This window comes from Schistocerca piceifrons, chromosome 9 (assembly GCF_021461385.2).
Source record: "Schistocerca piceifrons isolate TAMUIC-IGC-003096 chromosome 9, iqSchPice1.1, whole genome shotgun sequence".
NCBI lineage: Eukaryota > Metazoa > Arthropoda > Insecta > Orthoptera > Acrididae > Schistocerca > Schistocerca piceifrons.
Genome location: NC_060146.1, coordinates 100,389,744 through 100,502,046, shown reverse-complemented (window position 1 = coordinate 100,502,046; position 112,303 = coordinate 100,389,744). Strand labels below are relative to the sequence as shown.

At 40.8% G+C, this 112,303-nt stretch overlaps 1 protein-coding gene, 1 non-coding gene and 1 pseudogene across 2 annotated transcripts; 1 reads left to right on the top strand and 2 right to left on the bottom strand.

Moving 5' to 3' along the window:
* Positions 1-22,982: 22,982 nt before the first annotated feature.
* On the bottom strand, positions 22,983-23,100 carry LOC124717458 (annotated as a pseudogene).
* Positions 23,101-23,624: 524 nt separating this feature from the next.
* Trnaa-ugc lies at positions 23,625-23,698 on the top strand. Its single transcript has one exon. It is a non-coding gene; the product is annotated as a tRNA-Ala (tRNA).
* A 2,277-nt stretch (positions 23,699-25,975) lies between these two features.
* Positions 25,976-108,639, bottom strand: LOC124716732 (speckle-type POZ protein-like). Its single transcript, XM_047243276.1, has 4 exons — positions 108,588-108,639; positions 67,718-67,818; positions 56,996-57,560; positions 25,976-26,450 (listed from the first exon to the last, which is right to left on the bottom strand). The coding sequence occupies exons 3-4, from the start codon at positions 57,547-57,549 to the stop codon at positions 25,976-25,978; spliced, it is 1,029 nt and encodes a 342-aa protein (XP_047099232.1). The 5' UTR covers positions 57,550-57,560; positions 67,718-67,818; positions 108,588-108,639.
* Positions 108,640-112,303: the final 3,664 nt, after the last annotated feature.

The following is a 112,303-nucleotide window of genomic DNA, read 5'->3' as shown; positions in this document are numbered from 1 at the left end:
ACTTGATCAAAATTGATAACTTAAAGAGAAGATTGCCATCAGCAATGCAGTTGAGTTTAGTTCATTGTCCTGATAGTAATGTTGAGCAGTTTCTCAATTATATTGAAAAGTTGGATAGGGTAACAACAAGAACTTATAGTGGGTTTACTCAGAAAGGTAATGGTCAAAATTGGGGAAATGATAACTTTCAAAAAAGGGAACAAAACAATTATCATGGTGTCAGTCAAAATTCAGGGGGATATAACAATTTTCAAAAGAAGGACCATAATTTTCATCCAAAACAAGAACAACATTTTTGCGGAAATAATCAACAAAATAGAGAACACTTTAGGGATCAAAATCACAGAAATTTTGCTAGAGATCAGTACAACAGAAACTACCAACAACCAGGTAATGTTTGGCATAGGAATGGGAACAGAAATGTTGATCAGAGACATTGGCAGAACCACAATCAGCAGTTCAAACAGGAACCAGTTGTAATTCAGGAAATAAAAAACGAGTAGACGCCCCCTTCAAGGTCCGCAAGGTTGAGGCCGAAGGTGAGCATGATGAAAGGATCAATGGATGTGACTATCATAAACCCAAACATGACAGTTCCAAACCTAAGCTATCACATGAGGTTATTAGTTCTTACTTATTGAAGAAATTTCAAGAGGAAAATAATGATGATATTGATAAAGATAAAATTTTCAGTACACAAGAACATACAGTAGATGAAAGTAATTGTGATTCATTTAACTTAACAGAGTTTTAGACTTGGGCAGAAAAGAACAACACTTTGTCAGATGATATAATTTGTAGTAGTTCAGAGATGTGTGTGAATGAAAGAGAGAATGCATGGTGTGAGAATGAAAATATTGGTGAAAGGGATCTGGTAACTTTAGAAAGGGGAAATAATATTTTAGGGGATAATTTGAATGTGTATGACTTGAATATGTATAATGATAATGATGTTGATGATAAAGTTGATAATGATGGTAATGGTATTGATGATGATGTTGAGGAAAGGTGTTTCATTAGTTTAAATAGGGAGTTGGGTATACACATGATTGAAAATGGATTAAATAGTGAGAATATTATAGAAATTCCCAGGGATGTTACCAGGATGAATAAGGCTCGCAAGCAGGGTGTATGTGAAAGTGTGAATTTTGATGTTGTTGGTAAAGAATCTGACTACACAAATAATGATGACCCATGTATAACTTCTAGCCTAAAAGTGAAACTTTTACAGATACTAATGACACACACACACATTTCTTATGAATCTATGGCTGAACAGTGAAACTATTTTTTTGACAAGAACTTTAGAAAGATGCTTAGTAATGTATGTGAAACTGTATGTCCTGAGTGGTGGAAAAAGATGAGATATTTTATTTTTGAAAAGCTGAAGGATAAGTACTTCAATAGTATACAATGTGATTTTGATGAAAATTCTTGGCTATCTGAGATAATAGAGAGTACTAATGACAATTTAGTATCTTGTGCAAATTTTATAACTGTGACAAATAATACATATAATGGTATACCATATGATTCTGATAAGTATAGGTTTGGGGAAATTGAAAGTGATTTATTACATGAGGATACAGGTTATGAGAAAAGTGATCAATTTTGCAGTCCTTATATAAAAGTTCAAATTGGGTCATGGATTGGTTAATGTTTAATTGATACAGGAAGTGAGATCTCAGGAATATCTGAAAGGTTAAGCAAGAAATTGAAAGCAGGGAAAGATTATGTTGAAATGCCAGTTGTTGGGGTAAAGATAAAAGGTGCTATGGGAAGAGCAGTAAATTGGTAAAAAGCCAGGCTTTAGTGACATTTTTAATTGAAGACAAGTTGTTCACACATGGATGTTTAGTAATTCAGGAATTTAATGAGGATTTTCTTTTGGGTATGAATTGGATACTAAAAGTAAATACAGCATTTGATTGGGGTGGAAGAAAACTTTTGATAGAAACCAGTGAAAGGGAATACATGCAGACAAAATTTGTGAACACACCTGGTGATCAGAGTAATGGAAATTTTGACAGTATCAACTTACTAAAAGAAAATAGATATTGAAATTCATAGATTTGATACTGATGAAGTTGAATTTGGGAATTTAGTAAATTTGAAAATTTCAGAAACACAAAATTTATCTGGGGAGCAAAAACAACAGTTAGAAAATCTGCTGTGGGAATACAGTGATGCTTTCAGTGACATACCTGGTAGGGTAGAGGGTTATCAGTGTGAGCTTCAGGTAAAACCTCATGAACCATTTTTCATAAAACCATACAGTATTGCAATATCAAAAAGACTTGCTGTTGAGAAAGAGCTGAAAAAGATGGAAGGATGTAATATAATAGAAAGGAGTATCAGTGCATATAATAATCCCCTAGCAGCAGTTTCGAAAAAAGATGGTGGAGTAAGATTGGTTTTGGACTCTAGACACTTCAACAAAATTTTGTTCAGACAGACAGACCATCCCGAAAATATTGATGAGTTACTCTATAAATTTACAGATATAAAACGTATGTCAAGTTTGGATCTAACTTCGGGTTTTCATCAGGTACCACTTTCAGTTAATTCTAGAAAATATACTGCTTTCTTGTACAATGGTAAGAGTTACCAATATTGTGTTGTGCCATTTGGGTTAAATTCTTCTGTTTCCGAACTTATAAGAGCTTTGGATCATATACTGGGGCAAGAACTTGCGTCTAAACTGATAATTTATGTAGATGACATTTTGGTTACAGGGCAAAATTGGGAGGAACATTTTTCGATTTTGAAGTCAGTTTGTGAAAAACTTAGAAAAGGGGGGATGACATTGAAATTAGAGAAATGTAAATTTGCAGTTTCTGAATTAAAATTTTTGGGTCATAAAAGTTGTCACAGACAAGGGAATTTTGGCAGATCCAGAAAAAATTAAAGCAATTTCAGAAATTCCTATTCCTAAGACTAAAAAACAATTAAAGTCGTTCTTTGGGTTATGCGGTTATTACCAAAAACATATAAGTGATCAGAGTCTGAATGCACCATGTTTAAGTCAATTACTTAAGAAAAACACTGTTTGGGTTTGAGATAAAAGTTGTCAGGAAGAGTTTGATAAAATTAAGCAAGAGTTGAGGAAGCAACACTTATTACACAGACCTGATTTTAATTTACCATTTTGTTTGAACACTGATAGCAATAATTATGGGCTTGGAGCAGAGTTATTTCAAGAAAGAGTAGAGAATGGAGTTAAGATACATTGTACCATAGCATTTGCAAGCAGAATGTTGCTCAAGCATGAGAAAAATTATACAGTCACAGAGAAGGAACTTTTGGCAATTCAGTGGGCTTTTACAAAATTTAGAATTTACCTTATTGGACATAAAACCATAGTATTTTCGGATCACAAAGCTTTGAACTACTTACAAGAGTGCAAATTACACCACAGTAGATTGACCAGATGGGCACTATTTCTGCAACAGTTTGACTTTGAAATCAAGCACATAAAAGGTTCTGCGAATGTAGGAGCTGATTCACTTTCAAGGTTACCAACTGGGGGAGAAAAGGAGATTTTTGAACAAGAGGAGGAAAAGCAATTTAAAATTAGATACCTGAAAGGGGTGGAAAATGAGAAAACAATTAGGGCTATGTGTAACAAAATTAGGAAAAATCAAAATTAAATCAAAGTTGGAAATTAATCAAAGAATGTTTAGGCAAGAAGGGGTATGGGAAACTTGATAAATTTTACAAATTACATAAGGGGATTTTATTTAGGAGAACAGATGTAGATTCTGATAATTGGAAACTGTGTTGGCCAGAGGCAGATGCTAAAAAGCTGATCATTTACATACATGAAAGTTTTCGTCATTGTGGGATACAGAAGTGCATTCAAAAGATACAAGAAAACGTTTATTTTTACAATATTGGAAATAAGGTAAGAAAAGAATTGGCAACCTGTGACAAATGTCAGAGAGTTAAAGTGAGCAATCAAAGACGTGGTGGAGAGATGCAAAACATTCTTCCGGAAAAACCTTTAGATCTTATCGCTGTGGACTTATATAGAATGTTACCAAAGAGTAAAGGAGGTCACTGTTACATATTTGTTATGGTAGATGTATTTTCAAAATTAATTAAACAGTATCCAGTGAAAAAAGCTACTAGCCATGAAATAATAATAAAAATTGAAAGAGATGATTTCGCACAGGTGGGTAAACCAAAAGCTATATTATCAGATAATGGTTCACAGTTCACCTCTAAAATTTGGAAAAAGTTTACTGAAAGATCAAAATTGAAGCATACACTTATATCTGTTTATTGTCCATCCACCAATCCTGCAGAAGATATATGAGGGAAATTGGGAGACTTTGCAGAACCTATTGCAGCCATAAACATCCAACCTGGTTCGAGCACATTCGAAATTTTGAAGATATTATGAATAGCCTACAACATAGTTCCACAGGATTTTCACCGTATGAGATTATGTTTAATATCAGACCTGCAAATCTTATATCAGAACTTATTGAATTTCCTAAATGTACACCTTTAACTACGCAAGAGAGAGAAGATATTGTCAGGGAAACTATGAGGAAACAAGGGGGAAAAGAGGAATAAAAGACATAACAACAGGGTAAAATTAACAACTTTCGAAATTGGGGCTCTTGTTCTGGTAAAATCTCATGAAAAATCAAAAATGTTAACTTCAGAAATTAAAAAATTCTTTGATATCTATATTGGGCCTTTTGAAGTCATAGAAAATCCACACCCTAATGCTTATCGTTTGGTATACCCTAAGTCAAAGAAATTATTTGGTCTCAGGAATGTTGTCTCTTTGAAACTGTATAAACAGAAATCATGATTTCTAAATTTCAATAACCTATTTTCATTTAAAACAAAAGTCCTCCACTGGAATATTTGGTCTCAGGAATGTTGTCTCTTTGAAACTATATAAACAGAAATAATAATTTCAAAAAATTTAAATAACCTATTATCATCTAAAACAAAAGTCCTCCACTGGAATATGCTTGCTGGAACAAAACTACCTGTACAACCAAGTATGTATATTTGCATGTATAAATTGAGAATTTGAAGTCACATGTTAATTGAAACTGATGAAAAAACACTGTTGTAACAAAGAATGAGAGAAAGATTTATTTTTACTTTTTTACAAAAAAAAAAAAAAAAAGTCTCAATAGTGAGCATTTCCGAATTTTTCTAATTTTTGGAAGATAAGTCTACCCTGTGGGTGAAGGCATGCATGTGAGGACGTGCATGCAAAGATATAAGTTTCAAAAACAATTTTAGATAAAGCCTCATGATACATGAGCAATTTATAATTCTTTATACTGATGTTGTGGGGAGCGAAAGTACTCTTCACAAGAATGTGACTTGTAGTAATATTGTAGTAGAGAGGGAAGTGTACATAAATTTGGTAAGTCACATCATCTTTCTTTATATATATATATATATATATATATATATATATATATAATGGAAGGAAACATTCCACGTGGGAAAAATTATATATAAAACCAAAGATGAGGTGACTTACCGAACAAAAGCGCTGGCAGGTCGATAGACACACAAAGGTAAGTCTTTCCGCTCCCGGGATTGGAATGACTCCTTACCCTCTCCCTTAAAACCCACTTCCTTTCGTCTTCCCCTCTCCTTCCCTCTTTCCTGATGAGGCAACAGTTTGTTGCGAAAGCTTGAATTTTGTGTGTATGTTTGTGTTTGTTTGTGTGTCTATCGACCTGCCAGCGCTTTTGTTCGGTAAGTCACCTCATCTTTGTTTTTACAATATATATATATATATATATATATATATATATATATATATATATATATATATATATATATATATATATATATATATATATATATATATATATTGTAAAAACAAAGATGAGGTGACTTACCGAACAAAAGCGCTGGCAGGTCGATAGACACACAAACAAACACAAACATACACACAAAATTCAAGCTTTCGCAACAAACTGTTGCCTCATCAGGAAAGAGGGAAGGAGACGGAAAAGACGAAAGGATGTGGGTTTTAAGGGAGACGGTAAGGAGTCATTCCAATCCCGGGAACGGAAAGACTTACCTTAGGGGGAAAAAAGGACGGGTATACACTCGCTCACACACACACATATCCATCCACACATATACAGACACAAGCAGACATATTTCTGGTCTTTAAATATGTCTGCTTGTGTCTGTATATGTGTGGATGGACATGTGCGTGTGTGCGCGAGTGTATACCCGTCCCTCCCTCCCCCCAAGGCAAGTCCCTCCGCTCCCGGGATTGGAACGTCTCCCCACCCTCTCCCCCAAAACCCACCTCCCCTCGTCCCCCCCTCTCCCCACCGACGAGGCAACAGTCCGCCGCGAAAGCCCGAATCCTGTGTGTATGCCTGTGCCCGTCCGTGTGTCCATCGACCCGCCAGCGCCTTCGTTCGGTAAGTCATATATATATATATATATATATATATGAATATAATAGAGGGAAACATTCCACGTGGGAAAAATATATCTAAAAAGAAAGATGATGAAACTTACCAAACAAAAGCGCTGGCAGGTCGATAGACACACAAACAAACACAAACATACACACAAAATTCTAGCTTTCGCAACCAATGGTTGCCTCGTCAGGAAAGAGGGAAGGAGAAGGAAAGACAAAAGGATATGGGTTTTAAGGGAGAGGGTAAGGAGTCATTCCAATCCCGGGAGCGGAAAGACTTACCTTAGGGGGAAAAAAGGACAGGTATACACTCGCACACACACACATATCCATCCACACATACACAGACACAAGCAGACATTGGTAAAGGCAAAGAGTTTGGGCATCTCTGCCCAAACTCTTTGCCTTTACCAATGTCTGCTTGTGTCTGTGTATGTGTGGATGGATATGTGTGTGTGTGCGAGTGTATACCTGTCCTTTTTTCCCCCTAAGGTAAGTCTTTCCGCTCCCGGGATTGGAATGACTCCTTACCCTCTCCCTTAAAACCCATATCCTTTTGTCTTTCCTTCTCCTTCCCTCTTTCCTGACGAGGCAACCATTGGTTGCGAAAGCTAGAATTTTGTGTGTATGTTTGTGTTTGTTTGTGTGTCTATCGACCTGCCAGCGCTTTTGTTTGGTAAGTTTCATCATCTTTCTTTTTAGATATATATATATATATATATATATATATATATATATATATATATATATGGACACACGGACGGGCACAGGCATACACACAGGATTCGGGCTTTCGCGGCAGACTGTTGCCTCGTCGGGGGGGAGGGGGGGAGAGGGGGGGACGAGGGGAGGTGGGTTTTGGGGGAGAGGGTGGGGAGACGTTCCAATCCCGGGAGCGGAGGGACTTGCCTTGGGGGGAGGGAGGGACGGGTATACACTCGCGCACACACGCACATGTCCATCCACACATATACAGACACAAGCAGACATATTTAAAGACCAGAAATATGTCTGCTTGTGTCTGTATATGTGTGGATGGATATGTGTGTGTGTGTGAGCGAGTGTATACCCGTCCTTTTTTCCCCCTAAGGTAAGTCTTTCCGTTCCCGGGATTGGAATGACTCCTTACCGTCTCCCTTAAAACCCACATCCTTTCGTCTTTTCCGTCTCCTTCCCTCTTTCCTGATGAGGCAACAGTTTGTTGCGAAAGCTTGAATTTTGTGTGTATGTTTGTGTTTGTTTGTGTGTCTATCGACCTGCCAGCGCTTTTGTTCGGTAAGTCACCTCATCTTTGTTTTTACAATAATTTTTCCCACGTGGAATGTTTCCTTCCATTATATATATATATATATATATATATATATATATATATAAAGTGAAACTACTGGCAAAAAGACAGTAAGAAGGAGAAGGTGAATACAAAGTGAAACTTTTCCCATATATATATATATATATATATATATATATATATATATATATCTGCTTGTGTCTGTATATGTGTGGATGGATATGTGTGTGTGTGTGTGCGAGTGTATACCTGTCCTTTTTTTCCCCTAAGGTAAGTCTTTCCGCTCCCGGGATTGGAATGACTCCTTACCCTCTCCTTGTCTGCTTGTGTCTGTATATGTGTGGATGGATATGTGTGTGTGCGCGAGTGTATACCCGTCCTTTTTTCCCCCTAAGGTAAGTCTTTCCGCTCCCGGGATTGGAATGACTCCTTACCCTCTCCCTTAAAACCCACATCCTTTCGTCTTTCCCTCTCCTTCCCTCTTTCCTGATGAGGCAACAGTTTGTTGCGAAAGCTTGAATTTTGTGTGTATGTTTGTGTTTGTTTGCGTGTCTGTCGACCTGCCAGCACTTTCATTAGGTAAGTCACATCATCTTTGTTTTTATATATATATATATATATATATATAAAATGAAAGTCCTGGCAGGTCGACAGACACACAAACAAACACAAACATACACACACAATTCTAGCTTTCGCAACCAATGGCTGCTTCGTCAGGAAAGAGGGAAGGAGAGGGAAAGACGAAAGGATGTGGGTTTTAAGGGAGAGGGTAAGGAGTCATTCCAATCCCGGGAGTGGAAAGACTTACCTTAGGGGGGAAAAAAGGATGGGTATACACTCGCGCGCACACACACACATATCCATCCGCACATACACAGACACAAGCAGACATTTGTAAAGGCAAACAGTTATATATAAAACACTACACTATATATGTCCAATATCATTTTTTTATTGTACAATATGTAAGCAAAATGAAATTAACATTAATATGGGGAACAAAAAAAAAAAAAAAAAAAAAAATTTATTATGAGAACCAGTTGGCACAGTGTGACCAAAGAAGCGGTTGTAGATATCTTATTCTAGCAAATGAGTTTTATCTTACTATTATTTTCAATCTGTATGCTGTAGTTTAGAATATTTCTCATGTATGTTTTATACCATGTATATTTGTCATGTTAAATAATTTCTTTACTTGAATTTTTTGTGTATGAGATTGATGGGGAAGGATCATTGCAACAACAGCCAGTAACAAGTCCACAGATTCAGAGTCCAAATTTGGAAGACATTATCAGACTGCATCATTAATGTACTAATTGTGTAATACAGATCCATTACTGAGTGTGGTCGGGATTTTGTTGTATATGTTCATAACAACAAAGGCCCTGGGGAGCAGTTGTAATGGATCTGGGAGATGTGTTATTTTCTACCAGATTTGTCGATACCAAATTGTAAATGTTTTCTTATATTTTTGTCAGAATTTTTTATTGTAATTTGCCTTATTATATGCTAATTTACTTATATTTTTGATAGTGACAGCATATTGATTACTATTAGTAAATGTGATGAAGAATATCAAAGAGACTGATTACAAGTGGAAGCTTGTGTGTTGGGTAAAACGTCTTTGACGCTGGAGTCGTCTTTGACTGTAGTCAGTCGGCAAAGAACTCTTGGTGTGTGTTGACGGTAGAACAGTGTGCGGGTCGCCGTCATAATAATTTGGAAGTGAACAGAAAAAAATGAATTGTTACTACTTTTTTTATATAAACTTTAAGAAGAAACCACATTTGAAGAAATGGTATTTGAAGCACCAAAAAAGAAGCAAACGCATTGAACCAGGTCATTTCTGCAGCCGATGAAACTGCATTGTGGAATCATACTTCCAGTAGACAAATATCGCCATGTAAACATTTCACAGAAAAGGTACTGTCACGAAATATGCCAAATTTAAGTAAATAAAAAATAGTGAGCATATTTCACCATCAACACTTTTGCAGTTATAGATGGTTATAGAAACAACATGGCTCAACATTTCTGCAGGGGACTTCCAACGACTTGTAGAGACCATGCCATGATGAGTTGCTGCACTACAACAAGCAAAAGGAGGTCCGACACGATACTGGAAGGTATCCCATTACAAATGTAAAGGACGATAAACACACAAGCACTGCTAACAATGTACTATGGTCAAGTTCATTCTCAAATGTCATATGGTATCCTGGTGTAAAAGGATAGAGGACTGGACAATACAGGTGCTAATGGAGTTTTGAATCTTTATTCTGCTTGTACAAGATACTTTAACCCCAGTTATTCTAGCACAGACACCCAGAATTTCGGACAGTGTTACACGGAAATTGATAGAGGTAAAAGTAACTGACAATCTCATGAACCACAACATAGGGTGCCAGCTAAGCAGAGCCTGGGATCCTGCTCACGAATTGTTAAAGGAGAAATGTGGATAGCTGCAGCACTCCATGAATAGAAGAACTGAAGGTGTGAATATAGAAAACGATCCTCAGACAGAGTGCCAGGCTCTCTGGGCCAAAGATGGAACGTCCGGGAGCGGGTCTGATGGGTGCAGACTGCAGAGGGAACATCCAGAACCACAGCAGATTGAAAACGGAATGGCAACACTCCATAACATCGCACTGAGTGGGAATGAACTGCAGGGAGAAAGCGTAGCAACCCAGACAGAACTCCAAATGCACCAGGCCGAAGATGGAACACTCAGGAGCAGGTCTAGTGGGCGCAGGCCACAGACGGAATGGCCAGAACTGCAGTGGATGGAAAACGGAACAGCAGCGCTCCAGCAGGTCACAGCGAGTGGGTGCAGATCGCAGAGGGAATGCCTGCAACCGCTGGTGAAGGGGGAAGGCCACAGACATAAAAACTGGACTAGGTCAACTCGAGGAGCAGTCTCAGGTCACACCTGATGAAGGTTATGAGCTACGTTACCGAAATATCGTGCAAGAACGACACTGATATCCAGTTCAAATGGCTATGAGCACTATGGGACTTAACTTCTGAGGTCATCAGTCCCCTAGAACTTAAACCTAACTAACCTAAGGACATCACACACATCCATGCCCAAGGCAGGATTCAAACCTGCGACCGTGACGGTCACGCGGTGTTGTGCCCCCAGAATTTTATGAAAGTCTGGAGACCCTTGTGTTCCAGCCGTTTCAAACATGCGTTATTTTAAAGCAGGGCATAAGGATGAGCATGGGATACTGTACCCATTTATTGTTTGTGCAGGCGAAACTGGAAGGAAGAAAATTTATCGGCACTGGCAAGTGTTCAGCGCGACCTGCCACGAATAAACACATATGACCCGGAAGCTCCGCGACCGGCTGCAAAGAGTAATGTAGCTTTGTATTGTTGAAAAACAAATGGAGTGACTTGAGATAGTGACTGTTTTAGTAGACGTTGAACTGCTGTTGAGAGTACATGGACTGGACGTGGATAGTCAGCCATGATAAAAGCTTATGTATTAATTGTGTTCAAAAATGTGTAATTAACTGATCTTGGGTGCCCGGTAATGTGTGGGCTTACGTCATAAAGTTTAGTTGTTTTTTTGTACAAAGTGGAAATGAATATGTTCTGGTGCATTTAATGATATTCCATGAGTAGTGTATTTTTAAATAAGCAGAGAGAGAGAAAGAGAGAGAGAGAGAGAGAGAGAGAGTGAAAATTTCCCCTTCGTAGCAGTGAAATCTATGGAGAAGCATCCCGTGCTAGCTGAAGACATCAGCCCTGCAAGAAAACAGAACCAGCATTCTTCAACAAGTAAGTCCACGAAAACACTTAAGCTGTATAGAGGGAGCTTAACATTACACCGGGCCACTGCAAGAACATGGCGACCATAAAGAAAGGACCTGAGGGGGAAAAAAAAGGAGTTGCCATAGCAACTGATAACAGCGAGGCTGAAGAACAATTCCATGATACTTATCTACATCTACATCTACACGATTACTCTGCAATTCACATTTATGTGCTTGGCAGAGGGTTCATTGAAACACAATCATACTATCTCCATACCATTCCACTCCCGAACAGCGTGCGGGAAAAACGAACACCTAAACCTTTCTGTTCGAGCTCTGATTTTTCTTATTTTATTTTGATGATCATTCCTACCTATGTAGGTTGGGCTCAACAAAATATTTTCGCATTCGGAAGAGGAAGTTGGTGACTGAAATTTCGTAAATAGATCTCGCCGCGACGAAAAATGTCTTTGCTTTAATGACTTCCATCCCAATTCGCGTATCATATCTGCCACACTCTCTCCCCTATTACGTGATAATACAAAATGAGCTGCTCTTTTTTTGCACCCTTTCGATGTCCTCCGTCAATCCCACCTGGTAAGGATCCCACACCACGCAGCAATATTTTAACAGAGGACGAATGAGTGTAGTGCAAGCTGTCTCTTTAGTGGACTTGTTGCATCTTCTAAGTGTCCTGCCAATGAAACGCAACCTTTGGCTCGCCTTCCCCACAATATTATCTATGTGGTCTTTCCAACTGAAGTTGTTCGTAATTTTTACACCCAGGTACTTAGTTGAATTGACAGCCTTGAGAATTGTACTATTTATCGAGTAATCGAATTCCAACAGATTTCTTTTGGAACTCATGTGGATCACCTCACACTTTTCGTTATTTAGCTTCAACTGCCACCTGCCACACCATACAGCAATCTTTTCTAAATCACTTTGCAACTGATACTGGTCTTCGGATGACCTTACTAGACAGTAAATTACAGCATCATCTGTGAACAACCTAAGAGAACTGCTCAGATTGTCACCCAGGTCATTTATATAGATCACGAACAGCAGAGGTCCCAAGACACTTCCCTGGGGAACACCTGATATCACTTCAGTTTTACTCGATGATTTGCCGTCTATTACTACGAACTGCGACCTTCCTGACAGGAAATCACGAATCCAGTCGCACAACTGAGATGATACCCCATAGGCCCGCAGCTTGATTAGAAGTTGCTTGTGAGGAACGGTGTCAAAAGCTTTCTGGAAATCTAGAAATATGGAATCAACTTGAGATCCCCTGTCGATTGCGGCCATTACTTCGTGCGAATAAAGAGCTAGCTGCGTTGCACAAGAACAATGTTTTCTGAAACCATGCTGATTACGTATCAATAGATCGTTCCTTTTGAGGTGATTCATAATGTTTGAATACAGTATATGCTCCAAAACCCTACTGCAAACCGACGTCAATGATATAGGTCTGTAGTTCGATGGATTACTCCTACTACCCTTGTTAAACACTGATGCGACCTGCGCAATTTTCCAATCTCTATCGGTGAGCAAGCGGTTGTACATGATTGCTAAGTAGGGAGCTATTGTATCAGCGTAATCTGAAAGGAACCTAATCGGTATACAAACTGGACCTGAAGACTTGCCCGTATCAAGCGATTTGAGTTGCTTTGCAACCCCTAAGGTATCCACTTCTAAGAAACTCATGCTAGCAGCTGTCCGTGTTTCAAATTCTGGAATATTCCATTCGTCTTCCCTTGTGAAGGAATTTCGTAAAACTGCGTTCAATAACTCTGCTTTAGCGGCACAGTTGTCGGTAACAGTACCATCGGCACTGAGCAGGGAAGGTATTGACTGCGTCTTGCCACTTGTGTACTTTACATACAACCAGAATTTCTTCGGATTTTCTACCAAATTGCGAGACAATGTTTCAGTGTGGAACCTATTAAAGGCATCTCGCATTGAAGTCCGTGCCAAATTTCCACGTCTGTAAATTTTAGCCAATCTTCGGGATTTCGCGTTCTTCTGAACTTCGCATGCTTTTTCCGTTGCCTCTGCAACAGCATTCGGACCTGTTTTGTGTACCATGGGGGATCAGTTCCGTCTCTTACCAATTTATGAGGTATGAATTTCTCAATTGCTGTTGCTACTATATCTTTGAATTTGAGCCCCATCTCATCTACATTTGCATAGCCAGTTCAGAAGGAATGGAGATTGCCTCTTAGGAAGGCTTCTAGTGACACTTTATCCGCTTTTTTAAATAAAATTATTTTGCGTTTGTTTCTGGTGCATTTGAAAGAAACGGTATTGAGCCTAGCTACAACGACCTTGTGATCACTAATCCCTGTATCAGTCATGATGCTCTCTATTAGCTCTGGACTGTTTGTGGCTAAGAGGTCAAGTGTGTTTTCACAACCATTTACAATTCGCGTGGGTTATCCAGAAATATCATGTTGATAAATGGTGAAATGTTTAAGGGAATCAAGAAAATCGCACAACGCTGCAGTTAGTCTCAAATTGCTGACGCTGCCGTCTACAAATGCTGACGCCGCTGCCACCGTACACCAACACCGATGTCGCATCACACCGATGCCCACGCCGTCATCCACCTATGCCGACGCCGCCGTCCATCGACGCCGACGCCACCATACACTGGTGCTGACGCCGCCTTCCACCGACACCGGGTGAGCTACTACTGACCTTTTTTATTGTTTGTGAAGTGTGGGGTGTTGTGAAAATAAGTGAGTGTACTTTTAATGATAACTAGGTTAAAGGCAAAACAAAACACAATAGAAAAGGAACATCAATCAGTAGAGTCTGTTGGGGCTATGGGAATTGAAAAACAGGAGCCAGATTTAGGCGAATTAATGAGGTTTGTCAAAGTGCAGCTTGAATCACAAAACACAAAACTAGAGGCTCAAGTTAATATCCTAAGTAATCAGATGCAAGAATGGAAAAAAGAATTGTCTGATTCCCTTAGTGAACAGACAAATATTTTATTTAAGGATTTAGAACAAAGAAATGAAGTCAATATAAAAGGATTAGTTCAAAAATTAGAATATGATGTAGACTGTAAGTGTAGTAATTTGGGAACACAATTTAATGAAAAATACGACTCTTTGAAAAATGTATGTAATGTTACATTTGATGTGGTCGAACAAGAATTAAATGTGCTAAAAACCAATGTCCAGAAACAAGATAAGTTGTTCCCCCTAGTACAGGTGCAAATTTCAGGGGTCAAATCATGGGTGGAAACCTTAGAACAGAACTTAAAAGAAAAGTTAATGACTGCAGAGCTTATAAATTTGAATGGCTTAGAAGAACAAGTAGAAGAATTAATAGGACGAAAGGTTGAAGAGAAACTAAGTGTTGATATCTCTTCGCCTATAGTAACTTCCGATTTAGATAACACCAAGAAAGTCTTAGAAACGTTGAGGAAAGAATTCAAGCTTATGCAGGAGAAACTAGAGAAAGGCACAGTTCCCCAAAATATTATATTAAATAAGGACATGATAACTGATTTGCAATGGGGATCAAATTCAGGCTTGTCGTGATAGTTTCCTAAATTCAAACCAGATGGGGAGGTACACCTCACCCATTTCTTAAAACGGTTTAACCAAGTCATACCTAAAAGTTGGGAGGATGCTAAGAAAATAGAGTTTGCAGTTGGGTAATAGGAGGCTGAAGCTTCAGAATGGGACACAGTAAATATTGAAAACTTCACATCCTGGGAAGATTTCCAGAGAAAGTTTAAGGAAAATATTGGTCTTCAAGTGCACAAGAGAAGTTGATCTCAGATTTGTGGGATCCTAAATACTATAGTAATGCCTGAGGTACAATGCGCAAGAATTTTAACTGGCATTTGACAAGGGTGAAATATTTAGATCAACCAATGGAAGAAGAGGGATTAGTTAGAGTTTTAATAAGACATCTACCTACTTATGCTAGAAAAAATATTCTATGCAGTGGGTGGAAAACGGTGGAGGAACTGTTATCCTTTGTAGATGCACTCGATGCAATCAATAAAGACAGGAACGAGAACTTGCATGCGCAAGAAACTCCGAATTTTAGGAGGAATAATATGAATCATAAAAACCAGTCAAAGCCTTATGAATCCAATCTTACCCATGTCCAGTGACCTAGCAGGAATGTAAATAGCGGGGGTTGCTCATGAGGACCGTTAACGTCCAACCTTGGTACGGTAACTATGCAGGAATTCGTGCCCAGCAACAACTGTGGAACAGGGGGTAATGCAGTTCTAACGTTTGGAAATAATCCCATGGTTGCTACCCATGAGGAAAACGTGGAGTGGTCTGGACCCAGGGCCGGGGCCCAGGTCATCAAAATACATTGAGAGGCCTAAATAAGAGGGTACAGGTTTCCTTTATGCATAAAATACCTACCAAGGCGTGGCTACTGCTGGAGGAAATGGACAAAATAGCAACGCCACCACAACCTATTGTAACAGGAGGGATAGAAAACCACAAAGTAAACATATTCATCGATTCTGGTAGTGAAGTATCACTTATATCTAAGGAATACTTTAATACATTAAAAACTAAAAGTAACTGGGGTATACATAGTTGGTATAACTGGAAAGAAGAGTAACGTTGTTAAATACGAAACCTTGGCACACTGTCGTATAAGTGATATGATGTTTCGACAACCTTTGCTAGTAGTGGAAGACATAAATAGAGACATATTGTTTGGTTTAGACTGGTTAACCGATTTTAATGTTATACTAAATTTTGACGAGAACTGTATTTATGTGGGGGAACCTGAGAATAAACATTGCATTAAGTTTGTGATGGACAGCGATGTGTATAAACAAACATCTGGACACCAAAGATTACAATTAACCACATCAGCTCAGTTGTCTCCAGAGATAGAGTTAACTAATACTGCATCTCCACAAGACGACTTTCACAGAAAGGTAAGTGAAGTGTTGAATATTGAAGTGCTGAATATTGAAGAGCAAATGGATTTAGGGAGAATTTTGTCTAAATACCATTCAGTATTTTCAGAGAATCCGGGTACCGTTAGCGATTATGCTTGCAAATTTAAGATTAAGGACGAGACTCAATTTTTTTTTTGCAAACCATACCCTATACCTATAAGCCTTAAAGAAGTGGTTAGGGACAAGATTAATAAAATGATTGATCAAGATATAATAGAAAGGAGTATAAGTGTCTACAATAATCCCTTAGTAGTAGTGAAAAAAGCCACAGGTGGAGTGAGATTGGTGCTACATGCACACACTCTCAACCATCACATTGAAACCGAATAAGATCGTCCGGTTAATATAGATGAATTATTAACTAAATTTAAAGATGACCAGTATTTTAGTTCCGTTGATCTGACGGCTGGGTACTGGAAAATATGGTTACATCCCGATTCAAAAAAGTATATTGCTTTTTTGTTCGACGGAAAATCTTACCACTTCAATGTACTACCTTTTGGACTAAATATATCAGTATCAGTATTTATAAGACCACTTGATAAGGCTATTGGATGAGAGTTATTGAAAGAACTAATTATTTATGTGGATGGCATCTTGATTATTTCACCTACTTGGGAAGAATATTGTAGGACATTGGAAAAAACTATGGAGCAATTTAAAGAAAAGGGTATCACCTTAAAGTGAAGCAAATCTCACTTTCCGAGGCAGGAATTAAAGTTTTTAGGACACATCATGGGAGTAAAAGGCATTAAACCAGACCCCGAAAGAATCGAGGCTATTAAAAACTGTCCATCTCCTTGAAACGTTAAACAACTAAAAGGGTTTTCTGGGAATGGCAGGTTATTATCGAAACTATGTGCAAAGCCAAGAAATGAATGACCCTAGACTATTAAGATTATTACGTAAAGATATATCATGGAATTGGGACCAAGGGACCCAAGAAGCCTTTGACAAACTAAAACAAGCTTTAGTAAACGTGCCCATTTTACAACATCCCGTAATGAATTAACCTTTTAAGATAGCAACTGATGCCTCACATTACGGTATTGCAGCAGAATTATTCCAATGGGAATGGGGGATAGAAACCTATGACCATAGATCTATAGTGTTTATTAGTCAAAGCTTAAATAAGCATGAACGAAATTATACTGCTACCGAGAAAGAATTGCAGGTGATAGTGTGGAGTATACAAAAGTTCCGAACTTTGATATGGGGTTCGGAAATCTACATTTATACCGACCACCAGGCTTTGTCATTCCTAATGAGTAGTAGATCATTACACAGTAGACTAATGAGGTGGATGTTGTTTTTACAAGAATATGATATTAAAATACAAAATATAAAAGGATCAGAGAATACAGTACCTGATGCTTTGTCGCGAGTACCTCAAAACATGAAAGATCTACAATGTACAGAAGGACCTGGGGTAGTTTTCGCGATCAATTTTATAACAACAGAATATCCAGCAAGGGAAGTACACAAGTTAGCCCAAACGATAATGGAAAATATTAAACATTACCCTCATTTTACAGAGATCTATGCCATGTGTATAAGAGAGTCATTACCGGTAAACAAAAGGGAACAGTGGAAGGTAACAAATCACAACTTGTTCTGGAGAGACAGCAAAGAGTCAAGCTATTGGCGGCTGTGTATACCACAAATAGTAGAGTCTAAATTAATACAGTACATTCTTAGTGGATATGGCAACTTTGGAGTGGAAAAAGCGTATAGCTCACATGGATAAGTTTTATTATTTTAAGCAATTAGGACGTAAGGTAACTACTACTATTAAAACGTGTGACATCTGTTAGAAAGCTAAGGAGAATAATACCCATGTAAAGTATAAGATGTATCTGATTATTCCTAAAGCATTACATGACCTCACAGCTGCTGATTTTTTTGGACCCATACCCAAAGGGAAGGGAGGTGTGGCTTATATATCAGTTCTTATAGAATGTTGGTCAAAATATATGACTATATCCTATTAAGAAGGCTAATGCGCAAACCCTGATCAAGTGACTGCAAGATTATTTTATGGCTACAAGTAAACCAAGACTTTTTCTTTCTGATAATGGACCTCAGTTTACCAGCCATGAAGTTAAGGAATTTTTAGCCTGGGAAAATATACGACACATTTTAATATCCAACTATAATCCATCTTCAAACCCTTGTGAAAGAGTAATGAAAGAGATTGGTAGGGTGTGCCGCACTTATTGCCACGACACTCATACCTCATGGGCGGAAAGGATTAAAGATTCTGAGCTTATTTTAAACGAACTACCACATTTGTCTACAGGAATGAAACCCGTAGAAGCCATTGGCAGCCATTTATAGGAGAACATCTAATTAAGTGTTTTATGTGGCCGGAGCAAAAAGCTACTGATCACCAAACAATTCAGGAAAGAGTTGGTAGAAACTTACATAGAAGCGCCCAACAAAGGGTAGATAAATACAATGCAAGTGCAACTGACCCAGAATACCACATAGATGACTTAGTATTAGTAAAACAACACCTTCGAAGTTCAGCACTGAAAACAGAAACACACAAATTTTTTCTGAAATACGTAGGACCTTATTGTATTCAATCAATAGTACACAAAAAAAAAACCTATATTTAGTAGATCCTGTGACAGGAGAGGAAAAGGGAATGTACAATGTTAAGGATATAAAACAATATGTACAAAACCCCCAGGGACATTGACGTTCTGTGTCAACGGGCGGAGTGACGTCCACCGGTCCCCGAGTTGGGTTCGGTGTTGCTTCCACATTAGTTTTCCTACACCGAACTCCTTTCAAATCTTCGACTATCCTGTAATCTATTTATAGCCCTTAAGCTATCCTATCATATTAGTATTAAAAGAGACCAGTTATGACTACACAATTATGACTAATTCAAGGAGTCACAATAAACAGTAACCTCTAAGCATGAGATAAAACTAACAGGGTAACATTCTAACAGTAGATATAATATGATGGTACTGTTATGAAGAATGACAGCTAGATGACATAAACTGAACATGTGTATGAAATATAAAGTGAAGTGACTAACTGAATAACTACTTGATTATAGTGTCTATAATTTCTATTTTTATAGAATGTTTTATTTTTTTGTGAAGTGTGATGTGGTTAGGGAGGGTTTATAGCTAATTTTGAAAGGGGTGGGTAGCATAGGCACAGACACGGCCTACACACCATGCCCTTCATACAACCTTCACAAACAAGTGTGACTGGTTCTTCATCACTTGCCATTCCATAGGAGTTGCTAAGATCTTTCCTTCGTGGACTTCAAAGGTGATGGTGAGAATGTCCGTTCTGCAGGAGATGCTGAACATTATACCTCCTCCGGCTTCTCACTTAAGTACCGGCGGAATGAGGATCCTGAGGAAGGGGGGTGGGAAGGGTTTCTTGTCTTTGGGGCTGTCTTCTTTCTTTCTTCGATCTTAGCTACCAATTCTTTTATTTCCTTTCTTACTTCTCTTAAGACCACCAATCTATCTTTCCCTCAGTCCACATTCATATACTTTTATCACTGAAGTCCATCTCTTTTCTGTGATTTCTAAAAATCTTCAACTAAGAACCTTAGTGGGCCGAAGAATCAGGACACACGATCACACTTCCACACTCAAACAATTAAATACAAAGACGCACAGAAGTAATACATAGGGAGATGTAACAACTGTCACAGATAAGGGGGGGAGGTATTGCTCAGGAAGGGCTCGAGCACATGTGCTAAGTAATGATGGTTGCACATCTTAAGCGAAATGGTATAGTAAGCTTAAGCTAAAGGAAGAAGGGGGGACAAAGTGTATATCCACCTGTGTTCATAGCTATAGTAGTACAGATATTAAGCCGGAGGTATCGAGTCAAATAAGTTTCTGATGAATAATAGGTTTGTGCAGACCGAATAGCCTGATGAAAATAAATAGAGTTACAACCATGGACGAAACATATTTAGTTATTAAGGCTATATAAGTGAGCTGTAAACAATGAACAAGTGAAGAATTTAAGTGAGTAAGCTGAAGGACTCAGGAGGAGGAAAGGAGAGGTAGATAGAAATTTTACCAGGAAATTTTAAATAAAATAGTGTGCAGAGGAGTACAAAAGAGGCAAGACTAGGAATCATTGTTAGAGAAGATAGGGAGGGCGCATCTGATATAGATGAAATGAGAGAAAGAGAGGCAGGTAGGCAGACCCAGAGGAGGGTGACCTATACTGTGCGGGCATCCCCAAAAAGGGGATTGATCTGTACCATAGTTTAGTATAAATGGAAGGGGCGTACCTACCCAAGGATGAGGAAGAAGATGTTTTCATAGTATCAACCCTTACGTAGATTGGAACCCAAAGGCAGGGGGTGGTATAGTGACCTGAGATTGTAGTGGAAGTTTCTCCTGGTAAGTTTGAATTCTAAAATTTTTTAATTTTTTAAATAGAAAAGACAAGTCCTGCACCCCCAGTACAACAAATTTTTTTCAGACCCGGAAAACCAGTGGTTATCATTGCAACAGCTTTTTTTTTAAAAAAAAAAACGTAAGCAAGAGTAGATAAATCTATTGGAAACAGCTAATACTTGTTGTACTATTAGTTTATCTACTACTATGTCTATGAAAGATATTACCAACAGCTTAATGAAATACCAGAGATGGAAGAGAGCTTTTGTACCTAATGTTTTTATGTAGTACAAAGTAACAAGATAAGCGTTAAGAAAAAAAATTATTAAAGTATATGTTGTGTGCAAAATAACGAGTGTTCGAGCTAAGGGGAGGGATATGTAGTGCCCCCAGAATTTTACAAAAGTCTGCAGACCCTTGTGTTCCAGCCATTTCGAACACACATTATGTTAAAGCAGGGCGTAAAAATGAACATGGGCTACTGCACCCATTTATTGTTTGTGCAGGCGAAACTGGAAGGGAGAAAATTCATCGGCACTGGCAAGTGTTCAGCGCGGCCTGCCAAGAATAAACACATACGGCCCGGAAGCTCCGTGGCCAGCTGCAATGAGTAATGTAGCTTTGTATTGTTGAAAAACAATTGGAGTGACTCGAGATAGTGACTGTTTCAGTAGACGTTGAACTGCTGTTGAGAGTACGTGGACTGGACGTGGATAGTCAGCCACGATAAAAGCTTATGTATTAATTGTGTTCAAAAATGTGTAATTAACTGATGTTGGGTGCCCGGTAATGTGTGGGCTTACATCATAAAGTTTAGTTGTTTTTTTGTACAAAGTGGAAATAAATATGTTCTGTTGCATTGAATGATATTCCGTGAGTAGCGTATTTTTTTAAATAAGAAGAGAGAGAGCGAGAGGGTGAAAATTTCCCCCTCCTAGCAGTGAAATCTTCGAAGAAGCGTCCGGTGCTAGCAGAAGACATCAGCGCTGCAAGAAAGCAGAACCAGCAGTCTTCAACAAGTAAGTCCCTCTATACGCTTAAGCTGTATAGAAGGAACTTAACATTACACCGGGCCACCGCAGCGGTTCCAGACTGTAGCGCCTAGAACCGCTCGGCCACTCCAGCCGGCACACTGATATCCGGCAGATCACCCGACAATCCAAGATGTCCTTATAAAAGATGTTTCGAACTGTAAGATCCTTCTTGCTGGTGATCTGTAAGCTGTCAGTACCACACGCTTGTGTGCTTCTTGGTCCATTATTGTGACACATCACTCAAGAAAACTGTCCAACACAACATTCCCTAGACTGAAGGGTGTGGGACTACCTCCATTCCTTGCACATATAGTCACTCTCCTTTTCGTTTTATTGGTTCTACAGAAGTATGATGTTACCTTTCATCCAGCAAAATGAATCTGTACAATTTCAGCAATTTTCATGCAGTGTTCTGATATGCACAAGTCTGCTGAAATCACATCTATCTTGTCATTTTCTTGAATGGATATTATTACTGATTTACCTGAGTATACAATGACACTGAATATGAGATGACCCACTTTCCTTTAAGAGGCTCCCAGAGAAAAAAAATATTTTTTAACTTATGATGACTAATCAAAACTACAAACTGTTTTATTGACATAAAGTACCTGCAAAAAGTTAATATTATACCCATTGAAATCTTACGCCATTCATTCATTGTCTGAATTTTAATCATATTAGGAAAGAAAAAGAAAGGGTTTCCTTTATTTTTGGAGTTCTCTTTTCTACCTTTTTTTGCTTACTAAACCTGTAGTCTGTGATATCACTATTTTTAATAACAATAGTAATCATCAACACGATCATAATAGCATGGCTGTGAAATTTCTATCTCCACTGTCACAAATATTTGGCTGTTTCTTTCAAATATGTTGCTATTTCTGTAGGCTGTCATTTTGATGGAACTTGAAGACACAGCACTCCATCTTCAGGCCACTAGTGGCCTACCGGGACCATCCGGCTGCCGTGTCATCCTCGGTGGAGGATGCGGATAGGAGGTGCGTGGGGTCAGCACACCGCTCTCCTGGTCGTGATTATGGTATTCTTGACCGAAGCCGCTACTATTCAGTCGAATAGCTTCTCAATTGACATCACGAGGCTGAGTGCACCCCGGAAAATAGCAACAGCACATGCCGGCCTGGATGGTCACCCATCCAAGTGCCGAGCACGCCCGACAGCACTTAACTTCGGTGATCTCACGGGAACCGGTGTATCCACAGCGGCAAGGCCGTTGCCGTTTTTCTCCGAATACATATTGGAATTCATTTTTATACTGATGTGAGAATAAATGATAATTAATTGAAACCCTCAGTTGCCGAAAGGTGTCGATATACCTCGATGGGGACAGCTGAAAATGTGTGCCCCGACCAGGACTCGAACCCGGGATCTCCTGCTTACATGGCAGACACTCTATCCATCTGAGCCACTGAGGACACAGATGAATAGTGCGACTGCAGGGACTTACCCCTTGCATGCTTCCCGTGAGACCCATATTCCCAACTGTCCACAATCTACATACGTAATAGATATTTGCCCATCCACTCATTACTCACGCACACTAAGGTGTTGATTCCTGTAAGAGTTTGGGCAACCTGTGCGCATTTGCACAGATGGAGGTCAATGGCTGGGTAGCCTTTAACTATACATATGAAGATAGTAACTGTTCTCGAAAGAACAGATACCATTGATGACCATGCAGCTTCTCTAGGATAAATGATAATTAATTGAAACCCTCAGCTACCAACAGGTGTTGTTGATATACCTCGATGGCTCAGATGGATGGAGCATCTGCCATGCAAGCAGGAGATCCCGGGTTCGAGTCCCGGTTGGGGCACACATTTTCAGCTGTCCCCATCGAGGTATATCAACAACACGTCGGCAGCTGAGGGTTTCAATTAATTATCATTTATTATAGAGAAGCTGCATGGTCATCAATGGTATCTGTTCTTTCGAGAACACTTACTGTCTTCATATGACATGAGAATGTTACAATGTCTCTTGCTTCCAAACATATTGCCTGCCCGCCACTCTCTCATTGTCAGTGTTGAACCATCTGGTACACCCCTTTTCATTCCCATCATACTGCAAGGCAAGCATTGACAACACTGCAACAAGAAAATGTACGTGCACCACTGGCCCCTATCTAGTCTTTTAGTGTCTCACAGAAATGAATACTGTTGTTAAGTATTTGTCCAATTTTAAAGTCAGTTCAGTTTGAACTCCAAAGGGATTTAGCCAAATTGCACTTTAAATGTGGCAGATGTTCATAAAATGCCAAAGTACATTGTACAGATTACCACTGTTGGCAACACAATGAAATTTGCTGCATGCTCACCACTCCCTTCTCCGGAATCATTATAGCTCTCAGCCATGCTAGTGTCACTGTTCCGATCCTTCCGTAGTGTTGAACTTGAGTAACTGTGAAAAACAGACTGCATATCATGATCGTGGTATCGTGAAAAATTCGTCATGTGACCACAACACCACACAGTTTTTATTTGTTCCTGTCCTTTTTCAATGTTGTACTGAAAATGGTGTTTTTTGGTATCTTTGATCACCAGTATTAGCTTTCAATGACATTGCAGAATGTTCATCTTATCATATTCATAATGTCTACCACATTTAGCAAGCAGATGCCTTTTAATAATACCACACCTAAAATCATTATTTAGCAAATTTCACAAAGCTGTAAATACTGCATCCCATTCGTACGGAAGTCCATGTTGAATAGTAATTGCTAGAACCTCCATCTTCAGTTTTGTCACCATTGTTTGTTAAATCTGCTACAGTGTTGTTTATTAGTCCCAGATAACTTTCCATAGATTCACAATTGTCCATTTTTAGCAAATTTCAATTGCAGAATGCAGAATTTGCTACCCTCTGGGGTGCATAATTTTGAAGTTCTTCACATACTATTTTTGGATTTGCAAAGTTTTATACACATATTTGCTGTTCATTGAATATAGGGAGTGAAATTTTTGCTAGCCCCCCTACCTTGACGTGACATATATATATATATACATTTTTATCAGCAAATGATCCATCTTCGCCAGATTCTGTTCTGTCAGTCTCAATTATACTTCATGAATATATCACATCATTTCCATTTAGTACGACCAGGAAACAAAATTCACACCATTTAGCCCCTCAATGCTGTATTTGTTCCCTGTCATATTTGTATATTTCACAAATCATCTTTGTGTCCTTAAAAGAACATGTTTTTTCCCATCAAATTCGGGATCACAGATGGGTGTCATCTAATGTCTTACAAATGTGATGTACAAAAATACACCGTTGCTATCGATAAACGTCTCGTCTTTCCCACATGTACAAGTTTTATAGCAGCCAACAGACACTAATGAAGTTTTATATATTTTACTAGCAGTCCTGGGACATAATGTTGTTGGAGTAAAATAAACAGATGCATAACTCACATTAATACTTACTGAAAGAAACACAGTGTACACCATTAAAATGGGAAAAGTAACTACACTTTTTAATGTAACATAAGTTTCCCGACTCTTTATCATCATTTTTAAGCAACAGCAATGTCAAACATAGCCCAGTCACAAAACAGATGAAGTAGTGGGCAGTTATCCACTTGTCAGTCGAGGGAGCTAATAAGTTATGAGAGTATTGTGGGTGAACTGTGTAGTACTGCCAATGGACACATAGAAAGTAAAAGTGAACTGATAGTTCTGGACGTTAAAAAGAAAGGGCAGGCTATTCAGACTCCAAGAAAGGGGAGGCTATTCAGACTCCAAGAAGACAGGGGACGTTAGGTAAAGACAAAGGGGACGATGTTAGACTAACAAAGCAAATTACGTAAATTGAAGGTGGAGGGGAGAGAATGAAAAGGAAAGAAAAAAAGAAGGAACTATTGATGTCAGACGCATTGGGACTTTATCTATGAGGAACCAATGGCAGTGAGTGAAAAATGTGAGCTGGACTGGGATTTGAACCTGGGATCTCCTGCTTACTAGGCAGCTGCATGAACTGCTACCCCATCTGGGCACAGTGTTTATTGCAGTTGTGTGAACATTCATACAACAAATCAAAGAAGCAATTGTGTACATTTTATTTTACTGATGTTTTTGTTAGTAAGTAAGAATTACCTGAGCATGGCCACTACTACACTCTCACTTTTATAACGCTCAGCCACATCCGAGGGTGTCTCACCCAAATTGTTTCTAGCACCCCTATCTGCACCCACAGTCAGCAGTAACTTTACCACATTGCAGCTGCACAATTGTGCCGCCAAGTGCAGTGGCGTGTCCCCGTACAAGTCAGCAGCATTCACATTACCAGAGGCCCCCACCAGCTGACGAGCCACATCTGTGTTGCCCCTCTGTACGGCTGCATGCAGAGGTGTACGGTGCCACTTGTCCCTCGCACTGACAAGCGCACCAGCCTCCAGCAGGCACGATGCAATTTCCGTGGTAGCTGCACTGTGCAGGGCACTCCTCCCGCTCGCATCCCGTGCCCCTACGTATGCTCCTGTGGCTAGCAGATCTTCAACCTCCTTTAGCCTCTTGTTTTCAACTGCCAGGAGTAGTTTTCTGTCCATCTCCTCCTGACAAGTGTTTCTGTAAAAAAGAAGTTAATATATGACATTCCACTGTAAATACACATACATATTACAGGTACTATTGCAAGAGTAAACACTGATCAGCCAGAACATTACAACCACTGACCTATTGTAGATGTAACCCCGTGCGGGCAATAGCAGCGGCACCTGGTGAGGAATGACTGCTAGTCAGACACACTCACGGAGCATACAGTATCAGTGAATGTGCTTTCCTTGTGTAGAATAGGGAAGGCGCGTGGTATACCCGAGTGACTTAAGGCGGAGTGTGATGGCCCGGAGGCGCGGACGGGTATTTCGAAAACTGCACGACTTGTCAGGTGTTTGAGGAGTGCTGTGATGAGTATCTTCAACATTTGGTGAAACAAAGGTGAAACCAAGTCCAGATGTCATGTGTTTCGGCAGCCACCTTTCATTACAGATGTCAGATGCTGCAGACTGGACAGATTGGTGAAACAGGACAGGTAGTGAACTGTGGCAGAACTAACATCAGATTTTAAGGCTGGGGATATTACAAGTGTGTCTGAACAAGTACTACACCGAATGCTCGTAACGATGGGCCTCTGTAGCTGACAATCCGTGCACGAGCCACATTAACACCGCGACATCGGCAATTACAAATGAAATGGGCACGTGACCATCAGCAGTGGACACTGGCACAGTTTTTTTTTTTTTTTTTTGGTTGAGTTTAAGGGAGGGGATGGGGGGACACCAGAAGGACCTGACAAAGATGCAGATAAAATAAGTAAAAAGGTTAAATGTCTTTGGACAAGCCAGTTAAAGTTATAAAACGCAGAATACGAGCAGCTGCTCGAGCGTCATCAGCTAAAACATCCGGGAAAGTAGATGGCAGGGACAGGACAACACGAAATTGACTAAAACGGGGACACGACAATAAAACATGGCGCACTGTTAATGCCTGACCACAAGGGCACTGCGGGGCTGGGTCACCGGAGAGCAGGTAGCGGTGGCTAAACCGGCAATGCCCAATCCGCAATCTGGTCAGTCCCACCACAACGACACAAGCCTCTTACATACATCCCCACAAACGTCAGATGACGGGACACAATGGGAGGCTGGCTGAGGCAGGAGGACTGCAGCCTTGGCTGCAGCATCCGCAGCCTCATTCCCAGGCACTCCTACATGTCCGGGAACCCACAGAAAGCCGACAGAACCACCATTATCAGCGAAAGAATGGAGGGACTGCTGTATCCGTTGAATCAAGGGATGGACCGGATAGGGAGCTCCAAGGCTCTGAAGAGCACTGAGTGAGTCAGAGCAGAGTACATACGATGAATGGCGGTGACGGCGGGCATACTGGACGGCCTGATGGAGAGCAAAAAGCTCGGCCGTAAAGCTGGAACATTGGTCGAGGAGCTGGTATTTAAAGGTGGCGGCCCCGACGACAAAGGCACAGCCGACACCATCGTCAGTTTTGAAGCCATCGGTGTAAATAAAGGTGTGACCGGCAAGTCGAGCACGAAGTTCGACAAACTGTGAGCAATACACTGCAGCCGGAGTACCCTCCTTCGGGAGTGAGCTGAGGTCGAGATAAATATGAACCGGAGCCTGGAGCCAAGGTGGTGTCGGGCTCTCACCCTGTCTGAAGGTGGTAGGGAGGGCAAAATCCAATTGTCGAAGCAGGCGACAGAAGCGGACTCTGGGGGGCAGCAGGGCAGACACATACAACCCGTACTGACGGTCGAGAGAATCGGCGAAGAAGGACTTGTAAGAGGGGTGGTCGGGCATAGACAACAGCCGGCAGGCATACCGACACAGCAGTACGTCGCGCCGGTAGGTCAATGGTAACTCGGCAGCTTCAGCATAAAGACTCTCGACAGGACTAGTGTAGAAGGCTCCGGTCGCAAGACGTATCCCCCGATGGTGGATGGAGTTGAGCTGGCGTAAGAGGGATGGCCGAGCGGACGAGTAGACGAAGCTCCCATAATCCAGCTTCGATCAGACTATGGGCCGATACAAGCGAAGCAGGACAGTGCGATCCGCTCCCCAAGATGAACCGCTAAGAACTCTGAGGACATTAAGGGAATGTGTACAACGGGCCGCCAAAGAAGAGACATGTGGAGACCAACACAGTTTCCTGTCCAACGTGAGCCCTAGAAACTGAGTTGTGTCCACGAATGGGAGAACAACGGGACCGAGATGTAAGGATGGCGGAAGGATCGCTTTATATCGCCAAAAGTTGATACAAACCGTCTTCTCTTCAGAGAACCGGAAGCCATTTGCCACGCTCCATGAGTAGAGGCTGTCTAGACAACGCTGAAGGCAGCGCTCCAGGAGGCATGTTCTCTGGGCACTGCAGTAGATCGCGAAGTCATCGACAAAGAGAGAGCCTGAGACATTAGGTGGAATGCAATCCATAATTGGATTGATCGCGATGGCAAAAAGGGCTATGCTCAAGACGGAGCCCTGAGGCACTCCGTTCTCCTGGAGGAAGACGTCGGACAATACGGAACCCACACGTACCCTAAACTTTCGATCCGTTAAAAAGGAATCAATAAAAAGGGGCAGGCGACCGCGTAGGCCCCACCTGTGCATAATGCGGAGGATACCTCCTCTCCAACAGGTATCATAAGCCTTCTCCAAGTCGAAGAACACGGCTACCGTTTGGCGCCTTCGCAAAAAGTTGTTCATGATGAATGTCGACAAGGTCACAAGGTGGTCAACAGCGGAGTGGCGGCGACGAAAGCCGCATTGGACATTAGTAAGTAGTCGTCGAGATTCAAGAATCCAGACTAACCGAGCATTAACCATGCGCTCCATCACCTTACAGACACAGCTTGTAAGAGAAATGGGGCGGTAACTAGAAGGAAGGTGTCTATCCTTCCCAGGTTTGGGTATAGGAACAACAACGGCGTCATGCCAACGCATGGGGACTTGACCTTCGGTCCAGACGCGATTGTAGGTACGAAGAAGGAAGCTTTTGCCCGCCGGAGAAAGGTGTGCCAGCATCTGAACGTGAATGGCATCTGGCCCCGGAGCAGAGGACCGGGACAGTGCAAGCGCATGTTCAAGTTCCCGCATAGTAAAGGGGGCATTATAAGTTTCCAGATTCAGCGAGTGGAAGGAAGGTCGCCGAGCCTCTTCTGCCTCTTTCCTGGGAAGGAAGGCAGGATGGTAATGGGCGGAGCTTGAAACCTCCGCGAAAAAGCGGCCAAAGGCGTTGGAGATAGCCACAGGATCAACAAGGACCTCATTACCTGAGGTCAGGCCAGGTACCGAGGAGTGGGCCTTAATGCCCGACAGCCGGCGCAGGCTACCCCAAACGACGGAAGAGGGAGTAAAACTGTTAAAGGAGCTGGTGAAAGGGGCCCAACAAGCTTTTATGCTGTCTTTGATGACTCTACGGCATTGCGCTCGGAGTTGTTTGTATTCAATACAATTCGCCAACGTAGGATGGCGGCGAAAGGTGCGTAAAGCACATCGTCGAGCACGGATAGCGTCCCTACAAGCCTCGTTCCACCAGGGGACGGAAACGCGACGTGAAGAAGAAGTAGGACGAGGAATGGAACGTTCGGCAGCAGTGATGATAACAGCCGTGAGGTATTCGACCTGACTGTCACAACTGGGAAAATCGTGGTCCGGAAAGGTCGCCATGGAGGAGTAAAGTCCCCAGTCAGCTTTCAGTATGTTCCAGCTCGAAGGACGTGGGGATGGGGTGTGGTGCAGGAGACGAACGACACAGGGGAAGTGGTCGCTCGAATAGGTGTCAGAAAGGACATACCACTCGAACCGACGGGCAAGAGTGGTAGAACAGATCGAGAGGTCCAAGTGGGAGTAGGTATGAGTAGAGTCCGAGAGGAAAGCCGGGGCGCCGGTATTGAGGCAGACAAGATTGAGATGGTTGAAAACATCCGCCAAGAGTGAGCCTCTTTGACAGGATGCAGGAGAGCCCCAAAGGGGATGATGGGCATTGAAGTCGCCAAACAATAAGAACGGCGGGGGAAGCTGAACGATCAGGTGCATCATGTCAGCCCGACTAACAGCAGATGACGGTGGAGTGTAGATGGTACAAACTGAAAAAGTAAAAGCAGAAAGAGTAATGCGGACAGCTATTGCTTGGAGTGGGGTGGTCAATGGGATGGGATGGTAATAGACATCGTCCCGAACGAGCAACATGACCCCACCAGGAGCTGGGATACCGTCCACAGGGGTGATGTCATACCACTCCGAGGTATAGTGGGTAAAGGCAATACGGTCAGTCGGGCGCAACTTGGTTTCCTGGAGACCAAGGACGAGCGGACAGTGCAGGCGGAGGAGCAGTTGTAATTCCTCCCGATTAGATCGAATACCTCTTATGTTCCAATGAAACAACGCCATTGCTAGTCAAAAAGTTGGGGGAACGAGACGGGGGAAGAGCTGGTCACCTCGACGGCCGCGGAGGGCCAGGTTGCGAGGGAACAACGCTACAACCGACAGGAGGCGGATCCGGTTCCATCGACTCGTCACCAGCTGTGGCCGCTGTCCCTGGTTGTGTAGGAGGGGCCGCATCATTTGCCGACGAGAGGCCAGCGGAGCGCCTGGCAGCAAAGCGCCCCAGCGAAACTGAGGACGGCCGGGAGCAGCGACTCACGGATGGAGCGTCAGACGAAACGCGCCAGGGTGGAGAGGGGGATAGAGATTTCTTCTTGGAGGCCTTCTTGGAAGGCCGAGGAGGCACAGGGATGGTGGGCTGGACCCGAAGAAGGTCCTCACGCGCGGGGTCCGTTTTGGAACGCCGGACCTCGGAAGCTGGGGTCCGGAACGTTTCCCCGATGGACGCCTGAGAAGAGGATCGCTTCTCAGGTGGCGTGGGGGGAGGAGGAGGAGAAAGGGTGGCCCCTGGGGCAGAGGGGGTGGGGGCCACGGGAGAGGAGGATTTGGAAGGGAGGGATTTGGGAGGCGGAGGCAGAGCCCCCTGATGGGCGGAGGAGGCGGAGGGGGGACAGGATAGGGGTGAGGATACTGCGGAAGGAGTGGACACAACTGAGGCAAACAAAGTGGTCAATGGCATGGGATGGAGGCGGTCATACTTCTTCCTGGCCTCAGAATAAGAGAGCCGATCCAAAGTTTTGATTTCTTGTATCTTCTTCTCCTTCTGATATGCGGGGCAGTCTGAGGATCTAGGCGAGTGGACGGCAGGACAATTAATGCACCGAGGTGGTGGGGTGCATGTATGTTCCTCACGAAGAGGACTTCCACAATCGCCACAAAGGGGCTCAGCCTCACACCGTGACGACATGTGCCCAAAGCGCAAACACCTAAAACAGCGCATAGGAGGCGGGACGTAAGGTCGCCCGTCACACCGGTAGCACATCACCTTTAGCTTCTCTGGGAGAACGTCCCCCTCGAAGGCGAGGATAAAGGCCCCGGTGTCGATGCGACGGTCTTTGGGGCCGCGCTGGACTCGCCGGACGAAATGCACGCCTCGGCGCTCCAGGTTGGCCCTGAGCTCCTCATCAGATTGTAGCAGGAGGTCACGATGAAAAATAACCCCCTGCGTCCTATTTAGTGCCAGATATGGGACAATGGATACTGGGATGTCCCCTAGGCGGTCGCACGCCTCGAGCGCCGCCGACTGTGTGGTGGAGGTGGTCTTGATAAGAACGGACCCTGAATGCATCTTGCTGAGAGCCTCGATTTCCCCGAAGATGTCCTCAATGTGCTGAACAAAGAACATGGGCTTGGAGGTGGCGAATGTCTCCCCATCGGTTCAAGAACAGACCAAATAGCGGGGGAAGTACTTCGCCCCAAGCCGGCAGGCCTGTCCCTCCTCCCATGGAGTGGCCAAGGGGGAAAGGGCAGGAGAACCAGGACTAGAAACGGTACTTTTTCTTTTGAAAGACTCGGCCGCAGAGCGACCTGATACGTGTTGACATTTCATCTGCGAAACGTCCACCCCGATACCACCCACTCCGACCAGGGGCTCTCCCCACGGGCGCCACCCAGCCGCAGCAAGGGCCACCTGGCAGGATGACCATTGCCGGGAGTCCTGATGCCCCAACGAGACGGGCATCTACTCCTTGGCCGACGTGGGAAGGGTGCAGCTCAGGTATCGGCAGTACGATCCCTGTGTTGTCAGGGGGCTACAACCTAAAGGGTACATGACGACCCCACCTCAACGGGCTGGCTACCGTGCTGGATTTCTGGTGCCATGGAAAGTCCATCATGATCGCTGGGGCAGATGGAGATGCACTATGGGCGTAACTTGGACAACCCATCAGGCGTTTAGGCCCAATTTGAGGAATAGTGGGTATGGTTACAACACTGGTGCAATGCTGAGTGCCAAGGTCTTAGTGCACTTAGGACCAGTGGTACACCACGTAAGGTGTCCTTCCCCAAAAGGCTCGTACTTCAGTAGAATTTTGAAAAATGGAGGTCAAACCCCAAGGGGGACCATCACATGGAAGGCCGAAACGGTTGAAACTCCTTTTAGTCGCCTCGTACGACAGGCAGGAATACCTTGGGCCTATTCTTACCCCGGACCCGCAGGGGGGACTGGCACAGTGGCAGTGTTGCACGGTCTGATGAATCTTGACCTTTTTCATCATGCTGATGGGAGGGTGTGAATCTGTCTTCTTCTAGGGGAACAGCTCCTCGACACCTGAACTGCAGGACGGAGGCAAGCCAGTGGTGGCTGCATTACGAGCTGAGTAACATTCACATGGGAATCCGTGGTCCTGTTGAGCTCATCAAGGCACCGTGATGGCTAAGGAGTATCTTCACTGGTTGGAGACCACGTACACCTCTTCACGATGATCGTGTTTCCCGACAGCAGTGGCAGTTTTCAACAAGATAATACACCATGTCATAAAGCGAGAAGTGTGATGGAGTGGTCTGAGGAACACGGTGGTGAGTTCCAATTAATGTGCTGACCCCCATCTCACCATATTTGAACCAGACTGAACACATCTGGGATGTGATTGAACATGGCATCATAGCTCATTGCACCCCTCTCTGTGGTTTATAGGAATTAGGTGACTTGTGTAGTGTGGTGCCAGCACCCTCCAGTGACTTACCAAAGCCTTATTACTTGCTTGCCAAAAATGGATCACCGCTGTTATCCGTGCCGAAGGTGCACATATCAGCTATTAGGTAGGTGGTCAAAATGTTCTGGTGGATCAGTGTATTCTAATTTTGAAGATGTTAAATATGGTGTGCCACAATGATCAGTGCTTGGCACATAACTTATTTCATATGTAAATGATATATCCAAAATAATAGGTGGAAATGCCATCATGTAAGCAGATGATAACTCATTTGCCATCAGCAGTGCTTCAAAAGGCAACTTACAAAAGAGAAGGTCTCTAAATATGAACAAATGGAAACAATTACTTCAGTGAAAGTAATATATTATCAATGCTTGGAAAATGATGAAATGAAAGTACATGCAAATGAAACACATAGCTTTAACAATACTACTTCAAGCTTAGAGGCTCAGATCTAAAAGAGTGCAAGTTATAAATTCCTGGGCGTAATGGGGGATAGGTCAATGACACGGGAGAATGTTATAACAACATGAAATGTACCAATATTTGATTGTTATAATAAGAAAGACAAGAAGTGTTGACCTGAGATATCAGGCTTACATAAATTTGTAACATTCTTATTCAATTTATCTGTTGATTTTAAAACTCAACTTATTGTGCTGCTTCATATTTGGTTATCGATTTAATTTCAGTTTTATGAAGTACAAAAACATCTGCTCTGGTTCAACTGCTGTTAATTGATACTTAAAGAATACATAAACAATTATATGTAATTGATGAAGAATGCAGTAAGAGAGGATGGGTATTATGAATTGCCAAATTGAAAAGTTAATGAGGCTTTTGAGCCTGACTAGATCAGAAAAAGGAACTCAAAGAATTTTTATTTCAATATCAAGATGTGTTTAGTGAGAAGACTGCAAGAATAAGGAACTGAGAGCGTAAATTAAAGTTGAAACCTCCTGAGCCATTTTTCATAATGGCCTTGACATGCCTGGGCATTGAGTCAAACAGAGCTTGGATGGTGTGTACAGGTACAGCTGCCCATGCAGCTTCAACACGATACCACAGTTCATCAAAAGTAGTGACTGGCATATTGTGACGAGCCAGTTGCTCAGCCACCATTGACATTTTCAATTGGTGACAGATCTGGAGAATGTGCTGACCAGGGCAGCAGTCGAACATTTTATGTATCCAGGCCAGAAAGGCCCGTACAGGGCCTGCAACATGCGGTCGTGCATTATACTGCTGAAATGTAGGGTTTTGCAGGGTTCAAATGAAGGGTAGAGCCACGGGTCGTAATACATCTGAAATGTAACATCCACTGTTCAAAGTGCTGTCAATGTGAACAAGAGGTGACCAAGACGTGTAACCAATGGCACCCCATACCATCACACCGGGTGATATGCCAGTATGGCAATGACAAATACACGCTTCCAATGTGCGTTCACCGCGATGTCGCCAAACACAGATGTGAACATCATGAGGCTGTAAACAGAACCTGGATTCATCCGAAAAAATGATGTTATGCCATTCGTGCACCTAGGTTCGTCATTGAGTACACCATCTTGGGCACTCCTGTCTGTGATGCAGCATCAAGAGTAACTGCAGCCATGGTCTCCAAGCTGATAGTCCATGCTGCTGCAAACGTTGTCCAACTGTTCGTGCAGATGGTTGATGTCTTGCAAACGTCCCCATCTGTTGACTCAGGAATCGAGACGTGGCTGTATGATCCGTTACAGCCATGCGGATAAGATGCCTGTAATCTCAACTGCTAGTGATACGAGGCCATTGGGATCCAGCACGGCATTCCGTATTACCCTCCTGAACCCACCGATTCCATATTCTGCTAACAGTCATTGGATCTAGACTAATGTGAGCAGCAATGTCGCGATATGATAAACCGCAATCGCAAAAAAGGCTACAATCCGACCTTTATCAAAGTCGGAAACGTGATGCTATACGTTTCTCCTCCTTACACGAGGCATCATAACAACGTTTCACCAGGCAACACTGGTCTACTGCTGTTTGTGTATGAGAAATCGGTTGGAAACTTTCCTCATGTCAGCACGTTGTAGGTGTCGCCACCGGCGCCAACCTTGTGTGAATGCTCTGAAAAGCTAATCATTTGCATACCACAACATCATCTTGTCGGTTAAATTTCGCGTCTGTAGCAGGTCATCTTCGTGGTGTAGCAATTTTAATGGCCAGTGGTGTATATGCAAAACATTCTACCCGAAACACAAACAGAATTAGTAGGGGTGAATTTTTTTGGGCAGTTACCAAAACCTAAAGGTGGTTACAGCCACATTTTTGTAATGGTTGATCTATTCTCAAAATTAATCACTAGACCCATTGAGAAAAGCTCCTTGATATAGGGGCACAATTCACTTTCAACACAGGGGAAAGCTTCTTGAGGGATGAAAACATAAAACAACTTAATTTCTGTATATTTTCTGGCTACCAATCCAACAGAAAGGTACATGAGAGAGATAGGTAGATTGTGTAGAACATATAACAGTACAAATCATTGTGGATGGATACACTTAAGACATTTTAAATAGTTTACAGCACTCTGTTACTGGATTTTCTCCTTATGAAATTATGTACAAAAAATGTGGAATATTTGTCTAAGAACTAATAAAGTACCCTGAATGTAAAAGCTTAACTGCACAAGAAAGGGAAGAAATTGTTAGGAAGACCATGGAACAATTTAAGAAAATTGAGACATGACAGAAAAGTAAAAGTTACACAATTCAGAATTGAGGACCTGTTTCTGTGAAGACAAGTGAAAGAACTAAAGCAATTAGTTAGGAAATTAAAAAGTTTTTTGATATATGCAATGGATAATTTGAAATGATATCAAATCCTCATAAATGCTTACAGATTTGTTTATCCTAAAACAAGAAAAAATTTTGGGTCAAGGAACATAGTGCAACTAAAAGTTTACAGGCAAGGCAACAGAAAATAAGTTGTCATGTGATGTGGAATGGAAAAGTTCAATCACACACTATTTTATGAATATGATTTTTTATTTTACAACAAAGTCACGATTCCCTCAGGAAAATAGGTTTTATTTGTCCGTTAAAAGTGTGGCAACCTCTAGGGACCCAGCCCTGAACCATTTGTTCAAGTAATTTAGACTTCTGATAGTACAGTTATTCTCTGACTGCTCTTTTGCTCTATCCTCATTGCTGATGTCTGATTTGTGAATGTCAATTTTTCATTTAATTAATGGTTTAGAATTAATGTTACTTTGCATATTTAGAAGGAAAAATGAGTCATGTAGCAAAGTTACTCAGTTACATAACATGAAATGCTAATCTTGCAAAAAATCTCGATCTGTGAACAAAAACTTTATTTTTATTTTCTTTCTGATTAATTTCAGCATATTTGCACACATACTGCTTACAATTAAATTATGCACAGTCAAACTGAAGCGAATAGTTAACTATGCACATATAATTATATACTTGAAATCAGTCAGTTGTACTAGCAATCATAAGAAATATGCTACACACATGAATTACTACTGATGCTGGAAGATACATTTCTTCAGACTATTAAGAGATGAGAGGGAGGTACTTTGTTTAAATATTACAATGCAAGTATTACTCTGTTACAAATCACTATATTATAATGAGAATATTGCTACAAATTTACGTTACATACTTCACATATATATTTTGTTGTTCAGTTGTATTGAGTAGGAAGGAGATGGTTACTGTTTTGAAACAATGCACACAGATTTCATTTGAAGCTACTTTATAGATACATACTGGCTTCATATCATATTTCACATGATTTCAATGCTGCTGATAAAGGGAAAACAGAGTTTGTGATACACATTGTTACTCTACAATTTTGTTCTTGTCATCAAGCTGCTGAGTGTCTAGCAGACCATGAGGAAGAAATAATTGGGGTTTATCTATATAATGTCTCAAACATTCTAACATGAAAGAGCTCTATACTGTCCATGCTGCACACACTACTAAAAATTATTTTCAGTGAAATGAATGTCTACATACCCCATTATGTTACTGGAAATATTTGATTGATAAGGCGTAAGTTATCTATGTTTTATGGGACATGTACAGAATCTATGCAGAGACATATTGAATAATATGCAGAAAATATTGTGTGATGTAAGTCACAGCACATTGTGAAGCCTTTTAGTCAACAATCTTGTCATATAAATGCCCTTCCTTGTATTTATGAGTTGTTTACTGTTCATGTATTGCAAGATCAGTAGTCAGGGACCAGGATGATTAGAGAGTTTTGTTGAGTATTATAGTACTTTACTCCACTTGTATTTCACCTTTTACTATGAGTTTAATCCCAAAAGTAAGGTCTCCTATTTTTTGTAAGCACGTAGACTTGTTTATTTCTTCAATGGTTTACATCAGTTTACAGCTTGAACATTTAGCTATTTTTTCAACATAATCGACATTTCTGTTGATGCATTTTTGTAGACGCTGTGGCAGTTTTTGTATGCCCATGTCATACCAGCTCACCGCCATGCTATTCAGAAAGTTATGAACCTCTTCTATCACCTCGTCGTCTGAGCTGAATCGCTGGGACCACAATTAACGCTGACAGGTACTGTGAGACTCTGAAAAAACTCAAACAGGCAATTCAGAACTGGAGAAGAGGAATGCTGAGAAATGGCGTACAAATTCTCCATCACAATGCTCGCCCACACATCACTCGGCAAACCGTTGCTCTCCTGCAACAGTTTCAGTGGAACATAATCACCCACCCACCCACCCTATAGTCCTGACATGGCACCCAGTGAACATCACCTGTTCCCTAGTTTAAAGGAACATTTGGCCGGAAAGCGATTCAGCTCAGATGACAAAGTGAAAGAAGAGGTTCATAATTTTCTGAACGGCATGGTGGCAAGCTGGTATGACATGGGCATACGAAAACTGCCACAGCGTCTACAAAAATGCATCAACAGAAATGGTGATTATGTCAAAATATAGCTAAATGTTCAAGCTGTAAACTGATGTAAAAAATTGTAGAAATAAACAGGTCTATGTACTTATAAAAAAATAGGAGACCTTACTTTTGGGATTACCCTCGTATGTTAAAGGCTCATAGCCTCAGTGGCACACTTATAAACTTACACTTGAGTTCATTTGTTTGTTGAGAGATGCACTTGTATACATAATTTTGCTTTTATTTCATCCTGAGACATGTGTATTTGCAGAACTTATATGAATAATTTATGGTAGGTCACAGAGATGTTGAAATGAAAGTTTACTATTCAGCCATGATGTGTACACTTTCAGCATGTTACATCAAAAGAATATTTGTATCACAGACAATATGGATGCTATTTACACAATACATTTGAAGTAATTTGAAAGGTGGGTTACTTTGGATTATATGTTTGTGAAATTGCTGATAATAAGTGATCGGCAACAAATACCCTTCACAATTTATCTCAACTGTAATGTAACTTAATTGGTTCAGAGAAGGAGTTGGTTTAACTGAATTTACATGTAAGTTATCACTTGTAGAGAGACATCTGACTGGATTAATAATTCAATATATTTTGAATGAATGGCAGTATCGATCATAAATACTGAAATGGTTTCTTTTACGGATTGATTTCGATTACTGTGATCATCTCCAGTGCAAACTATCTGAACCTTGTAGCACAATATTTTCTATGAGGTGTAACATATACTGTGATGATTACTTCCACCAGGTATCTTCATTTTTATTGCATACAATAATTTTTAAATTTACAGGAAAGCCTATCTTGTAACATTAGCAGTTAAATAAAATTCTTCAGGATATCAGACCGCATCGTCATAATTTATAATGCGCCAACGTTTCGGCCAGCGTTGCAGCTAGCCTTCATCAGGGCCTTACGTTAACTGCTAAATGAACACACTTGGTTCCTTAAATAGCTGCACGAGAAAACCGTGTCGTTACTTGATTGGCTGTAAAAGGAGGAGGAGGAGGAGGGGTGAAAGGTATGCTTTATTGGTGTTTCCTATATTATCTGTCATTGGCTGAAATAGCTGTTTTCTATTGGTCTTTATATTAATCCACCCCATTGGAGGAGACGGACGAATAGCGAACAGGTGATGGCTGTGACGTCACACTGTTTCCATGCTGTCCAGAAGCCGGCTGCGGCGTGCCATTGCTTTGTGTGCTCGTGACCACTACTGCGGCTCTCCGCGTGTCTGCATGGGCCGCCACGGCTCTGCTGCCGCTCCGTAGCCCTGCTATTGCAGGCAGCCAAGACCTCGGAAGCTTGTACCCGTCCTCTCTATTCATGTTGGCGGGTCTTTTGGCTATTTCTATCGCCTCTCTAATCTTTCTTTTGAAAGTGAGGGGCTGTTTCGCCAGGACGCGGGCTTCTTGAAAAAATATTGGTTTCCCGCACTCGTCTCGGTGTTCCGCCACTGCTGACTTAGTGTGTTGTTTCAGGCGGATATATCTTTCATGTTCCGAGAGCCTTGTGCTAATCGGACGTCCCGTCTCACCATTGTAGACTAATCCACACGCACAACCAATTTCATACACGCCAGCTGTGTGTAGTTTGTCAACTGCATCCTTGGTAGAACCGAGCATGTCTGATATTTTGTTTCTGCTTCGGAAAATTGGTTTGATGTTGGCTTTCCGTAGAATTTTGCCAATACGTTCGGTGACCCCTTGTACATATGGTAACACAGCAATGCTCTGTGCCTCCTTCTCCTCTTCCCTATTAGTCTTCTCCCTTGGCGACATGGTGCTGTCTATCATCTGCTTCCCATAGCCATTAGTTCCGAAGATGGACCTGAGGCGTTCAAGTTCTGTCTTCAGATGTTCTTCGTCGCTTATCCTGTACGCTCTCTTCGTTAGCGTGTGCAGGGCGGACTTCTTCTGCGTGGGGTGATGGTGGGAGGAGGCGTGAAGGTACCTGTCCATATTGGTTGGTTTCCTGTACACTTTGTGGCCAAGTTTACCATCAGGTTTTCGATAAACTTCCACGTTGAGAAAAGGCAGCACCCCATTCTTCTCTGTTTCCATTGTAAACTGAATTTTCCTATGCTGCTGGTTAAGGTGCTTGTGGAAGTTCTGTAACTCCTCTTCTCCGTGGGGCCAGATGACGAAAGTATCATCGACATAGCGAAGCCAACAATTTGGACGTAATGGTGCGGACTGGAGGGCTGTTTCCTCAAATGCCTCCATGAAAATTTCTGCTGCGATAGGTGATAGGGGTGATCCCGTAGCTACACCGTCAGTTTGTTCATAAAATTGACCTCTCCACTTGAAATAGGTGGTCGTCAGACAGTGGCGCACAAGCTCACATATATCAGGTGCCACGCGTTCTTCTAGGATGTTCATATTATCTGACACTGGGACATTCGTGAATAGGGATTTGACGTCGAAACTAACCATCAGATCTTGGTCCGTAACATGCATTTCCTTTAGGAGAGACACGAAGTGAGTGGAATCCTTAACGTAGGACTCGGTTTGATGCACTAGGTTTCGGAGCCTAGGTGCCAGTTCTTTCGCTAGGTAGTAGGTCGGCGAATTTATACTGTTTACTATGGGCCTTAAGGGGAAGTCAGTTTTGTGTACCTTCGGTACACCATATACCCTTGGTGCCTGTGTCACTTGCGGGATGAATCTTCTGGCCTTGTCGAAGTTGATTCTAGAGTGCTTGAGCAGTGCCTGCGTCGTTTTGATTACCTTGGCCGTCGGATCTCCCTGAAGTTTCTTGTGGATAGGTTCTGCGAGAATATCTTCCATTCATTTGTTGTAATCAGTTGTGTCCAAGACTACAGTAGCGTTGCCCTTATCTGCCTGTACCACTACTAAGTGGGGGTTGTCCCTGAGTTCCTTGATGGCATGGTATTCCTCAGCGTTGATGTTTTGCTACGGTGGCTTTGCTTTATTCAGAACTCTGACCGTTTCCTGCCGGATCTTCTCCGCCTCGGCCTGTGGCAGATGACGTACCGAAGCCTCTACGGATTCTATGATATGTTCTTTTGGAACTCGCTTAGGTGCGACTGCGAAATTCATGCCCTTGGCCAGAATTGCTGTGGTTGCTTCGCTCAAGGTGTGGCTGGAGAGGTTGACCACTGTCCGTCGCCTGTCCAGCGTCAATGTTTCATCCGTGGCTTTCTGTTGTAGTTCGTCGCACTTTCTCATCTGGCGGTTAGTAATACTATTGCTGGTCCTTGATGCTTGCTGAAAGGTTAACCTGTGGACTTTATCCCAGTCTTCCATCTGAAGTTTTCCGGCCAGAAATAGGTGCAGATCACACAAATTCCTGTTGTGAGCATCGAGACTTATGCGGATGTGGCGGATCCTTTCCCGTAGCAATGCTTTACTGGCTTTAACACAGATATTCCTCACCTTGTTCATTTTTATGTGAGACATCAACCGCAAAGAATACGGCACAACACTCGTGTCTCTGCATCTCTTCAAAAAAGCAAGGTCATTCAGCAGTTTACATCTTTTTAAACGCAGTGCTTCTAACTTCTTGATGTTTCCGTGGATTTCCTGCCCATACAGGTTGGTTAAATGTAAGCGTAGGCTTCCGCGGCTGTTGTCTTCTTCAATAAAATTCTTCAGGGTATCAGACCGCATCGTCATAATTTAAAATGCGCCAACGTTTCGGCCAGCGTTGCAGCTAGCCTTCATCAGGGCCTTACGTTAACTGCTAAATGAACACACTTGGTTCCTTAAATAGCTGCACGAGAAAACCGTGTCGTTACTTGATTGGCTGTAAAAGGAGGAGGAGGAGGGGTGAAAGGTATGATTTATTGGAGTTTCCTATATTATCTGTCATTGGCTGAAATAGCTGTTTTCTATTGGTCTTCATATTAATCCACCCCATTGGAGGAGACGGACGAATAGCGAACAGGTGATGGCTGTGATGTCACACTGTTTCCACGCTGTCCAGAAGCCGGCTGCGGCATGCCATTGCTTTGTGTGCTCGCGACCACTACTGTGGCTCTCTGCATGTCTGCATGGGCCGCCACGGCTCTGCCACCGCTCCGTAGCCCTGCTATTGCAGGCAGCCAAGACCTCGGAAGCTTGTACCCGTCCTCTCTATTCATGTTGGCGGGTCTTTTGGCTATTTCTATCGCCTCTCTAATCTTTCTTTTGAAAGTGAGGGGCTGTTTCGCCAGGACGCGGGCTTCTTGAAAAAATATTGGTTTCCCGCACTCGTCTCGGTGTTCCGCCACTGCTGACTTAGTGTGTTGTTTCAGGCGGATATATCTTTCATGTTCCGAAAGCCTTGTGCTAATCGGACGTCCCGTCTCACCATTGTAGACTAATCCACACGCACAACCAATTTCATACACGCCAGCTGTGTGTAGTTTGTCAACTGCATCCTTGGTAGAACCGAGCATGTCTGATATTTTGTTTCTGCTTCGGAAAATTGGTTTGATGTCGGCTTTCCGTAGAATTTTGCCAATACGTTCGGTGACCCCTTGTACATATGGTAACACAGCAATGCTCTGTGCCTCCTTCTCCTCTTCCCTATTAGTCTTCTCCCTTGTCGACATGGTGCTGTCTATCATCTGCTTCCCATAGCCATTAGTTCCGAAGATGGACCTGAGGCGTTCAAGTTCTGTCTTCAGATGTTCTTCGTCGCTTATCCTGTACGCTCTCTTCGTTAGCGTGTGCAGGGCGGACTTCTTCTGCGTGGGGTGATGGTGGGAGGAGGCGTGAAGATACCTGTCCGTATTGGTTGGTTTCCTGTACACTTTGTGGCCAAGTTTACCATCAGGTTTTCGATAAACTTCCACGTCGAGAAAAGGCAGCACCCCATTCTTCTCTGTTTCCATTGTAAACTGAATTTTCCTATGCTGCTGGTTAAGGTGCTTGTGGAAGTTCTGTAACTCCTCTTCTCCGTGGGGCCAGATGACGAAAGTATCATCGACATAGCGAAGCCAACAATTTGGACGTAATGGTGTGGACTGGAGGGCTGTTTCCTCAAATGCCTCCATGAAAATTTCTGCTGCGATAGGCGATAGGGGTGATCCCGTAGCTACACCGTCAGTTTGTTCATAAAATTGACCTCTCCACTTGAAATAGGTGGTCGTCAGACAGTGGCGCACAAGCTCACATATATCAGGTGCCACGCGTTCTTCTAGGATGTTCACAGTATCTGACACTGGGACATTCGTGAATAGGGATTTGACGTCGAAACTAACCATCAGATCTTGGTCCGTAACACGCATTTACTTTAGGAGAGACACAAAGTGAGTGGAATCCTTAATGTAGGACTCCGTTTGATGCACTAGGTATCGCAGCCTAGGTGCCAGTTCTTTCGCTAGGTAGTAGGTCGGCGAATTTATACTGTTTACTATGGGCCTTAAGGGGAAGTCGGTTTTGTGTACCTTCGGTACACCATATACCCTTGGTGCCTGTGTCACTTGCGGGATGAATCTTCTGGCCTTGTCGAAGTTGATTCTAGAGTGCTTGAGCAGTGCCTGCGTCATTTTGATTACCTTGGCCATCGGATCTCCCTGAAGTTTCTTGTAGATAGGTTCTGCGAGAATATCTTCCATTCGTTTGTTGTAATCAGTTGTGTCCAAGACTACAGTGGCGTTGCCCTTATCTGCCTGTACCACTACTAAGTGGGGGTTGTCCCTGAGTTCCTTGAAGGCATGATATTCCTCAGCGTTGACGCCACTGTAGTCTTGGACACAACTGATTACAACAAACGAATGGAAGATATTCTCGCAGAACCTATCTACAAGAAACTTCAGGGAGATCCGACGGCCAAGGTAATCAAAACGACGCAGGCACTGCTCAAGCACTCTAGAATCAACTTCGACAAGGCCAGAAGATTCATCCCGCAAGTGACACAGGCACCAAGGATATATGGTGTACCGAAGGTACACAAAACCGACTTCCCCTTAAGGCCCATAGTAAACAGTATAAATTCGCCGACCTACTACCTAGCGAAAGAACTGGCACCTAGGCTCAGACACCTAGTGCATCAAACGGAGTCCTACATTAAGGATTCCACTCACTTTGTGTCTCTCCTAAAGTAAATGCGTGTTACGGACCAAGATCTGATGGTTAGTTTCGACGTCAAATCCCTATTCACGAATGTCCCAGTGTCAGATACTGTGAACATCCTAGAAGAACGCGTGGCACCTGATATATGTGAGCTTGTGCGCCACTGTCTGACGACCACCTATTTCAAGTGGAGAGGTCAATTTTATGAACAAACTGACGGTGTAGCTACGGGATCACCCCTATCGCCTATCGCAGCAGAAATTTTCATGGAGGCATTTGAGGAAACAGCCCTCCAGTCCACACCATTACGTCCAAATTGTTGGCTTCGCTATGTCGATGATACTTTCGTCATCTGGCCCCACGGAGAAGAGGAGTTACAGAACTTCCACAAGCACCTTAACCAGCAGCATAGGAAAATTCAGTTTACAATGGAAACAGAGAAGAATGGGGTGCTGCCTTTTCTCGACGTGGAAGTTTATCGAAAACCTGATGGTAAACTTGGCCACAAAGTGTACAGGAAACCAACCAATACGGACAGGTATCTTCACGCCTCCTCCCACCATCACCCCACGCAGAAGAAGTCCGCCCTGCACACGCTAACGAAGAGAGCGTACAGGATAAGCGACGAAGAACATCTGAAGACAGAACTTGAACGCCTCAGGTCCATCTTCGGAACTAATGGCTATGGGAAGCAGATGATAGACAGCACCATGTCGACAAGGGAGAAGACTAATAGGGAAGAGGAGAAGGAGGCACAGAGCATTGCTGTGTTACCATATGTACAAGGGGTCACCGAACGTATTGGCAAAATTCTACGGAAAGCCGACATCAAACCAATTTTCCGAAGCAGAAACAAAATATCAGACATGCTCGGTTCTACCAAGGATGCAGTTGACAAACTACACACAGCTGGCGTGTATGAAATTGGTTGTGCGTGTGGATTAGTCTACAATGGTGAGACGGGACGTCCGATTAGCACAAGGCTCTCGGAACATGAAAGATATATCCGCCTGAAACAACACACTAAGTCAGCAGTGGCGGAACACCGAGACGAGTGCGGGAAACCAATATTTTTTCAAGAAGCCCGCGTCCTGTCGAAACAGCCCCTCACTTTCAAAAGAAAGATTAGAGAGGCGATAGAAATAGCCAAAAGACCCGCCAACATGAATAGAGAGGACGGGTACAAGCTTCCGAGGTCTTGGCTGCCTGCAATAGCAGGGCTACGGAGTGGCGGCAGAGCCGTGGCGGCCAATGCAGACACGCGGAGAGCCGCAGTAGTGGTCGCGAGCACACAAAGCAATGGCACGCCGCAGCCGGCTTCTGGACAGCATGGAAACAGTGTGACGTCACAGCCATCACCTGTTCGCTATTCGTCTCTCTCCTCCAATGGGGTGGATTAATATAAAGACCAATAGAAAACAGCTATTTCAGCCAATGACAGATAATATAGGAAACTCCAATAAAGCATACCTTTCACCCCTCCTCCTCCTTTTACAGCCAATCAAGTAACGACACGGTTTTCTCGTGCAGCTATTTAAGGAACCAAGTGTGTTCATTTAGCAGTTAACGTAAGGCCCTGATGAAGGCTAGCTGCAACGCTGGCCGAAACGTTGGCGCATTTTAAATTATGACGATGCGGTCTGATACCCTGAAGAATTTTATTGAAGAAGACAACGGCCGTGGAAGCCTACGCTTACATTAGCAGTTAACCTTCACAGTTGCTGATCCCACATACATGTTACACCTCATAGAAAATGTTGTGCTATTATGATATGGGCCAACAAGATTTGGATAGTCTGCACTGAAGATGGTCACAGAGCAACCAAAATCAATTTGTAAAATAAAGGATTTCATTCATCTAAAATATATTGACAATAATATGCATACAGTTCCCAATGAAATTAGACATCAAGGATTAATATGTATTAATCTTATAATTAAAGCACAAAACATAGTTACCTGTCATTGTATGAAGATTTATAAAATATCAATGAGAGGAATACTTGCACAAGAGCATGTACCTCTACAGTGTTCCTTACCTTAGATGATGACATCTGAACAGTACTGAGAAACTGAAGGAAGGAATTTTTTAATTACTAATTGTATTACCTTATCATGCATCACTTTGCTGACATGAGAGGAACATTAGCACTAAAGCATGTGCAATGTTTCCCACAACTGAACAAAGGATTTTTATTATTTAATATTTTCACATTTTATGAGTTTATGCAATGCTCTGCAGACAGAGCAAGTGTAATATCAGAATGAATATAAAAACGTGCAGAGAGATCAAAAATAATTTGTATCAATAAAAACACAAACTGATTATTATATTTACACACTGTTGTAACTTGAACTCTGTCCTGGAGGTTATATTTGTAAATGTACATGTTACCCACAAATGTAATTTAGGAAAGTTATGCGCTAATATTGGTAGAACTGACAAAACTTATTAGAAAGCTACTGTTTATGAAACCATATTTGTGTAATGATAATGAAACCAGATTATTTAATACAAACACTATATATTAATATCTTGTCATTTTTAGTATTGTTGTTGTGGTCTTCAGTCCAAAGATTGATTTGATGCTGCTCTCCTTGCTACTCTATCTCTGCAAGCCTCTTCATCTCTGTATAACTACTGCAACCTTCCCCTTTCTGAATTTCCTTATTGTATTTATCTCTTGGCCTCCCTCTACAATTTTAAACCCCTCACACTTCCCTCAAATACTAAATTGGTGATCCCTTGATGTCTCTGAATGTGTCCTAACACCTGATCTCTTCTTCTAGTCAGGCTCTGGCAAAAATTACTTTCCTCCCCAATTCTATTTGGTACCTCCTCATTAGTTACGTGATCTACCCATCTAATCTTCAACAGTCTTCCATAACACTACATTTCAAAAGCTTCTATTCCCTTCTTGTCTTAATTGTTTATCATCCATGTTTCACCTCCATGGCTACATTCCATACAAATGCTTTCAGAAAATACGTCCTGACATTTAAATCTATACATAATGTTAACAAATTTCTCTTCTTCAGGTACACTTTCCTTGCCATTGCCGGTTTTTATTTTATATCCTCACAACTTCAGCCATCACGTTATTTTACTGCCAAAATAGCAATACTCAGTTACTACTTTAAGTGCCTCATTTCCTAATTTAATTTTCTCAGCATCATCTGATTTACTTCAACAACATTTCATTATCCTCATTTTGCTTTTGTTGCTGTTCATCTTATATTCTCCCTTTAAGACACTGTCCATTCTGTCCAACTGCTCTTCCAAATCCTTTGCCATCTCTGACAGAATTACGATGTCACAGGCAAAGCTCAAAGTTTTTATTTCTTCTTGCTGAACTTTAATTCCTACTCCAAATTTTTCTTTTGTTTCCTTTACTGCGTGATCAATGTACAGATTGAATAACAACAGGGATTGGCTACAACCCTATGTTACTCTCTTCTCAACCACTGCTTCCCTTTCGTGCTCCTCGACTCTTATAACAGCCATCTCGTTTCAGTACAAGTTGAAAATAGTCTTTCGAACCCTATGTTGTACCCCTGCCACCCTCAGAATGTCATAGAGATTATTCCAGTAAACATAGACAAAACTTTCTCTGGGGCTACTAATGCTAACATAGGTTTTGCATTTCCTTAATCTATCTTCTAAGATATGTTGTAGGGTCAGTATTGCCTTGTGCATTCCTAGTCATGGCTGGCTCTCCCAAGGCTATCAACAGTTCTAACAGAATGTTGCCTACTCCTGGGGCCTTGTTTTGACTTAGGTCTTTCAGTACTCTGTCAAATTCTTCACACAGTATCATATCTCCCATCTCATCTTCATCTACATCCTCTTCCATTTCCATAATACTGCCGTCAAGTACTTATATCTTGTATAGACCCCCTATATACTCCTTCTACCTTTCAGCTTTCCCTTCTTTGCTTAGGACTGGTTTTCCATCTGAGATCTTGATATTCATACAGTGTACTATTACTCTACTTTTTACCTACTTGACCCTCTGCTGCTTTTACTATTTTATACCTCAAAGTTACCCAGTCTTCTTCCACTGTATTCCTTTCCTGTGTTCTTGTCAATCGTTCCCTAATGCTCCCTCTGAAACTCTCACAATCTCTGGTTCTTGCAGTTTATCCAAGTCCCTTCTCCTTAAATTCCTACAATTTGGCAATTTCTTCAGTTTTAATCTACAGTTCATAACCAATAACCAATAAATTGTGGGCAGAAACCACAATGGCCCCTGGAAATGTCTTACAATTTAAAATATGGTCCCAAAATTTCTGTTACCATTTTATAATCATTCTGAGACATTCCAGTGTCTCTAGGTCTCTTCCACATAAACAACTTTCTTTCATGATTCTTAAACCAAGTACTAGCAATGATCTGTGCAAAATTACTATCGAACTCCATTCTACTAAATTTTCATCTCACTTGACTTTTATTTTTGTCTCATTGCACATTTCTTCAATCTCCTCATCATCTGCAGACCTAGTTGGCATATAAACTTGCATTACTATGGTGGGTGTGGGCTTTGTGTGTACCTTGGATACAATAATGTGCTTACTATGCTGTTCATAGTAGCTTATCCACATTTGTATTTTCTTGTTCATTATTAAACCTACTCCTGCATTACCCCTATTTGATTTTGTATTTATATCCCTGTATTCACCTGACCATAAGTCCTGCTCCTCCTGCCACTAAACTTCAGAAACTCCCGCTATATCAAAATTTAACCTGTCCATTTCCCTTTTAAAATTTTCTGACCTACCAACCTGATTAAGGGCTCTGACATTCCATGCTCTTATCTGCAGAATGCCAGTTTTGTTTCTCCTGATAACATTTTCCTCACTAGTTCCCGCCCAGACATGCAAATCAGGCCTATTTTACCCTGGAATATTTTACTCGAGAGGATGCCACCATGATTTAAACATACAGTATAACTGAATGCTCTTGGGAAAAATTACAGCTGTAGTTTCCTCTTGCTTTCAGCTGCTCGCGGTAAGGCCAGAGCAGTCAATAATCCAGACTGTTGCCCCTGCAACCACTGAGAAGGCTGCTGCCCCTTTTCGGGAACCACATGTTTGTCTGGCCTCTCAACAGGTTCCACTCTGTTGTGGTTGCACCTACTGGCTATCTGTATCGCTGACACATGCAAGCCTCCCAATCAATGGCAAGGTCCCCTTGTAACTCAGTACCACCCAGGACTTAAGTAACTGAATTACATTCTCCACGAGCATTTCGACTACCTTTCGTTGTGCCCTGAAATAAGAAATGTCCTGCCCACTATCCTTCAACTACTCCCACAGTGGTATTCCATCATCCACCGAACCTACATAATATATTGGTCCATCCTTACACAACCCCTGCTCCCAACTCCGTACCCCTAGACCTACATGCAGGACCTGTCCCATACATCCTCCCACCATCACCTACTCCAGTCTGGTCACTAAAATCACCTGTCCCACCGAAGCCAGGGCTACCTGTGAAACAAGTCATGTGATCTACAACCTAAGCTGCATTGTATGTGGGCATAACAACCAACAAGCTGTCTGTCCGCATGAATGGCCCCTGACAAACTGTGGCCAAAAAATAAGTGGACCACCCTGTTGCTTAACATGCTGCCAAACATGACATCCTCCATTTCAGTAACTGCTTCACAGCCTTTGTCACATGGATCCTTCCCGCGAACACCAGCTTTTCTGAATTGTGCAGGTGGTAACTCGCTGCCCTTTTCTGTTACTTCCCCCCGCCCCCCCCTCCCCTCCACATCTCTCCCTAGTGATCACATGGATCCTTTCCACGAACAAACACCAGCTTTTCTGAACTGCGCAGGTGGTAACTCGCTGTCCTTTTCCGCTACCTTCCCTCCCCCCCCCCCCCCTCCCTCCTCCTCCTCCTCCCACATCTCTCCCCAGCCCTCCGTCAAACCTGCAGCACTTCACTTTCTGCCGCCCCCACCACACTATCCCACCCCAGCCTCCTAGGTAGGGGCAACTACCTAGTTGCCACTCCCATCATGCACTGGTGCTGCTGCTCGCAGTGTGGTTGCAATTGTCTGAGACTGCAGTTGTGTGTGTGTGTGTGTGTGTGTGTGTGTGTGTGTGTGTGTGTGTGTGTGTGTGTGTGTATACATCTACTGTTGACGAAGGCCTTAATGACCAAAAGCTTTCTCTGTGACAGTCTTTCTGTTGTGCCTATCTGCAACTCAGCATCTCCACTATATGGTGAGTAGCAACTTTCCTTTTCATAATATTGTTGCATTCCATCCTGGATTTTCCACTGTTTGATTTTTTCCTGATGGCTTTTCTTCGATCGTAACCCACTGCTGTTTTTCTTTGCTACTATTTTCTTTCGTGCCACTACTCAGTGTCCGTCCTTCTTTCTCTTCTTCCCTGTGTTTCTCTTGTAGCCTACAAACCACACTGCATGCTCTACTTCTGAGCCACACTGTATCAACCGTTTCGGCTGTGCACAACAGACAGCTACAAGACCACTCTGATTGTTGGTGCAGCGTCTTATGTCCCACATTACTCCCACTGATGTAATTAATCCTATACTTTTCAATTAATCACTCTTCCTGCCTCAGTCTCCTGTATTTTCACAAGCTATTTCCCACACCTTTGCGGTGCCACATGATCTTATATCTCATTCTATGAAACCCTCCCCACCCCCAACTCTTTCTCTATTCTACCCCAGTCTGCACCCACTAATTCCACCTCATCCTGTCACATTGCCGTCCCCCTTCTTCACACTAATCCATCCTCAAACCTGCTACTCACAGTAATACATAGTTTTTTATTATTTATTCTCCACTTTGATCCTTGTGACTTCTCATGAATTTTAGTGAGTTTTCACCTTTTGCTATCATCGACTCCCTCCTTTTCGTGAATTGTATTTGGTGCATTTTTGTGAGCTTTATCAGATGTAATTCTACATTATTTCAGTGATTTTTCGCATTTTTCCCACCACCATGAATCCTTGCTCCTTCCATCTGCATCAATACAGAAAAATTTCCTTATGCCAACCACATACCAGTCCCACATACTATTCCTGCATTGTTGCTTGGCTTGTGCAATCCCCCAAAATGGCCTTACCATCAAATTACCCATCTTTGGCTGTCAACCCTCCCTTCCACAATGACCTCCACCTTTTCAGATTCCGCCAATCCTTAGCCCTCACCAACACAGTCCTGCAAAGCCACATCAACCAAGCCCAAACCTTATTGCAGTGCCTTCTATCCATCCACAAAATTCTCCTGCTATACAATCTCAAATTCCTGAAACCCATAACACACATCAAAATTCTTGCCCTGGAGGAACTTGAGCAACATGCACAACACCACTTCAAAAAGCTCTCAATCCTGCTCAGCTCCTACTCCCGCCTTGGAGTACCACTGCCCACCACTTCTACAACCTCCAAATCTCCCCCACGGCCCCTCATAGCTGACCTACTACACATACCCCACCTTCCAAAACTGCCACCACACAGAATCCAGAATCCAAACAGACCCGTAACACAGTCATGAACCTTTCCTTCAGAAGCCTTAGTGCCACAGAATTATCAATCCTTTCCAAAGGCCTCACCTTTTGCCCCAATCCTAAATGCAATCATGCAGGACTTGCTAAAAGATCTTCTCTCCTTCTCCCAGTCTATACAGTGGAAATACTTTTTCGCCATCAACCCTACCCATCAGACTCAATCAAAGACCAATATTGAATCCTAACTAACTCAGTTCACTCTTCCATCCAACTGTGATCCACCGCCACTGTCCCCAAATCACCTCGTTAACTTTTCAGAATTTCTTAACCTTGAACCTTGTCTCACCATAATTCCCCAATTTCCTCAGCATGCAAACTAACCTTACATACACAGAAAGAACCACAGTCCACAATCTAAAAACTGATCCCAACCTTATAATCCTACCTGTGGACAAAGGCTCCACCACTGTTGTTTTGAACCACAAGGATTACCTGGCGGAAGGACTCTTGTGAGCTGTCAGATATTTCCATCTACAAACCTTGCCACAGTAACCCCAATCCCCATCTTGAAGCCTGGTGCGGACCCACTGGCGGTGGACAGCTATCGTCCCATTACCCTCACCAACGTTTTGTGCAAATTGCTCGAACGTATGGTGGGGCGGCGTTTGTGTTGGGTCCTTGAGTCGCGCGGTCTCCTCGCTCCATCCCAGGGTGGCTTCCGTCGGGGCCGGTCTGCCACGGACAATTTGGTGCGGCTGGAATCTGCAGTCCGTACGGCCTTTGCCCGACGTCAGCATCTCGTTGCTGTATTTTTCGATCTGCGGAAGGCGTATGACACCACATGGCGGCATCACATCCTTGCCACGTTGCATGAGTGGGGTCTTCGTGGTCGGCTCCCGGCTTTTCTTCAAACCTTTTTATTGCGCCGCTCTTTCCGGGTGCAAGTCGGTGCCACCTCTAGTTCATCTTATATACAGGAAAATGGGGTCCCGCAGGGCTCAGTGTTGAGCGTCTCCTTATTTCTAGTGGCCATTAATGGTCTGGCTGCAGCAGTGGGGTCGTCGGTGTCTCCTTCTTTGTATGCCGACGACTTCTGCATCTCATTTAGCTCCACGACTACGGGAGTCGCCGACCGCAGGCTGCAAGTCGCCGTTCGCAAGGCAGCATCATGGGCTCTGACTCATGGTTTTCAGTTCTCTGCAGCCAAGACTCGAGTTATGCACTTCTGCAGGCGTCGGACGGTCCACCCTCATCCTGAACTTTACCTCGACGGCCACCTGCTTGAAGTGGTGGACACTTGCCGCTTCTTGGGACTCGTGTTTGATGCCCGGCTCACATGGGTTCCTCATGTTACTCAGCTGAAGCAAAAATGCTGGCGGCACCTCATTGCCCTCCGCTGACTTAGCCACACGTCTTGGGGTGCAGATCGCTGCACGCTGCTGCGATTGTACAGAGCCCTTGTGCAGTCCCGGCCTGATTACGGGTGCCTGGCCTATGGGTCTGCATCACCCTCAGTGTTGAAGTTGTTAGACCCCATACACCACTGTGGGGTTCGGCTTGCAACTGGCGCTTTTCGTACCAGCCCCATAGATAGTCTACTGGTGGAGGCCGGGGTTCCCCCACTGCGGATTCGCCGCCATCGACTGCTCGCCGACTATGCTGTCCACGCATTGCTCGCCAGACCATCCCAATTGTCGCCTGCTTTTCCCTGCCATGGTCCCCCATCTGCCCAAACGGCGACCTAGGTCTGGGCTTTCCGTAGCTGTCCGTGTCCAGTCCCTGCTGTCAGAACTGGGGTCATTCCCTCTTCTGCCTCCCTTCCGGGTCCGTACACCTACGCCTCCCTGGTGTTTGTCCCGGCCGTCCGTCCGTCTGGATTTGGCACAGGGACCTAAGGACTCGGTTCCACCTGTGGCCCTCCGTCGCCGTTTTCTTGCGCTCCTCGAATCATTTCCGGGCTGTGAGCCTGTCTACACTGATGGTTCCCTGGTTGATGGTCGCACTGCCTATGCTTTTGCTCATGCTGCCCATGTTGAGCAACGCTCCTTGCCGGCTGGCTGCAGTATTTTTACTGCAGAGCTGGTGGCCATCTTGCGCGCTCTTGAGCATATGCGTTTCTGCTCAGGTAGGTCCATCGTCATCTGCAGTGACTCCCTGAGCAGCCTTCAGGCCATCGACCGCTGCTATCCCTCTTCTCCTCTGGTGTCCTCTATTCAGGAGTCTGTTTCCGCCATTGCCCGTTCTGGTCGTTCGGTGGTCTTGGTTTGGACGCCAGGTCATGTTGGCATCCCGGGGAACGAACGTGTTGACAGGCTGGCCAAAGGGGCGCTCGACGCCCCAGCTTTGGAGATCGGCCTCACGGCTCCCGATCAGCAGCTGGTGTTGCACCGTAAGGTGCTTGGGGTGTGGTCTGCTGAGTGGCGAGGCTTGACAATGCCTAATAAACTGCGGGCTGTCAAGGAGACGACCGATGTGTGGCGCTCCTCCCTGCGGTCTTCTCGCAGGGACTGTTATCCTGAGCCGGCTCCGCATCGGCCATACATACCTGACGCACGGCCATCTTTTGCATCAGGAGGATCCCCCCCTGTGTCGGTGTGGGTCCTGGCTGACGGTCGCCCACATTTTATTGGAGTGTCCCCAACTGCGCACCCTTCGGCAGTCTTTTAATTTCTCGGGCACCTTGCCTTTGATTTTATGCGACGATGCCTCCATGGCTGACAATGTTTTACATTTTATCCGTGCTAGTCCTTTTTATGGATCCATTTAGGGGGGTCCTGCACTTTTCCGTTTCTGTGTCTTTTGTCCTCGCGTCTCTCCATATTTGTTGCTGTTTTGGTGTCTCATCGGATGGTTGACTCTTTCCCTTTTTTGTTGTTGTGGTCAGTCAACCAGTCTCCGGCCATCTTCTTTTCTTCTATTTCTTTCTGTCTGGTGTTCGTCTGTACTCTTCTTTTCTGTAGTGTTCGTTGCCTAATTTGTGTTCTTTAGCACCTGGGGGGGGGGGGGGGGGCAGTCTCCTTCCCCTTGGGGTTTTATCTGCTCTGCGACTTTGTCTCGCTTGTTTTTGGAATGGGGGACTGATGACCTTAGCTGTTTAGTCCCCCTTAAACATCCCAACAACCACCACCACCACCCCAATCCAGAACTCCAGCAGGATCTCCAGTTGCTACTCAAATCTTTAGGCCCATCCCAGAACCTCTCCCCAGAGTCCATCTCTCTACTCACCTCTCCCACTCCCTGCACTCCTACCTTCTACATGCTTCCTAAAGCCCATAAACCTAACCACCCAGGATGCCCCATTGTGGCCGGTTACTGTGCCTACACTGAGAGAATCTCTGCTCTACCCTCTTACTTCACCTTGTCGTCAGAGCTGAATCACTTTCCAGCCAAATGTTCTTTTAACCTGGGGAATAAGTGATAGTCACTGGGCGCCAAGTCAGGACTATAGGGTGGGTGGGTGATAATGTTCCACTGAAACTGTTGCAGGAGAGCAACGGTTTGCTGAGCAATGTGTGGGCAAGCGTTGTCATGGAGAATGTGTATGCCCTTGCTCAACATTCCTCTTCTTTGGTTCTGAATTGCCCGTTTGAGTTTTTTCAGTCTCACAGTACCTGTCAGAGTTAATTGTAGTCACAGCGATTCAGCTCAGACGACGAGGTGAAAGAAGAGGTTCACAACTTTCTGAACAGCATGGTGGCGAGCTGATATGGCATGGCCATACGAAAACTGCCTACAGAAATGCATCGATAGAAATGGTGATTATGTTGAAAAATAGCTAAATGTTCAAGCTGTAAACTGATGTAAACCATTGTAGAAATAAACAGGTCTATGTACTTACAAAAAAAATAGGAGACCTCACTTTTGGGATTATCCTTGTAATCTCCATAAAACAGGATAATATTTTAGAGACAAGATGTAAAGAGTCACAGAATACCAAACTTTAAGATCCCATGAAAACAAATTTAACTCCCTGCAAATTAAAAGAGTGCCAGTCTGGGAATCACCAGTCAGTACCTCCCTAACTTCACAGAAACTTTTTCTGCATATATTATGGAACTAGCACTCTTAGAAGGAAGGATATTGTGGAGAAATGGCCCAACAACAGTCTAGGGAACTGTTTTAAGAATGAATGTCAACTCTGCAGTGGAGTGCTCACTAGTCCAAAACTTCCTGGAAAAGTAAAAGTAAAGTTGTGAGGGCAGATCATGAGTCATGTTTGGATGTTTACCAAGAGCGTAATCACGAAATAAAATTCAGTGAGACGAATGTCATATCGAAAAAATTGCATTATCATGCATGTGTGTGCATGGAGAGCTGCATCAAACCAGTCTCAGGACTGAAGACCACAACAACAACAACATGCATGTGTGTATAGAGAGGCTATTGAGATTTATAAACAATCTAATAATTTTAACAGAACAGAGGAAGGTGTTTAATTACATAAATGTGGATGTTATGTTGCACTGTAAGAATGGCAATTGATTACTTTCAATCAAGAATGTTGGCTTTACCAGAGATAATCTCTTAACCTATGTCACATGATGGACTGTGGTACCCTTTAAACTGCTTATACATTCGGTGCTCCCTCAAGTTCCTGCTGCAGTTTGCTGTTTCACCTTTAAATGTCTCCTGCAGTTGGAGATGAAATGTTTTATACACCAACTGAGGCTTATTGACCTGGAAGTTTTAAGTGGAGTCAGTACCAGCTGTGAAAGCCTACACTGTATGAGGTATATATGTCTAGGAAGCTAGTTTTTTGTGTGAAGAAAACTGTGCAAAAATTTTGCTGCAACCATATGAAATGTCTTGCACAAGAATAATGGGAAATAAATATGAGAGAGAAAAGTTGTCCCCTGTAACTGTTTCCTCACACCATTTACAAATGGAATATGACAGACAGTCACAAATACTGACACCTAGTACCACTTACTACCTACCGTATAATAAAAATGCTCCTGGAAATGAAAATCGAAATCCCTAACTTACTGTTCAGTAAAGAGTACATCCTGCAGCACATTTTATAGTGATTAATACAGTACAGATGTCGGTAATTTTTCTCAGGCTGTCTTTTATGACAGTCACAAACCTGGTCGAAGCGAGCAGGCGACTGAGTTCCATGAATTCTTCTGGGTTGTTTCGTACTGCCTCTGCCCATCCTTCTGTGTCCATCACCCTGGTGAGGTTAGCCTTAAGGAAGTGCCCAGCAGTTTCCTTCAAACGTGGGCAGGAATGGCGCAATGCGAGCAATGCACTCGACACGACATTCTCCACAGCCAGATCTATGACCAGCTGTAGTTCGCACTGTGCCTTCAAGTCGAGAACGCAATATTTGTCTGCAACCACCAAGAGCTGTGTTGCCATACTGCAAAGCTGAGGAACACAGTCCTTGTACATAAACAGCAGCAGCTGCTGCAGCACCTTTGGCTCGACGTCTGTGACGACGATGCGACTGCTGCTGGCCTCCACTGTGTCGTGGGTCAGCATTGCAGCGAACACTGGGCTTTTGGCCACCAAGACAGACCTGTGTACCACCAGGTGTGTTTCTCCCACTACCAAAGTTATGAGCGCCACATCTCTGGCCTCCAGCAGACCGCCAAAGTCACACGTCTGAGTGTTTGGATTCTTTTTTAACGCAGACATCTTTGCTGAACCTGAAACACCAAACACACAAAGATTATGCTGTTATTTGTCCTTAAAAAGTTGAACCCCTAAAAACATAAGCTCATGTTAACAAGTTGAAGGGTTGAAACTCACTAGGGACATTCCAATATAACTTACAGGAGTTAAGCACCAATACTTCTATTTCGATATCAAATGTATTGATACCTAAATCTACATCTATACTCTGCAAACTGCTGTGTGGTACACAGCAACAGTAAATTCTATTGTACCAGTTGTTTTCCATTCACTTATAGAACGTGGGAAGAATGATTGTTTGAATGTCATTGTGCATGCAGTAATTATTCTAATCTTATCCTCACGATCCCTCTGTGACGGGATACGTAGGGGTTTATAGTATATCCCTAGAGTAATCACTTAACGCCAGTTCTTGAAACTTTGTTAATTGACTTTCTCAGTGTAGTATATCCCTAGAGTAATCACTTAACGCCAGTTCTTGAAACTTTGTTAATTGACTTTCTCAGGATAGTTTATCTTCAAGAGTCTTCCAGTTCAGTTCCTTCAGTATCTCTGTGACACACTCCCATGCATCAAACAAACCTGTGACCATTCGTGCTGCCCTTCTCTGTATATGTTCAATATCTCATATTAGTCCTATTGGTATGGGTCCCACACACTTGAGCAATATTCTAGGACGAGTTGCACGGGTGACTTGTAAGCGATATCTTTTGTACACTGATTGCACCTCCCCAATATCCTACCAATAAACTGAATTGTACCACCTGCTTTACCCACGACTGAACCTATGTGATCCTTCCATTTCATATCCCTACAAAGTATTACACCAGGTATTTGTACGAGTTGGCCAATTCCAACAGTGACTCATTGATATTATAGTCATAGGTCATTATGTTTCTTCGTTTTGTGAAGTGCAAAATTTTACATTTTTGAACATTTAGAACAAGTTGCCAATCTCTGCACCATGTTGAAATCTTATCGATATCTGACTGAATATTTATGCAGATTCTCTCAGATAGTACTTCACTATAGGTAACTGCATCATCTACCAAAAGCCTGATTTTACTATTATATTGACTACAAGGTCATTAATATACAACATGAACAGCTTAGGTCAGAAGACACTTCTCTGGGCCACATCCAAAGTTTCTTTTACTTCTGATGATGACTCTCCAGCCAAGATAACAAGTTGCATCCTCTCTACCAAGAGGTCCTCAGTCCAATCACAAATTTCACTTCATACCTCATATTATTGTACTTCTGACAATAAGCTTCGGTGTGGTACTGAGTCAAATGCTTTTTGGAAATCAAGAAATACTGCATCTACCTGATTGCCTTGATCCACAGCTTTCAGAATGTCAAGTGTGAAAAGGATGAGATGGGTTTCACATGATCAATGCTTTCAAAGTCCATGCCTGTTGGCATTGAGGAGGTCGTTCTGTTGAATATACCTCATTATGTTTGAGCTCAGAATATATTCTAAGATTCTACAACAAATCAATGACAAGGATATTGAATGGTAGTTTTGTGGATCACATCTACTACCTTTCTTGGAGATGGGTGTGACCTGTATCTTTTTCCAACAACTGGGTACAGTTTTTTGAGGAATCTTTGATGGATTATAGCTAGGAGAGGGCTAACTCAGCTGCAAATTCAGTATAGAATCTGATAGGGATTCCATTGGGGCCTGGAGCTTTGTTCAGTTTTAATGATTTCAGCTGTTTCTCAACACCACTGACACTAATACTTAGTTCATTCATCTTTTCAGAGGTATGAGGATTAAATGGGCAATTCTCCTCAGTTTTCCTTTGTAAGGGAACATTTGAAAATGGAGTTAAGAATTTCAGATTATGCTTTGCCACCCTCAGTTTCAGTTCCTGTCTCCCTCACTAGCAAACTGGACCCTAACTTTGGTGCCACTAACAGCTTTTACATAAGACCAGAATTTGTCTGGATTTTGTGAAATGTCGTTTGACAATTTTCTGCTAAGGTAATCATTGAAAGCATGATGCATTGCTCCCTTGACAGCCGAACATATTTCATTCTACATCTGTCTATCTACAGCCCTACACATTGTTTTAGGCCCTACACATATTATGCAGTAATCTCTGTTCCTTTAGAATTTTCTTTACCGTGACTGTATACAGTGGAGGTTCTCTCACATTATGAACTGTTCTGTGGAGTACATATCTATCCAGTGTGTGGCCAACTATTCTTTCAAACTTGAGCCAGAGTTCCTCTACATGTTCCCAACCTGTGCTGAAAGTTTCACACTCTTCATTGAGATATGACATAACTGATTTTTTATCTAATTTATTGAACATATGCTTGTTTTATTTGTCCTTTGTACTTTGGTAACCACTGATGCCACAACTGCGTGGACATCCTCAAAGAGGTCAGGACTATTTGTTGCTATTAGATCCAATATATCTAATGGGTTCCTATCTATCTGTTCTAGGTAGTTTTCAGAGACAGCATTTAGTAAAGTTTCAAATGATGTCTTATCATGCCACCACTAATAAAACCATAATTTTCCCTATTAATTTTCAAACGATTATAAGTCTTTGCCAATGATTACAGTACGATTGGGGAACTTAGGTACAAGTGACCTGAGGTTTTCTCTGATGTTTTCGGTTACATCAGGAGATGAGTCTGGTGGGCGATACCTGTAAATCAGCTTCTTCAACAACTCAGATTTTATTTAGAAACATGTCACAGAAAGTGACATGTGCCTGACTTTTCTGGACATACGCACAACAAAAGCTCCTGCAGATGTATACCTATTGGCCAACACAGCACTCCAGAAGCTTTTCATGTAACTCACCATTTCGTGCAGAAGAAAACTACACATAGGTTCAACTGAGAAGCATTCAAATACGAATCGTGTTCTCATTGCTCTCGTATGCTGGCTTGTAAACTGAATAACAGAACTGTCGGCTGAATGGTGAGTGAAGACAGTACCGTAGTATGTAGACAGGCAAGCCTGTGTGCAAGCCAAATGTCAACAGCAGGTAACAACTAACAACAGGCCTAAATCACAGTCTAGGTGAAAACCACATAAGGCAGAGTCATCGTCAATAGGCTAGTTGTGGCAAGTGAGACTGTGGTGGTCTGCAGCAGGCCTTGAATCTGCCATGGGTGTTCTGCAACAAAATCTGGAGCTGGCCAAAGTATCCTTCTGCACTGTGCCTGTGGACCTCACTAGACGTACATATAATTATACTGACCGATCCATTGATATGTCTGGCAGAATTACAAAAATTACCAAGTACTCAATAAAGTCATAGCATTATAAGAAATCTCAAACTTCTGGTCTTGAAAGTTTCAACAGTGTGGTGGGAAATAATAACTTGTCAATACTAGTTAAATGAAAATTAATATGTTGGAATTATTTATGTGGACATTTCACTAACACATGAGTAATGGGGATTCCATGTGATGAAATGAGACATTTGTTTAACATTTTAATATGTTATACATTACAAAATTTAATTTATACTGAAGCAGATACTCTTTGTGTGACCATAAAACGTTATTAGCCTAAATATAATTTTAGTAAAATAAAATTACAGAAATCTTATTCAGTACTCTGTAAATAAGTAAAAATTGGTGTGTGATTGAACTGGACTACGACAGGATATACAATCTATCTGTGGTAACACAGTATCAAAATCTGTAAAATTACACTCTAGACTGTGAAATTTTTTGTGCTTTATACGTTTAGCCAGTAATTCGATGTGCAATAATATTCTTTTACTACCATCAGTTATGGGACAGTCATGATGACAAAGTAGAACTAGAGTAAAACAGTTTCATTTTAATGTGTTTTATTTTGAATATTAATGAAAATATTCAAGCCTATGAAATAACACTGATTGCTGCGCAAGGGAATGAGAATCTTTGTTCAAGGTCAGTATCAGGTATATACATACAACACTAGATCAATATCAGACCTTGGCACTCAGAGAGTATTATCAGCTTTAATTGCAAATTTATTGTCTGTGCCATTCTTTAGAAAGATCATTTCTTGTTCAGCAATGTCTACTGTTATAACTTGTTCTATGAAGTGTTTATTTTACTTCTTTGGTTCCAAACTTAACAACAAAGGAACCCACATGAATACCTATCTTTCTGTTATCCATTTGATCACTGCCTTCATTATTTTGTGTGACCTGGAATCACTGTTGCAACTTTCCCTCAAAAATACATGAATTCAAAAGGATTTTAGGCTATGGGCTGCACTTTATTAATTAATATGTGAGTGTATAAGGCATCCAAACAATGTACAGAGTGTCACATACTGCATGGATATCATGCACAGCCACACTGAAGAAAGTGTTAAGCTGTTCAACTTGATCCTTAAGGCATAATTTCACCACAGATGAATTTCTCTTCTTCATCGCTCTGGGTGGCTAGGCTATATGGACGTGACTTCATAGTATGGAATAAATGGCAGCTGTCATATCCGCCCACCAACCTGCAACCCAAAATATAAGCTTTATATTTACTTTTATCTTTGATCTCATTGTGTTTTCACATCACTTTCAGTTTCACTATCAGCCTACTCCCTCAGGTTTCATCTTATTTCCTCATACTTCATTCATTCCGTCCCTTTTGTGATGTTTCCCTTGCATTTTGGCATATTTTTGCGAATTCTTTTGTACGTATTTCTATGTTACTAATATATTTTTATCCTCATCCTCCACCATGGATCTTTGCTCCTTCCATTTAAACCAATACAGAAATGTTTCCTTATTCCTATTAAGAACCCAGTCCCACATATTGTTCCTGCATTGTCACTTGGCTCATGGAATCCACATTCCCAAGTGACCTTACCATCGAATTTCCCATCTCCAGTTTCAACCCCTCCTTTCACAGTGACCTCAATCTGTTCAGATTCCAGCAGTCCTTAACCCTCACCAACTCAGTCCTGAAAAACCATGGCCCAAACCTCCTTGCAATATCTCCTCTCCATCCATAAAACTTTCCTGCTTTGCAGTCCCAAATTCCTGGATTGCATCTCTTACATCTCCAGGATCTAGAGGAGCATGCACAATGTCATCTCAAAAAACTTCCCAACCTCTTCACTAATTACTCTCACCCCGGACTACTACTATACACCATCTCTACAACAGCCTCCAAATCTCCCCAACATCCCCTCACAGCCGACAAACCTTGCTTCGCTGACCTACTACATTTACCCCATACTCAAAAACTCCCTCCCACCACCATCCAGAATCCATGCAGTTGTCAAACACAATCATGAACCTTTCCTCCAAAAGCCTTAGTCCAACAAAAGTATCAATCTTTCCCAAAGGCCTTACCTTTTTCCCCACTCTAAAACTCAGTCATGCAAGTCTTGTTAAAGACCTCCACTCCTTCTCCCAGTCCCTACATCAGAAACATTTTTTCACCACCAACCATATCTCAGACTCAACAAACCAATGTTGAGCCCTGCCTGATTAGTTCACTCCTCCATCCTACCATGACCCACCCCTACTGCCCCATTAACTTTTCAAATTTCTTAACCTCGAACCTCGCCTCACAATCATTCCTCAAATCCCTCAACATGCAAGCTAACCTTCTATCCACGGAAAGAATTGCAATCCACACCTAAAAACTGATCCCCATCTTATAATCCTACCTGATGATGGCTCCACTACCGTTGTTGTGAACCGCAGGGATTACTAGGCAGAAGGACTCCACCAGCTGTCAGATTTGTCACTGACACTGTGATCCTATTTCAGAAATCCAGCAGTCTCTCCTCATAGGCCCATCCCAGAACATCTCCCTGAAGTCCATTTCTCTGCTCACCCCTACCACTCCCCACACACCTACCTCCTGCATGCTTCTTAAGTTTAGAAACCCAACCACCCCATTGTGGCTGGTTATCTTGTCCCCACTGAATCTCTGCTCTTCTAAACACCTTCAGCCTTTTATCCACAACCTACCTGTAAGAGACACCAACCACCACCGACTCTCCACAGTTCCTGTTCCTTTACTACATGGCGCCCTGCTTGTCACTATTAATGACACCGCCCTTTGCACTACCATTCCTAATGCGCACGGCCTTGCCATTATTGAGCACTACATTTTCCAATGTCCGAAGGATTCCCAACCTACAACCTCCTTCCTCGTCACCACAACCAACTATAACCTCATCTACAGTTACTTCTCCTTCGAAAGCATCACCTCCAAACAAATCTGGAGTATGGCAATGGGTATCCGCACGGCACCATACTATGCTAATCTACTCGTGGGCCATCTAGTGTAATCCTTCCTGCCAAAAACACCAAACCCCTCTTCTTGTTCAGATTCACTGATGAAATCTTCGGGATCTAGATCGAGGGCGAGAACACCGTATCCATATTCCTCCGTAACCTCTCAACACCTTTCCCCCATTTGCTCCACCTGGTCCTCCTCAACCCAACAAGCCACCTCCCTCAATGTTGACCTCTAAATCAAAGGAGGCTATGTCAGTATCTCCGTCCACATCAAATGTTACAACCACCAGCAATACTTCCACTTCGACAGCTGCCATTCATTCCATACCAAGAAGTACCTTCCATACTGCCTAGCCACCTGTGGCATCACATCTGTAGTGACGAGCAGTCTCTCTCAAAATACACCGAGGATCGCCGAGGCCTTCACAGACCACAATTATTGCCCCACTTTGTGCAAAAGCACATCTCCCACACCTTATCTCTCCAGTCAGCCACTACCCTCCGAAGTCTCACCGTCTGGCCACAGAGGCGCATTCCCCTTGTGACTCAGTACTACTCTGGACTGGAGCAACTGAATCACATTCTACACCGAGTTTTGACTACCTCTTGTCATGGCTTAAAATAAGAAATGTTCTGCCCATTATCCTTTCCACCCTTCTCATAGTGATGTTCCACTGCCCACCAAATCTACACAATAAATGACCTACTAAACTGTTTAACACTAGCTAATGCTGTACTGTATGCGGACGATAAAAGTCTTTTTATTATAGCTCAAAATGAGACTGACTTGCAACACAAAGTAGAAATAACAAAAGAAGAAGCAGGGAAATGGTTTAGAGATAACTGTTTATTTGTAAATGAGAAAAAACAGTATGGATGAATTTCAGCCACGTATCGAATAAAGTGAAGCCCAATATAACTTGGAAACTTGGTGAACAGAAGATTTTACAAACTTCAAGCACAAAAATTTTAGGTATCTGGCTAGACGAGCATCTAAAGTGGGATAAACATATTGAATTGCTCAATAAAAAGCTAAGTAAATGCTGCTACATACTCAGAATGCTGAAAAACTGCTGCAGTGAAAAAACAGTAATATGTGCTTATTATGCTCTTATGCATAGTCTATTGCGGTATGGTGTCTTATTTTGGGGTAATTCAAGTCTGGCAAACCGGTCATTCATTATTCCAAAATGAGCATTAAGAATAATGAAAGGGGCTGCACCAAGAGAGCCCTGCAGGGAAATTTTCAAAGAATTTCAAATAATGTCTCTTCCACCTTTATATATCTACGAAAGTATCTGCTTTTTCAAATCTCACCCCGAATTTTCTTCTTTAAATAGTGAGTGACATGACTACCCAACAAGACACAGGAATGATTTCCACAGAGAAACACACAAAACAGCCCAATATCACAAAAGTGGAATATATCACCGCAAAATCCTTTTTAGTGCTCTTCCATTAAGCATCAAAAAGATAGAAAAGTTTTATATTTTTAAAAATGAGCTTAAAAAATGTTATTAAGAGAATGTTTTTACAGTGTTACAGAGTACATGGATTTCAGGACATAGTGGTCAATGATAATGATAATTCATATTTGAACAAATGTATGAAAATAGTCTGCCTGTACACACTGTAATTAATTAATTATTGTTTGTTCTGTTATTCTCTACTGTAGTGGTCAATGATAATGATAAGTCATATATAAAAAACAAATGTATGAAAATGGTATGCACTACAAATAATTAATTATTGTTTGTTTTGTTATTCTCTACTATGCACTAAACGAGATATATATTTATATATGTTTTACCACCGTAGGCCTGTTATTAATATACTGTGTAATTACAAACTCATATAATGTAACATGACAACTCCTATATCATTGTATATGATAAAATGGATGCTCAATAAATAACAAGAACAATAACAATATCCTCATGCATCCCCAGTCAACCCCTGCTAACAACTTCTTGCGTCATGGCTCATATCCTTGTAATATGACCTAGATGCAAGACCTATCTCGTATGCCCTCCCACCACCACCACCACCACCACCACCACCACCATCACCACCTACTCCAGTCTGGTCACAAGTACCACCTATCCATCAAAGCTAGGGCTACCCGTGAAACCAGTCATGTAATATACAAGCCACCTTGCAAGCACTCTGCTGCTTTCCATGTAGGCATGACAAGGCCAAAAAACTGTCAGCCATTGACAAATTGTGTCCAAGAAACAGCTGGACCACCGAGTTGCCCAGCACGCTGGCTAACACCAGCTTTGTCATTTGAATGACTGCTTCACATCCTGCGCCATCCAGATCCTTCCCACAAAACACCAGCTTTTCTGAACTGCGCAGGAGGGAACTCTCCCTTCAACATATGCTACATTCCCGTAACCCTCCTTGCCTCATCCTTCATTAGTCACTTCCTTCATTATTCACCTATTGCCTTCCCTGTTTCCACTCCAGCACTACACAGCCTTCTATTCCACCAACACACCCACAGTCTTTTTACTTCTCTCCTTTGTCGCCACCCCCACCCTACCCCCAATCCTACATCTAACCTCACAACTGCACGTAGCTGCCCTACCCTCTCCCACCTCATCCCTGCTGCTCCCACAAAGCAGCACTTTGCTGCCACCCACCCCTACCCTGCTATCTTGATACCATGATACTTTAAGGCAAATATATTTTGGGTTAATTCATCCGCACCTTCAGTATGGTATTGAGATATGGGGTGGGGCATCAGCAGTTCATATAGATAGACTTTTTAGATTACAAAAAAAGGCAGTAAGAATAGTAGTGAAGGTAAAGAAGAGAGAGCCTTGTAGAGACATCTTTAGAAAATATAAAATTCTTACGGTGTACTCCATGTATATACTGCAGACAGTCATGATCATGAAACAAAATCCTGAATTTAATATGAAAAACAGTAATGTACACAGCTATGATACACGGGGAAAGGAAAATTTTCATAGAATTGTGACCAATAAAAAGGCAACGGACCACAGCCCACACAGAATGGGATCAATTTTCTACAATGCACTACCATGTGAACTTAAGAAAGTAAATCTAAATATGCTCAAGAGTAGACTGAAGCAATTATTAATAGAGAAAAGCTGTTACTCAATAGAGGACTTTAAGTTGTAGTGCCATCTTGGAAAACAGTGTATATAGACAATGTCTCCGATCTATCAGTGGTATGAAGGAATGTAATTATACACTGTATTATGTGTACTGTACTATTGTAAATATAAGCTAAATTGTGTTACACTATAGAGGAATATACTTGTAGTGCCCTTTTGAAAAATAATGTGTACAGACATGTGTCTGATCCATATGTTGTTATGAAAAAATGTAAATATTTTACTGTGTATGTGTAATGTAATCTAAATTTTCCTGACAATGTCCGAAAACTTTTTGTTATATGGACAGAAAATAAATAAATAAAATAAATAAATCTTTCCCCCTCCCCACCCTAGCCCATTCCATACCCCACCAGCCAGATTGCTTCTCCCATCATACGCTGTTATTTACAGTCTGGCCTTGACAGCCAGAGACTATGGTCAGGTGTGTGTGTGTGTGTGTGTGTGTGTTTTGTCTAATTCAGAAGAAGGCCTTTTGGCCAAAAGCTTACCTGTTTAGCAGTCTTTTTATTTTACTTTGTCTGTGAGCCAACATCTCCACTATATGGCGAGTAGCAATCTATGCTTTTCATAATATTGTCAATATTCCATCCTCAATTTTCCTTCAAAGTTTACCTATAAGCTATCTTTGTAAACAATCAATAACTTGGGGCACATTTTCTCAAACTTAAATATTCTGTAGTAGCATTCATTAACAAAATTGGAGATTAAACATTCACCTCTTGTTACAGACTTACAGCACTCCTCCTAGGCTTTTCAAAAGCATTTGAGAAAGCAGCCTATAATAAAATACTAACTCACCTAACTTAGTAGAACTTGGTAACACCCTCACAGGTTACTGTCCATAAAGGATTCTCCCCACAGAAAGCATGACAGACTTTTACAAATGAAATGCTAGCCAGCTGAAAAAAGAAAATTATCTTGTTAGTATATTTTGTGCCCTTGTCAAAGTCTTTAACTGGGTGAATCACAAAATTCTACATGGAAAACTGAAGTATTATGGCTTTAATGACATCCCTCTAATATAGATAGAATATTAACTCTCCAACAGAAAGCATAGGATCTCCAATGTATCTTGTACATGAAAATAACATCAGAATTGGGGAACATACAATGCGTAGTGCCACAGGGATTGACACTGGGCCCATTCTCGATTTTAAACTACATAAATTATTTTCCAATGGCTACAAAGGGAACTGCAAAAATTGTTGTGTATGTCTATGACACAATCATACTAATCAAGAGTCCCAACTCAATCCTATAAGACACAGCTCATAGGAGGGCTGAACAGGCTTGCAGGTGATTCACAGCTAAGACTTAAGTCTGAGTCTCACAAAGACTTGTATTCTGCAATTTCAAACAAGCAATAATGACATCTGGCACCAGTCTTAGATATTAATAGTCATACACTGAATGAGGCAAAATGTGTAAAATTACTTTGCCTCCAGCTGTATAATAATTTTTAATGGGGTCAATAAATGGATAAACTAATTAATTAGTTCTAGGAGCTTTTTGAATGATGTGCTTCTATTGTCTTCTGTCTTGGTATAGCTGTTCTCTCTCTCCACTGCATCCCCCATTACTCCTCTCCTCTTGAGAGCTTCATTATTCTGGTCTGTTGGGTCTTACTAGGCTCCAAGTCAATTTTTCCCTAGTACCTCCATTTTGGTTAAAAACAGTCTTGGTTGCAATTTTAGTTTTTTATTTTTCAACGATGAATTTCGCCTTGTTTAGGCATCTTCAGGTTATCTTTTCTAGATGGACACAAGAGACACCAAGATCTGCATAACGCGTACCTCCATCTCCAAATTCTGAACACGGAGTTAGCGGCAGATGCTTTCGCTTCACATGACCTAACCAGTTCAGTCTTGCAGTGCTCATTCTTTCCTCCATTGTTAAGGTCACCTGCAGGTCTCTCCTTACATATTCATTTCTGACTCTGTGCCTCCTGTTCTTTCTTTCTTCTTCTTCTTTTCCAGACTGGATATCATGATTGGCAGAAGATACATTTTATACATGGTCTGTTTAGCTCTTAAAAGGTCTCCTTTGTCTCAGATTAGGTTTTCTACTCGATGGAAGGAGCTGGATCCTTTAGCTACTACAGGGTGTTTCAAAAATGACCGGTATATTTGAAACGGCAATAAAAACTAAACGAGCAGCGATAGAAATACACCGTTTGTTGCAATATGCTTGGGACAACAGTACATTTTCAGTCAGACAAACTTTCGAAATTACAGTAGTTACAATTTTCAACAACAGATGGCGCTGCGGTCTGGGAAACTCTATAGTACGATATTTTCCACATATCCACCATGCATAGCAATAATATGGCGTAGTCTCTAATGAAATTACCCGAAACCTTTGACAACGTGTCTGGTGGAATGGCTTCACATGCAGATGAGATGTACTGCTTCAGCTGTTCAATTGTTTCTGGATTCTGGCGGTACACCTGGTCTTTCAAGTGTCCCCACAGAAAGAAGTCACAGGGGTTCATGTCTGGCGAATAGGGAGGCCAATCCACGCCGCCTCCTGTATGTTTCGGATAGCCCAAAGCAATCACACGATCATCGAAATATTCATTCAGGAAATTAAAGACGTCGGCCGTGCGATGTGGCCGGGCACCATCTTGCATAAACCACGAGGTGTTCACAGTGTCGTCTAAGGCAGTTTGTACCGCCACAAATTCACGAAGAATGTCCAGATAGCGTGATGCAGTAATCGTTTCGGATCTGAAAAATGGGCCAATGATTCCTTTGGAAGAAATGGCGGCCCAGACCAGTACTTTTTGAGGATGCAGGGACGATGGGACTGCAACATGGGGCTTTTCGGTTCCCCATATGCGCCAGTTCTGTTTATTGACGAAGCCGTCCAGGTAAAAATAAGCTTCGTCAGTAAACCAAATGCTGCCCACATGCATATCGCCGTCATCAATCCTGTGCACTATATCGTTAGCGAATGTCTCTCGTGCAGCAATGGTAGCGGCGCTGAGTGGTTGCCACGTTTGAATTTTGTATGGATAGAGGTGTAAACTCTGGCGCATGAGACGATACGTGGACGTTGGCGTCATTTGGACCGCAGCTGCAACACGGCGAACGGAAACCCGAGGCCGCTGTTGGATCACCTGCTGCACTAGCTGCGCATTCCCCTCTGTGGTTGCCGTACGCGGTCGCCCTACCTTTCCAGCACGTTCACCCGTCATGTTCCCAGTCCGTTGAAATTTTTCAAACAGATCCTTTATTCTATCGCTTTTCGGTCCTTTGGTTACATTAAACCTCCGTTGAAAACTTCGTCTTCTTGCAACAACACTGTGTTCTAGGCGGTGGAATTCCAACACCAGAAAAATCCTCTGTTCTAAGGAATAAACCATGTTGTCTACAGCACACTTGCACGTTGTGAACAGCACACGCATACAGCAGAAAGACAACGTACAGAATGGCGCACCCACAGACTGCGTTGTCTTCTATATCTTTCACATCACTTGCAGCGCCATCTGTTGTTGAAAATTGTAACTACTGTAATTTCGAAAGTTTGTCCGCCTGAAAATGTACTGTTGTCCCAAGCATATTGCAACAAACGGTGTATTTCTATCGCTGCTCGTTTAGTTTTTATTGCCGTTTCAAATATACCGGTCATTTTTGAAACACCCTGTATGTTTAAAACTTCTAGTTTGGCACTTCCATTACTTTATATGACACTACCAAGAAACTGGAAACTTTTCATACATTCAACATTCTCTCCTTCCAGTATGATCTTACAAGGTGTGTGTGTTCTACTCCTGTAGTCTAGCCTCTTCTGAACCTCCACACCTGTTTCTCCCCAAATGGTGATTTCATCAGCAAAAGCAAAAGCATTGAGATCCTCATTTTCTACTTCCTTGATTTCTTTTGTGATTGTGACTGTAAGCGTAAAGAAGAATAATGGTGAAAGCAAACTGCCTTGCTGAACGTCTCGCTTTGTCTTAAACCATTCTGATCTTTCACTTCCGACTTGTACACTGCTTTCACAAATTTCATACAGTATCTGAACTTCTTTAATTAATAACTCAGGGACATTAGTTTTTTTCTCAAGACTTCCCATATTTTACCCCTTGGTAGACTCTCATATGCTTTTTCCAAATCCAGGAAGACTACTATCAGATCCTTTCTATTTCTCAGTGCTTCTCCATTAACTGACAAAGGGAAAAAATGATATGTATCATTCTCTGTTGCTTCTGAAACCATGCTGTTGTTCCTCAGATTGATGTTCTAGGATTTTTCTCGGTCACTTTTCGAAGATCTTTTCCATTACCTTAAGGCAATATGATAACAGTGTGATTCCGCATAAACTGGTGCATTTCTTTTTACTTCCTTTCTTAGGCAGTGGTATTATAGTTCCCTGTTTTTGAATCATTTGGCACTCTGTTCTCTTTCCATATCACCCCTAGCATCCAATGTAACCACCATATTCCTTGAATTCCAACTGCCTTAATCATATCTGATATCAGCTCATCCACTCCTGCTGCCTTCCCGCCTTTCATCTGCTTTAGGTCATTTTCAGTTTCTGTACAAGAAATTGGATGCTGTTCTTCCTCTACTTCAACGATTTTGATGTCACTTTTTTGTTCATTTTCTTCTTTCAGTAAGATTTCAAAATAATTCTTCATCACTTCCCTGATGCCTTCCATGTACCTGATAATATTCCCATCCTCTGTTTCAGTCACTTTCATATCTTGACGCGCTAGTCACCGAAGTTGCATCAAATCGAAAGACTTGCACCCAGCAAATGGTCTACCCAGCGCGAGGCCCTAGTCACACGACATTTACATTTATTTACTTTCTTATCTTCTATGTCAGTTCTTTTACTCCTCAATAACCTGTATAACAGTTTTTGGTTCCCTTGCTGTCTTCCTCTAGTTCCTAGGTGAATATTTAGCAACTCGTCTCCTTTTCTTCTTTCACTACTTTCTTTGCCTGGAGTTTCTTCTGTGTATTCCTGCTTCAGTGTCATCACCTTGTGCTCAACTTTTGGCACCAGCCCTTGGTTCTGCTCTCTTTTTCCAATCTTCATGTTTTTTCTTTGCTAAGTTCTACCAACTGTTTCTTTCTCCTTCACTTTGCCTTTTGTTTTGCCACATGCTTGCATGGCATTACTGACTATTGATGTTCTAAACACGTTCCATTCTTTGTCCACATTACCGGTATATGTTCCTGCAATTTTTGTGCTACTAACTTTTGAAAACTTTTCTTATTTTCTTTATCTTTAAGCTTCCATTCATTAATTTTAAGCATTCTTTGCACAGCAGTCTCACTGTTAATCTGACAGTTTAGATCAGCTACTTCTAACCTGTGATCAATATCCAAACACTCACTTGGTATAACTTTCATTCCCTCACTTTTTCTCCAATTAATTTGTCTGTTAAAGACATTGTTGATAACCTAGATTTTCCATCTCAGCCGTATCTAATAAGTTTATGGCTATCTCATTTTTTTGAACTATGGTTTCTTTACTAAAAGCTTTTTCCTTGTGCACAGATTTAGAATTTCTTCACCCTCAACATTTCTTTTTCCATAGCCTAACGATCCCCCCGAACTATCAGTTTAATAAGTCACAGCTGCAAAATACTAACGCGAATTCTTTACAGATGAATGGAAAAACTGGTAGAAGCCGACCTCGGGGAAGATCAGTTTGGATTCCGTAGAAATGTTGGAACACATGAGACAATACTGACCCTACGACGTATCTTAAAGAAAGATTAACAAAAGGCAAACCTATGTTTCTAGCATTTGTAGACTTACAGAAAGCTTTTGACAATGTTGATTGGAATACTCTCTTTCAAATTCTTAAGGTGGCAGGGGTAAAATACAGGGAGCGAAAGGCTATTTACAATTTGTACAGAAACCAGATGGCAGTTATAAGAGTCGAGGGACATGAAAGGGAAGCAGTGGTTGGGAAGGGAGTAAGACAGGATTGTAGTCTCTCCCCAATGTTATTCAATCTGTATATTGAGCAAGCACTAAAGGAAACAAAAGAAAAATTCAGAGTAGGTATTAAAATCCACGGAGAAGAAATAAAAACTTTGAGGTTCGCCGATGACATTGTAATTCTGTCAGAGACAGCAAAGGACTTGGAAGAGCAGTTGAACGGAATGGATGGTGTCTTGAAGGGAGGATATGAGATGAACATCAACAAAAGCAAAACAAGGATAATGGAATGTAGTCAAATTAAGTCGGGTGATGTTGAGGGTATTAGATTAGGAAATGAGACACTTAAAGTAGTAAAGGAGTTTTGCTATTTGGGGAGCAAAATAACTGATGATGGTCAAAGTAGAGAGGATATAAAATGTAGAGTGGCAATGGCAAGGAAAGCGTTTCTGAAGAAGAGAAATTTGTTAACATCAAGTATAGATTTAAGTGTCAGGAAGTCATTTCTGAAAGTATTTGTATGGAGTGTAGCCATGTATGGAAGTGAAACATGGACGGTAAATAGTTTGGACAAGAAGAGAATAGAAGCTTTCGAAATGTGGTGGTACAGAAGAATGCTGAAGATTAGATGGGTAGATCACATAACTAATGAGGGAGTATTGAATAGGATTGGGGAGAAGAGAAGTTTGTGGCACAACTTGACCAGAAGAAGGGATCGATTGGTAGGACATGTTCTGAGGCATCAAGGGATCACCAATTTAGTATTGGAGGGCAGCGTGGAGGGTGAAAATCGTAGGGGGAGACCAAGAGATAAATACACTTAACAGATTCAGAAGGATGTAGGTTGCAGTAGGTACTGGGAGATGAAGAAGCTTGCACAGGATAGAGTAACATGGAGAGCTGCATCAAACCAGTCTCAGGACTGAAGACCACAACAACAACAACAACAACAACAACATCCTAAGGATCCCATCAGTACCTCATATCCATTTCTATCATGCCAATCTGAGCATTCTAATCCCCAATTATCATTATGTTATCCTCTCTTACTTCATTTTCCAGTTCTTCAAGGAATTTCACTTTTTTGCCCTCACTATACCTTTGTTAAGGTGCGTACACTTGGAGTACAGTGAAACTACTCTTTCCCATGTTCACTCTGTCTTTAATTATCCTTTCACTTATAAAACTTACATCAGGTTAATGTCTTTGTGAAACACAAGGCACACCCCATTCTTTTCCACTTTATTGTGACCACGCCAGTATAATTTGTACCCATCTCTCAGCAGTCTTGCGTTCTTTTCCCTCCATTTGGTCTCACTCATTCCAAGGAGAGGAATCGTTCTCCTCTCCATCATATCTACAACCTCTTCACTCTTTCCTGGCAAGGTTATTACACTTAATGTTCCCAATGTGAACCTGTTTTTATGTTTTTGTTGAATTCCAGTTTTTTGTCCTTTATTGGTAGTTCTTTTGAATTACTTGGATTTTCTTCCGGCTGCAAAGAGCTGTCATTCACTCCATGGGTACAAGAGGTGCTGTAACTAGGTAAGAATATCGTGTTAAATAGATAATCACACATCTTGCAGAAACCTTTTTAAGGATTTTGGAATTCTTAGGCCTAATTTTTCGAGTGTGCATATTTAGCATTATACAGCAATTGTAAGTGCATTTGCTGTAGTTTAACTGATTAAGTATGTTCATTAGGGTGCTTTTCAAGCTCACCATTAAAGGTTTTTCTTTTATTTGCGTATTGTTCCAGTAATTGCGAAAAGTTCATTTTGTTTATATTTCGTGGCTTTGCCTTACTTTCCGAGTGTGCATACTTAGCTTATACCGCAATCTTAAGTGCATTTGGTATAGATTAACTAATTAAATATGTTCCTTAGTGTACTCTTCAAGCTTGCCATTAAAGGTTTTTCTTTTATTTACGGATTCTTCCACTTATCGCAAAAAGTTCGTTTTGGTTACACTCGGCTGTTTAGGCATGATTTTTGATCGTGCATATTTAGTATTATACCACAAATTTAACTGCATCTGGTAATAGTTTACTTACATATTAGTTTCCAAAACATATTTAGTGTCCTTTTGCATCTGTATTTAATATATTATCGTTATCACTTAGTAAGTCTCTTAACTAATTTCCAAACTATTATGGATACTAAGTGTGTGAGCTGCAGTAAAAAGTTAGTTCAGGGGTTTTGTGCAGCTGTTGTGACAGGTTGTTTCATTGTGGAAATTGTAGTGGCATGCAAGGGCGTACCCAGGATCTGAACTAGTGAAAAACTGCTTTCAATAAACATTTTAAGTATAAGAATGCACTTGTTTAAAAATACAACTTTTTAATTCAGTAATAATCTTCTAGGATTTGCCGACAGTAACGTGCCGAAGACAAAAAAAGTACTCCCGAATCTGTGCGAACGAGTTCAAATATCTTCTAGGGGGGGGGGGGGGGGGCAGCTGCCCCCCCTGCCCCTCGCTGGGTACGCCCATGGTGGCATGAGAATTTGGGAAGCAAAAAAGGCTCTTCCGTTCTTTTGCAGGGTTTGCTCAAGAGATAGGTTTATAGTTGAACAGGAGGAGAAAATTAGAGCCCTTCAGGCTGATTTGGACAGAGCGAGGGAGGAACTGAAGGTGTTAAGAGGGGAGGAGGGTAAACAGTGGTGGGAAGTGGTAGTTGGGAACAGGGGCCACAGAAAGAGGACAGTGTCTGACAGTTTCCCAATTGGCACAACCAATAGATTTGCCTTGCAACCACAATTAAGCAAGGAAGAGGCTGCAGTAGAAGTAGATGTAGTTAAGATGCAACAGAATTTCACTAGGAAACCAACTGTTTGAAAAAAAAGTAGAAAGTAAGAGGGAAGTTTTGTTGCTAGGTAGCAGCCATGGAAGAGGTGTGGGCCAGATTTTGCAGGAAAAATTAGGTGACAGGTACCAGGTCACAAACTTTTTCAAGCCAAGTGGTAGAGGATATATGTTCCTTGCGCAAGGGTTTCATAAAGCAGGATCATGTGATGATAGTGGGTGGAGTGTGAAACAGTATTGATAGGGATCAGGGCTACAGTATTGAGTGCGACCTGGTGAAAATAGCCTCTGCAATGACCCTTACCAATGTTGGGCTGGTGCCTGCTTTCGTGCGGCATGATCAGCCCCAGTTGAACCGCTCTGTCAGGAGGGTAAATATGGACTTGGGTCAGTTGCATAGGGCGGCCACTCTGTCAGACATTGAATTGGTTCCTGTCGAGGCCATTGATAGGGGGGATTTCACAAGGCATGGCCTACATCTCAATAGGAAAGGGAAGGGTAAACTGGCAGGATTGTTAGCGAAATCCATAAGGGGGGACAATAGTACTCATGGATGTACCTCTTTTTTACACTGATATCAGTGTCCAATGAGAAGTTCAGGCAGGCAGGTGCTAAAGAGGTCCAAAACTCACAAGATTCTCACAACAGTAAAGTAAATAATAATGTTAGTATATTTAACCAAAATATTGGTGGAGTAAAGAAAAAAGTAGATTCTCACAAAAGTAAAGTAAAAAATAATGTTACAATTTTTCACCAAAATATCCTGGGATTGAAGAATGAAGTAGATGAGCTCCTGGTTTGTTTAGATGACACTGAATCTTATAATGTAATAGATATACTATGCCTGTCTCAGTATCACATTGTGTCTGACATGGAAAAGGTAAATATCAGTGGTTATAAACTAGCTGCACATATGAGTAGAGAGAATGAGGTGAAAGGAGGAGTTGCCGTATATGTCAAAAGTTATCACTGTGTAGAAAGCTTCGATACAAAAAAGTTTTGTCTAGAGCCACATATAGAAACATGTGCCTGTCAACTTAAATTGAAGGAGGGCTCTTTTATAATTGTAACAGTATACAGGTCACCTTCAGGAAACTTTCATTTATTCCTGGAAAACTCAGACGCCCTGTTGTGCTATCTGTCAGATAGGGGAAAGCAAATTATTATTTGTGGGGACTTCAATGTCGATTCACTGAAAGAGTGTAATAGGAAGAATGACCTGGAAGTGTTGCTTGGTTCTTTCAATTTGACATCTGTCATTAATTTTCTTACTTGGGTAGTAAAGGACAGCAGCACATTGATAGATAGGACTTTTATAGACCAATATAGGTTTAGAAACATAAATTCTTGTCCTGTTGTGAATGGCCTTTCTGATCATGGTGCTCAGCTAGTTACAGTATATGACATAGCTCCATTCAGTAATTCAAAACTACCCTCCAAAAGTGTGCGTTCAATTAATGACTCTACAATTAGAAATTTCAGAGAAAATCTTCAGCAGTTAGACTGGGATGAGGTGTACAATGAATCTGATGCTAATTTAAAATATAACTTATTTCATGATACACTTGTAAGAGAATTTGAAAACTGTTTCCCCAAGAAAGTAGTTAAATCTAATTACAAGAAACCATGCAAAAAAACCTTGGCTTACTAAAGGAATAAAAATATCTTGTAACCACAAAAGGGAACTGTATCTAACAACAAGAAAGAGTAATGACCCAGAAACAGCCAAATATTATAAAAACTACTGTGCTACATTAAGAAAGGTTATTAAAAAGTCCAGAAGCATGTGCATCATGTCTGAAATTAATACCTCTGATAAAAAAATCAAAACAATTTGGAATATTATTACACGGGAGACAGGGCAACCAAGATTACAGGATGACGGCATCACCATCAAAGCGAATGGAAACTTGATAAACAACAAGCTGGAAGTCGAAAACATTTTGAATAATCATTTTTTAAATGTTGTAGAGAAAATAGGATCTAAATGTTCATTAGAAGAAGCAAGGCAGTTAATGGAAGAGGCCTTACCCACACCATTTGATACAATTGAAATTCCACCCACCTCTCCTTCTGAAATTAGGAAGAGAATAAACTCTTCTCAAGAATAAAAGCTCACATGGAATTGATGGCATTTCCAGCAGGATAACAAAAGCTTGTTCCCAAGAAATAAGTGGGATTCTTAGCCACATATGTAATAGCTCTCTGAAGCAGGGTATTTTCCCAGATAGACTGAAGTATGCCATTGTTAAACCACTGCATAAAAAAGGGGATACGTCTGATGTCAACAACTACCGCCCAGTCTCTCTTCTGACTGCCTTATCCAAAATTCTTGAAAAAGTAATGTACTGTAGAGTAGCTTCACATCTTTGTAAAAATAAAGTTTTCACAAAGTGTCAGTTTGGTTTCCAGAAGGGTTTTTCAACGGAAAATGCTATATATACTTTCACTAATGAAATATTAAATGCTCTGAGTAACCGGAAGTCACCTGTTGGGATTTTTTGTGATCTATCAAAGGCTTCTGATTGCGTAAATCATGGAATACTTCTAGATAAGCTCAAGTACTGTGGTATGAATGGGACAGTGCTCAAATGGTTTAAATCATACCTAACTGGAAGAGTGCAGAAAGTTGAAATAAGCAGTTCACATAATATGCAAAAAACTGGTGATTTCTCAAACTGGGGAACAATCAAGAAAGGGGTGCCGCAAGGTTCAGTCTTGGGTCCTCTGCTGTTCTTAATATATATTAATGACTTGCCATTATACATTCACGAAGATGCAAAGCTGGTACTTTTTGCCGATTATACAAGTATAGCTATCACACCCAACAGACAAGAATTAACTGGTGAAATTGTAAACGACGTTTTTCAGAAAATCATTAAGTGGTTTTCTGCAAACGGGCTCTCATTAAACTTTGACAAAACACAGTATATACAGTTCCACCCAGTAAATGGAATGACACCATTAATAAATATAGACTTTGATCAGAAATTGGTAGCTAAGGTAGAATATTCAAAATTTCTAGGCGATGCATTGATGAGGGGTTGAACTGCAAAAAACACACTGAGGATCTGCTGAAACGTTTGAGTTCAGCTACTTACACTATTAGGGTCATTGCAAATTTTGGCAATATGCATCTCAGTAAATTAGCTTACCACGCCTATTTTCATTCTCTGCTTTCGTATGGCATCATTTTCTGGGGTAACTCATCATTGAGTAAAAGAGTGTTCATTGCACAAAAGCATGTAATCAAAATAATTGCTGGAGCTCATCCAAGATCATCCTGCAGACACTTATTTAAAAAGCTAGAGATCTTCCCTGTAGCCTCACAATATATATATATTCACTCCCGTGTGAGGTTGATAGATCCTCCATCGGGCGCCTCCCCAGGTGGCGGATAGGGGAAAGCCTCCCAGATATGGGTGGCACCGAGGAAATCAAATACTCGGGGCGGACCAAAACTATCACATCCTCGAGGATAAGTACCCGGAGTAAAAACCGGCGAAACGAAGAAAACTAACACAAAAGCCCAGACACGTCTGTGTGGTAACCACCGGTACTCTGGCCAGCGTCTGTCACCAATGGTGCGGCTGATACGAGCTCCAGGAACTGAAAATCCCTGGTTCTACCAAACTGGCGCAAGCCAGACGAATTACAAGCATAATGGCAAGTACACCTAAAAACAACATTACCCCAGGTGGACGATCCACCCGTCGCAAGACGGCAACCAGGCACTCGGATTCTGGGGGACCTGGAGATGTACTAAAGGGCGAGTCGGAGCGCTCTGGCAAACTACCCAAGAAAACACACACATACTTTGGCACCTTCAACATACAGACACTAATACAAACGGGAAAATTACACAATCTAACAACGGAACTCACCAGTCAAAAGATCTCGATCCTAGTGCTACAAGAAACAAGATACACGGATTCAGACACAATAGACTATGGAAACTACAGATTCTTCAAGAGTGGAACCAACAGGAAAATCGGCAAAGGAGGAGCACTCCTCGGCATGGCCTTCGCAGTAAACAAAAACATCCTAGACTCAGTAAAAGAAGTCAACGCGATCAACAACAGGCTCATGACCATGCGAATCAAACACGCCAACAAGAACTACACCCTCATCAACGTACATGCCCCCACGAACGCAGACAACAAGGACAAACCAGAAGAAACAGACAAATTCTGGGACAAACTCGAAACCACCCTGGCAAAAATACCCCAAGACAACGCGAAAATTCTACTAGGCGATTTCAACGCACAAATCGGCAGAGAAAAACGCTACAGAAAAACAGTAGGAAATTTCCCTGCACACAAATTCACCAACAAAAACGGCACCAGACTGATCGAACTCTGCCAGCAAAACAACCTCAAAATCATGTCAACCTCCCTGATGAAAAAGCCCAAGAAACAAAAGACGTGGCGATCACCAGTCCACTCACTAGGCGAATTCCAGATAGATCACATGGCAATCTCCTATGAATACCAGAAAGAAATCCACGACGTCCAAGTGAGAAAAGGCGCCAACATAGATTCGGACCACTACCTAACAAGAATCAAAATCAAACTCACACCAAGAAGACAACACAAAAAGAAATTGACCTCACCGAAATTTGATACAAGAAAGATCAGAGAATCGAACATCACAGAACACTGGGAAAAACAAGAGGCGAAAGATTGGATCAGCTTTAAACAAAAAATTGTGAACACAGCCAAAGAACTGATCCCGCTGACTAGAAAACCCAGGCACCCTTGGTGGAACACTACCTGCGAAATCGCCCTACAAAATCGAAGAACAGCTTTCACAAACTACAACAGCAACAAAACACAAGAAACACGGGACAACTTCTATGAAATTCGAAGACAAACATCGAAAACAATAAGACAAGAGAAATGCAAATACATCAACGATCAGCTAAACTCCATCGAAGAAGACTTCAGAAATTTCAACACACGGGATTTCTACAGGATGTTCGCCAACCAAGCCAAAGGATACTCACCACAGAACCTCTGCTTCAGAAAAGAAGACGGAAAACTGGCACTTACCAACAAAGAAAACTGTGAAGAGCTCGCGAAGTACTTTTCAAAATTACTAAATTGCCCGGAACCTAATTCAACCTTCGAACCCCGAGAACCAGCCAACGCACCGGAAGACTCACCATCACCAACAAAAGAAGAAATCCTCCACTGCATAAAGAAACTGAAAAACAACAAGGCAGCCGGTGAAGACGGAATAACGGCAGAACTGCTGACGAACCTAGGACCAAACTCGCTAAACGAAATCACACAAATCATACAGAACACCTGGACAACCGAAATCATACCTGACGACTGGAAGACCGCACTCATTCACCCGCTACACAAGAAAGGTGACAGGACAGACACAAACAATTATAGAGGAATTTCCCTGCTACCGGTCATCTACAAAATTCTATCAACCTGCCTTCTCACCAGAACGCAAGGACAACTGGAACCCGCCATCTCGGAATACCAAGCGGGTTTCAGACCCAACAGAGCCTGCCCCGAACAAATCTTCAACCTGAAATCAATCATAAAATCTCACATGACAAGCCCCAAAAAAATCATCTGCACTTTCGTCGACTTCAAAAAGGCTTACGACTCGATAGACAGAAAGTCCCTCATCCAAATCCTCAGAGAAAAAGGCCTAGACCAAAAGACCCGAAGACTAATCGAACAGACACTAACCAATACAAAATCCAAAGTCAAATTCATGGGCGAAATCTCGGACCCCTTTGAAATCCACACTGGCCTAAGACAAGGAGATGGACTATCCCCGCTATTGTTCAACATCGTCCTGGACAAAGTAATGAGCGAATGGGAAGCTGAAGTCAGGAGACAAAACACCTGGAGACCAGTCACATTAGGAAGGAAAAGACTGGAAATCCCTTACCTAGCATTCGCAGACGACCTAGCGATACTGACCTATGACCCAACATCAGCAAAAACACAGATCGAAATCCTGAAAGAATGCGCCGAGAAAGCCGGCCTACAAATCTCTTTTGAAAAAACGCAAGTCCTAACAAGAGAAGGTGACGACATCACAACCAAGTACGGCAAAATTAAAGGGGTCACACACTTCAGATACCTAGGCGAAATCATCGAACCGACCGGAACAGAGAAACTGGCTTACGAAGACAGACAACAGAAGACACGGAAATCACTAGGCATGGTACGAAACGTCTACAACAAACAATGCATTTCCAGAAACACCAAGATCAGACACTATAACACAGTGATCAAACCCGCCGTACTGTATGCCAGCGAAACACTAGCACTCAACAGGAAAATCAAAATTGAAGAAATCAAAAAAGAAGAACGCAAAATCATGAGGAAAATTTTAGGAGGAAGACCCACACCAGATGGCTACAGACTACAGAAGAACTCAACAGTAGAAGCATATTCGAACATCGAGAACGATATGAGAAAAAGGCGCCTTAAATTCTACGGACATTTAGATAGACTCCCTGAAACAAGACTCACCAAGAAAATTCTAGAACACATCAAGACACTTAAAGTCTCGACACCCTGGATGGAAGGAGTCCGAAAAGACCTACAAGCAATTGGCACCACAAACACCACAGACAGAAGCACCTTCCGAAAACACATAGACAATTGGGAAGTAAAGTCAGAAGCGCTAAAACAGCGGACCAAACAAGAATGGTCTGAGGAGAGAAAAGAGGCCCTCTCCAAGAGAATGAAGGAGTACTGGAAGGACAAGAAGAACAAGCCTTCAAAGTCATAAGCTTAACGATTTCCTTTTAGGGAAAATTCGCCAACAATAATAATAATATATATTCACTTATGACATTTGTTATTAACAATCCGAATGAATTCAAAAGTAATAGCAGTGTACGTGGCTACAACACTAGGAGAAAGGATGATCTTAATGGCAACTCCTCCTACTCATTAGATGAATTTTTGGATATAGTAAGTGGGTAATTTCCTCAACCCCCCCCCCCCCCTCCCCCCCACACACACACACACACACACAAATTGAAAAATATTAAGTGTGGTGTAACATTTTGTGTAATGTAATATCTTGTATAGACACCTTTTATTAACCTGACACATTCCACATCATTACGAAGTGTCGTATTCATGATCTATGGAACAAGTACTAATCTAATCTAATCTTAAAATCACAATTACTTGCTTTTGTTGCTGACAATAAAAATAAGTTTCACTTGAACTGTGATACATATAATTACATTAAATGACACAAACAGGAATTAGGTCAGCCAATAAAACCAGTTAGCTTATCTACGATATTAGTGTTTAAATAAGGATAAAAATGCTGCACCAGTTCCTTTTGGAGAAAGAACACTAACTTTGAATTTCTTAGACTGATGGCTCTCTTCAAGAATTTGAGACACCAACCACTAGTAATATTTACTTTGTTGTAGTGGTCTTCAGTCCAGAAACTGGTTTGATGCAGCTCTCAATGCTACTCTATCCTGTGCAAGCTTCTTCATCTCCCAGTACCTACTGCAGCCTACATCCTTCTGAATCTGCTTAGTGTATTCATCTCTTGGTCTCCCTCTACGATTTTTACCCTCCACGCTGCCCTCCAATACTAAAGTTGTCATCCCTTGATGCCTCAGAACATGTCCTACCAACCGATCCCTTCTTCTAGTCAAGTTGTGCCACAAACTCCTCTTCTCCCCAATTCTATTCAATAATTCCTCATTAGTTATGTGATCTACCCATCTAATCTTCAGCATTCTTCTGTAGCACCACATTTTGAAAGCTTCTATTCTCTTCTTGTCTAAATTATTTATCGTCCATGTTTCACTTCCAAACATGGCTACACTCCATACAAATACTTTCAGAAACGACTTCCTGACACTTAAATCAATACTCGATGTTAACAAATTTCTCTTCTTCAGAAACGCTTTCCTTGCCATTGCGTCTACATTTAATATCATCTCTACTTCGACCATCATCAGTTATTTTGCTCCCCAAATAGCAAAACTCCTTTACTACTTTAAGTGTCTCATTTCCTAATCTAATTCCCTCAGCATCACCCGACTTATTTATCCTTGTTTTGCTTTTGTTGATGATCATCTTATACCCTCCTTTCAAGACGCTGTCCATTCTGTTCAACTGCTCTTCCAAGTCCTTTGCTGTCTCTGACAGAATTACAATGTCATCGGCGAACCTCAAAGTTTTTATTTCTTCTCCATGGATTTTAATACCTACTCCAAACTTTTCTTTTGTTTCCTTTACTGCTTGCTCAATATACAGATTGAATAGCATCGGGGAGAGGCTACAACCCTGTCTCACTACCAGCCCAACCACTGCTTCCCTTTCATGCCCCTCGACTCTTATAACTGCCATCTGGTTTCTGTACAAATTGTAAATAGCCTTTCGCTCCCTGTATTTTACCCCTGCCACCTTAAGAATTTGAAAGAGAGTATTCCAATCAACATTGTCAAAAGCTTTCTGTAAGTCTACAAATGCTAGAAACGTAGGTTTGCCTTTCGTTAATCTTTCTTCTAAGATACGTCGTAGGGCCAGTATTGTCTCATGTGTTCCAACATTTCTACGGAATCCAAACTGATCTTCCCCGAGGTCGGCTTCTACCAGTTTTTCCATTCATCTGTAAGGAATTCACGTTAGTATTTTGCAGGTGTGACTTATTAAACTGATAGTTCGGTAATTTTCACATCTGTCAACACCTGCTTTCTTTGGGATGGGAATTATTGTATTCTTTTTGAAGTCTGAGGGAATTATGCCTGTTTCATACATCTTGCTCACCAGATGGTAGAGTTTTGTCAGGACTGGCTCTCCAAAGGCTGCAGGTAGTTCTAATGGAATGTTGTCTACTGCCAGGGCCTTGTTTCGACTTAGGTCTTTCAGTGCTCTGTCAAACTCTTCATGCAGTATCATATCTCCCATTTAATCTTCATCTACATCCTCTTCCAATTCCATAATATTGTCCTCAAGAACATCAGCCCTGTATAGTCCCTCTATATACTCCTTCCACCTTTCTGCTTTCCCTTCTTTGCTTAGAACTGTGTTTCCATCTGAGCTCTTGATATTCATGCAAGTGGTTCTCTTTTCTCCAAAGATCTCTTTAATTTTCATGTAGGCAGTATCTGTCTTACCCCTCGTGAGATAAGCCTCTACATCCTTACATTTGTCCTCTAGCCATCCCTGCTTAGCCACTTTGCACTTCCTGTTGATCTCATCTTTGAGACGTTTGTATTCCTTTTTGCCTGCTTCATTTACTGCATTTTTATATTTTCTCCTTTCATCAATTAAATTCAATATCTCTTCTGTTACCCAAGGATTTCTACTAGCCCTTGTCTTTTTACCTACTTGATCCTCTGCTGCCTTCACTACTTCATCCCTCAGAGCTACCCATTCTTCTTCTACTGTATTTCTTTCCCCCATTCCTGTCAATTGTTCCCTTATGCTCTCCCTGAAACTCTCTACAACCTCTGGTTCTTTCAGTTTATCCAGTTCCCATCTCCTTAAATTCCTACCTTTTTGCAGTTTCTTCAGTTTTAATCTACAGTTCATAACCAATAAATTGTGGTCAGAGTCCACATCTGCCCCTGGAAATGTTTTACAATTTAAAACCTGGTTCCTAAATCTCTGTCTTACCATTATATAATCTATCTGAAATCTTCTAGTATCTCCAGGGTTCTTCCATGTATACAACCCTCTTTTATGATTCTTGAACCAAGTGTTAGCTATGATTAAGTTATGCTCTGTGCAAAATTCTACCAGGCGGCTTCCTCTTTCATTTCTTAGCCCCAATCCATATTCACCTACTACATTTCCTTCTCTCCCTTTTCCTACTATCGAATTCCAGTCACCCATGACTATTAAATTTTCGCCTCCCTTCACTATCTGAATAATTTCTTTTATCTCATCATACAATTCATCAATCTCTTCGTCATCTGTGGAGCTAGTTGGCATATAAACTTGTACCAGTATGGTAGGTGTCAGCTTCGTATCTAACTTGGCCACAATAATGCGTTCACTATGCTGTTTGCAGTACCTTACCCGCATTCCTATGTTTTTCATTCATTATTAAACCTGCTCCTGTATTACTCCTATTTGATTTTGTATTTATAACCCTATATTTACCTGACCAGAAGTCCTGTTCCTCCTGTCACCGAACTTCACTAATTCCCATTATATCTAACTTTAACCTATCCATTTCCCTTTTTAAATTTTCTAACCTACCTGCCCGATTAAGGGATCTGACATTCCACGCTCCGATCTGTAGAACGCCAGTTTTCTTTCTCCTGATAATGTCCTCCTGAGTAGCCCTGCCCGGAGATCTGAATGGGAGTCTATTTTACCTCTGGAATTTACTTTACAAACATGAATAACTTGAGTGTTGAAGTGTGATTCCAAGAAGCTTTTGGATGAATCCATTGTTTTGTAATAAAATATTCTGTATTTATCACACACTTCAGTGAATGTATCTACAGATGAAATGTTTGAGTCATTGTATTTCTTAGGGATTTTTTTATTGGAGAAATTTTGGGAAATTAACAAGAATATCTTTACATTTTGAAGTAGTTTCAGCCCAGAATGATTCAAAATTGTTTTTCATAAATTTAATCGAAGTTACTAGTGTGAAACTCATTTGATTGGCCTTCTCTAACTGTATGGGCCTCCTCTGTAGTGCTATGTTTACTATAATAATGTGACCAGTTCTATCAAAACTGAAAACTTGAAAAAGAAATCAAAAGTCACCACATGAATTAAAAAGTCAGTGTGAATTTTCATTTTTTTAAAACATTTAGAAAAAAATCTTTTTAAGTTCTGTAAGATGCTATCCAGTACCTTATAGCCCACCTTGTAGGACTGAGTGGTTTCAAACTTGTAGAGGGATCTGCCTTTAAGTGAACACAGAGATCTAATCTTTTAGTCGAGTCTCTAACAAATTGTGTTAAATCCTGCATAACATTCAATGCATCTGATCATTCTGGGACTGTTTCCACAGTGTCTTGTAGTGTTTGGCTTAAAGAGCGTGCATGGCAGTACAGAAATATCACACTCTTCTCAATTTCTACTTCTACTCTAAGAAAGCATAAAACAAATCTTTTACAGACACTAAATTGCTCTTTAGTGGCTATGTCTGTTGTTTCATCTGGTTTTACTGTGAAATACTTTGCACTTTTGGCATCATTCAGTAATTTTCTAAGAAGTGTATGACTTCAAATAACCAAAATTTCATTCTGTACACCAGAATATGTCCACTAATAAGATCTGCTCTACAGCCATATTAAAAGTTGGTGGTTATCACATATAAGGTGCAAAAAATTGTCCACGTTACTTATTTCATCAGTATGCCCCTGCATTGCAAGTCATTGCAGCCCCAAGTAATGGAGGGAAGATACGATTTTTATGAAATGAGCTCAGTTTTCTTTCATTTGTGTCAGATTTTCTTTGGAGGTCTCACTAAATGTATTAATATTCGGTTTTAAAATAATTTTCTTCTAATACTTGTACACAAATTTTGCAAAAATTAACCTCTTCCTTTATTGTAATCAATACCTGCAAACTGTTGGCTCCAAGAGGGATGAGAACTGTAATTTTTATTTCCTTTTGCTATCACATAAAGGCGTATATTTAGAAAATTTTTAGGTGTTTTGTTCACTCATTGTGTTCTGTACATCCCATGAAGAAAAACGTTCAGTGATATGCAGTGAGTCAAGGTCTACATTAAGAAAAGACAAGGAAATCACTGAAATTTAATATATATACTGCACCACAAATAAAATATCACTATACTGCTTAGTTCCCATTAAAGTTATCTTCTGTTCAACGGCTGGTTCTCCATGCTCCTCTATTGTTTGCAAGTATGTCCATCTCAGAATAATTACAGCAACTGACATTCATTTGAGCTGTTTAGTGTATTCATCCCTTAGTTTCCCTCTACAAGTTTTAACCCACACACTTCCTCCCATCACCGTACTAATGATGCATTCGTGCCTTGGGATTTGATCTATCAACTGATCCATCCTTTTAGTCAAGTTACGCTATAAACTTCCTTTATGCCTTCATTCAATTCAGTACTTCCTCGTTACAGTCCATTTCAAATTACTCTGCAATGAGAAAGGGCAGTGGTTAAGAGCGGAGTTGCAGGTTCGTCTACAACATGGTCTGTGATCGATAGTCACATGTGCACCAAGAAAGAAACAAACTGTCTAGTTCCCAACTGTTACAAATGTTCTTGTCTAGACTGGTCTACTTCAGTTGTTTTGCTGCCCAAATAGCAAAACTCATCTATACTTTTGGTGTCTTAATTCATAATCTAATTCTCTAAGCTTCTCCTGATTCAATCTGAATAAATACCATTAACCTTGGTTAACTTTTTTTTATGTACATCTTATAACTGCTGTCCAGGACACTATCCAGCTGTTTCTGACAGAATTACAATGTCATGGGCAACCCTCAAAATTTTTATTTCTCCTCCATGAATTGTAATTCCCTTTCCAAATTACTCATTTGTTTCCTTTGCTGTTTGTTCCACATACAGATTGAATAACATTGTGATAAGCTACCACCCTGTCTCACTCCCTTCTCAATCAGTTCTCTCTTTCAAGCCCTTCGACTGTTGTAACTGCAGTCTGGTTTTGGTACTACTTATAAATAAACTTTCGCTCCCTGTGTTTTTAATTCAAAGACTGTATTCCATTGTCAAGGGGCTTCTCTAAATCTACAAATGTTACAAACGTAGGTTTGTCTTTCTTAAACCTATCTTCTAAGATAAGTCATAGTGGCAGTACTGCCTCAAGTTTGTGCACACCTATAGAACCCAAACTGATCTTCCCAAAGGTGGCACCTAGCAGTTTCTCCATTCTTCTGTAAATAATTCTTGCAGGTATTTTGTAAACATGACTTATTAAACTGATAGTTCAGTAATATTCTCACTTGTCAACAACTGCCTTCTATGGAATTGGAATTATTGCACTCTTCTTTAAGAGTTTGCATGTCTGATATCTTGCACAGCAGATGGAATAGTTTTATTGTAGCCGACTTCCAAGGACATCACTAATTATGAGGAAATGTTTATTATATTAATATTTATTTTTGAGTTCCACTGGATCTTCAATGTGAGTGTACCAGCAGGATGTAGAATGTGTCAGATTATTCTAGTAATAATTGCATGTAAATGGTCATGATGCTTATAATCTAAATCATATGTAAACAAACAAATGGGGTTCAAGTGTTCATATAACAAAACAGATTATACCAGTAATGATGGTTACGTGTACAAATTATAAGACTTATATTCCAGTTCATATAAAGAGAATTCTGTCAAAATTGATATACCAGTGCTACACAGGCAGTTCTTAAGCCCCCCCCCCCCCCCCCCCCCCCCCCCGATGACCATTTTAACATGAACTGTTAAGTTTATTGTATACTTTTGTGCTTTAATGCTGTACTCCTCTCTGTGCCATTCTGAGATTTTCTACATCTTTGTGAAGATCATGTTTACTTCTTGTATCATGATCAAGATAATCACTGTTTGTTTTGTAAATTGTATGATTATTGTTCTCAAAGCACATTAGTGGAAAAAATGTACTGGCATTGCACGGTGAGGGTCTCCAGCTGTTAGAATAAATTTCTGCAACAGCATCTAGGACACATAATTCTGATGAAACTCTTCTATGCAATACACATTTTATTTGTCCATGACTGGTTTCTCCAGAACACAATGCCATATGTTATAAGTGAATGAAAATCTCCAAGGTATGCAGCTTTGATTGTTTCCAAGCCACAAACATATGACACTGAGCGAATGTAAAATGCTGCTGAATTCAGTCTTGATGATGTGAACTGACCAGTTTATACTGGTGTTAATGTGTAATCCCAGGAATATGGAAGACTCAGCTAACTCTCAATACTTCTTTGTCAACGCATTTTATTTCAATATTTTACTGTTTTTTGTTTGCTATTTGAAACTGAATGAACTGAGTTTTCTTAACACTGAGGGGCAGACCATTTGAAATGAACTGACCAGAGATTCTTTGAATATAGTGGTTGCAGTGTTCTCTAGACTATAACTGGGTATTTTGTCAGTCAGAACAATTGTATAGTCTGCAAAAAGGATGAAGTGTGCCTTTTGTGTCATAACCATGGCAGGTCACTGATAAAGATTAGGCAAAATTATGGACCAAGCATTGAGCCCTATGGTACTTAACATTTCACTGTGCACCATTAAGAGCATGCAGTTGCCATTGCAGAATTATTCAATGCTACCTTCTGCCTTCCGTCATCTAGATATGATTCTAGCCACATTACTACTTTACCATTTAAGCTACAGTGCTCTGCCTTTGTAAGTATAATTTTGTGATCTATGAGTACACAGTCAATTGCTGTAGACAGATCACAAAAGATGCCAACTGGCACCATTTTATTGTTTATGGAGTCGAGGAGTTTGTTGACAAATGAGAAAATCACATTTTCAGTTGAAATACCCTTTTGGAATCAAAACTGATTTTTATTAAGGATGTAATATTTGTTAAGATGATCCACAATTCTCTTGAACACAAGTTTCTCTAGGATATTAGAAAGATGTGTTAGCAATGAAACCGGCCAGTAGTTGTAAACCTCTGCTTTATCACCTTTTTTGAACAGTGATTTAAGAATTGCATATTTGAGTCTATTAGGTACAATACTTTGATTTTTAGATGCATTATATATGTGACAAACAACTGTAAGAATAAATTTGTAGTAGTGCTTCAGTACTTTGATAAATATATCATCCACACCCTTTGATGTACATATATATATTCCACACTAGTGGAATTTTTATTTTTCATTTGGCTTATTACTTTCTCAATCTCACTGGTAACATAGGATATGGTACACACATCTGACTAATTTTTTTCGGCACTACTTTTTGTAACAGATTCATGGCTTCAACCATAAGCTCTTTACAACCAATGTGAGCTGCAAATGTCAAACAATGGTTTTTGAAGATATTGACTATACGATCTTCATCTATAATGCTTTTATATGACACTTCAATACTGACTGTATCTTCTGAATTTTTTCCTGTCTCCCTTTTGACCACTTTCTAAATAGCTTTTATGACCTTTTTTTATTTGCAAATTGACCACTCAAGATCAAGCTACAATTTCTATTCTTCTTTGTCTGAAGTTTCCTCTTTCTCCAGTACTCTTTCACATGGACACTGTGCTGTTGCTTCTGTTCATCCGTCCAGGCTCTTCCAGTCTTCTTAGTTCTTTTCACTTGAAATCCTTCCAAATTTTGAATCATGGTCTGAAATGTAACATCTGAACTTCCTGAATGTTGAACCTTTCCAGGTATTTACAAGCTTCCTCAATCCATGTCGTTGTCTTCTATTTCCACAGGTAGCCAAATACCCTTTTGGTTGGTCTGGTTTTGTCCATTCTGTACAGGTCTCCTATAAATGATAACCTCCTCTTTTTCATGACCTCTGTGACTTTCTCCACCTCTTGGATTTCTTTGTTGCTGCTTAGTTTCCAGCCAGTTTCAACCTGGGTTGGACCCATGATTTTCTGTAATATTCTTCTTTCTAGTATCTCCAACTTGTAATTCATTGAGAGACATTCACTGACATACAGGCACTCTGTTTTTACCACAGCATTGTAATGCTTATTATGGCATTCCAAGAGTTGCACTTTTTGTTGTAAATGTTTTTAGTTAATCCCTCCGCACTCTATTTTTGAAATCCGGTCCCCCACAGCAGCTTTCTCCAGCCCATTCTCCTGTATGGCTCCACCAAGGTATTTGAATTTTTTTACCCTCTCAATCTGTCCAATCTCTGTTTCAAGGAATTGTGGTCCATGTTTGTCACTTGTCGTGAATTGGGTCTTCTCTTTCGTGATCTTAAGCCCTGTCTTGCCAGCAATCCTTTCTGGTAGGTTGATCTGTATGGCCGTTTCTTTTAAGTTCTCTGAGAGTATTGCAAAACCATCAGTGAAAGCAAAGTAGTTGACTTTGATTCCTCCCGATTTTCTTCCTAGACAGTTTGGAATTCCAAATTCTCACAATCTTCTCTGGGACACAGTTAAATAGTATTGGTGATAATCTAATGCCCTGTCTTCATTTCAAATGGTTGGGACAATTCTCCCATAAACTTCACTTTAGAAGTTGTACCTGTTAAGATTTCCCTGATAATGTTTGCCAGCTTTTATTTTATTATTTCAACTATCAATTTCATATTTAACAAACACACTCCTTGATTTTTTAATTACATTCTTTACAATGCTTTAGCATTAGGAGTGCTATTGTCTCCTGCAATCACTCTGGTTGGTACTTTTTGGAATTCTCAGTACACTTCAAAAAGGGTAACAAATTCGTACAGGAATAGATTGAATTTATCATTGACACTTTTAGCCTGCTACACTGTGTCCCGATCTAACTGCTGCAAATATCTGCTGAAGGTTCCAGTTTCTCACTGTTGATTAGTATAAAAGATCTATTTGTAAAACTACTCTTGTTAGGAGGGCTTACATCATGCATTTTTAACAGCTGTCCATCATGGTCGGAAAGGCCTTTTAAGAATTGTGTTGCATGTATGTTATCAATTACATGTAAAAACATTGTCAATCAAATCTGTGCAGTACTTCAATGACTGCTCTAAGAGTAAAAGAGCTCATTCCATTATCAATGTATATTCTACCATTATTATGCTTAAGAAAATTTACATTTAAGTCAGCAAGTATCGTGCATAGTTTAACTACAATTTTTAAACATAGATAATTTATATGGAATAATATTCATATAATTAAATTACAATGAAATGACAACACTTAGCTGCTTACAGGTGTTGACATAAGTCAACGGGGACAGATGAAAATGTGTGCCCCGACCAGGAGGCACTACGAATGTAGTGTGGGACAATACGTTGAGAATGTGAGTGTCCCAGGTGGCATGCCAGAGATAAGTGCCTGCAGTCGCACTATCCTCTGTGTCCTCGGTGGCACAGATGGATAGAGCATCTGCCATGTAAGCAGGAGATCCCGGGTTCGGGTCCCGGTCGGGGCACACATTTTCATCTGTCCCCGTTGATGTACGTCAACGCCTGTAAGCAGCTAAGGGATGTAATTTCATTGTAATTTCATTCTAACGAGCTGCTTGGTCACTGATACCATCTTAGTATCATATAATTAACACACTTCAAAACATTAAGTAATTTAAAATTTGTTATTTATAAAACTCAATAAAATTAAATTTGAATGCTAGGTTAGAAACACAGCATTCCCTGTGATTTTATGAAATTCCTTAAATTTCCTGAGATTTCCTTGATTTTTTCAAGTAAAATGTAATTCCCTTAGCATTGCAGGTTTTCTAGGAGGATCAACACCCTGACAATATACGGGCATTGCTTGTTGGATCACTGTCATTAATTCAAACAAACTGGTCCGGTTTGTTTCTTAGACCCACTAAATTTTGGTGAAAAATACGAAGTTTGTCGTTCCCTAAACTCTTTGTTCTGTTGTCACTGTTTTGTTGTAAATTGCAATTAGCAATTATAGGAAGTGCACATGCAGGTCACTGACTTAAGTTAGTCCTGAAACCCAAGACTCTGGTAGTTATGTTATCGGTTCCCCAGAGTGCAAGTGTTGTGGATTGGCAAGACAGCAACCCACTATGAGGAAGCCGAAAGGCACGCGTTTAAGCTCACGCAGGCTGGCGTGAGGTCTGGAACAGGACACGGAAATGAGACTAGTAAAAAACGTACGTAGCTTCTGGAATACTTAACTTTAATACATAATTGGTGAACATCGCTCTTGACGGTACATGTTTTACAGCATCAATAGTAACTGGTAATGGCGCCTTGCTAGGTCGTAGCAAATGACGTAGCTGAAGGCTATGCTAACTATCGTCTCGGCAAATGAGAGCGTAATTTGTCAGTGAACCATCGCTAGCAAAGTCGGCTGTACAACTGGGGCGAGTGCTAGGACGTCTCTCTAGACCTGCCGTGTGGCGGCGCTCGGTCTGCAATCACTGATAGTGGCGACACGCGGGTCCGACGTATACTAACGGACCGCGGCCGATTTAAAGGCTACCACCTAGCAAGTGTGGTGTCTGGCGGTGACACCACAGCAAGACCCTTCCCCACCTTGTGTATCTCCACCATCATCAGCAGTAACATATGCAAGCTTCCTGAAAATTGTGGAGGGAGTAACACTGATGAGAGGTCTTGAGCCACTGAGGGAGGTCAACAGCAGATGAAGTTTCTGACACTGTTGCTGGTGAATGCAGGGGGTGCTAGTTGTCGGTTTGATGGCTACATTTGGAGATTCTGAGACCACTATTGCTACACCTGAAGTTTATACTAATATCCCCGTTGATTCTTCTATTTACTTGTTGACAGAACAGATTTTATTATTTCAGTGCAGACCATGTTTTGTAATGTTCTCTCTCACAGAGATTTCAACTGAAATGAAAGTTGCATTGGGAAATGATTTACAACTTTTTGTAGTTTCCTTTTGGTGTTTGTGATTCAATATTAATACACAATTGTTCTATTATACCATGCCTCCATGGAATATGTCTGTTACTTCAAAGTTTATCTTTCAAAATCCTCATTAGCTGCCTACTTTCATTACAGCTGATGCCATTTGCACCCCCTATCACAATACACTTGCTTTCAGACTGTAAGAAGCTTTCACAGTTCTTTGGAATTTCAGATAAAGGTGCTCCTGGTTTGACAGCGCCAGGTATGTCAAGCCTCTCTTGAGCATTATGTAAAATTTTGGCAATTCCTCTACCAAGGCTATCTGCAAAAACATGTATTGTGAATTTTCTTTGGTTCATGGTCATATGCACTTAACTTTTTTTGTCCACTTTTGTTCCAGATTTATCATTATCTTCCCAATCACCAGTTTTTCTTACAATTCCTTTTCCTACATGTGTACAGTCTTTATGTTCAAGAAGGTCAAATTTGTTCTCTGTATGCTACACAAATTTCTCTGTCCTTCACATTAAACAAGCATCTGCTACAAGGGCTTTGTTTTGACTTAAATCTTTCAGGGCTCTATCTAATTCTTTTTGCAGTATCATATCTCTCGACTCTTCATCTTTCCTTCCTGATACATTGCTTTGAAATTCCTTTTCCTTGTATAGGTTTTCTGTATGTTCCAACTTTCAGTTTTTCATTCACTGCCTACTACTAGCTTGTCATCTGAGTTCTTGATATTCATACAGCTGCTTCTCTATTCACCAAACGTCACTCTAATTTTCCTACAGATGGTATCTACCTTCTACAGCCTTGCGTTTATCACCTAGCTGTACCTGGTTTGCCATTTTGCACTTTGTGGCAATCTTTTTAGATGTCTTGTTTAGGTACATATTTTGCACAAACGATGTACGACAAGTCAGGTTGGTACAGTATATACAACATCATACACATTGTTATTTTGAAAGGATAAATAATTAAAAATTATTCAATACATGTTGAATATTGATGACAAATTTAATATAATAAAATAAAATGATAGACTTATTAAGAATATTTGAGCAATTACACTACACTTTTCTGGTACTCTAAAAACTCGGAAACAGAATAGAAGCAGTGGTCAAGCAAGTACTCTTTCAGTTTCACTTTAAGCTTTTGTAAATTTTGCATCTGTTTCAAATAGGTTGGCATGTGATTGCACAGCATTATGCCAATATGACACACTCCTCTCTTACAAATGTTTGTACTTACTGTATTGACATGCAAGTAATGCTTCTGCCTAGTATCATGAGGGTGGTAATCACAGTTATACTTGAAGATATTTCCATCTTTCAAAATACTTCCTTTTGTGAAATTTAATATTTCATACATATATAAGCAAGGAAGAGGCAGAATACAGAGATTTTTAATTATTGGTCTACAGGAGTCTCTGTACGTAGCATGGTTTATTATTCTAACAATCTTTTTCTGTAGCGTAAATGTTTTGTTTGTACCTACGGAGTTCCCCCAAAAGATAGTGCTGTACATCAGCAGTGACTGAATACTGCCATGGTACATTGTGATCACATACGCATGGCTTGTATTTTGTGCGAGGATTCTTACTGCATACGTGTGTTTAGCTTTTTATTTACATGGTTAAGATGTGTCTCCCATTTTAGGTTTTGCTGAATATGTATATCTAAAAATTTTGTGTCGCTCACAGATGAGACAGTTTTACCATCAATTTTAAAAATTGGTCTTGCAGGATGTAGTTTCTGTGAATTGTGGAAATTGACTGTCACTGTTTTTTCATTATTTATTATTAACTTGTTTGTTCTGAACCATTGTGTCAAATTTTGTATTATACCTGTAGCTGTTTTTTGTAGGCTTTCCTCATCACTTGATTTAATTAGGATATTTGTGTCATCTGCAAAAAGTACTGTTGTCCCTTTAGTTATTTTTTCTGACAAATCATTAACATAAAGAATGAAAAGAACTGGCCCAAGGACTGACCCTTGAGGAACTCCATATGTAACGTTTTGTGCATTACTGTAAAAATTACAATTTTTTGTGTTTTTATGTCTTTGGATTTTATTTGAGTGACCTGTTGACGGTCATGAAGGTAGGAATGTATCCACTTGTTTGGCAGGCCTCGTATTCAATAATTACCTAGCTTCTGCAACAGAGTACTATGATCAATTACATTGAAGGCTTTACTAAGGTCAAGAAATATGCCAGACACATGTTGCTTATTATCTACTGCAGTTAGAATTTCATTTAAGAAGGTATAAATAGCTCACTGTGTTGATCTGCCAGTTCTGAATCCGTGCTTCGCATAACTTATTACGTTTTCTTTATTTAGAAAGGCTCTCAGCCTTCTAAGAAATAGTTTTTCAAGAATTTTACCAAAGCCTGACAATACTGATACAGGTATATAGTTTGCAGCTTCATGTTTGTCCCCTTTCTTGTATAGTGGTGTCACTTTTACCATTTTCAGATTTTTTGGGAATATACCACTCACGAACGATGAATTGAAAATATCCGTTAATGGTTCTACGATAGATGTTACACTTGCTTTGATGATAATATCTGGTATTTCATCAGGACCTGCTGAACACTTATTGGGTAAACTTTTTATAATGACAGATAATTCCTCAGGTGTTGTTCGAGACATGAATAGGGTTCTTGTAAAAATTTTTGTATCTGACTGGAGTGTATTGCTGTCTGGTTGTGAGTTGTAATGTTTGGTAATCAGGTGGTGTGCTACATTAGAAAAGTAGTTGTTAAATTTATTAGCCACTACTGTGGGGTTAATTATTTTATTGTTGTTTTCATGAAGTTCTATATTTTTGTAGGCTAATGATGTAGTACCTGTTTCTCTTTTTATGATACTCCAGGTTGCTTTAGTCTTATTCCTGGAATTTTTTATTTGTTTGTCTGTTTTTCCTCTGCCGCTCCATTTTTATGTTTTCTCCTTTAGTCAATTAGATTCAATATCTCTTGTTTTCTATGCTATTTCACCCCTTAAAGCTCTCCATTAATTTTCTATTGTATTCCTCGCCTTTGTTTCAGAAATTCATCACCTAATGCTCCCTTTGAAACTTTCAATGACCTCTGGTTCTTTCAACTTATCCAGGCCCAATCTCTTTAATTTCTTTGGGTTTAATCTGGAGTTCATGACCAATATATTATGGCCAGAGAACACATCTGACACAGAGTGGTTTGCAATTTAAAATCTAGTTTTGAAATCTGTAATTGAATGAATTACTAACAAAGCTGTTGTTATGAAACAAGCCGTTGCCTCTTCAGTATTATTATACAGCTGCTGTTTGTAGCTTAATATTTACTTTATTACACTGGTATTTTTCAAAGAAAATATTTACCAATGTGTATACGTACTGAGTCCTGCTTACAGTACATTACTACTTACCATGTACCTCTGAATTTATGTATACAGGTAATTTGTAGACACAGTGGCTTTTGAACTGGTTGGGATTACCAGTTGCTTGCTTGATTTATATGATAACTTGTGGAAAATCTATGCACATGAATGTGTGACATGACTTTGGACCAACATTGAAAATTATTTCCGAGTACTGTATTTTGACTGTGTGAATCACAGTTCGCCTCAAACTAGTTTTTTATTATCAGATAAACAGTAAATGTATTGGAAAGTGAGCACAAATTCCAAGATCTTTACAAAGGCTTCTGCAAGATTATGCTTACCTACTACACATAATATTCTTTGTTGGCATCTCCACCCATTTTGTGAGTTGTGTCTGCCAAGGTTGATTTTGGGCCCTTGCATCATCATTAAACATTACAGCTTTCAAACTTATACAGATGTACTCCATGACCCAGAGACTGGAATTTATGGCCTTAAATAGTGGAAACTCAAACAATATATCATTGTTCTAACAGTTAATTTCTGCAGCAGTGATACGTAAATCATCGTCATCTACTATAAATAATACATTTTTCTTTAGAACATATACAAATTTCAAAACCTGGTCTCTGTAAAATTCCTAATTATTGCATCATCCAGCCTGTAGGAATACTTCTGCAGTTGCACCTGTTGTCATGGCTTCAGTAACTCTAATTCAAGTGGGAAGAAGAAGAGGAGGAGGAGGAGGTATTACATTTACAATAGCAGATGTGACTCAAAGAACAGTGCCCAATGTACCTTTCTCAGTGATAGATTTTACTACTTATTTTTGAACTATTTGTCATCCATAACTATTCAAGGAACACGTATAGTTGTTAGCTCCAGTCTCATCAACACTGATATACATTGGAGTTACAAGGAATTATTGTAATCCGTTTCAAAGCCACATCATTTTGTTCGAAAATGTTTTAAGCTAGTTAGCTGAAACACAGTTGGTAAGTTTCATAAATTGCACATACATTTACATGATGGACTGAACACCAAGTGGTTGATGGGTTCATCATCTTCCTCTGACAGTGGTATCAAAGATGATGCAGCAGCAGTTAATGCTTGTTTAAAACTTTTGGTGCCTCATCATTGAAGCTTCACAAAATGAGCCTATTGGAGCCAAAAACCGATGCAAATGAAAATGCAGCCAGTTGAACACAGTGGCAAGAAAACAAAATTGCTTCAGTTAGTTGTTTAAATCCTGAGCTATAGGGTTGCCAAAACTTCAAGGATTTCACTATGAGGGAGGATAGGAAAGTAACGAACAATTTTTTTTTCCTCCCCTCGTATTACAGCTGGAATATTGAAATTTCAGGACAATATCATTTGAGATTTGCACTACAGAGGGTATTTTGTTCTCCTACAGACGGTATTTTTGTTCTCATGTGCAGCTCTAGCAAGTGAAGCCTCAACAACGAAACAAACAAGGCGTGCATGTTACTGTCAACTTGTGGAGAGCAGGGAAGTGTAGTCCGATATCTGTGGGACAGAGGGCATAAACCAAGTGAAATTCACAGGGACGTGCATGACATATATGGGGACAACTGTACGGACCACAGTAATGTCTCCAGGTGGCGTGCATTCTTCCAAAACGGCCATGTGAACCTTAGTGATTCCGGGCAGTCAGTAACGGCCGCAGCCCTACAGTATGCCGAAGCTGCTAAGGCAGCAATTTTGAATAACTGGCATGTGCAACTGCAGACCCTATTGCAGAAGTTCCAACATTTCCTCTGGTGCAGTGTACAATACCGTTCATGTCACACTGAAATCTCGTAAAGTTAGAGTTCGCTGGGTGCCTAAGAACCTCTCTGACAACCACATGGGCCACAAAATTATGACAAGCTTGGATCACTTAATGCATTACATGACAGAAGGGCATGACTTTCTGAAAGTAATTGTAAAGAAAGAGTCATGGGCATACCACTAAATGCCTGAAACCAAGCAGTCCTCTATTTAGTGGAAATGTGCTGGTTTCCCATTGCGAAAAAATTCAGAGAGACTCAGTCTGCTAGGAAAGTGCTTATGACAGTGTTCTGGGATATGCATGGCGTGTTATTGGTGGACTTTGATGAATATGGGACCACTGTGAATGCTGAAGTCACATTAAAACTTCAGTTACATTGTGTCAAGTCCTTTGTGACAGTGCTTGCCCCATGTTGAGAAAACTGCCATATTTGTGTGGGTGTCATTCCAGCATCCACCATACAGTCCAGACCTTGCACTGCCGGGCTGCCTTCCGTTTGGTCATGTGAAGAAATACCTGGCTGGCCAACACTTTGCAACAGATGCTGACGTGAAATCAGCAGTTCGCAAGTGACTATACACCAACCAAATTGACATCTACAAACAGGGCATACTGAAACTGGAACCACGATGGGAAAAATGTTTTGAGAATGTTGATGACTGTGCAGGAAAGTAGTTAAGAGATGCAAGATCATTTAAAGTTTCTTTGTTACCCACTAAACTTCTTGGTAATAAAATTACTGCACGTTACTTTCCGATCCTCCCCCGTATTTTGCTTGGCAGATTAAAGCAAAAGTTATGCACTTAAAATCATGCTCAAAAACTGCAGATTCTTACTTTTGCTTACTTAGCTCATCTGTAAGACAGCAGCTGTGTTAAATGTTTAAAAATTAACATTTAAAATGGCATGAAATGCCAGAGACTAAGAAATGTACAGCTCTTTAATGAAATGTGATACCAAGTCATCAGTCTTGTTATAGCTATGAATTCTGCCAATTACCATGAGTAAAGGACTGTTGCACTTGTCCAAAACTATGGTGAAAAATTTCAAAAGAAGATGTGGTTACTTTCTGATAGTTTAAAAGAACTGTTTGTTGCATATTGTATCAAGTTTGATGTAGAATACAGTTTTTCAAAATTTTGTGGCTAGGATCATAGTGATGTATCACTATTTGCTCTGCTGGAATGCAGAATGTGTGTGCCTCATTTATTTAAACATGAAGCAGGAGCTATCTGCTAACATTACACAAACATGCTAAAAACTTTTAGTGGGTCTCTCAGCCTGCAACACAGAATCAAAATTTGCATGCTTCACTGCCATAACAAATACCCAGGAAAAGTACATGGATATAGACCCTGAGGAAACCACTAGATTCAAACTGATTAGTTACACTAATTTTACAGCAGCTGTCAAGTGAACTTTTTGTTGAAAAATTGTAAAAAGAATTACAAATCTTTTGATTTTGTTTCAAAACCCAGTACCTGAAAAATGGTGAAGTGGTGGCTGAGATGGATTAAGCGGAAAACTATTTTGTCGTTCAGGATACTGTTCATGATTATCACTGAGGAGGGCATGAAATTGTTCATCCTGTTGTGACATACTCTGTTGAAAATAAACAGTTTCTATGCAGAAGTTTCTACATTATAAACAATACCTTAAAACATAAGTCTACTACTGCAGTGCGTGTTTTTGTTCAGAAACTGGTCACTTTTTTCAAAACAAAATTAACTGCAATCGAATTAAAAAAAAAAATTAGTAATGGCTTTGCTGCTCAGCACAAGTATTAAGAACTTTTCAAATTTGTATCATTTTGAAGATTTTGGAATTTGAGCTGGGTGGAACATTTTGGAACTAACCACAGACAATTTGGTGATGGTGTTCATGGCACAGAGAAGTGACAGTGTGCTGGTGCAAGTATGCTGTGTCCAAATGAGAACCAAATTCTCACACCACTTCACCTGTTGTGATTGACTGTTTGAGAAATATAAAATATGAATTTGATAAAAAAGCAGAATTTGAAAATGCTCGACCAACTCAGGAAGAAAAGTCTGCATACACTTCCGTTATAGTTTGAACTAAGCTCCCTTGTGTCAATTCACACAAGATTCAAGTCAGTACAGTTACAGGTGACTAAAGAGTTCTTGTAGTTCTAGTGTTGAGCTAGCACAACCTGTAGTTGTCTATCACAGCCAGCACAGTATGTTGCAACAACAACAACAACAACTGGTGAGTTGGAGATATGTACGAGATCATGGCAGATGCACATATATATTTTATGCATTCTTGTGGGCCATCACTGTTCCAAATACTGGGTTTTTCAAAATGAATATAGGGGTTTTAAGGCTTTGTAGCATTTATTATATTCAACTTACATTTATAAACAAAATGAAAGAGCATGTAAAGCAGTTTTATTTGTAAACCTGTGTGCAAAGACTGACTGAAGGTGATGAACAAGTGATAGTGTCTTTCACACATAGCCCCAAGAAATCAGTTCAGAAGGCTAGTCGTGAATTACCAATGCCAGTGAAGTCTGTGTATGACATTTATGGAGACACAACTATGTCCTTACTTATCGTCTGTGGTTGTTTGATGCTCTAAAGCCTACAGACTATGGTTTATGTGCCAACTTTACAAACCAAATGTTGCTGTACAATGATTTTCTGGACCGTGTTGTCTTCAGTGATGAATCGACATTTCATCTACATGGAAGCATTAACACAAATAATGTGCACAAATGGGTGTTAACAGATCATACCGTAGCAACAAGACTCCCCTAAATTATTATTGCCATATTGCGGCAAAATTTTTATGGGTCCCTTTTTTTGTGAAGCAACCATAACTGGTGTTTCTTATTTCAATGCACTACAACTATGGCTCTTTCCTCAATTGGAAGAAGCTGAACCACAAAAATTATACGGCAGCATAATAGTGTGCTGCCTCCCTGGCATAAATCAGTACACGACTGGTTAAACGACGTTGTACCCAATTACTGGATTGGTTGCAAGGGGCTCGATAACAGAACTTATTTTGTATGACTACCTCGTTCACACGTTTATTGCGACTACGCAACCACCTCATCACACACAATCCGATGCCGTGTGATTTTTACATTTGGCGGTTCACAAAAGATCATCTGTATGTGGCTTTGTTACCAGCTGACCCACCAGACTTCAGAAACAGTATTGTTACAACGTTATTCCAGACAGACTACATCTACGCCCATACTCCGCAATCCGCCATACGGTGCATGGCGGAGGGTACCTTGTACCACAACTAGCATCTTCTCTCCCTGTTCCATGGAGCTAATGACCATAGCAGTTTTGCGCCCTAAAACCAAAACAGAACAACAACAAAACAAACATCCCTGTTCCACTCCCAAACAGAACGAGGGAAAAATGACTGCCTATATGCCTCTGTACGAGCCCTAATCTCTCTTATCTTATCTTTGTGGTCTTTCCGCGGAATGTAAGTTGGCGGCAGTAAAATTGTACTGCAGTCAGCCTCAAATGCTGGTTCTCTAAATTTCCTCAGTAGTGATTCATGAAAAGAACGCCTCCTTTCCTCTAGAGACTCCCACCCGAGTTCCTGAAGCATTTCTGCAACACTCGCATTATGATCAAACCTACCAGTAACAAATCTAGCAGCCCGCCTCTGAATTGCTTCTATGTCCTCCCTCAATCAGACCTGATAGGGATCCCAATTGCTCAAGCAGTACTCAAGAATAGGTCGTATTAGTGTTTTATAAGTGGTCTCCTTTACAGATGAACCACATCTTCCCAAAATTTTACCAATGAACCGAAGACGACTATCCGCCTTCCCCACAACTGCCATTACATGATTGTCCCACTTCATATTGCTCTGCAATGTTACGCCCAAATATTTAATCGACGCGACTGTGTCAAGCGCTACACTACTAATGGAGTATTCAAACATTACAGGATTCTTTTTCCTATTCATCTGCATTAATTTACATTTATCTATATTTAGAGTTAGCTGCCATTCTTTACACCAATCACAAATCCTGTCCAAGTCATCTTTGTGGTTTTCAGACTGATCGAGGTTTTGGAAGAACTCGCATATTGATTCAATGTGTAACAAATGGTGCTCACATTGAACACTTTAAGAGTTGCTCTTTCATTTGATATATTATTTGTAACTGTAAGTCAAAAGTAACAAATTCTACAAAGCCTCAAAGTTCTCTTTGAAACACCCTGTAGGTTCGTGCTGAATTCCTGAGTAGCACCTTTTGGCAACTCTTCTCGACCATCTACTACTACTACTACTACTACTACTACAACCAACTTTCAGTAGTTTACCAGATGCTGATGCCTGAACTGTGAACAGAAAATTTAGTTGGTTGTAACCGATTACTACAACAAATTAAATTTGCTATTTACAGTTCAGACAACAGCATCTGGCAAACTGTGCTTCTTTGTAGTCAGGCACTCCCAGTAAGATAACTAACAGTATTTTGCTATCCTCAGATAAGACACCATTTGCAGGCTTGGAAATCTGAATGAAGTGCTGAGGCATGGCTGGACCTGCCTGGCTATCGAGCACGGCTTGGCAGTGGGTATGTCAGGTTTCAAAACTTGGTAGAGGCCAAAGCCAACATGGATCAAAACAAGTTTATTTTCTACCCCAGTGAGCTCCTCCTTGGCCCTCAAAAACATTTTGGTAGCCATTACTATTCATCATTTAAAGACTATTTCCAGAGTGGTCCCATGAAACAAATTACATATTCTTGTACAAAATAATGACATCACTCTCAGTGGGAGTTAAAGCAAAAAATGGGGATATGACCCTTTAGGGATCCAAGATGTTAAAAAAAAGTAAAATTTGGAACCTTCTTTTCCTTAGTACATCTCTGTAACTAAGTAAATATAATGCCTAGGACATTCTTAAAATGTTTTTGTTTGGAAAAATATTAATATATATATATATATATATACACACACACACACACACACACACACACACACACACACACACACACACACACACACACACACACACGGTGACACATGACATCAGTCTCTTCAGCAAGTATATTACTCTTGATAACCTAACTGTTAGCTGTTCTACGTGGGTGTTGTATGTTAATTTGTTGTCATGTGTAATGCCTAAAAATTTAATTTTTTTTTCTATTTTTGCAGTCTTTGACAGACTGAGCCACTATGCCTTACTTACATCTAGTAGTAGACCATTCGCACTGATGCATGATGCTGCACTTTCCACCAAATTCATTCTTTTGCAAGGTGTTCAAATACATAGTCTAAACACAGAAATGTAGTATCAGCCACATACATATGTGTCTTTAGATTTGTATTACCCAGTAACTCATTTATTTGTATCAGGAATAGAAATTTTGATCACTGTGGCATTCCATGTTGAACCTCAAGAGCATTTGGTAACTGACCACCCGAACTCACCACATGGTTTCTTTTACTGAGATATGACTTGATTAGATTTAGACTTTTAGCACATATTCTACAGCACTCTAAATTGGAGACCAAAACATCGCGGTCAACACAGCTGAAGGCCTTACTCAGATCACGAGGCTACCGGTGTACACGTATGAACACTGTCCTCGTATGCTGACAAAAAGTCTTAAGTTCAGCTAGCGTACACATTATTTCTTTCAAAAGCAACTTAGTTTAAAATACTCAGTGCCCTCCACGAGAACGATTCAGTATTTGATTGGACATGGACCCTACCTGAGCACTCTGAAAAGAATAAACCAATGCCCAAACATTTCCTGTTAGTGTGGCTGTGAAGATAGTAACTTCTGCTATGGGATAGCATTATGCAACCATTGGTGGGAGGAGATAATTGGAAGTCTTTCCAGAATCAGTCTCTTCAATAGAATGGACACAAAAACTATGGCATACCTTTAACAAAATAACGAAGAATGTTAGTTTGGAGGAACTGCATATCTATCAGGAGAAGAAAGAAGCTGGGGCAGAAACAGAAGAAACCCAGGCAGCCACCTAGCACAATCTGGTCACAGCAACAGGGACAAGATTTGGCGAACATGAAACTATAAAAGAAATAGAGTAACATGAAGTGGGCACTGCCACAGGGCTTCTGGAGGCTTGATGCTCCTGGCTGGCTAATGCCTTGTAACTGCAGTTTCTGGGACACAGTGGCCTTGGCAAGTACAGTCGGAATATGTGCCTCTGAGTATTAATGCAGAATCTCAAGGAGAAGATCATCAACCACATACATGATAAGATGAAATAAAAAAACGAATGGTCTTTGGGGGAGGGTGCATACACAAAATAGGTGGCTAGTTATGAATCTTACTTTTCTCTTATGATGAACATGGGACAGATAGTGGTCATTTAACAGTAGCACTACCACTAGTTTTATTTATCTTTCCTTTTCTCTAATACATGATAGTCATTTCCCTTTACAATAACATTTTCCTTAGATTTATTAATTTATATGAAGTACGCAAATGTTTGTTCATGGATTGTCCAAACGTATCACATCACGAGAATTTAGTTAGGGTGGCTACTCACATCTGGGTGTAGCTGAATTTCAGGTTCGGCGTCATAAGCAGTTCCTAATAAATTTACTGTGAGTGTGAAGAGGGAGCATCTCATAATAATGACTTGTTCTTCCTCTCAGCTGACATGTAGCAGTTATTTAACTGCAGCTTTTAAATATTGATACTTTCTATAGCATAATATTCATGCAATTAACACATTTTGGAATATTAAATATCTTAAAATTTGTGACAAACTCAATAAAATTAAATTCCAATGCTATGTTAAACGAACAGAATTTGCTGAGATTTTATGAAATTCCTGAAATTACCTGAGATTTCACCGATTTTTCCAGTTAAAATTTAATTCCCTAATAATTATAGGTTTTTCAGAAGAATCGCCACCTTGTTCATGGTTTCCTTATAACATATAAGACCTACAAAAGAGTTGTTGAACACGAAAAATGGCAAAAAAAATTTGCATTGGAAACACAAGGGCCACTTGGAACGCTGCAAGAAGAGACACACCAGTAGGAAAAAAAAAAAAAAAAATCAATAACTACTGAAGTTCACAAAATTATGAATACATTTAATCCCAATTTTATACAGGAGGCTAAAGATTTTAAAGTTAAATGTGCAGTGCACAGCCACAACTCAAATGTAAATCTGTGTTCCTGTTTCCTACCAATGAGATGGAAACATAGATAATTAAGGAAGAAATTAAAATAACGTTTGCACTGACAATATTCTTGACCTCATCTTGGAGAAACACGCTCCCTTTATAGTCAATGCCCTTGTTGACATGTGTAATTTATCACATCAGATGACACATCTATACAAAAACAAAATAGCAAGTGTAAAGCACCACTATTCAAAAAAGGGACAAAAATGTAGGCAACGAAGTACAGTCTAGTATCACTGCCACCAAAGTTTATCCAAAATAATGCAAGAATTATTATGCATTACTGGTATGAGTACAATTTGTGGAAACTAGTTAAATGTGGCATATCACAAGACTCCACTCCCACAAACAGTTCTGTTTATGCTTTTACAAATGGCCTGTGAGTAATAAGCCTTCTCTACAAATACACAGAAAATTTTGTACACGATACAAATTATATTCTTTTATTAACATAAAAACAAAGGATCAGAAGAACTGCAGTATAGCACTGAGAAGTGTACCACATACAGTACAGATCAGTTTTCTGAGAAATTTGCTAGTAATAAACACACAGAAACTATCACAATAAATTTGCACTGGGGAAGAAAAACAGTCAGTAGCTGCCATCCATAAAGTTGTCCAACAAATCTCTTCAAAACAATACTGCAACCAAATATGCTGGAGTATTAATTGAGCAGGGTCAAAGAGAGTTCCAACATGCAAAACACATTAGTAATAAGCTTAAAACTGTATGGCATCAAATAGCAGTCGAATAGTTTACTTCCCCCAGGCATGATCATTGCTGTAATATGACCAACCAGAATTTTTTTTCAAAAAATACCCTCCTATTACCATCCACACACATTTTACAAGTTGTGGCTATATGGTAAATCATAACTGCTAAACGGTACAATAAAATACTGGCACCTGAAGTGAAAATGACAAAAGCTACAGCAACATTTAGAACACTTAATCCACTGGAAAAAGCACATTTTGGAACTCTTAACAACCTGGTTCAGCCACACTTGAACTAATGATCACTGCAGATCTTGGGGGGACGGGAGCAATCAGGAAGTTGACATATTTTCATTCAATAATGTTACTTGGAACAGTGGTCTGGGGTAACTCATCTCTAAAACAAAGTCTCCTTCGCTAAAAAAAATGTGCTGTAAGAACAATATGTGCACCAATCCACAATTATTTTGCAGACATCTGTTTAAGGAGTTCTGGATTTTCACTACTGCTTCACAGTTAATTATTCCCTCATGAAGTTTGTTGTGTACATAATCCACTGCAGTTCAAAAATAACAGTGATGTACACAATTACAAAGCCAGAAGCAAAAATTACATTTATTACAGCACGCCATATTAACGCTGCCTCTTGCACAAAAAGGATGCTCAATGCTGCAACCAACATTTTTGATAACTTACACATCCAGTGATATAAAGTGTGTGACAGACAGCAAAGTAAAATTTGAAAATAAACTGAAAAAGTTTCTCCTTGATAATTCCTTCAATTCTGTAAAAGCATGTCTGTTTAACGTGTAAAAGGTGGTGGGTAGGAATTTTAATACCATCTCACATCTGTACGTGTAAATGACCAGCATGTAGCTTATTTCCAAAAAAATAACAAAATGACTCGTTCCACATCAGTATTTATTGTGCAAATGACCCATGGAACATTAAACTAATTAATCTCTCATAGCACTAGACGAGATGCTACAGAAATATATTTTAACAAGGTTATATTGCAGACTTTATTCTTGTAAAAATGAAACATGAGACAAAGTTTTATGCATAAAGAGTAACTGAATATTTTAAATGATGTAAGAGATCTGAATCCGACAGTAATTAGTCATTCAGTCTATAAGACTGCACACAGTGTTACATACAGCATTCAGCACAGCTGTAAAACTGGTTTCATATTTTCTTATATAATGTATGGAAAAACCTCTTACAACATGCTGAAGGGAATATCTTTTACATGTTAAATGTGCTTATGATCTTACATCACTTTAGAGCAGTGGTAATCTGTGTCATGCCATCAGTTCATAAAGTTTTAGTCATATTCAAATGAAGCCTACTGTTTCTAATAATGCAAACGGCACATTGTACTTTTGTTCAATAAGTGACTATAATAGTAAGTAAAACACTGTATGAGACGAGCACTGTTAATATGACAGTTGACGTATGTCACCTTGCCACTTACTGTGTTGACACACTGGCTGAGGCTATCGATCGGTTATAAGCGAGACACACACACACACACACACACACACACACACACAGAGAGAGAGAGAGAGAGAGAGAGAGAGAGAGAGAGAGAGAGAGAGAGAGAGACTTTACAAGCGCTGTTAAATGTGTCGCCGCGAGGTACGACGGAAATGCGAGATGTTCCGTCGTCAGCTGATTTGAAGTAGAGGTGACAAAAAATAACGTAACTGATAGAAATAACCGGTTACTGAGAAGTAACGGTTACTGCGATAACCGTTCCTCTGATTCTGGCAGTTATTTCAATAACTGTTTAGTGTCAACAGTGCCTCGCGCCATCTGTTGACCGAAGATTGTACTGCGCATTTGGAAGGCGTTCTATAGACCATGGGAATAACTGTGAGACTGCGCGCCATCTGTTGATAAGAACTGTGTACTATTTCGTGGGCCTTCGTTACTTTTAGCATAAACAATTAAATAAAGTTAATGTCCAAGCCGTGGCTGATAGGAGCTGCAGTACAGGCATTAACAAGTACGGTCGTTCCCTTAAGCCACCGCCTTACGTGTTAATTTAGCTTGGACGGGTAGTACAAGGAAAGTTACTTAGGAATTCGAGCGACTATGGAAATAACTGTCAGAGACCAGTATTCTCCTCTGGCAGTTATCGTTATTGGCTCGTAGTTCTAGTTCTCTGGTAGTTATCGGGCTACCACCACAGATAACCTGGCAGCTGGTAACGGAATAACTGTGTGTGTAGACGTTCCTGACTCGGTGACTCCAGTTAAAGGTCGTAGTTCCAGGTGATATTTCCAGAGAGGATAGTAACTGGAGCGAACAAATATTTTCGTACTGCTACGGAAATAGCCGCTGGCCATCGCGAATGACAAATAACATGTCAGAAAGTATAACATAATACAGTGGAATATAATAATTATTACCCTCATCATTTGTCAGGAGATTGTCAAAATATGTGAATATATCACAGTAACTGCTAATATTTACAGAATTGGTACACTGACAGAATAAAACACAGTTACGTACTTTTAATAAATTTATCGTGCACAGAATACCCGATCTTGACTGTTGCAACCAAGTGCTGTCAAAACTGAAATATAGCAGAATTTTTACCTAAGCTGGTCTATCAGTCTCTGTTACGATATTCATCTACAGAGTAGAAGGAGGGGTCAGTGGAAGCGTCTGATACCACCCGTCTGCTTCGACGTAAAGGTGTTGTGGTGTGTGAATGTCATTACGGCACGGTGTTTATGAGTTGGTTTTTGTGTGTCTGTGTGTGTGTGTGTGTGTGGGGGGGGGGGGGGGGCTGTCGATCTAGGTTGCAGTGCCGGAATTTGCTGGTGGTAATTAATTTTTTTTTTTTCTAGCTGTGATGTTTTGTGTATTTATGAAGTATTGAATGTGATTTAATTTATGTAGGGATGATTGATTTGTGGACTTTTGGGATTGTGGTTTTATTTTTCGCAGTTGTAGGTGGTGTTTTTTTGGCATCAGTAGCTGTGATGGACCTATATAGGTCACCGGAAATGACCGATTCCCATTTTCATAGTTGTGTGTGTTGATGTTTTAGTATCGTCATCTGAGGTTGACCTATGTAGGTCAAGGGAAATGTCTGATTCCAATTTTCGTACTGTTAGTTGTGGGTATTGGTGTTTTGGTATGGTCACCTATAGTTGACCTATATTGTTCAAGGGAAGTGTCCGATTCCTGCAGATTTTTGTTGGTGTAGCGGAATGCTGTATTTTTTTTCTTTTTGTTCTTCATTTTGTGTTTTGGGATCATGGTGTGTTTTTTTTACTAGCTTGTCCTCACCCTAAAACCCCCAACTTCCCGCAGTTGTCCCATTGGTTTGATTGTATTTTTGGTGGGAAATGTTATTGTATTATTTATATGTAACTTCGTGTTTGTTGCCATGTGTATGTAGTGACGTCATAGACACTTAAAATAGCCATTTCCGGCAGATTGATGACGGGTGGAATCAGACACTTCTGTATCAAATAGTCTTTCAAACACACTGTAAACCGTGCCTTATCTGAAACCAAGTTTTTAATGGTTGCTGACTTGCTGGCAGTTTATTGAAAATGCATGTTCCTGAATATTGGACCCCTTTTGGACCAAGGTAACTAATTTTAGGTCTTTATGTAGATTGCTGTTTCCATTTCTAGTACTGATATTATGTATTAAGCTATTGGTTGGAAATACTTGAAACAAACTTCATAAAGGAATAAATATACTAGGAAGCTGTGGTTAGAATACAAAGTTCCTTGAACAGGTTCCTACATGATGTTCTTGAATTGATACCACAAACGATTTTTATTACACGTTTTACATGCGAAAAACTTTTGCTACGTTTGATAAGTTACCACAGAATATGCTCCCTTATGAAATAATAGAACGAAAAAATGTTTTATGCCCTTCCCAACTGAATTTATTATCGAGTTGTAGTCCCAGAAATGTAACACTGTCAACCTTTTCGATCTGCATGTCTTCATATGTTATAAACATGCTGTCGCTGGAGAAATCGAGCAGTTTGCAAATCTGACATAAAACTTGGATTAGCGTACTCACACTTTCCCCAATACGACTAGCTTTTACAGCACAGGAGTAAACGAATATGTCACATTACGTATATTTTTTGTTGTATTATAAGGCTGTACACTTTATTCTATTATGCGAGCAGCACAAGAAATTAAGCTTCGAATTTAACCTACAGTACTCAGTTTACATATTACTTCATACTTAAAAACGCACGTTGTTAACATTTTACTTAAACAGTGCTTTGGCGAAGTTCCGCGTACTTTCTGTCGCAGCTGCGAAGATAATATTTCTAATAGCGACCGATAACCTACAAACATATAATATGAAACACTAATAATCGTTCTAACATCAACTAAAATGTACCCGGAGTTAATAAGCTAAGGTTATGACACGATTCATGCGACATTCCTGCTATTTCACACTACTCGCAGTTACACTGATAACTAAACTGATGGATTCCAACTATGTCGTTATTTAACTGTCGGAGTTATCGGTATTCGCTAGCGAAAAATAACTTGGCAGTTATTAATAACCGTTACCGATAACGGTTATCAAAGAATAACTGGAACTGTGATAACGGTTACTCCAGAATAACCGTTTGGCCCACCTCTAATTTGAAGTGACCAATAACTGAACTGCGGCAGACGACGCGTTTGGCAGTCCCGTATAATTCTTGTCCTAACCATAACCACGTGACGCGCAATGTAGCAGAGAAAACGGAGGTCAACGATCTGTGGCAGAAATAAAATCACGACTACTTTGCCCGTGGCCATTAAAGTTAACCTCTACGAGCAAATTCAAGACAGAAAAATTTCAGTTTCACCGCCAACACCAAATTGTAATTTCTGGCTATCATTGGTTATATGAGCTTCTGCGCTATCAACAAACGAACATCCTTGGTTGCAAATATTCTCTACACTTTTCTCCTTGTACGGCTATAGGAAATTGTTTCATATATATCGCACTGACTTTCGAACACTTACTATTACTTTACTGCAACCCGAGGTAATTTGTTTCATATGGAAATCAAGAAAACATTCGAAGCAAGAAGTGCAAGACACTATTTTCGATGTATCCCATGCCGATGTTGTCGAGGTTCGAAGACTAGAATTAATCCTTACCAACTAATAAAAGTCTACATTTAAATCGGATCGAACAGTC

Bases quoted from the DNA above. Each gene is read 5' to 3' on its own strand.
- LOC124716732 (XM_047243276.1), bottom strand. From the start codon at position 57,549: ATGTCTGCGTTAAAAAAGAATCCAAACACTCAGACGTGTGACTTTGGC. The intron at 26,451-56,995 runs GTTTGTGACTGT...TCTTTTTTACAG, and splicing joins CGCCTGCTCGCTTCGACCAG to AAACACTTGTCAGGAGGAGA.